This window comes from Oreochromis niloticus, linkage group LG20 (genome assembly GCF_001858045.2).
Source record: "Oreochromis niloticus isolate F11D_XX linkage group LG20, O_niloticus_UMD_NMBU, whole genome shotgun sequence".
In the NCBI taxonomy this organism is placed as follows: domain Eukaryota; kingdom Metazoa; phylum Chordata; class Actinopteri; order Cichliformes; family Cichlidae; genus Oreochromis; species Oreochromis niloticus.
In genome coordinates this window covers 16,189,898-16,321,976 of record NC_031984.2, presented here as the reverse complement: position 1 = coordinate 16,321,976, position 132,079 = coordinate 16,189,898, and the positions used below count along the sequence as shown (strand labels likewise).

Sequence of the window (132,079 nt, the reverse complement as noted above, 5' to 3'; positions counted from 1 at the left end):
ATCATACAACATTTTATTATAGCTCTGCTAAAAGTATCAGAGGAAGGTAACAGTTACAATTATGTAGTTACTTGTATTACAAAGATTCTTCTTTTATCTGAACAGTGCTGTCATCTTTGTGTTCTCACTTAAGACTAGAAGAAAGATCCTGAGTGTGTGTCCTCATTAGGATTAAGATTTATGTTGTGTGTGAGACTGTAGCCCAGTATTCATACTGTTAAATAGTTAGGACTATGCACCTATAGTTATGTGACAAAGTAATACAAAAATAACAAGCAGTGAAACTGATTACTTTCTCCAGTGACTAATTTGTTTAATGCATTCTTTTTTTAAGGTAATGAATTATATGTAATACATTGTTTTTCTTTACTTGCTCTTTTTAAATATCTACTCCTGGTAGTGGGTTTCTGCCATAAAGTATCTTGCACATTTAATAAACTTAAACTCACTTCCTAGGCTTTAGATAGTAAAGTAAATTTAGATCACAAGCAAAAGACTTTACAAGATCTGTTTTGAGTTGCTTGATTACAAGTACACCTCCGACAGAAAAGGGAATATCAGAAGCTAGGAGCATGAAACCCAAGGGTAGGTTTACTATGCTTTGAAATGACACATATTGCAGTGAACAGACCAGTGCTAAGTGATTTGTGAGGTTTGGGTGGCTCACACCTTGTAAGCATTTCTGAATTAAGGAGCGAGGACATAGAGTGCATTAAAACAAATGTGGGCGCAGTGGCTTTTGCTTCCTTAAAAGCCAGTGACTTTGTAAATGGAGCCAACAGTTAGTCATCACAGAAGTCTGCTGTACACTTAAAAAAAATCTTAAAAGCATATTCTAGCGCTTTCAGGTCTAATTGTCATGAAATGCTTGTGAAAACCTGAGGGAAGCACAGAGAATAAAAGAAATTCTTCACTTTATCTAAGAACAGGTTTTCTGAATTAAGCTTAATTTCCCAGTGTAAGGTTGACAAAGGACACCAAGCATGTTTCGAAATCAGGTATATACAAAACCTCTACACAAAAAAATATTTTCTAAAGCAATGTCCTTTGAAGTATTTAGAGAATATTTAAGAAGAATGACGGGTGGGAATTTCACAAAGTATATGACCTTGGATCGAGCGCAGGCCTCAGTGCTGGCAAAGCCTTTGGTAGAAATGGCCCGCCTGCAATCGTGTGACCTACAGGATGTCCCATTTTATTTATTTATTTTTTTAAGAAATATATGATTGTCTTTTAAAAAAAGATAAACATTAGGACTGTTGTAGGACTCCAAGCTTCTTTTATTTCCCTTTACAGTGTTACACCATTACTGTATTTTTTATCATTATTATTATTAATAATTATTACTGCCTCTTTTCAGTCACAGTGAATGTGATGGCTTCAGTATTTTGTTATTTAAAGTATGCATGTCGTAAAAGGTGTCAGTTAAAAGTGAGGAGATTTTTTTTTTAAACAAGTCCCTTTATAAATAAATCTGTGTTAACAGTTATTATAGAAATCCAAAGAACTTGTTGAGATGTAAGCAAAAACCATCAGTTTTCCTTTTGTCCCCACTCTCCTTTTCCATCTCTGAAGTTCTCAAAAATCTTAATGCTTTTCTTATCGCATCACACCTCCATATCCTAAAAACCATCAGACAGCTATTGGGTGGTTGTCATTGTCAGCCTCACAAAGGTTGTAGTATGTCACCTTTTCTACAATGCAGAATCAATTTTCCCGCACAGCTACCCTGTGGTGATGTGATCAATGGTAGCAATTTGTTTAGAGAGCGACAGCAACAGCATGAATGCCCCATTTCACTGTAAACAACTTTTACACTTTCATATCCAATAGTGTGATGTGTGAAGGAGAAAGATGTGATTGCTTTCTGCTTTTCTCATGAAACTGAAGGAGAAGCTTAAAAAATAAATACTTTATTAGTTACAGCTTGCTAGTACCAGGACCCTGTTTGGCTTTCAGAACTGACTTAATTCTTTGTGTTACAGATTTAACAAGGCGCTGGAAACATTCCTCAGCGATTTCAGTCCATATTGACATGACAGCTTCACACAGATGCTGCATATTCGTTGGCTGTACATCCATAATGTGAATCAGCTGTTTGACTTCATCCCAAAGGTGCTCTGCTAGATTTAGATCTGGTGATTGTGTTGAAGAATTTAATGTTAGTGATGTTGCATGTTATTCTGCTGCAAGCAGCCATCAGACAGTGACTACACTGTGGTCTTAAAGGCATGAGCATCATCAGCAACAACACTCACGTAGCCTGTGGGGTTTAAATGATGCTTGAGTAGCATCAAAAATACGTTTCACACTCTTACACCACTACCATCACTCTGAACAGCTGATACCAGACAGGATGAATCTACGCTTTTATGTTGTTTACACCAAATTCTGACTCCATCACCTGAACGTCATGGTAGAAATCCAAACTCCTTAGACCAGGCAATGTTTTTCCATTCTCCCTTTCCAAATTTTGTGAGGCTGTGTAAACTGTAGTATCAGTTTTCTTTCTTGTCTGACTCGAGTTACACTTGGCGTGATCTTCTGCCCATCTGGTTCAGCGTTTGACTTATTATCCATTCAGAGATGCTCTTCTGTATACTTTGGTTATAATGAGTGGCTGTTTGAGTTACTGTTATCAGCTTGAAACAGTCTAGCCATTCTCATCTGACCTTTGGTATCAACAACAGAATGCTCCAGTGAACGCTCACTCACGCTGACCGTTGTCTGTAAACCCTACAGACAGATGTATGGGAAAGTCCTGTTAGAACACCAATTTCTGAATTACTCAGACTATCGGTGCACATTTAAAATCACTTAAATCACCTTTTTTTCACCATTTTGATTCTCAGTTTGAACCTCAGTAACCCATCTTCACCATGTCAACCTGTCTAAATTGACTTAGCTGCCAGTATGTGATTAGATTTTTACATTAACAAGCAGTTCCGACTGCTATGGTTTGATTTTAATTCTTCTTGATCTGAGCTCAGCATTTGGCACAGCTGATCATTCTGTTCCAGAGTACTTACCTCTGTTAAGGTAGCGCATCAGTTTGTGGCCCATCGGGAACTGTTGGTAATTTTTTTATTATTTTTTTTTTCCAATATTACTTTAATTATTTACTTTTCTGGATGACCTGCAAATTATCTGAAAAACATCTGCAAATAATATAATAATAAATTAAGATTTCCAGCAGTTGCCTGGAAAAATTAGCTCAGAAAACACAGTCATATCTCCACTGTTCTGACTGTTTAGATAGATTTAGAAATTATATAAGATGTTTAGGACTTTTTGGCTCAACACAACTTATGCGGCACTAATGAGACAGAGCATAGTCTCAGATCTCCTGCTTTCGTATTTGGGGCTTAACGGCTTTCGAGTTTCCTGATTCTGGATCTGAGGTTTGCATAACGTTGTTTAAATTGCTTTTTAAAAGGCATCTTTTAAAAAAGAAAAAGCATGCTCATTTATCAGTGTTTTATTTCTGTCTTGTCTGATTTATTATTGTGTTTAATAATATTTTAATCTCATATTATTGTTATATGATAAGTTTTTATTTGATTTGATTTTAATTAAACAATGTGATTAAACTGTGGTTAAACAATACATAATTCTTTGTAACTTTATTTTGAAAGGTGGTGAATAATTGTTCTTAATTGTAATTATTATTTGCATTGTTGCGGGAATGGGATTCTGAAGCAAATTAAATTTAAATTGAAACTGCAGTAATTATGACCGTCACCAAGCACAATCTTGTATGGCATTCGGACACGTCTGATTAATGACTACTACGAAAGTATTGTGGTTTACACATCTGCCTAATAAGCAAAAACTCTCTGGTTTGATCGCGTGAGGAGACACAAATCTTTTGGGGTTTTGTGTCAGGAAGGGCATTCGACATAAAAATTCTGCCAAATCAAACACATGGAGCTACCCGCTGTGGCGACACCTTGTGAATAAGGGAGAATCTAAAAGTAGCTTCTTTAAATAAAACTGATTCACAGTTAGATGGATAATGATGTCAAGCAAGTTCTTTTGTGAGTGTGTGTGCTGCAGCCTGGAAATACTTCCAGCTGTTTGAGCTACTCAATAAATCATAAAGAAATCTGCGCGACACCACTTTCTGATTTGTTGAGAAGACACAATCTTTGTCCATTCTAATTATATGTGGCAGCCCTGTATTTGTCTTTAGCATTTAACAGCTTTTTAAAAAAAGACCTTAAAAAATATGGCCCAACAGACCAGCTGTTTTACTATTTACTTCTGCAGTAGCTGTACTGACTAGAAAGTAGCTTACAAAGTGTCATGCTGCTAACATGACTGGAAAGTGATTTGTGCATTTGTATGTCACTTTACTCCTCACCCCTTATTCCACATAATTACTGCTCTTCTACTTTGTGCTTGCACAACTTTTATTTTAATATCTGTAACTTAGCTTTAGGAGTCAGTTTGATCTTTCAACACTTACCAAAGATGAAGGAAAAGAAGAGTTTTGTCCTGCTCAGAACACTTTTGCATCAAACCTAAATGAGCACAAGCCATACACATAGGATTGGCTTGCTCTTGCAAATTACCAGAACAGTCAAAAAGTAGTTCTGAAGTCCACTGGTAATGCTTTTTTATTTTTTATTTCATGCTTCTGCACAAACGACAAGCTTCAGACTGCAGTGTCTGATGTCTACACTAACACTGTCAGCATAACGTGTGATTTTGTTTTCATAAGCACCTACCTGAGATGATGTACAGCAGAGGTGGATTCAGATTTGACAGAAGGATTGTAATAAATGTTTTATTTTATTTCTTTTTGTTTTTCAGTTATTATGTATTGCAGTTTTTGTATCTATAATGTATTGTGTATCTATGAAATTGAATACTACAAAATCATGTTTGTGTATTTCTATTGTGTATTTGTGTGGATGGAAAAGTCCAACTAGAGACAAGGGCTAGATGTTGGCAATAGCTTTGCACTTTCTCATGCGCTGTATTTAAACTATATGTTAAACTACATCAATCCTATCGCATAAAATTTAATAATAAAAACTATCTCTGAGATGTTTTTCTCTCACCACTTCAGTGAGCTGTTTCGACACACTCAGACAGTCATGATAGACAACTGCTGCTTTGAAGGTCTAAGTCAGTATTCATCAAACTGATTTTAAGTTGACAGTGCAGCATGTGGAGAAATGTAATGGGCAGTGCAACAAGTTTATACGTAAAATTTCAGAAGCAAACACAAACAAACACAGACAGAGTTAGTGGCAGTTTGGCCGTAGCACTTTCTGTAATTATACATAAACTCAAAAAACAAGTAAATAAATAAATAAAAATTTTTTTTTTTTATCTAGAACAAATCCAGTGTATTCATACATGTAGTTTCATAGTTTGAAGGCAAAACTGCTGTTCATCCAATCTAAGAAATGTAATATCAGTGGTTTAAGACGTCAGTATACAGATCATGCTCGGACATGTACCTACTGGCCAAGGGTTTAAGTAAGAAAACAAACAAGGAAAAACAATCTTAGTGAAGACTCTCAGCGACTGTGAAAGTTGACAGCCCGAAAGAAAATCCATTTTTAAATCTTTGGATGCATTTGCAAGTATTACCTCTGCTTTGTGTAGGCTAAACTACAGCGTGCTCTTTCGTGACCTTCGGAAGAATTTTTTTTTATCAGACTTATTACTGCATAATCGTTTGGCTCCTGAGAAAGCAAGAATTGACATTTTCTTAAACATACTTTTGAAAAGTTGAACAAAGTTCTGAGTTCAACTTTTACACACAAAAAAATTAAAAGACATTTAGTATGGATAAATCACACTGATATTTCTGCAGTCTCTTTTTTGTCACTTCATCATTAACTTGAAATCAAACGTGGACTGTGTGTCAAATATGTGTTCCCTGCATAATGTAAAAGAGACTGGAATCAGAACATCATATTCTTGAAATCTTCACTTAATAGCATTTCACAGGTAATGTAATCACTATTAAGCATGTTTTGTGTCAGAAATTCAGTATATGTTCACTGATTGAGGTTCCAAGCTACTGTTTCAGATATTATTAATGAGCATGGACACCTTGTGCCCACCCTTTTTAGTTTTTCACATGTGTACTATTTTCCTCTTTGTCCAGTGGACTTGCATCTTGGTTTCAAATAGCAGAAAAGTTGAACTGGTTTTAAAAATTCTGCATTTCTCAAACTGGTCCTTTGCTTCTTATATTGACTCTTACTGGGGATTTATGCCTCAGCAGGAAATCTATATCTATAGCTATGACATTATAACAAACCCCTTTCAAACCCTACACAGTAGCTTATGGTGAAACAGGACATGCATCTCCCTAGAAATGCATGTCAGGTTACACTACACTTCGGGTCAACGCATTTGTGATTGACCTCTTCTTTGCATTTCCAGCTTTTCGCCACAGTTTTGTAATTAATCAGTGAGAGAATAACAGTCGCTAATAACAATCAATATAAGAGTCAATATAGGAGAAAAACAATAAATATAAGAAAAAAATAATAATAGCATAAATGGAGAGAGAATGCTGAAACTATTTCTCAGAATAGAAATAAGAGAATGTTGTGATAAATTCAAAAACTGCAGTGATGAATTAGATTAGGTTCATTTTTTAGCTTAAAATGCATAGCAGGAACTGATGATACTGAACAAAGTAGTTGTGGACAGTATCGACACAACATGCAGTTACATTTCTAGAGAGGTGTATAGTAGGTTAGACTGTAAGTTACAGCATAAGGTATCAGATAGGTTTGTGGTCACAATTTCCCTCTGAAGTATAAATCCCTAGTAAGTGTCAAACTTGTCAGTCCCCATTTACAGAAGCATGCACAGACCCAGAAAGCCAGTGTTAACAAAGAAAGGCGATAACCCCTGTTATGATGCTCTATCTTGGATTGCTGTTATGGGATTTTGTTGAGTAAACTAACATGAAGAAAGCTTTCCTATGTTTACCTTGCTTTGTACTAGATCCCTAAAGGTAAATCAAAATAGTCAGAGAAAAACAGACCATTTCTCACTAAAGGTGAGAAAAATATGGGAAAAGGAAGTCAAACAAACCGGCGCTCATGAGGGTCAAGATCTTTCTGTTAGCCAATCAGTGCTGAAGGGATTCAATACTTGGCTTATTGCTGAATAATAAATCATGTTCTATAGATAAACATAAAATGTATATAGCTGCAAAGATGAAAATAAAAATAAATACAAGACAATATCTCTGCATTACATCTGTGTTCTTGGAATTTCCCCTCATTTTCCCTTAACTTTATTAGTTTAATTGTTAAAGAGGTTCCTTTTTTATGCATCAGTGATTCACAGATCAGTATTAAGTGGATAAATAAACAAAAAAACCCATCCCTCTCAAAATAATCAGGTACAAGAACTGGATGAAAATGGGTGACAAGCAGTCAGTTTCCCAAAAGTCTAGGAAGCCTGTAGAAGATGCTCAAGATGACCAAAAAATTATTACAAAATCTGGCTCCTTGGAACCAAAATATTAAAAAATGAGGGGTGTATTAAGACTTTTGCACAGTGCCGTATATAAAAATGTACAATTTGTTATGTAATGTGCATTATATAAGCAGCAAAGGAGCATTATGTATGTTAGGACACAACAGAGTGAAAGTCCCTGAAGTATGTGTGTGTGTGTGTGACAGTGGCTTTACATTTGCTGTTGAGTATAAGTTTAGACCATATAAGAGAGAACGAGAGAGATGGCTTGATTTTTGCATTTCTTGATGAGTGAGAAACCCCTGACACTTGCTGAAAAAAATGAAGAGATGAGACATAATAAGGTGGATGCAACAACCCAACAGAGAGCAAATAGAATTTGAAGAATTTGCTGGAGAGTGAGAGAACTGAGAGGCAGGGAAGAAGAAGGAGATGCAGATCAATAGAAGCAGTCAGAAAAAGAGCTGAAACGCCTGAGTGATGTGTGGAAATGGAGTCAATGAAGGACAGATGTGCTGACAGAGAGTGAGACGAGGAGTGACAGCGGAAGAAGCCAAGACGGGGAGATAGGGAGAGTGAGTGAGAGATTGAGGGTAGGCAGGAATATAACGGTTGGATGAGAAGAAGGGTGGAAGAGGGACAGACCTCATGGCTACAAGTCAAACTTGTAGCTGAATCACCGAACATGAAAACAGAAAAACGATTTCCTAGATTCCTCCAAATCATCATCAGACCCATTCTGCTGTTGTACCACATACAATAATACTGCGAGACATCTGACACTTCATAAAAGTAAGAACAGTAACATTTTAGAAATAAAGATAAAATATGAGGAACAAAAAGGAAACCTAAGAACTTAAACCTCAATAAACCTCAATAATCTTTCTTATTTCTTTGGTAAATGTTGATGCTTGCAAATCTGAAGTATGTAAATATTGCAAATATTATACTGTGGCTTTTACAGTCACCAGACAGAAAACATTTAATAGACTTTCTTAGACAGTAGCCCTAACACTTTCCATGTTTTCTTACTAGATAAGTGACCTTGTAAACCTAGATACACCTAGATACCTTGATAGAATTCATCCCTCAACTGCAGTTTACCATTGGTGCTTTTAATTTTGGGAAGTGCTCCTTTTATTACAGAAAAAAAAAAATCAATTTCCTTATTAAACACCCTTTGGTAGAAAACACCATTTAGCCTTGTTCTGCATTTTACAAGCTGTTTTATGTACGAATTTTTAAAGCAGACTACTTCAAACACACACACGCACACATGCACTGCACTGACAAAAATTCACACAGTTTCATACAATGTATTTTGTTAGTTTAGAAATAAAGGAGGGGGACATCAATAAATCAGCAACAGCTGTTCAAGTTTTGGCACAGGCAATAAAGGCAAACCTGGCTGCAAGGACACAGTAAAATATATGTCCTGATCAATAAATAATCCATCATTATTACTATACTATTGATTATACTGTTATTGCCCTATAGGTGGCCCAAATAAAGTATGACATTTATCTAGAAAAAACCTATTTCAGTTAACTTACCAAGCAGCTGCATGATCAGCAAAACAAGGAGGGGCCCATGCAATCTTATTTAACTCATATGGCAATGTTCTTTAGTAGTTTAATTTACTTTAGTGCCAGCTGTTCCTGTGTTGTTCTGGTCATCGTAATATTGTGGAATAGAAATTGATTTTGACTGAGTAAAACAGATTTCATTCATCACAGTTGCAGCTGATGCCTTGTGACTTCTAGCTAGTAGGTGGAACAGACCTAAAGTCCTTAGTGGAAACTTTAAGAGACTCAATTTAGTAACTACTATACCTCTCCTACTGACATAATGTTTGTGTCCAGGCAATGGGCATCAATAAAGATAGATCAGAAATAGCATGAAAGGAGGAGCTATGGTGTAGAATACATGCAGCCTAAAGTTTCTCATTTGTGTCCTCTAAGTGAGATTTATATTGGAGGATATATGCTAAGCTATCACCTAATGATAGCTTAGCTGAAATCAGCTGACATGTTGGAGCTTGGCTTTGTTGCCTGCCTGAATGAACGATATAGTTGACCATGTGGAGTTGTCTGGTAAACAAATAAAAGTCAGGTTATGCATAATTTATGATACTGCAATTGTAGAATAGAATAGAATAGAATAGCCCTTTATTGTCATTGTACATGTACAAATTGTGGGTGCTCCACACCAACTGTGCCAGAATAAAATATAAATAGTAGACAGCAGGAATAAATAGCAAACGGGAGAAATATGTACAATCAAGAGGGATATATACAAAAATAAGAGAAATGCACACATTGGAGAACAAAATAGTTGCAAAATGCTTGGAGGTAGTGGAAAGAAAAGGCTTGGTCTGAATTGGATTTATGTGTGAATGGCCAGAGTGATGAAGGTAACTCAGACCATGGCTCAGACTAGTGAGGTGGGTGGGCAGGGGTGGGGTGTCGGGGGATGGTGTTTGTTGACAGTCTGAATGGCCCCGGGAAAAAAGCTGTTTGTGAGTCTATTGGTGTGGGACCTGATTGACCCGAGGCAAGGATCAGAGCGCAGCAGGTCAAACACATGGTGGGTGGAGTACAAGGGGTCACCTGTGATGGCCCTGGTTTTCCAGACACAGGAGGATCTGGCGATGGTCTCCAGAGGTGGCAGAGGGCAGCGAATGATTTTTTTGGGCGGTGTCAATTTCCTTCTGCGCAGCCTTCCTGTTCTCAGTATTGTGTCATCTTGTTTATGTACTTCTCTACAGAAAGGGGTTTTCAACCACTGCTCCTGTGCAGTCCTGTCAAATCCCGACTGCATGTTGCTGGGTAGGGAAGAAATACCAAAGAAAAAATTCAGATAAAAATGCAGTGTGAAAAGAACAGACAGTGGCTTCAGTTCACACTTTTCACTGTTTTAAGCACTGTTTCACTCTTGACTTTACTCAGCACATAAAAAATGCTCTAAAACATGATTAAATTTGGCTGTTTTGACTGAATGCAGATTTTTTTGGGTTCGCACTTTGGCCAAAAATATAAGATCCTAAGATCCTAATATGACAAAAACTCACCGGATAGATTAATCAAATAAACCAAGAAAATAGGTGTTCTGTGTACTGTGTTAATGTTAGAATAATTAAGACATCAGCATGCAACTGCTGTAATGATGCATGAGATTATTTAATCATTTTGCATTAAAATTCATAAAATTATTAACTGTGTCTGTTATCTCAGATAGTGATTCCAGTAAATTGCCTCCTGTGTGAGAGGTTTCTCTCATCCGTGCCCTTTATTCTCCTTCACATTATTCATGTCTTCTGTTGGGGTCACGTTTGCCTGAGCAAACACGAAGAAAGATATGTTCAGTAAGAAGCAAATCAAGATAAGCTGTAGCTTGATCAGTGAGTAGAGAGATTAGGACCACAACTGCTCCACTAAGAAGTTAATTGTATAGCAGCCTGTAGTGGAAAGTAAATCCATATATGGGAGATAAGTTATATTCTGTTTGACAGCTGGAAGCCTTATCACTGCACTGTTGCGTAATTAAGAGGGGATCATTTCTAAAGATCCCTATGAAGGCAGTCAGAAGGGACACAGTGTGTTATGGAAAAATCTTCACTCTATTTATATCATGAGCGACTCTGTCTTTGCATCAAGCCACTTTACCAAACTTGTATTTGAGAGAAGAGCTTGCACATCACCAGGTTACTGGACATACACACTATTTTAAGCTCATAGATTTAAATTTTTCCAAATGAAAAGCTGCACACTAGTCATAGCTAATGTCTTCATCAAAGCATTTTTTGTATCATTGATGTTTTATCAGAAACCAGATATTTTCTAATGGGGCTCTTAATCTTTTGTGTAGATTCAAGCAGAATATATTTATGACGTTTTTATTTATTTTTTTCTGCAAGTGCAAAAAATTAGAAAATAACTAAATACATAATCATGCTTTTGATTCTAGAATCAAGGACCAACTCCTCTGACTAAAAACCTCAAGTGACATATAGTGTCAGATTTTACAAATGCCAAAAGTTTGCACATTTTGTTTCCTTGTCTTTTTCCTCCCCGTTGCACAGTGTGTGCATTCCCTTTGGATTTGCAGTAGTAAATCTGAGAGGTTACTCTGGGATACCACGTAAACTAGGGGCTGCAATCACTGCACATTCTTCAGGGTGCTACTGCACAGCAGCTTATGATCTGCAAACACTCAAATTATGCATGCACAACTAAGCTTGTCGACAGTTTGTGTTAAGGTCTCGTTTTTGGAAAACACAGTGAAAATCAAAGTTCAACACCAGTAAAATTAGATGGCATTCTTGGTTTCAGTTTCTGGTGAAAATAGGCAGCACTGATACTGCTCTTTTATTCAGAACGCTTTACAGTTTGTCACACCGAAACCACTGACAGTAAACCGCCATACAAGGGACTGTCATATTTATCAGAAGACTCTGGAGTTCTGCATTTCGTTCAGGGGCATTTTGACATGTGGACCGGAGGGGCTGCCCTCAGTTTTGGAAAAAGTGCTGCAATGCTCTGTCATCCAAAAACCAAACAGAATTATATTCAACTGTTCAAATACAGCTCAGCAAGTACAGGTCTGAAACATGGATGTGCACAAGGGCAGCATAAATAAATATTTTACTCTGTGTTCCATATGTTAAAAATGTGATTTCCCAAATATGACCAAAACAGGATGTGACTCATAACACGCGGGGTGAAAGTATGTCATTTAGAAATTCACTTGTAGTGTTATGAGTCATTATGGGGGTTGTGAATGCGGGGTGAAATTAAATGGGGAGCAAAAGAGAGGGACAGAAACAGAGACATATGGTGCTGTCACAGCAACAGATGGGATGTAGACATGCGGTAAGTTACGGATGTGAACAAAGATGCAGGGTCAGCAATGGTTTCATTCACACATACAAAAATCACATCTCTTCATCTTGCAAAGCTTCTGTATTTAAAAAGCATAACAATGCTCCCCTTGACTGACAATAAGAACTGCTAAAAAGATTATTCAGCTTACTTTTCATTATGCACATTTTCTAAAATACAAACAAACAGAGTGAATAGATGGGGTTTGGTTCTCTACCTCACTGACTCCATGGCATTATTAGCATTATTCTTCCTGTTTGCATTCCCAGAGCTTCCAAATTATGGAAATAGTAGTTCCAAAAATCACAGCATGATGATCCACCAACCATAAGTAATGCAAATAAGGACTGGCAAGTCCCTTCATATTGTCATTTTTGTAATTGCTCTCCATCATTATTTTTTCATATATTACTGTAACTGTAGCACTCTTATATATTAATTTCTAAAGTACAGCTGCTCTGCAAGGTTTCAGAGATTGATGGGGAGTGTGTTTGTGTGTGTGCCTGAGCGCGTGTGGTGGTGATGGGTTGGAAGGCTGGTCTAGACTTTCCAGAGCATACGTGACCCAAACTGACGCAAAAGCAGCCTCATGATCTGTCAGATCAGATGATGCATGAGCCTGGTTCATGTAAAATGACTGGGGCTGAAAACAGGGCAGTGATGGGAGAGATGAAAGGAGAGGCATTTACCCGTTTTAAGGTCTCTGTGGAACAGTTTGAACAGTGTGTCCTAACTACACCAAGCATGCAAGAATTTCCATTCAAAATGGTCTTCTCTGTAACTAATAAGCTGTTGAATAACTGAACCCTTCTCACTTCAGAATTTGTTGCTCCAGTTAATATAAATCCATTGTGCTGTATAATACATGTAGCATTATATCAAAAATATGATACCATTCCAGTATATAGGATTAATGTTTATGTGTATGTCCCAAAAGGTTGATTCTGTTCATCTGGTCATAGCAGTTTGTCACTCATCCAAGTGACGAACCTCTACGACCAGATGAACAGAATCAACCTTTTGGGATTTACTTACCGGGATGATTGAGCATACATCAATATATCTGATATGATCTGCAATGTGTGGAGGTATTATTAGATGCTTATTAGATATTATTACATTAAAAAAAAACCCCATGTAATATTAATTTAGTTGTTGTCTCCATAGCCCTGCTGTTATATGCAGTAAAGGAAAATAAACATAGAATTGGCTGATACTGCCAAAGGATGCCTGCTATGCAAGAGAGAGCCATTGTAAAATCACAGCAGGAGGCATCACAACCCTCCCAGGGACATCAGGCAATTCCACTTCAGGCGTAGCAGGACCAGCAGCTGCCAGGCATGTATGTCATTTTATAATAAATTTGTTATCCATCTCCAACATTTGTTTGGCTGTGTGAAGGAAGTTACCAGACGGCAGAATGCCCTGTACCAGTTACAGAGAGATTATAATAGAGTGGCAGAAATTCCCCCGAGACTTTCCCATGTGAGCACCTCCACCCCACACTGAATGGGAATGTTACGCTCCAGCAAACTCCACAGTAGTGTGTCCAATACCATTGCCATCCTGTGGCTATAGAGCACTGGATATTCACTCACCTGGAAAGAAATAAAATTTTACTTTTTTTTTCTTTTTCCTGGCTGTCTCCAAGCCCAGATGGCATTCTGGCTCCTACAAAGAACTATTCAAAAATTAAATGCTGTGTTCTAGAAATGCTGCCATGAGTTCCTCGAAGACTCCTCCAATGGTAAACCCTTTGGTGTGAAGACAGACACCAACTTCATGGCAATTGCATGTGAAAATATTACATCTACCAGAAAAAACTGTACTTCATCTGCAGAAAGCTTTTGCAATGTGTGGCATACCATAGGGATACATTCACTGTGCAAAAACTATGAAAGACCTTCAGAAAACCTCTAGAACAATTGTTTACTTTAAAAACTTACAAGAATGCCCTAATTCTTGAAGAAAAGTATGAAGAAATTAGGGATAGCTTAAGATTTTTTCACAATACAAGGCAAGGTTGTGCCAAAAAAGAATACTCTTTTGTTCATGGTTTTAGTATGCACACCCTCTCTTCAGAAAATATTCATGGAACTTATTCATTTTTCAAGTTGTACCTTGACATAGAGATAATGGCTTATGTTCACAGAAACAGTTTTTCAGTGAAAAAAAGTGCATTTTTGTACCAGATATAAGAGGCACTTGGCTTCTGTGCCTTTGATGGGCTTGAAGTCATCAGACTTCATCAGACATTAACCGGAGACCATTTAAAAAATTCTTCCTTAAGGACAGAATAAGATCACAGTTTTAGTGACATGGCAATAAAGTGCCTCAGATATCAGATCTTGTGCTCCAAATAACAGCAGATGTTTTTCATGCTAGTCAAAGAATCCTTTCTTATCCTGAATCAAATGCTGCATGCCTAAAATTAACAATTACCATGCCACTTACTTTTTATTTTTAGATTCTACAAGGAGATACTATAGTGACAATAAAAAACACAGAGTAATTAGTTACTTCTGACTGATATGTTAAGCATCCAAATTTAATATGGTACAATATATTAATAAAAACATAATCAAGGTGAAGTAACATTTGTAGTAAATCAGTTTTATGTCAGTGGAATGTAAATGTTGTTTGTAGGAGGTGGCGTAGAAAGAGCAGATAGCTGTCATTTGAAATAGAAGCTATAACTCAAAAGAATCAAAGAAGCCATGATCAAGACAATCTTCTTGCCATATAATGGTGAATTGTACACTTAAGTCATGTGTGCAAATGCAAGCATATTAGACTGGATGTTAGGTGAAACTGGAATGGCTGATGTGCTTTATGAGGCATGTCTGCCTACAGTAAGGACAATAAAAAAATTTGATTTAAATCATAAAATGTTCTATAGCATACTCAAATAACACAGCTGACAAAGTAGCTGTATTAAATCCTTTGTAGGCAAGTGGGACTTCAGCAGCTCATTATCTGAATCAAGCATCGTGGTGGCTCAGAGATTCTGACTCCCGGTGAGGCGTTTCTGTGGGACTCTGCATGCAGGGCTGCACAAGAACTAGAGTTGGCCCCAGGGCATCTCCTAAGATTTCATAATGATGTAAACATTTCACACAAGTTGTAAGCATTTTTAAAAACAGGATGAATGCTATTCATCATGTTTTCTATCACTTCTAAGTAGTCAAAGAACAAAGGATTTGTAACAGTCCAGAGTGTAATTATTTTCTGAAGAGACAGCACTGTAAGCTGCGAATGTCCTCCAGGTGTCTGTGTGTGTCTCCAGGTACTTTCTCCTACAGTCCAAAGACATGTGGTTAGTCGGGTAAACTGGTGAGTCTAAACTGGCTGTAGGTGTGAATGTGAGCATGAATGGTTGTCTGGCTCTCTGTGTTAGTACCGTGACAGACCAAGTGACCTGGGATATGCTCCAGCCCCACTATGAGCTTAAATTGGTTGAATGGATGTATGGAAGGTGCACGCACGCACGCACGCACGCACGCACGCACGCACGCACGCACAGAAAATCACTATGTCCAAAGTAGACAAGATACTAGGTAATACTAAAATATCCCACAAGGACACATACATTTACAAAGCTTTCTCTATGCACACATCCTCTTCTGTCACATTAATCCTCTGCATATCCTTGTTCACTACATCCATGATTCTTCTCTGTGGTCTTCCTCTTTTCCTCCTGCCTGGCAGCTCCATGTTAAACATCCTTTCTCCAGTATATCTACTATCCCTCGTGTTGTACAAGTTTAGATGGTCTGACTTGTATCACCTGATTCATGTTAATGTACATGAACAGGGTTATACATTTGGAGGCTTGAGGCTAAAGACTTCAGAGGTTGATGTGTCATAAATTATTTTGTGAAATAACCATAGTCCCCACACCCAGCTGATTTACATTTCGCTTAGATCTGTGTTTAAGTTCAAATTCAGGGACTGACACTTTTTTCTCAAAGCTTTGGTTCTTGGTTGCCATGGTGACGAGTGCCCTGTGGAGAGTCTGAAGAAAAAGTACACGCTGCAGGGATGAAACGTACTTCCTCTTGAAATGCATTCGTTGTTTGCTAACTGTATCCACCACAGTGGGTTTTTACACAGTCAAGATGTGATTGAAGTGCAGACTTTCAGCTCTATTTCAAGCAGTTTAACCAAAGTATTTTATAAACTTTACAGACATTATTGTCATTTGAAAACAGTCATTTTCAGAGGCTCAAAAGTAACAGGACGATTGTATTGTATGAGTAGCAGGGTCCTTTTTATTCCACTACAAACTAGGCAGACAAAAGATGTTGAGTTGAACTTGTTTTTGTTAGCACTTCACTGGAAGTCAATGATATGTTGGTGCACGTTAAGGAAGCCGTCATCATTAGTGACAAAATACAAAACAGAATAAAACTACTCGAGAGAAATTAAAATCAACAGGCTGGTACATTCTCAAAAATGAATGAACGCACTGGCCAGGATAACGGCCCAAAGCTTAGTGCAAAAGTGACCCAAGAGTTTCTAAAAGCAAATAAATTAAATATCCTTCAATGGCCAAGCATGCTTTTCAGATACTGAAGACAAAACTTAATGCAGAAAGACCCACAAACATGGAGCAACTGGAAGTGGCTGCAATAAAGCAGAGCATCTCAAAGGAGGAAACACAGCATTTGGTTGTGCCTGTGGGTTCTAGGCTTCAGATGGTCACTGACAACAAAGGGTTTTAATCTAAGTATTAAAAACAATCCTTATATTTAACATTATGTTTGTGTGCCCAATTAATTTTAAGACTCTGAAGACAGTGGACTGAAATTGGGTCCAGTTCCTCAAGAGTCAATGCAATATTTTGTTAAACTCTCTGCACGTCAATCACATCTACATTGTCTTAGTTCAGGCTTGGCCAACTCAGGCCTCGAGGGCCGGTGTCCTGCAGGTTTTAGATCGTACCCTGGGTCAACACACCTGAATCAAATGATTAGTTTATTACCAGGCCTCTGGAGAACTTCAAGACATGTTCAGGAGGTAAAAGCCATTTAAATAAGCTGTGATGGATCAAGGACACATCTAAAACCTGCAGTACACCGGCCCTCGAGACCTGAGTTTGGACACCACTGTCTTAGTTAAAATTTTAAAATGTCCAAAAAGTTATGAACATAAAAAGCTAAAAATCTTTATGGAATGTTATGCAGAAACATAATATTCCTCAAAAATTGGAAATATGTCCCAAATTACTCCATATTTGCTACAGACATTATGTGAGTGTTCTGATCATGTGTGACTTTATAACTGACAGCAAAGAAGTAAAATGATGGTAATACGTCAGACTGAGAGCTTAATTTACTGCTCGTTAGTAAACTGTTGTTGATTTGTGAATGAGTGGATAAAGGGATGATTTTGAACACAGTTCAGAGGCTTTATTAAATCAAGTAATCAGATTTTCACTAAATGCTATCATGAGAAAGTATAACATGTTTGGCTGAAGACTGACAGAAGCTCTTATCCATCGTCAAATGAAGTGTTTGAGAGATGAAACAGAGATATCAGTGGCCCCCTAAACGCTTACTTAGGTCCTGCTCTGATCCTGAAATGACATCCATGTGAGCTGTGGTTGATGTGAAATGTGCACAGACCTGTATCCCCTCAAAAGGAGTCCTAGAAGTACACATACATGCATCTGTTAGTGTTTAAGAGACTATTTTGAGATGCTCTCCAGGCTTAAATGTTTAATCCAGTTAAATTTGTACTTCTCAGATTGTTAAATCCACCATGTGGAATGTCAGCTGAGTGTACAAGGTCAGCAAAACGTTGAAAGTAATTATTCAGTGAAAGAGTAACACACTTTTTCTCCTGCTTCTGCCTCAGCCAAAACAAGTTAAACTTAGTTTCATTTACTGCCCCTACATGTTTTTCAGTAAAGTGAGCTTCCTTTATAAATAAAGCTTTAAGCCTGTAATGATCAGTGCACCCAGAAAAACCCCACACCTACAAGCAAAAGATGGATTACAAATTTAGACAAAACTTTCAGACAAAAGAAACATTAAAACAAAAGCAGCCACGAATGGTCCTGAAACATCCGTCACTTTCAGTTAATGAATAATTAAATATAAAATGAAATTTAATACAATATACTGTCAAGTGTGTTCATTTTTCTAGACATGTAGAAAGTTAAGTCACCACATTTTAAACAGCTAACTAAAGGTCCGTGTGTTTTCCAGGTTGATAGAACAAATCTTGCAAAATGCCACCTGAAAGCAGTTGTGTGTTACATGAATGCATTGAACTGATAGATGCTTTTTTTTGCCTTTGTAAGTCTATGTTGAACCAACCCCTTTTCCTCCTACAGAAGTGACTTTCACTTTCCCACACTGTCAAGCTGATTGTGACATCACTGGTCTGGTCCAATCATCTTTCTGCTGACCTTCTTCAGGCCAATCAGCCTTCACACTGCATACTTTAAATCTTACTTTGGATCTGTCATTCTCCCTTGCCGACACATTTGTGCAACCCACCTCCTCCCATCACCACCTCTCCATCATCACTCAGGCTCCATTCAAACCTCCATCTTCATCTCCACCACCAACGTCATGACTCCAGGGGGTCCTGCACTAATTCCTATCACTGCTGGGATTCCATTCTGCTGTGACGGGCCATCAGAGTCTAACCACAAAATACCTCAAACTGAATTTTGTTCATCAATAAATTAGTTCCTTCTAATGGCCTCTACTTATTGAACTACAATTACTAATAGTAAAAATTTTGTATTATTTAAAAACTACACAAAAAACACTGTACAAATTTAACTATTCAAAAGTAATAAATAATAATAATAAATAATAAATAGAGTGGAATCATTGTACAAAGAACAAAATGGAAACATTATTCATAGAACATTACTATACATAGTATAGTATACAAAGTAAATTACTATCATATTCAAAGATAAACTGAATGCAAAGTGTAATGTGACTCAACAGTAAATTACATCTACTGCAGTTACAGAAACTGTACTAGACAGTCGAAGGACTTTAGCAGGAAGTGGATGAACTGAGATCGCCAAATTTTGAAGCATCCACCTCCCTACATCTGTATGCAGAGGGTGGAGCTCCACCCTCAGGACTAAGCTATTGCCCACCTTCACCAGACCACAGCATAGAAAACAGCATTCACCACCACAGTATTATCAGACTTTTCACAGCATCTACTAAACACTCACTTACTTATATTAAAATTTGGAGGCATTGCCGACATTGAAAAGTTAACATGCCGCAGCTAATGTTCAGCACATGAAGCAAAGCTGAGTCTGACAGGAAATTAGTGAAATGCTGACATGAAATGAATGCTGATTTAAATGAAGTTCACATTGAAACTGTCTGTCTGCCCTTTACACATTAACAAACGTACTGCCATCTGCATGTGACAGCATAAACAATACAAGTTGTGAAGTGCAAGCAAAAACTAGAGACAGAGCTGTTGACAAAACAGAAAAACCAAGCTAAATCAGATTATTTTTTTTACTTACTACTTACTCTTGTACTGATACAGTTAAAATACATAGTTAAAATATAGTTAAAATACATACAAGGATGTGTTTCTGTTTGTATGATTGTATGTTATGTTGGGGTTTTACCACATAAAGCTAATATTAAAGTTTTTATATTTCTAATCACTATTGTCATGCCATGCTGGCATGCCCTAAAATCTGTGGCCTCGTATTTAAAATAAAATTACTGTAGATAGATAGATAGATAGATAGATAGATAGATAGATAGATAGTGGTGTGGTGGTTAACACTGTTGCCTCACACAGTCCTGAGTTTGACTCCACCATCTCCACCACCGTCCAGAGATGTGTAGTTAGTGGGGTCACGTTAATTGGTGATTCTAAATTGCCCATAGGTGTGAATGACAGTGGTAATGGTTGTCTGTCTTTCTGTGTTAGCCCTGCAATAGACTGGCGACCTCTGGCCGTATGACTGTTGGGATAGGCTCCACCCCTGAAAATGTTGAATTGAATAAAGGGAAGAGAATGGATGGATGGATGTACTCTAGATACTTACATTTTTGATCTCTCATATATAACATGGCTAAACATCCTAGAACTAATCAGTTATAGTTTCCATTTGGGAGGCGCACAAACTTTCCCACACAAATTTCACAAGCTACGATTTAAGAGAAGGATTTAAAGATTAGAATGATGGAACAAGACAGATGGTCAACTTTATAGCATTGCCTGTCCAGTCCTGATAATCACATCTGACACTGACATGCTATTATGAAATCATATCATCCCACTGCAAGCAAAATTCTGTTTCTGAACTGCATGAATAATGTTGATCGATGCAAAATTATTCCTTGTTCCACCTTTCAGTGAAAAAACAACAACGACAAAAAAAACATTGCAGATAATCATCAGGAGGTTTTACACACATCAACACAAGTAACTGCAGGCACTGACAATAGTCTGCCCAAAGAGATGAAAAATACCTGTATCTGGTTTCCAAATCTTACCTTATTCTACCTGAACATGACAGCATTTTAATGATCAGTCATTTTCCCCAAGCAAAGATAAGTGTCTACAACACCTATATTAAAGATGTATCATTAATATTAAAGACATACAGTAGATTAGAGGCATTGGCACTGTCACACATCATTTGTAAAATTAGTTTTGGATGTCTACATGAGGAAAATATGCCCTGTCATTCAGTAAATAGGGGGAAATTACATAATGTCCATGTGAATAACAATAGGAGCTTCTCCAAATGTGGACCTTAACATGAGCGTATATTATTAAAAATAGATCAGAAATGGCCTCTTTAAAACCAGTATACTTTTAAACCAGTATAAACAGTATAAACAGTATGGCAAATAAATAGATTTTTTTTTTCATTTGACAGTGGATTGCAAGTAGTTGTGTAGCAGTTGAGCAACATCCTAAACATCTGGTTACTGCTTTCAATTAATTTTAGATTTTTGTCTAATTCATAAACACAGACAGTGCAATCAGTCTGAGACAGTCTGCACTTGGATTCTGATTATATTTCCATAAAATTGCAAAGCTGCTATGTGCCTACTATATGGTTTGGTTGCTACCAGTTGAACAACTTGCCAACCGGTCAGAGAGTAGACATGTTTCCTCAGTGACTGGAGGTTGCCAGGGGTTGCTGACTGGTCACTTGGCTTATGTGACTAATTGCTTATTTAACTTCACTCAATTAATGATTTATTTAAATTCTTTAAAAAAGACCCCGTGGCTGCTTATTATATGGGATATAATCATCGACCTTAAAACCAGAATGTTTATCACAGTGTATTGTTTTTAATAGTCAGTGTTTTGGGCTCGAGTCTTAGAAAATCATTTAGCCTTTGGCACAGTTAATTATACACTTACCTCAGTGGCTGTGTTGTTATTGCAGCTGCAGACTGGTTCACTCATGTGTTACACTCACATTTAAAAAATTTACTGTTTGTGTTTCTGTATATTTTAGGGCGATTTACTGCAAACTACAGTTTACGTACCACATGCTATTTTCTAAAGCACGCAAAATGTTTTGGGAGTGTATAAATTAAATCTCATGCCAATGAATCTGTCAGAGCAAGAATTTCTAAGTCATGTATAAATTATTTTCTTCTTTTATGCTCTTTGCTTAAGCACAGAAAGGTATGATTTTTCTTCTGCAAGTCTGGTGGGAAAACATTAATGCTTAACACAAGCATGCTTCAAAGTAGGCAGCATCTCACTCTGTCTGAGGCACAGGAAATATCCATAAAACTTCTCAGAGGTAACGATTAGCCAAACACACTGATGAGCTCAGAGCCCTTTGAATATCATTTGAATATATTCTCAAGATATTAACATTTGTTGAAACATTCTGGGTAATCTTTGTGTTGAAAAACTTCAGTCCTGTTTAACTTTTCCTTCTAGGTTGGGAATGTAAATAAAATACATAGTGTGGCTTGGACCCAAATTTGACGTCAGGAAAATCTTCAGAATGAAACGAGTGATTCATTGTGGCTTCATATCACTGTCACCAGGGTGTAGGATCTTAAAAATGAGCGAACTGTTGTTGGGAATATTATGACAGATGTGACTATGAGAGACGTACTGGTCCTGGATGATGCTCAGACGACTGAATGGGAAGATTAAAATGACATTATTTCTTTGGTTTTCAGGTGGGTTCTTCTTCTTTATTCACTACCGCTGGAAGGAAATGAAAATAGTGTTTCTATTACAGCTTTTTAATTAACTCTCTGTCCTGTGTTACTGTCTGCCTCTTACTTGATTTGTGGCAGCATGCCTTGCAGGTACAGGAGGGGAGGTGTTGGCAGATGGTAACACCTCTAAAACTGACAACACCTGAGCCCAGTGATCCACTTAAAACAGTTCTTGAAGCTCAGTTTCTGTCCTAGCTGACACTTTTTTTTGCACCATACTGCATCATACTCAACCTTCTATCCCACCCCTTTTCTCACAGCTTGTCTTAAACAAATTGGCTTGTGTACGTCTCCGTTTGTTCCCCTAGCTTTGCTGGCCAACTTTGTGACAGCTTCTGCAGTGACAGACTTCTACTTTTACAAACACAGCATACAGAAAGAGATCGCCATTGTGTTCCTTTGTGATGTGGTTGGTTATTTCAGTTGTGTCTAACTTACTTTAATACTCTTCCAGCCAGAAAATCAAATTAGACTAATATCCTGTGTTCGTGGATGACTTATTCATGTATGGGATTGGATGTTATTATTCATTGATGAAATTATTGTTACTGGCAGTGTAGTGTAGTTTGGGTCACTGCAGCATGCAGACTGTGGGAGTGAAGACAAGGGTAGGGATTCTAAATGAATTTTAGGCAGGAAATGATGACTTGGCTTAGGTCTTAACGAGGACATTTTTCACATCATGGGATGTGGAAACAGGATCAAGAGAAGAAAGAATCCAACAAGTAAATAAAATGCGATCATGAGTGTGAAAGCTCAAAGGAATTGATCCCTGAAACTATTAAAAACACTGCAAATACTCGCACTTGGAGAAGAAGTTTATGATTAAAAGCTGTCCCTGAAACTGAAGCCTTGTTAAGATTAATTGTACTTCATTACATTGAAATAAAGAAGGAGGAAAATGTAATAAATTCACATTTTGCTGCTTTTTACTGCCAGTGTATACAAGGACATTGGGATTCATTTACATGCTCAGCTCTGTTTATGCAGCTAGTTCACTCATTATTTGGCTCACTGAAGTAAATTGTCACATAAAGGGACAACAGTCAGGCACCCTTCCTGGTGCCTTGGGCAAGATTAGGATTTGATGTGCAGTGATTTAGGTAATTAAGTAATTTATTATTCATATTCTTCACAAAACAAACCAGATGGTTTCTGTTAGTCTGGATTCTTATTGATCAACCAGCTGCAATTACCATCGTAACACAGGCTGTGGGAAAGTTGCGAGATGATAGTGTTGTCAATGTGTCAGGACAAGAAAGTGGAGGACAAGCTTGTTGCAGATGGAAAAAGTTTGCTTTATGTGTTTGAATGTGAAATTTGAAAGTGTTTGAAAGTGAATGTGTCCCTATACAACCTGTATTTATTTATTTTTATTTTTAGTAAATCTAATCTCAAAGTTTCTGATAATGAAAACCTACAAAGTAGCAGGATGCATGAGATATAATCTTGTCCCTTCTAGCTGAAAATCATAGTTTAAACCACCACCTCATGTGTCTCCAATTGTAAACTTTGCTTAGTGTGTTTGTGCTTTTTCATTTGGATTTTGCTTTATTCCAAAGTACTACCCTGCAAGGTGAAAAAACACTGCTAAAGGGGTACCCAGTTCACTGAAGTATAACAAGACGGGGTCAGAACGTGACGAGCCGGCAGTGAGAATGTGTTGACTTAGCTTCTGCAGTCACTCCACGATCATACTTACCTCCCCATCCTGCTCCTAGCAGAGTGTAGCTATTTTGGCAGATGGTGTTCAGCAGGGACATCTTGTTAAGGTGAGGTAGCCAGATCACGTCCATCTGTTTGCATGGAGTGCAACTGCTCTCAACTATATCTAAATCTGCAGGGTTAATGCAATAAGCCAGGTGTGCAAGGAAAAGAATGGGGAAAAAATGATGGGCAGAAACAACAGCAGCTGATAGTGTTTTCAATCCCATGAAATGAAAATGGGGGAAAAATATTTTGCTTTTTAACGTTGTTTCAAGGTCAAAGATGTTGCTAAAACATGGATTTAAATATATGATCTCAATTTATATTGTATGAAAGCCTTTCAAGAATGATTCTTTTTCACTTTCATAATATATGCACGCATACATGACAGGAAGTTCATGTAAAAACCTCTCATTTTGGGTGAAAAATAGCTGACAAATAATCACCACTGTCAGTCAGGAGTCATGTTTTGGAAGTGCACACCGCTGTGGTAAATGTCAATTAGGACTAAAAATCCATGCCATCCTCTTAATAAAACCCCAATAAAACATGATGTGCATGTTTGTGTGTGCACACAAGCAGGACATAATGCAGGAAAATAGGGATAGACACAAGTTACAAGTTAGCAGGGTTGCTGAGGCAGAAAGAGGCTGACCTTCACCTCAGGCAATACTTTTCTTTAGAACATTTTTTTTCCTCAAACTGAAGGCTGATGCTCAAAAATACACGGATCAGTAAAGTAATCTAGTTGGCAGTCGCTTTACAGGACCGTCTGAGACGTATGGCTGCAAGCTGATATGACAAAAAAAAAAAGTCTATTATTGACCTTTGGCATAGGGTACTGCAGTGACAAGTGCACTCATGAGCTACTTCATGCTCGAACATGATGTTCGCGATAACTTTTTAATGCTTAGTGCAGAACAATCAAAAGCTGCTATGTTTTAGGTCAGGGAGGCCACTAACCTCCATGTTTTTCCATTGAAGATAAATGAAATCCCCACATAAAGACTCAGAACTGCTGTTGGCCAACTACTCCCAGATTATGGTAAGATCCAGTAAGTTAAAGTGAGGTAAGGCTCTCTAGGAAAAACACCAGAAAGGCAGTAGTGATCAGCCAGGGGCTTGTGGCTATCCTGTCACAACAAGAAGCTGCACTGGACTGCACTGGACCCAGTTTCAGTGTTTATGGTTGGAGGACTAAGTTGTTTCTTTTAGGGCTCTGCATATAGTATTTAAAAGTAGTTAAAAACAAACAAACAATTAAATACCAAATAATATTTATTTATCATTCCATTTTACTTCTGAGCAAATGATATTGCATTGGGTAAATATGCTTTACACTTTTTTAAACAATCTTTAATATTTTTTAAACAAGAAACAAAAGCTGTAAACATTTTCACAGTGCATCTGAAACATCACTGACAACAATGAGAATAATTTAATACTTCTAACGCATTTGTTCAAGCCTATGTAGTTAGACAGAATTGTTTTCATATACATACATACAGACACACATATACATATTTACACAACACATTCAGCCTTGTTTGTGTCTAAGAAGCTGAAGAAAGGGGCATCAAAACTCCTGGCGTGTGTATTCTCATGAACAAAACTGCATTTCAGAAAATAAAAAGGGAAACATGGATTGATTTGAAGACTTGGCTGTTTTAGTCAGAAAATTCTAGTTGCATTGCTCAATTACATTAATCTTTATTTACAATCCATTAATACAGCTATATGGACGCAGTGCAAACAGAATGTAACATAATATTCTGACCAAGCATAGACTTAAAGGTCTTTGCCATGTTGTCAGGCTGTATCTTGACAGAATATAGAGATACAGAAGATACAGATATAGAAACCTTCAGAAAGAAGGTTAAGATTAATATGATTAGCAAAAGTTTTAACACACTCTAATGATGGGAACAGGATTTATTAATGCTAGGACTAACTATAATTGCACCAAGCTTGAACTTTTTCAGACAGCTCAGACATATTGGCACTAAATTTAACCTCCCTCATTGTAAAATGCTCATATAAGCTTGTATAACAACATTAAAGCCTTCAAAGTACTTGAATATTTCAACTCAAGTTCACCAGATGCATGCACATTAACATCATTATAGATAAGTTTTCACTTGGATAATGGGCTTTATATTATGGCCAACTGAAATCGGTGAGCTCGCTTTTGCAAAATATATATCCAGCCTTTTTTCTCTTTTCTATAGACATTAGAAGGGAAAAAAGGAAATAAGCAGCTTGTTTGGACAGTAACCTTGTATTAAAGTATGAAAAGAGGAAAAAAAAGCATTTAAATTCATCAGTCTGCATTTAAAATATCAAGAAAATAAAAATCATCACCATTTCAAGACACTGCAAGGTGTTGCTCCATCTCTACTTTCACGTTTTGACTGATATTTATAATAACATACATCATAATTTGGCACTTGTACAAACACGTATTATCTTCATCCATGCAAACAATCTCTACATGAAATCCCTGACGTCAGATATATACAATGCAATATTATTTGAAGGAGTAAAGTCAGTGTAGATTACCCAGGTAGAATGGCTAGTGGTACAGATTGCACACCTAGGTAGTTGCAATAATTGTTCCTAGAGTAGAACAGAATAGAAAAAATAGACATCAGAATCAGATTTTCACAGTTATGTTTCCTGTTTTGAACGTCCTTTTTTGCCCAAAGACTGTGGGCAAAACAGAGCCTATCAAGCACTGGACTTGAAGCCGAGTCTTTGATATGTTGTTTTTCATTTTCTTTTCTTTTTTATTATGTTAACCTGCATATTGGTAGAAAAATATGACAGTCCAAGACAGTATTTTGGCTTTGACAGTGAGTGTAAAGGTGCCTGTAACCTTTGGTTGCAGCATGACAAGCGGAAACTTCACACACTTCAGTTTTTATACTACTTTTCTCATTTCAAAATGTTATACTTACTATGAAACCACCATCATTTGTCACATATCAGAAAAATAAATACAATCATTTGTTTCTTTCTGGGAAATGTTTACCATACCATCCTGCACACAGTTCAAAGGCTTTGTGTCACTTTTTTTCAACCTGAAGGTTGTGGAGCAAGAAACAGCAATGAGCTGCAACCCTGAACATCCAGGAACTCTTTGATATATAAATGAAAAGCTGAAGATAATGTTGTTGTCTACAACATCCTCATAAAAAATAACAACTGAGAGCCTGGTTTTGTCTTTGCAAAGGGAGCAAGTTTTTGCAACATGTTTTCACATGTACATGAGTCAGCTGAAATAAACTCGAGCTCCAGACGGCCCGAGGCGTTCCTCACCTCATTTCACAGTTAGCTCCAGGTTCAAAAGATTCTCAAACTTGAACTTCACAAGTCTGGATTAAATTTATCGCAACACTTGAAGTATATAACTCTTTTGATATGGTCAGACTCAAGATTTTCCATTGCTTTTATTCTTGTGAAACCTCATAAAATAGTTTTAAGAACAATCAGAATTATATTACAGCATATACTACAGATCTGGGCTTTGTAAACTCTGATCTGAAGGTTGCCTGGGGTTATCCCACGTTAGAAACTGAAGCAGCTGTCACTTGGTGTTCAGCCAGAAAACATCACTGCAGTAGAAAACGCAAAAGGCTGCACTGTTGGTGGTGTGTTGCATGAGGATGAAGATGCACCAACCTAGTATCATATCGCATTAAAGTACCTCCTGACTGATCTTTAGTGTCGGTGCAGGAGAGAGTTTTTATGTGATGCAGAAAGTGTTGACCGTATTGGCTTTGATTAGTCGCATAACCAAAATTGATACAATCATACTTATGGCCTTCCCTTATCTTAATGACTTTGTAGTTAATGAATATTGTAGGAAATGATATATTAAGTAAACTAATAAGTTGTGACTAACTAATAAATAAAACTAAACTAATCATAAAGTCAGTAGTGGATCTGATTGAGTAACATATTCATGCAAAGCTGGTTTAAGTAATAGATGAGTCCCAGCAGATGTCAAAACACTGTGAAGTGATTCCTAACACCGAGACAAAAGTTAGAATTACAACACTATGAGACACGCTTCTGCAACCTACCTCTCTCATATTCTGTATTGCTGTCACATATTTAATGAGTTATCACATTTAATCACTATTCTGCCCTAACTTGTGTCTTTTCTTTGCAGAAGTAATTTCTTTAAATGTGGTGAATGTGGCACTCATTCATATCTGCGACATATATAAGTAAGGATGACTTACTTACTTTAATTTATTTCAGACTCCCTGGATTCACAGTGCTCATACGTGTTTCAGAAAGAATTCTGCTAATATTTTAAAAATTCCTGGATTTTGAAATAGTTAATAAGTTTGGCAGTGTTTTTTGGGACAATTTTATTAAAGCTGCTTTAAAAAAAATCGGACTCCCCCCTCCTTTTCTTTCCTGGCTCTTCCAAGGTTATACACTTTACTGCCTGTGCACAGTGCCAGAGCAAGTGAGGAAATACTGTGCAGCTGCTGTTTACGGCATCGTCCACATTTGAATAATATTGTGTGCGGCTGTGCATATTCATTTTCATATTCAATAGACCTCAACACAAAGTGTTAGATGCACAACACCAAAAAGAGAAGTACATAATTCTGCTGATTCTCCCACATATCAGTGTTCTAGCCTCAGCAAACTGAGCAGTGCTAATGTCAACCTGAACCCAACTTAAGTTCACAACTGAGAAATAAGCCTTGAGCTAACAAGCGTCTAACCCCAGGGCTAAGTGTCTTGTGAAAAGCCCATGTGGAGTATTATAGTTCAGGTGGTATTAGTAATTTAGAATCCATTTCTCCATAAGCTGTCCCGACTGAGGCTACAGGAGTAATTGCAGCAAACAGCAGAATACACCATATGTGCTGACCTGGTTGTTTTGCATGACTTTAAGCTAATTATTTCATGCCAAACTGAAAGTGAAAGCAGAAAATCTGAAATGCTTTTGTAGTTTGTGTGTGTGTGTGTGTGTGTGTGTGTGTGTGTGTGTGTGTGTGTGTGTGTGTGTGTGTGTGTGTGTGTGTAAACTGCACAGAACTGCAGTCTTCGGTCTCAGCCTTTCTGTAAGAAAGGAATCGTGGTATCAAAGTTATGCCAGTTAATCACAAGTCGCACTCCAGCACATCTAATTAATTTTGCCCATGGCAGGTCGTTTTGTACTTTTGAGTTGATGGCCTATGCTGTTGGGGGGGAGGGGTTATAAAATTGCTTGTTGGACAAACATTTCAGTTAACCTCATCTATGCTCACTATGCTTTTTTTTAAATTAAAATAATGTTGATGGGTGCCGAGGCAATGCCTTGTGTCTCTCACATTAAAAACAAGCAAAAGAAATACTAAAGGCAAGCGTTCTATCCACAGGCAGGCTATTTTCTCCCATTTTGTTAAAATGGCTCGATGATCATCTTAAATCTGCCAATTTCAGTCTTTTTTTTTCTCCTTTCTTGTCTCTGGAGCTGCACACTTACTATTCCCATGAAAGCAAATTTGCACACACTCATTAGAAAAATACACTCACCTACAGAATAAAATAACCACACATTTTTTCTATGCTCCCTTTTCATGCACACACAAACAAGCTCCATTAAAGGTTATCTGATTAAAAGATCGTTCAGCTTTATTACAATTTTGGGTCTTAGTCTCACAGGTTTGGTGCTCAGTGAAGCCAGGAATAATAACACACTAACCTGTTTATTGTGGAAATGTGGAACAGGACAACATTTTTTTAGTACTCTAATTAAAGCCTCTTTCCAAGCCTTAGGGCAACCAAAGTTCATGAAAAAGTTTGTTTTCCTAAAATGCTTGTTTTAAACCAAATAACCATCTCACTTTTTCCTTGGCTAGTTGGGCTTCATTGTAGAGATGCTTCTGTGACATGAAAAAAATCCTAACCCAAAATATGAAAAACAAGCTTTTAAGTTCTTAATGCTGCAGGTGTTTTTGTTTTTTTCATTTTATTTATTTATTTTTCCTTCTTCCTTTTGAAAAGAATGAAAATATGATCCAGCTCTGCCCCCAAAGGCAATTTTATAATCCCAGGCTCGGTATTCAAGATAAATAAATCAACAATCAGCCTTTTAATGTGTCTTTTCCAGAGTTAATGTCATAAAAGATACTAATTCATTTGCAGCAGAAATTTTGCACAAAGAAATTTCTTTTTGCTCTTTCAAACTGGTCTTCAGAAACTGCTAAAACCACCCAAACAGAATCACTGACAGAATTATATGTAGTTCTGATCCCAAACAGGTAGTGTCCATAAGTATTTGGACAGTGTTTTCTTTTTTTGGCAATTTTGCCTCTGCACACCATCACGGTGAGTTTTAAATCAGACAAGAAGTTTAACAAAAGTAACTGCAATAACCTAAAGTTTAAGTTCAGAAATTACAGTCATTTTTATTGTATTGTATTTTTTTCAAATTTATATGTCCCTCAATTTTAGAGGCTCAAATGTAACTGGACGATTTACTGTCAAAAGGTTTCATGCCCAGATCAGACCTGTTCTATCGTTACTACATGACAAATTAAGACTGATGAAAGAATTGGAGTTAATTGCTGAACATGCTTTTTGGTAGCTGTTCACTCTAAATGTCGATATTTTCATTGTACATTAGGCTAAAAAGTAATATTAAATCTATCAGAGAGATAGTCTAAGGAGCTTGGAAAGAAAGTGGCTGAACTTCTTTAAGTTTTGTGAAGATGTTGCATGAAGACTTTTCACCTCTTCAGTTCTGAAGTTCAGAACTGAAGAAGCCTCTTGGATGACAGGTGAAAGATCTTCACAAAGAAGTCCAGTTGCTTTCTTTCCAATCTCCTTAGACTACCATGACCTGGATTACTGAGAACCTACACGGACATATCAGAAAAACATTAGGACCGGTGAAATCAACAACCTGGTGACGTCCATGTTCTAGATTTCAGGCAATGATTGACTGCAAAGTATTTTCATCAAAGTATTGAAAACAATAAAATTATGTTAGTTAGTCCAATTACTTTTGAGTCACTGAAAAAGGGCTTACTATAAAAAAGGCTGAAATGCCTAAACAGCTGACACTCTCCACTCCAACACGATCTTCTTGCCTGGACAGAGGTGACTAGGAAAAATGTAAATTGAAGACAACATCTCCTCCCTGCAGATATACCTTCTGGACAAAAAGGTGGCTCACCAAGCCAAATCTTTCCCTAAGTGCTTTGTATTAACACCCAAAGTGTTTACTTTAACTATAGGAGTAGAGGTTTTGATTTGTCCTCGACAATGAGGTGAAAGCACTCTTTTCATTTTAGATACAACAACAAAGACAACAACAACAATAACCCTGTGGTCCTTCAATTTGAGGCATACATAAATACATAATATTTAAATACAGTACTCGTAATAAAGAGATAAAATGTGGTTCAGGGAGTAGGAAGTTTCATCGTCAGTTCCTCCCTCCAAGTCCAGCGTAAAATGACTTGCATGGTGACTCTTCAGTCTTGGTTAGTTGAGTCTGAGTTTACACTCGAACCGATCAGATAGTTGCTGACACTTGTTAATTTGACCTGATAAAATGCTGATGCACACACCAGTGAAATGTTTGGCTTGCTTATCCTCCTGTATTGGCTTTTAACCACTTTTTTTTTTTTTTTTGGCAGTATCACATATTTGAGGCATGAAAGTAGTTTTAAACTTTTTTTTTTTAATCAGTCTTACCATTTTTGTTTTTGATTACATTTTCACTTTCCCCCCAACTTGCATTTACTGTTATTTGGGCTTCATTCGTGCCACTTTTTGCTTCATACTTCATTTTTACAGTGACTTGTTGTCTAGTTCCACTTGTTCCTCTAGAGGAAGTCACTCTGCATCTCATTGGAGAGCTGGCTGACAGCCACTTCACTGTGTACGGATCCTTGAAGTATCCTGGCGGTTTGCTGAGGACTGTAGTCTATAAAATTTTCTCTATTACCGTTGTCTGTTTCTGGGCAAGGACAGTGTCTGCAGGTCCTGTGGTTCTCTGGTAACCCATTGGATAACCTTGTAGAGTTGCATTCTTCTTTGTGATGGGACTGCCTGCAAATTCCCTTCTCTGCAGAGCCACCCTGGCACAAACATCCACAGAGTCTCCTTCTGCAATTCGCCACATCTCGACACAAGGACTTGCGAAAATTGGGCTTGAAAGCCAGGTAGACGATAGGGTTGTAAAGGGTGGAGGACTTGGCAAAGATAGCTGCCACAGCAAAAGCTATAGGTGGTACAGTTGTTGAGTTACCAAACGCTGCCCACATGGACACAATAGCATATGGACTCCATGCTGTCAGGAAACCGATGCAAACTGCCACTGAAAGCTAAAAATAGACATGATAACACAGCAAATAATGTGCGATGCCAACATGAATTCATGAAGGAAATAATATTTAGTATAAGTCATTTGAAAAGAAAATAATGCACGTACCTTAACGATAAGCGTTTGTGCATTGGTGATCTTGTTCTGTGGGGACATGTGCTGCTGTACAGCCTGGTGTGAGCCACGGACAGTCAGCAGGATGAATGTGTAGGAGAGAAAAATTATAGTGCAGGGCAAAATATAGCAGAAGAAGAAGAGACAGATGATGTAGCTCATAGCTGCAGAATTATAGTTCGGTGCATGCCAGTTGATGCAGCATGCTGTACCATAAGGCTCAGGCCCGTACTCTCCCCAGCCCGACAGGGGACCGACAGCAAAGACTCCAGCGTAGCACCAGATGCCTGCAACCAGCAGGCATGCATGGACATATGAAAACTTGTTACCTAAAGAAGAGTGTAAGAAGGCAGAGGGAGAAGAAGAGAAAAGAGAGTTTTAGAATTGATTATTGACAGATAAGGATATCAAGGAGATATAGTAGGCTCCATTTAAGATACACTGTGATTTATTAACATACTACAACTATACTGCACTCATCCAGCAAATAAGGGGCTCAGAAAAAAATGCCAAAACAACCCTGGCAACAGTCTTCTAAAGTTGATTTAAGGGGTAATAATTGAATATGAGAACAGAGGAAACCTTACTCATGACACCACACAGCCCCTTCAGCAGGATGTCAGCCTGTTTTACGGTTCAAGCTGATGGTGGGGGGAGGTCATTTTGCCCCATGGCACTCACTCAACTGTGTCAGCAATTACAGATGGCTTTTATCTGATTTTGGCCATCCCTTTCCCAATCAGAACTCCTGCTATCCACGTGGCACATGAAGGAATTATTATTTCTAAGAAAGTCCACAACTCTCCCTTCCAGTGGGCTTATAGTCTAGCCCACTGGAAGCTATTAGAATCATTCTTACATAAAGTAGCATGAGGCCAAGGATTTCTGAGGAGCAAATATGTTGGAGGCTTGCTCTGAGTCAATAAATTACACTTATTCTTGGTCTAACCTTCTGCTAGCAGATGGGACAAATTGGTCTGAAACTCCTGTCACTGCATGGTTGCAATTATTGTCTGGATCCAAACATCCACGATGTTTTGTTTGTGTGCTTGTTTGACTAGGAGGGCTGTGTAACAGTGTATAAAGGCAAGAAAACAACACATTTGAACAAAGTTTCTTGCAGGAAAAAATATATAACAGTGTAATTATTTGTGCTCATTTGCATTTCAAACACATTTTCTCGTGAAGCTTGTAGTCTCTTGGCTTTTATTCTCTGCATTAAAGACTGCGCGCCACTGAAAAACAGACAAGAGGAGCTATTTCATAACACAGCCTTCAATTATAATGTGCCTATTAGCAGCGATCCTTACACCAACTACAATATGAAAAACATGTCTAATCTATTCAAGCTTTGTGAAGTTAGGACAAATCCTGAAATATCTACAACATACATTGTAAGTGGACACTTTTCATTAGATGTATATAATCTCCACCTGTATCTCATAACTCAACCGGCAGCACTACATTAGTTTTGTGCTCTCTGTGCTATTTTTTCCCATTTGCTTTGATTTTGTTTCTTGAACAGCTTGACCTGCTTTCCTATTATATTATAGTACTAGAACATGCCTGTTGGGCAGGGTTTTACCTAGTGGACTATAAAGATGATCGAGGCAGCATGTGTCAGCCCCCAGTTCTGTGAACCCTGCAGTGTGTATGGGCAAGTGTGCAAAGGATATAAATGAGAATATCGCTTAAATCTAGCACTTAATCAGCACACCCATTCATCGAGTGAGGATAGTAATAAGGGTTCCTAATTAAAACTAAATTACAGGTTCTTTCAACTGGTATCAATTAATTTATACTGCATATTCAGTGTTTTTTAAAATTATGATTTATGAATTATAAAATATAAATTATAGTCAAGTGCTGCTTTGGATTATCATAGTTTCAAATATTAAACAAAAGGATGCTTTAATGAAGCACATACAAGTGAATGATAAGTCTTGAAAATTAACTTTTATCAACCATGAATTCAGTGCTTCTTGGATGCACTGTAAAAAAAAAAAAAATCCTAAAAAAACAGTAATATTCCGGCAGCTGAGGCGCCAAAATAATACCAGAAAATAACAGAAAATAACTTTCTCATAAAAATACGGTTATTTTCAGTAATGACAATACACTTTGTTGCCCTAATTTTACATGGGATTTTGCCTTTTTCAAGTGCTTTTAAACATTAAATTAGGAACATTTTAATGTGATTAAACAATGCAATTACCTATAAACAAGGTCAATGAATGCGGCAATATGAATAATAATACCTAAATGTACAGAAATATACAGTTAGCTTAAATAATAATGGATTGCATTTATGTATCGCTTTTCGAGACCCTCAAAGCGCTTTACAATTCCACTATTCATTCACTCTCACATTCACACACTGGTGGAGGCAAGCTACAGTTGTAGCCACAGCTGCCCTGGCACAGACTGACAGAGGCGAGGCTGCCATATCGCGCCATCGGCCCCTCTGGCCATCACCAGTAGGTGGTAGGTGAAGTGTCTTGCCCAAGGACACAACGACCGAGAGTGTCCGAGCCGGGGCTCGAACCGGCAACCTTCTGATTACAAGGCGAACTGCCAACTCTTGAGTCACGATCGCCCTAAATACCACTAATAATAATAATAATTTGATGTAAAAAAAAGTTTATGAGAATCATTTTATATATTTTTCCATAGCATTACATTTGAATTTAACAGTTCAATCTTTCAAATAACGGACACATATTTATGAAATTATGATACATTTGTGAATGTATTTTAACAATCTAAATATGCTTATGTACAGACAAATACATTTAAAAAACAAGAAAATTATGTTTTATTACATTTACAGTGATTTTATGTTAATTTACATTTGAAATGTAAAATCACAGTCTATGTAAATTTAATGATATTCTAGAAAAACAGTACAAAACTGTAAAATACACAGTAAAATACTTTTATATTACAATTTTTTTTACAGTGTGCGCTAACAATGTATTGAAATGTTACACTGACCCAGAATCAGCTATTTGTGTTGGTTTGGCTTAGTCATGGACAACGGTGTAGAACAACAAATCCTCAGAGCCCACAAAATGTAACTGTACTTTTTAACATTTTGTGGAGAAATGCAGCAGCAGAATTTCCCCCAGTTTATAGTGCCCCATAAAACTCTTGGTTTCCATGGTTTCAAGAGGAAAGGGCACCATATTACCGTCAGATTTGTAGCAGTACGAACGCCAGCATGATGGTGAGAACTACAGAGGTAAAATCCAGGATTAAAAACAAAATGCTAACTGTGAATAATTAATATATATGACACACTGAAATCTTAACTGGTTTGTACTCAACTACACAAACATGAATGTTGCAATAAATGTTTCTCTTCCTTAATTCTGTTCCTGTTTTTAGAATTTAATTTCAAAACTTTAGAATTTCTAAATCTGGTCTTTTTTTCAATAATCAGTCTAGTTTTACTCTTTTACTGCTGCTAATTAGCAAATAGCTGAACCTTTTTAGTTGTGAGTGGAAAAAATCTCATTCTTTTTATGAATTTTATCTAAAGCTCCTAACCTTGAGATTAGAGTATGGATGCAAAGACACAAATAAAAGAAGGTGAGCAGAAGTATGATTAGTGAAGCTTCGCATAGCAATAACACTGAGAGCAGATGATCTAAGAGTCTATTGGTATATATTGAAAAAATTACTCACTATAACCTATGTGAAGAGCTGATGCTTTGAAGAAGAAACTTAGATTATTATTATTGTTGTTGTTGTGCAGCCAACTCTATGATTACCTTAAGTACTTGTATGAATACGAAGCAGACCTTGAGTTAAGCTAATACAGATAAATAATAAAGAAACTGTGAAGAGGTTTAAAAGTGAACATGTAAGGACCATCGTAGTTGAAGTAAAAGAGCTTTCAGACAAGCGTGGGAAACAATGTTGAAAGGTTGAGATCAAGGAATCAACACCTTGATTTTTAACCCAGAATAAAGATGCCTTTGATGATTTCATGATATTTAGGTAACTGAAATGTTACATTCATTACAGTTTCTAAGAATAATCACCAGCTTTTCTATAACAAATCATACTGATCTGAAGTGGTAATAATGCAGATGTGAACAACTAACATTTTAAAACACACGATGAATGACAGGAAACAAAAACCTTTATGTATTAATTAAAATTATTTAGATTCAATCAAGTCATCTATAGAAGCCTTTCTTGCTGCTAAAGCTGCAGTCATTAGTTGTTTTCGGACAATGACACATTTCGTGTTATAATTTTTTTGTACACACCAGAGTGGATGATTAAATAAATTGTGACAAAAGCGTAGACTTTCAGCTTTAATTCAAGGGGCTTAACAAAACCATTAAAATAGTACAGCTATTTCTGGCCTTCATAATCTTCAGTGTAACCACTAATTTAAACCTTGAGGTAACCATCTTGTTATCTAGTCATGAAGACATATATTGACTATAGACATATCTTGATTATAAACCTTGACAATGACACGCAAACTACTGTGGAGACGGAAAAGTTTTTCTTAACCATGGAAATAATTCTGTCATCACGCACTTTAGTTCTCCTCTGTGGTCTTTCATGCCTTTTGGTTGTTGAGCTGGGCAGTGTATTCCTTCTTTTAAAAAAATATACCTAACATTGAAGCCTTTGCTTCAGGAGAATAAATCTGACGGTTTATTTAGATTTTTCAACCTATAGATAACCCCTGTCACTTACATCGACAACTCTTGGGATTGTTTATTGAGAGTTCCAGTGGAAATATCTCACTAGAATTTTCAATATCAAATTTTCAAATTCAAATTTTCGAACTTTATTGAAATTTTCAAATTTTTAATAAAGTTGATTGATCTGAAGTAGAACATTTGGAATAATAAGTTAATGAAATACTTTTGTTAAACCCTCTAAATTAAAGCTGAAAGTTTCAATCACATCTAAAGTGTTAAAATTTAAATGCACTGTGGTCCAAGGAAGATCAACTGATGAAGCGACTCGGGTTTCAGTACTGTACTATTCTGTAAGACCAACACAACTTTGAATTTATTAGTAATCCCTACAAGAATGTAGCTAAGCATGCAGCCAATAAATTGTGAATAACTGTGTATTTTTCAAGTATAAGACCTTGTTGGAAAATACATGTTTAAAGATGGGGAACATCTGAAAACATCTTCTTCAATAAATATGATGCAGCTGCAAGATGTTAAAGCCTTGAAACTTAACATTACTGCAGCATGCCCCCTTATACTTTGTAATGAGCTCTTGAGTTGCTGGTGTACTTTGATTAGTTTCTTTTTCCAGAATCAAGGATTTGGCCTTCAAGGGGGGGGGGGCAACAAACATCATTATTAAATAAGATCAATATGGGCAAAGCCAAACTTCAAAATAATTACTGTCAATAAAAGAATATTCATTATATTTTTTAAGTGCCAAGTTTGTTTTTAAATGTGTACTTTTAAAAAAAATGTGGGCTAGAGCTACCATAGAGTGAGAGGAGGAGTACACCCTGGACAGGTGACCTTTTCATTTATTAAACTTATGTACTGTGTTACAGTACACAGTAGATGGTTGTACAACACAGAATCTCACATCTATATGAGAAAGTTATAGAGTTAGATTATGAGATTAAAAGGGACATTTCTGAGAACTGTCAGTGTCAGGAATAATGTCACATTATTCATAATTTAAACATATACATATCAAACAGAACCTTTGGGGATGTATGATACAGAATAAGAAAAAAAAAACCTTCTGCAACAGCAATTTTTCTTGGTCTTCTTAGAGCTAAGCTGGAATTCAGCTATATCTACACTGGAAGCAATTTGGACCAGAGACCATTTGGCGATTTCAAGTGACTATTGAGTAAATGGAAATAACTACTGGTTACGTGAATGTGGCAGGATCACAGATAAATTTTTCCCAACTTCCAGGCGAACAATTGGTAAATAGATTGGTTTTTGCACTTTTTTCTATCCTTAAGTCCTTTCTATCTAACATTCACATTCTGATGAATCTATAGATCAACAAAAATGCAGACCAAGATGTAGCAGCCAGGGATCAAACCACCAACCATACGATTAGTAGATAACCTGCTCTAACTCCTAAGCTACAGCCAGCCTTTTGATTCTTTGACCAAGTCAAATAAATAAGGTAAGGTATTTAGTGGCTAAGAGGCCAAATGTGGGTATCAGATATGACTTGTTCATCCTAAACTGTAACAAGAATAGAACAATGTATTTCATCATGTCATTCAATGAAGAAAGAAGAAATATCTGTTAAATGTGCAGGAATGAAACAGGAAAAAAAAAGAGAGATGCATCAGCTTGGTCTCATTCCAAGCGCATGAAACATTGATGTTGTGTCAGTTTGGTAGCATCTCACAGATATGCTCCATGTGTCATTTTTTGTCAGCGCCTTATGTGCACAGTCTAGGCTGCAGTGAGACAAACCTCTCACTCACATAATTGTAATAGACTCCTGCATATCATTTTAATGGAAGGGGTAAACATGCATGGAGGTAATTTCCAGTGCCAAAGCCTATTTTCTCTATCTTTGCCTAAGGAAGAACTCTATACAACACAACCTAACCAATGAGTTAAGTCCATCCATTCATTCTTCCACCCAATCCAATTCAGGGCTGGAGCCTATCCCAGCTGTCTTAGGAGAAGAGGCACCCTGGGCCTGGACAGGTTTCCAGTCCGTCACAGACCTAAGACGTAGAGACAACCATTCACATTCACACCTATGATCAATTTAGATTTACCAATTAACCCCAATAATTGGATGTCTTTGGGCTGTGAGAGAAGCCAGAGAGAACCCCGCAAGCACAGGGAGATGCACATGCAAACTCCACACAGAAAGGCCCTGACCTGATGGTGGAATTGAACTCAGGACCTTCTTGATGTGAGGCATCAGTGAGTCAGGTGAGAATAAAAATTGCCACAAATGAAACAAATAAAACGGTTAAAACAAAGCCAAAGCTCCAAACTCAAATATCCAAAAGGAGTATAAACAAGAAACTTGCATATTCCACCACCACTCCTTTCAATGCAGACTTTTTCTAGTAACATCCAATAATGGTGCTGCTTTGGCAGCCACTTAAAAAACAACAACAACAACGACAACAATAAAAGAACAAAACAAAACACCGTCTGGGTTTGTTTGTGATGTTATCTGCATCTAACAAAAGGATATTACTTGATGCACTGCAATGTGTATGTGTTGGGAGTATATGTTGTCTCTCTATGCTTTTCTTTCTCTCTTCTTCTCATACTCCCCAATGGCTACAGCAGATTGCTCTCCCTCCCTGAGTCTGGGTCTGCCAGATATCTCTTCCTGTTAAAATGAGTTCTTCATTCCCACTGCTGCCAAGTGGCTGCTGGGATAGTTGGATTGTTGGGGGTCCTTGGAATAATACTGTAGGGTCTTTAGTTACAATATAAAGCATCATGAAATAATTATTGTGAAGTGATACTGGAAAGAGGCAGGGACACTTGCATCTTATACCAACTGCAGACTGAGAACTCCCATACAGAAACAGTTTGACACAGCAAAGTAGCTCATGTGAGTGAGTGAGCATAAGTTTGGCTGTGAGTCATAATGAGTTGCAGAATGTAAAAATGTTAAATGGAAAACACCTGAAAACTTGCTAAAAGGTTTTTGTAGATCATTCATGGAAAACAACCAATAATGGAATTACATTTCAAGGAGACTCACTGGGATCACACATGCCATTAAAGTGACTCTCACAGAATCGTATTTCACTGGTTTCACAATAACCGTAAACAACCATGTCTTTGATTTTCTTCATTGCCTCAGTTTGGGTCATTCTCGCGGGTCACTAAATTCCTTAGTGTTAAAATAGTGCATTGTTTCACTATTATGATAACAACTTTATTCTGAATCGCAATGTCAAGCATTAAAAACTGGTGTTGTTACCGTAGTTAGGACAGCAGACCTTGAGCCAGCAGACACAGGAGAGCACCGTTAGGTTGGTCAGACTGCACAGGCCAAACAAAACACCACAAAAGGCATACACAGTACAGGCTGTCTTATTAAACAACCACCTGAATGGAGAGAGAAAGAAAACAGAACATGTGTTACCGCGTGATATTAAGTGAGGGTTTGCCTGCAAATTCCCTTTGGTGAATTTCAGTCAATGAGACTGCAATACATTTTCTGGTCTCCTGGGTCATATTCAACTGTAGCATGCGGTGAAGCACTCTGACCCAATAATGGTGCATATGACAGCTATCAGCAGCAAATGGTCAGAAAATAAGACAGCAGGCAGACAATCATAGGAAGAGACAGAAGACAGACAAAGGTAGTATGTAGGATGCATGAACAAAGGAGACATAAATGCTTTCCACATTATCTAAAACATTTTTATCAGTACAACAAAAAGAAAATATTACAAAAATAGGAAACATGTTATTGTCCAAAGCTCAATAACAGTGGAGTTAAAAAGACATTTGCATTGTTTATTTTTTTTTGCACAAATACTGCTTAAAATCATACACCTGGAACCTTCACATAGAGTTAAACTGAGAATGCTGGCTTTGCATCTGCACTACTCCAGGCCTTGTTATGCTACTTGTGTCTTTTTCAGCATTTTTTACAACCTTGAGTAGCATCTGTAGTCATCCTTTCAGGCTGCAGTTGGGCTCAATAACCTTGTAAAGCCTCAGAGGCAAAACTCTGGCCAAAAAGTCAGAAATCGCTTACTGCTTCTTCCCAAGGTCTATGCTATGAGCACACAGCAAGAATTACAAGCAAAAATGATCTCAAAATTAGAATATCAACATTTTCATAAATGTGGAGGATTTTTTTCAAATTTTGATTGTTGAAGACACTGAATACATTGCTCTGAAAGATTTAAGTGACAATATCAAATATACCATTAATGTGTTGCAAATCTAGCATGATAGTATATTTCCACCTCCATTTTATACAAATGGAAAAATCATAAAATCCTTTAAAAATGCATTTATTTATATTTTATCTCTTGTATCCACAAACAATCAAATGTGATACATTTATGTCTGCAAGCATCTGCTTACAAAACCTTAATTTGTCTTTTAATGCATGTCGTAAACTACTGCTCAGTCTATTAAAGCCCTGGTTTTTGTCGGCAGCTACAGCTTTGCCTTTCAAACCACTCCTCTAACCTCACTCTTCATCTATCTTTTTCCTTCTGTCCTTGTCTCTCATGAAGATAAAAAATGTGAAGATGACATAAAAGAGGACTAGATGAAATTAAAAAGACTGATGAAAACCTGAATTGTCACTCACATGTGTGTGTAGGTTGAAGGTATTGCAAGTGGAAACAAGGTTACGGTCATGCTCAGGTCACTGATGGACAGGTTTACCACAAAGAACTCTGCTGGCTTCAAGGAGGACTTCTTTCTATAGGCCACAAACAGCAGGATGCCATTCCCAAGCACCGACAGCACACCTAGGACACAGAGCAATATAATGTAAAGAGCTAAAGAATTTGAGTCCACATTAAAAGGATTGACCTTAGGGGGATAAATCACTCACCAAAAATGGTGTAGAGAGTTCCCATGATGAAGTCATTGTCTTTTGATATTTTAGACATGAGCAGAAATGTTTCGGAGGCATTTCCCATCTAGAACAAAAATGGAAAAACAGACAGGTATAATAAAAAGGAAGAAAAACACAGAGAATATGTGTTTTCACCCTCAGGCATAAAAAAACAAAGCAAAAAACACTACGGCAAAAATATCTCCATTAAAATGTTACATACTGATATCTTTGGAGTATTGAACACAACAACAAAATAGTTCACCCTGATCAACACTGTGTAAATAGGAGGCCATATCAAGCATATTTCATCATTTATATCAGACAGTCATTAAAATTCAGTGACAAAATGAAATGGGTTTGCAACTGTATTTAATGTAACTCTCTTTTACCAACTTTCTGAAAGTGGGAACATATCAGCCACATAAGTAAGAATTCCTTGAAGTTGATGTGTTGGAGGGCAGGAAAAATGGATAAGGATTGTAACTTAAGGTGACTTTACATGGGTCAAGTCATGTTGGGGGCTGCTACTAATTTTCATGCTAAATACCTTCCAAAAGTGGTCCAAGGAAGATCAACTGATGAAGCAACAGTGGGGACATTGGTGCCCAAGGAAAAGAACGCCAAAACTGCATACTGCAAACTATTTCGTTTCACGCTTTAATGTGCTTGTGATGGACATCAGGACTGGACCATAGATCAATGAAAGACAGTGAGCGTGGTCTGATGAGTCATGTAATTCTTTTTCAGTATGTTTACAGGCATGCTGCTGAAGTGCTGGGTTGTCCTTTCAGTTCTCCAGATGTTAGCCTGGTCATGCATCCATCGGATGTGCCAAAAAGTTACCCTTGTAACTTATTTTTCTTGCTATCCTTCAAGAAACCAAAAGTCTTTTGGTTGCATATTGTGATTCTACAGAAGAATAGGCAAGTGGCTTTAATGCTTCCCCCTGCTTCTTTTTGAAACCTTCAGAAAATTCGCGCAGTCTCATCAAAGACTAGAGAAGAGAACAGAAGATGGTGCAGAAATCCGATGCCACCCTTCACTTCATAATCACTCTTATCTTGAAAAGCAGGCAGAGATGTGCATACACAGCATGACCCACTGCCAATACAGTTTTCATTGTGACCAACACAAGTTGCTGAGGTAAGCTTTCTAAAGGAATTTGTGGGCGGAGATAAGATGGAAATATATTCATAGCCTGTCTATTTACTCAATTACTTCACCTGTACTGAAGGGCACAGGCAAGTTAAATCACCTGGGGTTAAGAGTTGAGCTGCTTGTGTATAAATCCCTATAACCATTCACACTAGAATTTATCTTCAAAGAGCCAGGGATTTCTTGTGTGGGTTTTCTAATTCAATTTTATGTGGCCCTTATGTGGCCAAGCATAACTTGTAAGTAGATACAGTCCTGCTCCAGTTTGTGTGTAAGTGTAAACACTTGCTCTTGTATTTGCATAAGTATTGAGATATGCATGTGTTGAGTGTGTGTGTATGTGTCTCCTGTTCTACATGTACCGTCCGTCAGTCTATCCATCCATCCATGCATCATCCATCCATCCATCCATCCTTGCATCCATCCATCCATCCATCCATCCGTCCATCCATTTATTCAATTTCAGTATTTAATTAGATTTTTTCTCATAAACTGCTGTATGTAATATGCGACAAGCTGTAGTTACTACATCAGCTGATGTGTATTTTCAAGCCAGCCAATCAAAAACATCTTGTTTTGTGACATACGATTTTTCGCCTTTTCCCTTTTTATTCGTTTTTTAAGATTAAATAGAAATATGACCTGAAACATCATATTTTAAAGTCCTAAAAGTTAATTGTGAGAACCTGATTAATCAAATTACATGAAACCATTACACTTGTTCATTTACCTAAGAAAAATAATTATACACTTATTGTTTGCAAAGGGCCATAATAAGTGAATCCCAGATTTATAAGTATGTTTGGTTAAATTAGAATTACTTATTTTCAATGGCACAGGTGACAACTGTTTGTAGGAAACAATTTTTACATAAGAAAAAAGGCTCTAATAAAATTTGATCTTTGCTTCATATCATGAAGGAGGAAAAGGAGTAGGCTGGTCAGGTAGTTGATAAATATTCCACTTAGACAGGGTATACCCATGAAGGAAATTCAAGACTATTGCTCTGCTCTTCATGAACGATCAAACGTCACTCCAGAAAGAGTTCACAAGCAACTACAAGCCTGTCTCATATTGGCTAATGTTCATATGTCAGTAATCGTGAGAACACTGAGCAACAATAAAGCACTGCGTCCCCAAAAGAGCACTTGTGCACATCTGTTTTCTGCTAAAAATGACATGGAAGGCTTTTGGAATAAGGTTTTGGGAAATGATGAGACAGTAATAGAACGTATTGTCTTATGTATGGGGAAAGAAAACCACTGCATTCCTATTTGTGGAAAATGGTAATGGTTTTCAGCCTGGAGCTTGAACACAGAGCAAGTTGGAGAAGGTTATAGTGTATGTGCAGCATAGGCTACCCGAAGGTACCACACTAAGGGTCTAATCCTGCCACACACTACAGGCCCATTTTGAAACGGACAGCTGTAACTGAACCTTGACGGACAGTGGGTCGTGCAATTTGAAGGTGGAATAGAAGATAATACTAAAATAAAACTAAAAATGGGAAAAAAAGACACCAATTCTTGGCAAATGGGTGGAGAGAAACCAAAAGAGGGATGGTAACCAGGGAGTCCGGGACCAAGCTAGGAACTAAAAAGTTGATTGATATACAAATTGGTTTTTCAGAGATTCTTAAAAAAAAGAAGGTAATTTGGGGGTTTTAGTGATTTCTTTGAGATGTTCTTTATCCAGTGTGGAATGTCTATCCAGGTTTACAATAGCTTTAATAGCACCAATAAATGGGTGCATAAATTTACATTTATTTTGAATTTTGGTTCTAATCCACTCAGGGTCATACCAGTTCTGCAAACTTTTGCATGTTTTATAATCAGGTGCAGAGAATTTTTGTATGATGGGCAGATAACTGATTCCAGTTTTTAGTGATGAGGAAAATGGTCAGCATGCTAACACAGAGGTATTAAGGAACCCAGAGTGAATGGATGCTGAATCAGAATCAGTTCAATAATCCACAGAATTCTTAAATCTTCTGCTTCTCATTCTCCTTCATCTCAGCCTGACTCAAGTTTGATGACTTTTCACTACCAAGGCAGATCCAAATGGATATCTCATACATGAAAACAAACAAATGCATATTTATACCCTTTTCCTGTTTCGCCTAAAGCAAAACATCCCAAGACACAGCATTTGAAAATGAGTGATGGAATAAATGTGCTCTTGGTAGTGCACTCAGACTTTCACACTACATTTTATGTGCAGTTCTGAGTATTTGCAACAAGTGAAGTGTACATGGGAGCCAAGCCAAAATTCCATTAAGGGGTTTTTTTTGTTTTTGTTTTTTTTTTGCCTTAATGAATAAACACTGAATATTCAGCATTCAGACATTTGTATTCAGACTTCATATCATGGCTGGACTATCAGCAAGTTGATTCTAAATGTTTGCAAATGATGAAAAATACTCTACACATCACATGTTGGAACAAAGTTTATGCTAAAGCAAGGATATTTTGACATGGGGGGGGGGGGGGGGGGGGGGGGGGGTGTCTATGTCTATAGTCTGAAGGGAGGTAAACTGCTGTACTGGTCAGCCTGAGTTGTTTGTGATTGTGATTATGGGTCATGAATAAGGAGGTACCAATGATTTTATTGACTATGAAGTAAAAATAGATGGTTATGGTATAGGAGAAAAAGAATGTGAGTTTGGACAAATACTTTATTTGTAACACTTGGGTGTTACTGTTCACTCTCCATCATATGATTTAAAATTTACATTGGTCTTAATAAAAATGTGACCTAATAAATGTGTTGGCAGCTCTGGTTTCAAAAACATATATTTCAGTTGGCAGTCTGTTCAGAAAATGAACCATTTAAATGAAGAATGTGGCAAAATTGAAAAGATCAAATAATGACATACAGCATAACTGGGCCTCAAAGACTAACAGACCTTCTCTATTAAAATATTAACAATTTGATGTGATCCATTTTTAAAGCATTTTCAAGTTTGTTTTGGTTCTTTGGACGAGTTGTAAATATTTGTTATTGCAGTAAAGTACTGCAGCTATAAAGACAGGCCATCTACAGGTTTGGTTGATAAGAAGCCTGATGGACAGCATCATATCTATTATGTATCTATTATTGTACGATCTACTGTGCAATATAAAGCGCCTTGAGGCGACTATTGCTGTGATTTGGCGCTATATAAATAAAATTGAATTGAATTGAATTGAATTGAATTGAATTGAATTGAATTGAATTGAATCATCAAGTGGAGGAAATACTGTGTCATCACCACAATCTTTTAGCTTACAATGACTTATTACTCTTCAGGAGGAAGGAATAATCCAAATATATATACAATTTTTTAGTGCAAAATATCAGGAAAAAAGCTGGGATTTCCTGTAAACATCTATAATTATTTATGAGTGAAACTAAGAAACTACACCACAAAGACATGTAAGATAAATAGCAGGAATTTCCATTGAGATTACTTGAAATCATATCACCACCTCTCTGTCATTATATTATTGTATTATTAGCTGATCCTGTTTCACCCTGTTGATCATTTCAGGTCTTGGGCTACATTATTTAGGTTAGAACTAAATATTACAAAAAAATCTAGCTGTTGTCAGTAAGAACAAGCAAATGAAGTGGAAGCTGTACTTCATATATTTGTTATAAACCCAAATGTCCAAACTCTTTTGTGTATAATTTAGGCTATTAAGAAGAATGTCCAAAAAAGTGCTTCTTTTTTTTGCAGCCATGACACTTCATTTCATCTAGCATGTATCCATAAAAATCAGACATGCTGGGTACGTGTAACAGGCTATTCAAACATCTATTGCAATAAAAGAAATGCACACAGTTTCCTGGAAGGGGTGGAATTTGAAAGCTAGTTGATGCGAATGCATCAAGTAGTGCAAGACAAATATGAAGGTTCATAAGATCTTACAGAATGTGATAGTTTAGTGTGAAACCATTTCCTTAAATCGGGGTCACATCTAACAGAAAACATAACTCTCTGCTGACTTCTTATCAACACTGTTAAAACTGTCTTGACTTCAGCTTGTCCTTTTTCCATACAAGTGACATGCTTCAAAACTGAAGTACTGTACACACACAGAGACACACACACACACACTCAAAACAGACCTTCACATGACACCGCGTCTGCCTGTCTTTGTGACTATTTACGTCACCACCCACTTCCTCCCTTTTACAATCTGCTCTTCTCGCGGCAATGTCAGGGGTACAAGGGGCAAGACTGGATTAACAGTCTGAGAAGATGATGTCAAGGCAGAGACACTTGAAATGAGAAAATGAAAGGGGAGGGATGTACAGCGAGACAGGAATGCATGCTCGGCCCCATTAGTTTGAAAAGGGGAAAGTGCAATAAAATGTAAGAAAGTCATAACATGATTGTCAGCTTCTAGCCGAGTTGTGGAATTGGAGCTAATCACTGTAGAGAACGTCTTGGACAGCTTAAGCCTTGCTGTCACACAACTGGAACTTACAGTCTTCACGAATTACATGTACAGACACACAGTTCAACAACAAAGAGCGAGGGCAAAATTGTCAAGGAGACGAAGGGAGGTGGAAATGTTATAAAAGGATTGTAGGCTGGGACAAATAGGCAAGGACAAGTGTAGGATGAGAGAAATCCTATAACTGAAATTGTCAGAAGCATCGAGTTGAGGGCAGAATGATGGAGATTAGTCAGAAGAAATATGAGACAAAGAGAAAATTTTGTAGAAACGAAAACATCCACACAGCTCTCACATATCATTGAATCCCCTTGTGGAAAGAAAAGTGATTAAGAGAGCTGGACACAAAAGAGTCCAGCTTTTCTGCTGACGTTATTTGGAAAACAGATGACTGTTTCTCATTCACTGATCCCCTGAGTCTGATATCAAAGACAGCAGCAGGGGGATAACAGTTGCACATATTTGAATTTGCAAGTCTTGAGTCTTTGGAATAGTGGTGTTTAGCTCTCTATGGCATGGCGTCGCTCTCAGGCAACAAACCACATTTATTTGATGAAAAGAGTTTGACCTTTGACCTGGGTGTTTATTCTTCAGGAACCAAATCTGCACAGGATACATTGTCAGCTACTTCTAACACTAGTAACATTTTTGAAATAAGTATACAAAAACATATGTGCTTGTACATGAATATATGAAGAAGACTATTTGGGTGTTTTAAAGACAGAGTTTGATTTCATTTATTTATTCAAATAGCATATTTTTTAACTTTTGTGTTCCAACATTATGCAGTTGGAACACTTTTTTAGGGCAATAATGCTGAATCAGTCATTGATTTATACATCAATCCCAAGAACCCCAAGCTTCTAAAAATGAGGGTAAAATATTTTGTTCTCCGAAAAAAACAAAAACAAAATTTAAATCGTACCTTTGAAGATTAGCAATACCAGCCTTTCTTGAGTTGTTTATAATACTGTAAATTGCTTTATTTGTTCTTATATATATGCTGCATGTAACAGACAATACATTTAACTCTACAAATCTTGCTTCTCAGCAACACTGTGCTTTAATATTGCTCGCTACTGTGATAAGGACAGCTTAAATAAACGACATCACATTTTCCTGAGTGAAATGCTCGATTCACAATGAATAAAATTATCTAGGGAAGAGCTATTGCACACATGATTGAATTAGCATTAGTGTTGCTCATAATTAAAACATGCCAACAAGAGGCAACCTGATAACAGATAAATTGATGTTTTGTTTTGGAAGAAATTACTGCTTTAATCATCTTTGGTAACAATGTAGTTTTCAATTGTTTGCCTTCTTTCTTCTTTATACACAGGGTTTTGATATTACATGCTGAGATTCTGCAACCTTCTATGCCTGTGTTGTTAATTTTAATCTATCAAAGAACTTATTGATTATTGGTTTCATTACTGATCGTTACTGAAGTATTATAACAGAATATGATTTGCATGTAAATTCTATGTTCACTTTTCAACATTTATTTTTTATCATCTTCTATATGTGGTGTGTATATGTTAAAATTGCTGTGACACCCCTTATGCCCCAGTTATGCAGGCCTACCTAGCGACTGGTTAGCTACTGCCTGGTGCTCACTGGTTGCTAGGAAAATGTTTACTCCCTGACCGGTTGGGAAGTGGTTGTGGGAGGTTGCTAGCAGTTGCTAGGTGAACTTGATCTCAAAGAAGAATACAATGTTGCACTGAAAACCTCAATCTGATTGCTTTGGTCACTTGCAGTTTACTGTGGTCATCCTTAGTTAAAGATGCTGACTTTACTGCAAACGCTCACCAACTACTCGCTGAGTGCTAAAGAAATGGCCAAAATTGCAACGTAAAGTGGAAACAGAGAGGGTTTGCCTTCAATCTCAGAATTGCACCTTTTGAAATATGTTGGTTTCATTAGGAAGGTGCAATGCCAAGGTGTTAGCCACATGTGCCACAGGGTTGCAACAGGGTCAGTTGCAACAATTTCTGAGTTCCCATTTCTTGCATGTAATCTTTTCACTACACTCTCTTTATGAATATAGCAAAAACTTTTTTCTTCTTTTTTACACCAAAACCCAGTTTGCACTGCACAACACGTTAGTAAATCTGGCCCTAAATACCCAAACTATAGCAAACATCTCCACACAGCCAGTTAAGGACACCTACTTTTACAGCACCAAAATTGATAATGATTAGAACAAACTCACTTGAGAACTGGACTCACATGAATCATTTACAGTTATGTTCTTTTCAGTGATGTATATTCTCTGCTACATTAAACCGACCCTATTGTTCTTCAATACTGGATGCCAGTATGAGATTAAATAATGATGATCTTGTTCATTTCCTTAGGGACTCATTCATCCAGCTGGCCTATATCCTTTTCAGCTTGAAGCCATAATTTATTATTGTATGCCTCATTTTGTTTTCATGCAGTTATCCTTCAGAAGCGCTATCTCCAGTATGCAGTTGGCATACTGTAGTAGAGGAAGTTACTAGAAAATGAATGATTGCCTCTGAATGAACATTTCACCTTGGAATGAAGAGGATTGCAAAGAACTTTCCTGCTTTGCCCCCTATTTTATTATGATTTTAATACCTTTATCATAGTTTTTATTTATGCAGTCTCATTCAGAATAAAAATGCAATTTTCAGAGAGATCTAAGGTTGAAATTGCAACAATTATTACACGCGTTAAGAAACAATTCAACTGACATTCAATAAAGGCAATTAAATACAAAGATCTGATCCATGTGCAATTACACATGAAGAAAAAAAGCAACACTTGCCAAAAGAACTGTTTACTCAATCCTTTAAAATGATTGAAAACTCATTACCAGTCCTGACAATTTCAAGTCCTTGAAACAGGACAAGCATATTTAAAAGCCTTTTCCCCCTTAAAATTCTTCTGATTCTCAGGACAAACATTTGTAAAATATTGTGAGAGCTGTGCTGATTGTACTTTTTACACATATATGCAAACAGATTGGAAAGAAGCAGCCGAAGAAGAGATTTGTATATAAAATTCAACCAATGGGAAAGTCTGCAGACATACAGAGATGACCACTTAGCAGCAACATACATAGAACAGGGATATACTCAATTTCCACATCCACTAATAAAATGTAAAGCACACTGGTCTCTAAACTCTTTAGGTTACTGACCAGGTGCACTCAAAAAGAGCAGATCACAGTAATACAGTAAAGGTATAAATAACTGATAAATAAATAAATAGTAGAGACATGAAGTGTTTCCTTACTTGGAGAGAGAAAGAAACATAGTCCTTAAAAAACAAGAAATGTCATTTAAGTTTCAGCTTGGACTTACACACTCCTTGTCAAAACACTTGGAGATAACAAGGACATAATGAAACACTGAAAACAATCCTTTGTTGAAAAAGGGGCTTTTTGCCAACAAAAACATACACACTTTGGAATACTTTATTAAGCAGTAATAACACAGTGACATATTTTAGACAAAGCCCTGCTTTCTTTGTACACTTTTTAATTTTTGTCATACACGCCTCTGTGAAGACTATCCAGAATATCAAGAATATATTTAAAAAATAAAATTACAAATAATTGTGTTATTACAAAATGAAAGACAAAAAATACTACAGTACAATGGTGATTGTGCTGTAATATTGTAAGGGATGAGAGTGGATGGACTGAAGTGATCTCAAAGGACACACAGCTACCATTTTTCTCTCATATTCTTATATTTTGCAACTTTATCTTTAAAAAGAGATGAGCTACCAGGGTTATATTTGCAATGCTAAAGCTCGTTCACATTCATGTTTTCATGTGTGCGTTGTTTGCCAAGGTGCATTTTTCATTTGGAGTAGATGTGTTTTCCTAATCACTGCCACAGGTTTAATTCTTTGGTCAAGTGTTTAATGTCAGAGTTTTGCTCAAAGTGAATTGCTGAATGGCCAAAGTAGAAAATGGAAAATGTTTTGCAGTATAGTTTTTTCTGAACACTCCCTGATCACTGAAGCACTACCTCTGAAACCATTAACACTTGGTGTTGGCTCTATCTGCAGTAGAGTATAATTTCCTGTACCTGTTACAGCACACAATGGTGTTTTTGTGTAGCTTATCTGCATAGCCAATTTAATTAAAAAAACTATAAATAATGTCTTATTTCATAGTGCAATCTTCACGTGCATCATCCACAGCACACGCTCTGTTGATTCACCTGCTAATTATATTCACAGTAATCACTCACTGTAGCTGTGTCCCAAAACCTAGGCCGGATCCTTCGGAAGCCACATTTGTAGACCGATTACGTCACAGCCAGGCGACGAAGGCTGTCCCAATTCGAAGGCTGCTCCAAACGCGGCCAACAAATGCGCCCGAATTTGAAGGATCGGTCAGGTGTATTCGTGGCCCACCATATCCCAGAATTCATAGCGCAGCCCAGCCAATTCCAGTTTCCAACAATGGCGGCAGCTACTTAGCTTTAATATTACTCTTATTACGCTTTCTGGGTCACAAAATAAACTTTTAACATATTTTCAGGCGAGAATGTAGGTGTGTAAACTTCAAATATCTGCTTGGTTTATCAAGATATCACATATTTGCAAAAGTGCACCGACGTTTTCGGATACGTCTGTTATCGACCAGATCGATAGCTAGCCGGGGGTTCAAGGGTCACTAGAGCTGGCGAGACCTCCCGCGGTCTTTCGCTTCTCAGGTTAAACAAGATGTATAAGTCACTTAGATAACTTAAAAATGTTAATGTTTGGCTTTTTTAGTGTTTTATTTGTTCCTGAGTAAATCGGTTTGGCTGAGATTAAAGTTATTAGATTAGATTAAATAAAACTTTATTAATCCCATGGATGGGTTCCTCCAGGGTTTTCACACAGCTGAATAAACATCAAACAGAAAACTGATTAAACAGAAGTGTGAGATGGTCAAGAATTTACGCCAGTGTCCTGTTATATTTTAGATAGCAAGGAGCAGAGAGCTGAGTTTATTAAACTCCACCGAGACAGCGGTACGCAAATCTGAAGGCTAGACCGTCCCATTTCACAGCCTCGCACGTCCGGCCTTCTCGGTCTTCGAAGGACCCGGTCCACGTAGACCGCGAAGGCCGGGTCTACATGGAGCCAAAACCTAGCATGCGGCCTAGGTTTTGGGACACAGCTTGTGTCTTTAGGGTTTCGCTAGCTTAGCTTACCTTGTAATCGACTCGCTAGCAACATGGCCTCTTCACCTGTCCCTCCTGCACTTTCCTGCTCATTGCGTCAGATGTTTAGTTACTCCTTGGCAATAATCATACCTGTAATAAGTGTAGCCTGTTTGCACCTCTGGAGGTCAGGATCACTGAATTGGAGACCTGGCAAATGTCTCATTTCTAGAAATCTGGCCAAATTCATTAAACCCCCCAAAACATGACTATTGGGCCTCTCTGCAGTTTCTCTCCTCCTGTTATCCCCACAAAACCCTTCAGAGACTGTGTCTGCTCAAAAAACAAAAAACACAAAAATCACAAAGAAAGAACAATATTATATCCACAGCTGCACCAAAGAGTAAAACAGTGAAATGTGGATTATTAAACATTAGATCTCGCTCTTCAAAATCCCTGTTAGTGCATGAATTAATAATTGATCAACAAATCGATTTACTCTGCCTTACAGAAACCTGATTATAGCATGATGATTATGTTAGTTTAAATGAATCAACGCCCCTGAGTTACACTAGATGTCAGAGTCCTCCAAGCGCATGCCGACAAAAATGACAGCCTCAACATGGCATTTAATTTTTTATTAAACTCAAAAGGCTTCATTCAAAATGTAAAAGAACCCACCCACCACTTTAATCACACTGTAGCTCTTGTTCTGACATATGGCACAGAAACTGAACCTCCTATGAGGGTTCAGTTTCCATGATCATATGAGTATCAGGATTTTCTCTGTTTTCTTTGTATTATTGTACGGTCTTTACCTTACAATATAAAGTGCCTTTAGGCAAGTATTGTTGTTATTTGTTGCTATATAAAAATTGAATTGAAATACAATTGAAAAAAATAAAATTGAATTGCTGTCGGTTAATTTATAAAGGGCATCACACTGGCTCACTACTGCACACTCACATACAGCAGTACAGGTGATACTGCTGATGCTGCCAAGCTCAAGGCAACATGCATGTGATGTAGAGAAAGTCTTATGACCGGACCATTAACCAGAATTTTTTTTTCCTTTTCATTTCTTTCTTGAACATTTTGTATTTCTTCTGCTTCACTTTGTTGTCTGGGTACTCTTAAATATAAATAAGCCCACTCAGTGTAGGCAGAGATAAGTGTTAAGTTACTGGATTTTGATAAAGCTATACAGCTGCATACTGGATCAACTGTTTTTTCTGGTTTCTACATCAGTCCAGCTGTGAAGTAAAAAGAATTTACAAGACCATTAAAAGACAGAAAAGACAGGAAACAGGCACACACACACACTCCTAGTAGCTGTGTGAGGTCAAGCAACTAGAAGCTTGGCACTTACCGAGCGATTACAAGTCTAGTTAAACTTATTATTAATAATTGCAAATCTTGCTACAGTGACCCTAAAGTGTGTATGCTTTAAATCCAAATGCACAAAAAGGAGCATAAATAAAATACCCAGCCCGAGGGATGCATCTTTGAGAACTGAGCAGAGTTTGAATCAGAAGGAAATGATACAGTGGGAGCTAGTTACAACAAATAAGCACGATTATGTAAACAGGACATGAGTGATTATCTCCCAGAGCCCCCCTCCTCCCCGCTACACCCAGATAAGAAAGCCATGGAACATGAAGAATCCAGTCCTACGATTGCCCCCCCCCTTTTTTCTTTCCCAGTGTTTGTGTGTTACCCTTCTATGATTAAAAACTCATCAATCATTCTTTACTCCGTAACCCAGTGACAAAATGCTGATGCATTCCTTGTTGCTTTCCATTTGCAACTTCACATGAACTTGTTTAAGGCGTGGAAGGTGACCCGAGCTCCCTCTGGTCACATCACTGGTAGATTTTGAAAAATCACGGTTGTCAGAGAGCCAGAAATGTGGATATAACACGTCATAACTCACAGTAAGTGTCACTGTGAATGCGAGTTTCATACTTGCAACATTGGCAGTTAGAGCCAGCAGTATTTTCAGTGCTGGCTGCAATTCAAAAATCCAGGCTTGAGCTACATCACTTCTGACAGGGCCACTTTATCAATAACATACAATACTGCGCAAAAGTCACGAGTCAACCCACACTTCATTATATTTTGCTTCCAAGGAGCCAGACTTTCTGTCAATATTTAAAGTGTACATGGGTAATAGCTCTCCAGGCACTCTGGAGGTCTTTTAAAGTTTTTCTTTGAACATTTGCTGCTTTTACGACTCATTTTCACTCTTGTCCTTGAGCCTGACCATTTTGAGTGGAAAGCTTTTTTTGTTTGCTGAACACTGACCTATGAATCATTCAAGCACAACATCCAAAGAAGAGCTTTATCCTTCAAGAAGCCTTGAGATCTATTTCTGAAGATTACTAAAAGAAATTACAAGATAGTTTCGATAAGAATAAAGGTGGTCATACAGAAAGACTTTAAAGCTTAGTAGAATTGAGCAAACTCTGTTTTTGCCTTTTAATTTGTAGTTCCATAGATATTTGCAGATGTTTCCCTAGAAAAACATAAAGAAATGAAAGGTGACTGCACAGTACTGTGTATCAGTTATTGAGGACAGAGGATAAACTACCCAAGACAAGCTTCATTTGGGTTTATTCCCTTCATTTCTCAACTCTGCTCCTGTTGTTGCTTCCTGCAATATGGTTCTTGATGAGCGAGGGAGAACGAAAGGAGAAAGAAGTTAAAATGTTTTTAGATGTGTCCCATCGCTCCTCTTCCCTACCACAACCTCTTGTCTTCATCATTTAACCTGATGTTCCATTATCCCTAAAGCTATTCATTCTTCTAGCACCCCATTTCAGCCTGTTTCTCTTACATAAATATGGTTTCATTCTTTTGTCATCAGCCTGATATCAGTTCAATTGCTGTGAAGACAGAGTAAAAAAAAAATTCCATCTACATCTTCTGTTAATATGCTGTTAAAATGGGGACAAGGGTTGAAATTTAGCAACAGCCATGAACTCTATGTGCAGCACGTCAGTTTCATTCTCCACACCGGAACTGTGTTAAACTGCATTTTTGCTTTTAAATAAATAAATGAAATGAAATGTCCTTAAACTGAAAACAGCACTCATGGGGACAATAGTTTAGTGTCTGTGTGAGTGACTGAGTATCTTGAGGACTGAATTTGTAGGCCACTGAAAATCACTGGTGTGTTTTATTGATATCATCTCTCTCTATTCCTATTCATTAAGTTTTTAAGATGCCTGGTGATGGGGGAGTCTATAAATTTGTCCAAAATATGCAGAATCTGTGCAATTAGAAAAAAAATCTTCTCTGAATACCAACACATGTATTGTTTTGTAGTTTTAACAACAATTTAATTTAGGTAACATTTTAAGCAGATTTATAAAGTATTTTTTTTTGTCTTTTTGGATGATGGTGGTTTAGCTTTATAATTGTCATATTTTTGCTGGATTATTACTGAGAGACCTACTATATTTCTTGATACCAGTTGTTAGAAAATCTAATAAACTGCAACTGTTAGAACAGAGAAGTTTAAATTGAGAAGGAAATGCTTCCTTGGTCTTGTTCTTCACTCGTATACATATCCTAGTATAACATCAACTGTTGATGAATAAAATGTAAAGGTGTGCATTGTTTCCTTTTTGCAAATGAGCTGAAAGGTGCACAAGGGTGGGACTGTCAGAACCCTGGAAATAAGTAATGAGCTGTTCCCTTATTTCATCCCACGTGTAACCTGCTTTTCTGTCACCTTCCTTCACCACTTTATAGGCCCTTTTTTAAAATTCTTATCGGTTTTGCCTGTGCATTTCCACTTACCACCCTGTGATTAGGTTTGAATAATTACTTCAGTATTAGTACATAAATGTACAGCTTAATCCTAAAACACAAACAAAAACACACAACTAAAAAAGAATTAATAGGGAGGCAATTACGAAGACTTAAATTGATGGTGAGCGAAGACTGTGTTGTGCCCTGCTGGGTGCCAGTGCAAGCATGCTCCATCATTGAGTAAAACTCCTCAGTGACAGTTTGACCCTGGGGGACTGATTCACAAGGCTCTTGAACACTTGAACATCAATTTAAAAAACAAACAAACAAAGTCAGATTGCTCCAGGTCCCACTCCTACCCTGATACCCAGCATGCATAGCCACCCTATGCACCCCAACATTGGGAATGTCATCAGTGATGATCCTTGAAATGAAAGTCAGGTCACTTTGACAAAGAACTCATGTTTGCTTTCTACCCAAGTCTGTGATTTTCATGCACAAAGGGTCAGAATGGAAATGCATGGCGGAACATGTCTATATTGCTAAATGCATGGCTGCCATGTGATTAGCTGATTAGACATTTGCATTAAAGAGCAGTTGCTCAGGTGTACTTAACAACGTATGTAAGTAGTGTGTTGAGTGTATTTTTGGCCATGTTTAGTGTAACTGACGTTTGCTGGATGCATCTGTTTCCTGATGTCTTAAAGCATTTCTGGGGTGACAAAGAAAATAGAGCAACAGGAATATCCCACTGTGCTTCAATTAATTCAGTTACCAGTAAATATCAGTAATTACAATTTAAGTAAATATCAGTTGACTGGCACATTTCTCTAATGAGCAACCCAGGCCCAGACTTAATCTTAGGTTATGAAACATTGCCACATGAAAATATAGGTTTGCATGTGGGGGGTCCAGTAACAGCAGAATCCAAAGCTTTGATCCTGCTGCATAGCTGCTGGTTCCTTTTTAAATGAGAATAGCTGCTGGCAAGACTTGTAGACTGAGAGCTGTGCTGGGACACAGCCAGTATGCTGTATAAACAACTGAATTTCATGAAATTAATTACTATATGCAAATGTGTAGTTAGTCTATATTATATGTAAATCGTTTTCATCTTGAAGTTGCAGTAATTTCAGACTTTTTCACTTTGAAGTTACTGTAGGGTGTACTATTTTAGCTATTAGCAGTTGGCTAATCATTTAATTAGATCCTGGACTGGACTGGACTCGCCACAGATCCAATACAGTGGGTCATGTTTTAAGTTAACTGAACTTAAAATTAACAAACCTTTTAAAGTAACAAAACTTCAGTTATTAAAGATGAGCAGACTGCACTTAGTTCCTGCATGATATTTTACAATGTACCTGTTCCTCTTTTTGCACATCCCTTCTTCCCTTTCATTGTGCCTGTTCCCCCTTTGATCCACAACCTGCTTTTGACGTCCCTGACAGAATTCCTTTGTTGGATTTGTTTGCCCCCACTACAAATCCACCAGGATTTGTGGGATCCCTCACCTGGCAATAAAGTCTTTGAACTGTTCCTGCTTCTTAGATCATCATTACTTCAGCCACGTGTCGGGTACATTCAACTAAGACATGATTCTGTTTGATTATTTTTGCTTAAGAAATCTCTGGAAATGCTGACTGTTGATTTAAATTACTTTAAATTAATGTGGGAAATCGAAACATTTTGTCTTTTAATGGCTTGTCCAAGAACAAGTGCAAAGTGAGCTATGACATTTAGGTAAACCATGTTTTTAGTTTTACTAAACTAAATCTTTTATTTACTTTGAGTTTTTTCTTCTTCTTTTTTTAAATTATATTCACACCAATCAGTAGTCTCAAAGTCTGTCTGGCAGTACCAGCTGTTCCATTCACAGCTTTTTCTGCAGGTCTTTTAATCCCTGCAGATAACTGAAAAATAAAACGTGCACTGCATGTTTATACCTGCTCCCCGTGCAAGAATTTGAGTTTTGCAAATAACCTCAATGCCTCTACACAAGACAGCCAACTGTGTTTGTATTTATTACGTCCAAATGCTTCACACATTTCAGTAGACTGCTGCAACTTCCTGTTCCTGTTTTTTGTAGGGGGCACCAGATTACAGAAACAAATCTGTTTTGTATGTTATTGCTTCTTTTTTGAGCTTTTTGTAGCAAAAGTAACATGTTTCATAAAAGGTGTGTTAAAAATTCAACATTTAAAAGTAAAATTTAAAAAAAATGATAATTAGATTACAACTGAGAAAGTAAAGCTTTAGTGCATGGTGATGTAGATGATCTCATTCAGATGATCTAATTCAGAACAAAGACACAGTAATGTAAAAATGGTCCAAAACAACAGAATTCACATTTTTCTTGACTCACTTGAAAGCTCAAGTGATTCCAGCTCATGGTCATCTGGTCAGCTGAGGACTCAGATGACCAAACTTATCACTTGTTGCCTCTGGTAGTGAACAACTGCTACGGTTGACTCTTTTGTTATTTCACCTCAAGATAGCCTGCCTGTCAATGTCATGATTACCAGTGTAGTGAAACCAAGCGCTGCCCTTGAGGTTGGGCAGATAAAAACCTGAAAAATGGTCTTAAATTATGAAAAGAATAAGCAGGGTGTTACAGAGATTTGTCCCCAGTTCATCTAAAAGAAAATGATATGATAGCGCTCATATAATATGCTGTAAGCAGTATAAGTGACTCTAAGACCATGAAATGCTTTCAGATCCTAAAAAGTACATTTACTCCTTAGCTAATACAGTGAAACACAGTCATCATATTATTTAAAAAAGACAAAAACAGTGTTTTCTTTTTTGATGGTGTGAGTAAATTCACACAGCATGTGATGATGCTCATTGTCCAAAGGTGCACAACCTTCCATAGTGCATGACATCATGTGTGTGTTACTCCAAACAATGAAGCTCATGTAAATTAAACCCTTTGCTAGGGTTGCTTGCGCTCCACATACACCCTGACTTCCACCTGTTATATCTCCATCTGTTCACCAGTTTGTCTCTGACAAATCTCAAATGGCACAACAACACTCATCATTAGTGTTTCCTCTTGGTGTTCTTACTTTGTCTGTAATATCAGTGAATCCAACAACTCTTTCTTTATTGTCCCATCTGCTCACCTCAAGTAAAGCTTTGGGCTGCTGTAAACACAAGGCTTAGGTATTTATTTACACAAGGGTTTTTTTCTTTGTGGCAAAGACATATAGATGTATCTTGTTTGTTTGTTTTGTGTGTGTGTTTGTGAGTGAAAAGGAACAGGCTAGACTTGGGCTTCATTTCTCATAGAAACAAGAAAAGAGTTTTTGATTGTTTACCTTCAAAAAACCTCCGAAAACCAGGGTTCAAGCAGCATCATTCAGAAATAGCAAGTTCTGCCATGTGTACGAGAGAGTTTCAGGCTAAAGGAGAACAAACATTCTTCTCCTCCTTCATAAATCATCTTCATGTTGCTGGCTTTTTCCTACAATGTGCTCTCTTTCCAACCTCTGAGTTGAAAGGCAGCAAAGAAATATACTTATGAATAATTTTCTGTTTAAATTTCAGTAGGTTAATCTAAATATGATAATTGCATGGCACAGAAGGAAGGAAAACATTTCAGTTTGATGGGCAGTTCTCCAACAAACCACCAGTGCTGAATGCATCCCAAACAACACGCAGGTGTTTGGTAAAAAGACAACGTCAAACCTGAATCTCATTACATGCTGAAAGAGCAGCATGCAAAGAAAAGGGATAAGGAACAAATCTGTCACAGGTGAAAAGGAGACTGCCAACGAAAGAAAAATGTTTATGTCCCAAAATGCAGCTTCACAAATTAGAAAGCTGATACGTTTGCTTCTTTCCAACTTTCTACAAAATGTTAAACATTCATTTGAGAAAATCGTGATTAATGCGGATTGCTGTGCACTTAATGAATTATCAGTTACTGTTAAAACCCATCTACTGGGTCTTAATTATCATACAACCAGTCTTGTTGCTAGGCAAACATTAATGCTGCATTGTGTTCAGGGAAAGTGCTCTAAATTTTTTAACAACAGGAAAGATCAAAGGAATTTGTTACTACTGGATGGAGGGAGAAACTTTTTCCAATGCCATATTCCTTAAATAACATATTTCAAGTGCTTTGAGTGTTTCAAAATAAAGTATCCCACTTTAGTTGGCATGAGTGTACATATTTCAATTTTGTAGCAAAAACTAAAGACATATTTTTCATGTTCAGTATATATATATATTTAATAATTTTCTAACATGGCAAATACCTTTTTTAATGATGTATTCTTATGTTAATATAAAAAAAAGTCACTTCTCATAATGTACTTGCTGCTACAAATTTCCAGTTTCTCCTCCAACAATAATTACAGGAGACAGATTTGCTGGAGGGGGGACTAATGAAGAGCTACAACAAAACAAATTTAAAAGTTGACACTGTTAGCAAGCATTTTTTTTAAACAAGTAAATCTTCATGATACCTGGGTTTGTTCAGATTGGTAAACAAATTTGTTGTTGTTTGTTAGTTTGTTTTTCAATGCTGTCTTCAATTAAACTACAGCAGCGATCTACTTCCTTCATCTCTTATGGGAGGTTTGTTTAGTTCATTGCATAAATGTGCCACCATATAAACACAGTATTGTTGCAATAAAGCTCTCTAGAACATCATACACACTTTAAATACACTGTGAATATGTTTACAGTTTCTATTACAATGCATACACTCTTGCTGAGAGTTTGCTCAAGTTTAACTGGTTGACAGTAGGCATATATGTTAATTTAAAACTTAATGGAACATCGTGCGGTATGGTGGTATTTTTAAAACTTCAGTGCTTTGCTCATTATTTTCCTGCATGCCTGTATCCACCATCCACCTGAAAGCTATGCTTGTTCGCTGCCACTGTTGGCAGCTTCTGAGAAGCTACACTTCAACCACAGCGTGCACCTGTCGGGTCTGAGTCTCGTGTTCTAAAGGTAAATTACGTGAGGTTAAAGTCGAGTTGCACATACATATATATTCCATGTGAGTTGGTTATATTAAATGCATTTAATTGGCATCATGCATTCTGTATCACATTAATATTTACATTATTTATGAGCCTTTAGGAATTCCTGCTTCTTTGCAAACCTACATTTATGCAATTAAAAGAAAACACTGAATGAGACTAAGACTGACCATACATTCATCTGCTAAAGGAGACAGAGTAAACTCGAGACATCACAACTGTTATGGAGACCACTTTTAGTCCCTCAAATGTGAAAGGTAAACCTGAAGACCAATTGTCATAATATCAAGAGTGTTATCCTTGTTACAAAAAAACCCAAAAAACAAAACAAAACCAAAAAAAAAACTACAAAAACAGAAACAATTTAGGAAAATACAAAAAGTCCAAAGGAAATCAGGAGTAAACTAGAACATCCAGGGAAGGCATGCCAGCAGGCAAAGACCACAGTACAAATCAGCAAAGAACAAGAGGATGACTGGGCTGTATATACACAGACACATAAACAGTTGAAAGAAAACAGATGAGTAATGAGAAGCAGTTGATAACTATCAGGATACAGTGAACACAGAGACAGGAAGTAAAACTTACACACAAAATGAAAGAAAACAAACCTTCCAAAGTAAAACACGAGGAAACTGAGGAATGCTATTGCTAACACAGACATTCATACCAATACAACACAAAAACAACCTACAGGACACATACTGAACACAACCACAAGAAGACTTACACTACACCTAAACATAGAAATGACACACGGAGGGACAGAGAGAGAGAGAACAACTAACACCACAAATATTAACAATAACTAGATTTAAAAGGCTTTAAAATGACTTAGGATGAAAATCAAAACAGTAATCCAAACCCTAAGAACAGAAAGCCTATAATATAGCAAAGACTCTACATTCAAAACAATGCTTAAATGCTTTTGTGGGAATAAAGATAAACAGAGAAAGACTAAGGACAAAACAGAAAGAGAAATAAACACTGCAAACTCTGTGGATATTAAACTAAAAAACTAAGTCTCAAAATTAAGAAGAAGTAAAAAAAAACTCGAGGTTAAGCACATAAGGACTCCAATCAGCAAGTATCAAGAAAAATAACCCAACAAACCGACCAAAAGTACATGTAAAGGATGCCTGCTAGGTTATAATTAGAAAAATCCCAAAGAAACAAATACCCAAGCATAACTAGCTCTTACAAAGGTCAAACTTTAGACATGAATCAAATCTAAAGTGAGAACTCAACTCCACAAAATGTGAAACCCTAGAAGGAATAAAAACTTCGCTAGAAATAAATCAAAAACTAGAAACTAAGAAACTAAAAGCCCAGAATCCAAATATTAAAGAATACTAAACTCAACACTTAGTGACACCATGCCACCAGTGCACTATGTATATAGTTCACAGTTTTGGACAAGACAAAATGAATAAGTTTAACATCTGTGTAACATTTGCGTATTAGAAACACTAAATTAATCTCTAATAATATTTTTTCTCAAATTCTATAAGAAAGTCAATTCAATATTAACAGATGAATTTGTTGATCTCTGGGATGTTTTTTGTCTTACATTCTAGCTCTGTGATAAGGGTCAAGATGTAGTACAATGTAGCTGACAGTAATTAAGCACACACAAAGTCTCTCACCATTTATCACTGTGGTCAACATCTGGTTTACAGTAAAAACAATGCAAATCAGAAGAAAATAACTAACAAAAAAAACCCCAAAAAACAAAAAACTTGCATGACTGTCATTTCTAATTCCTCATCTGTCAGAATCAAATTTCATTTCCCATTTCTATAAAATAGAAGCACACTTCTGTGCTTCCTAAAAGGCCGCACGAAGCAACTGTGAGAAGGGCAAAATACATACATGCACACAAGGTAGAGATTAAAAAGAGCCATGTCTGGAGTGCAAGTAAAATATATAACTTTGTTTAGAACTGGTAATTTTCTTAGAAGTCCTTAGGCTTTAAATAATGAAATAAAGATAAGACAGGAAAGGCAGCATGTCTCTGCTTCTGTTTCTGGCATGTGGCTGATGGCAGCCCAGACTGCGCTTTTATTCTCTAGTTGATATCCTGAGATCTCAGTGCAAATAAAAAAGCTTTCAGAAACATTGCCCCACTCCTCAATATACAAACAACACACACATAACACAGCCTGCAAGATTAGCTTTGAAAGCACATTTTATAGACAAGCATGAGCCAAGGTGAGAGACAGATATAGGTACGGCAACGAGGCAAAGAAACATACTACATGCGTGTATTTACCCACATGCTTTGCCTAAACAGTGTATCCATATCTCATAAAAGAATGATTTGTTAGTAATTCGAAGCATGATTCATTACTAATCAAAAATGTGAAAATGACTCGTCACCACATGCCCTGCTTGTTTGTCATGGCATTAGGGTATTTTTAATTCTAGATATAGTGAATGCAGACATGTTTTTCACTTGGAGTGCTTAAACTGTGCCTTTACTGTCACGGCGGCCATCAGAAACAATAAGTGGACCCAAGAGCAGATTCAGAATGGAGACTTGGTAGCATGAACTGAGTGCTTTGTTTACAAAGTGAACACAAGAAAGGGATCTTGAAAACATGAACTAAAGCTCTGAACAAGATTATGAATGATTAGCATGAACTATGAGATTCTAGACTGAGGTTAACTAAATGCAATATACACCCAGAACTGCCAAAAGCCAGACAGCTCTGATCCCCAAGGATCCACAGATGTGATCAGTCAATAGCCTCAGCACGACATGCAAGCTCCTGTTGGACAGGCACATTGCTCATTACATGAGCAGCGTGGAGAAAGTAATTGGCAAAACACCAACTACTAGTAGACTGATAGAGCACCCACTCAAGAGTGTAAGACCAGACTGACCAATCTGTGCATCTTGTGTACTGACTACAGTAAAGCCTCAAAAGAATGCCTCACACATTGATCCTGCAGAGTCCAAAACGATACATGATCAACAGGACCAGTCTCTTGGTCTACCACACCAGGAAAACCCCCAGACAATCCATCACATGCACATAACAGCAGGGTTCAAGATGCTAGCTGGGAGGGCATCCAAGATCTCTGTCCAGAAGAGCGCAGTCCTAAGGAAAAGCAAAGACACTGCGCAGGACCCTCAAACTCCCAGGCCTCTGGTAGAGGACCCAAAGTTAAACATAAAGACGGCACACACTGGTCACACACTTATCTAGTTGTTTTTTGCAGTTTTTACTTCATCCTTAACTCGAATAAAGTTATCAAAAATAGATCAGAGTTTCAGTTTAGACAGACAGATAGGATGATAGATTTGTTGTGCAGTCTAGAGCTGCACCTGCATGGTGAAAAGATAGCCCAATGCTTGGCTGTAAGGGGCATAAAAAACTGGTTAGCTTTTAAAGAACAAGTCAGAGATGAAGCAGGAATGACCTGAGTTTTAATGAGTGCTTTATCAATACTAACTTCTGATCCAAAATTTAGATAATGTTGATACCAATTATATACTAAAGAATTGATGGAGAGCTAATATTTAATAAATGTAAAAATTTCACAATTTTCCCTTCATTCATTTGTCATTTCAGACATAAGAATCATTTTGGCCACACTATCCTGAAGTGTACAACCATCTCATGTTTTCAGAAGGACTAACGGCATTGACCATTTCTTTTAGCTTATTCGTACTGTGCTTACAAGACAAGTTACAAGGTAAGTTATTAACTGTGCCCATAATTCAGTCATATTGCAACATGTATTTCATAGCAGGAACATTGCAGAATTATTTGTGAAGAACTATAACATCAATAACTACACTCGATCACATCAGCAGTTATTTATTTAATTTAGTTTAACAATTTATTTCATTTTTTACTTCAGTAGTTGTCTCAGAGCATGCTGGAAAAAAGAACTTTAGCATGGACTCCATGGCTTACTCTGAGGCAATGAGTATAATGTGAATACTTTTTAGTACTTTACATATATTTAAACTTTTCTTACTTGTTTTTATTTCTTTATCTTGTATAACTTGTAATGTACATATAGCTCCGAGAAGAAAATACTTCTCCTGGGAATGCAATAATAAAAGGTAAAGCAGAACAGATAGCAGATCACTGATTCAAACTTATTTTAATTTAACTGTGTAACCCACAGCATACAACTTTACAGTGTTAATTTCATTTTGTATCGCCTGCAGCAGCTCTCTTTGTAATTACACCCACTGTAATCGGTGCATAAAAATTTGCATTCATTCCAACATTATGTTCCTCACGCCTTCTATGCTCCATCTTGAACGCTACCATAAAAAATAAATGTTTTGCTGAAGTGAAGTAATGAATTAATTAGGTGTTGTAATAAGTTTTAATTCAGTTTTAATGCACAGTTTCAAATACCACACCCCTGAAAACAATAGTTTGTATACTTAAATGCTTTCATGCATGCAAATAAAAGGAATTATGTTATTCTGGCCAATTTTTGTTGTGCGACCACCGATCAGTATCTGTCCCAAAGTCATGGCACAGCTCAGCACTGTATATGGGTGACTGGGGTGCTGTACATCAGGTGAACTCTAAGCTATGTTTTTTTGTTAAACATATTTCTGAATTCATGTGTTTTTGCACATTTTCATTCAAAAACTGAAACAGCTGGCCTTCAGCAGGTTCTAAAGAAACATGAATTAATAGTTCCCTTTTTATGACTGCTATTTGACTGTTATTATAGCCAGCCAGCAGTTTAGGAAATTGTTTTCTGATAGGTCTCAAAGTATTTCACTGGGTTATCAGTATGGAGTTAAAGAAGACTCTGTTCACTCTTGCAGACAGAAACAGGCCACTGGCTTCCTTCACTAAGAGTTAGAAACAGCAGCTCTAGTGAGCAAATAACAGCGTCAAACTGTGGCTGATCATGTGGATTTTATGGCAGATCTGTGCCGTTTCGATGTGTTCACAAGGGGAAGGTTTTTGACATCTGAACAGAGCGCCTTGAGGAGCACTCTCTGACCTATGGAGAAAGGAAAGAAACACAGAGACAGTCTTTTCTCATAATTTTTTGGATTTCTACACAACTAATTATGGTAAAAAAAAAAATAAAAAAAAAGAATGGAAAAGTGGAATTTGAATAATATGTCCCCTTTGAATAAGTAAATGCCTACCTTATCATCTCAGTGTTTTCCAATTTCCTTGGCTTGAAGGACCTTTGTGGTGATGGCGTGTGAAGATTAAATGTCAAAGTTTAGTTGCTAGAGCCTGGGTTTGTTTCCCACATCAGGTCTCTTTAAAAATAATCAAACTCTGAACAGAAGATGGTTTATATGAAGCTGTTTTAGTAACTGGCCAGTTCTGTTTATTATTATTGTGAAAAAAAGAGGGTCTCAAATGAGACATCAACTGATACACTGACTGGGCTATCATGCACATAAAGTATCATGTGCATGATATTACAGACTCTGTATCTGGCTCTTAAACTAATATTGTATGTTTGCAAAACATGCATTTAACTGTACAAATGAATTAATGAAAAGCTGAAATTTCATAAAACAATCCTTGTCTACTTAATCTTTTGCTTGCTTTCAAAACTTCAAATGTCTTACTTGCATGTACAAAATCACACAAAAAAGTCCATAAGGTTCTTGGCAGTATAAAGAAAAAGCATTCTTCTGTTCTTGCTGCAACTTTTTAAGCTAATCTGTTGAGTGCAAATGCCAGCCCTTGTGACTGGAGTTGAGGAACAACTTTGGCTCAGGACATATAATGGGTCCTCAAGTCTCCTCTTGTCTGGGCAGGAGACTGAAACCTGAGTTGCCCCTGATGTAAGTGATGTGTGAATTTTAGATTAAAAGTTCTCAAATGTAGAGAAAGAAGTGATTGTGTCACTGAGACATGTTGTACAAAATTCCTTTGAGGGCTCAAATAGAGTAGAAAAAAACTGCTACATAAGTACCAGACTATTTACTATTTAGTACACTTAACACAGCATGAGTCATCTGTTAGACATCTGGTAGATCATGACTCTATTGCATCTGACAGCCCAGTATCAGATGTGACATCAATAGCCAACCCCTTTTTGACATTTCAGTACTTGAATGTGTGCTGGGAATACTTTCTAGAGGGCAGCACATGTGTCAGACAGCTGCAGAAAGTTAACATGTGATTAGTTAAATTAAAAAGCTGTCAGTGTCGGCTGTGGAGTGTGGTTTTTCTGTCTTGTTAAGGTCAATCTTTATATTACTGCAACTTTGTACTGTCAGAATAAAAAAAGTCTTGCAGTTGTCAGTGTTTTGTGGTCTTTGTGGGCATGAATTTTTGCATGTGTGTGTGCCTGTGTGCATTGCTCATTGTTTTGGTGCTCTGCATTGCTTTAAGTGTTTTGGGGATTTAGGGTTTCAGCCTTTTCCCATTATTCTTCTGCATGAAAAGAAAACAAATAGTGGCATTTGGTGCAGAGAGAAGCACAAGTCTCAGGTGTTATTTTATTCTGAGTGGTAGAATGAGGTGATTCTAACTATGAGTGATGGACAAGTGTTTATTTCCAACACCTGCTCTCACCTGCTCCTCAGCACACAGAACTGTTTAAGTCAGATCCCCACCTGCAGTTGTTTGAACTGGAGGTGAATAATAGACCACAAATAAACCAAAATATCTGCAATTATTAAACTACGGTGGCAAAAAATTATTAAAACATGCTGATGGTGAATCTACTACATCACTATACTCCAGAAAAATGGTTGGCTTACTAATTTAATAGTTTTTCAGACACTGCAACAGGAAAATTACACATCTGTGAGCTGAAATGCTGATAAATCTAATCAGTCACTGTGGTGCAGTCACTGCACACATTTCTTCACTCTGACTAATTAAAGATGGAACTAAAAATGATTAAAGAAACAAATAACAATCAGATGTAATCTTAATATTGATTAATGTTGTATTTGTTGCATTTATGAGGAACAATGTGACATGCATAAAAGTAATAAACACGTATCTTATCTCGCAGAAACAGGTTTGATCAGCTCCATGAAGATGGATAAACAAATGTTGTGGAAATGAAGGTCTTTCCTGTTAAAGTTTGGACAGTTTTGTTCAGGATTATTTTCTTATGCACCTCTGAACTCTCTTTACTGAAACTGCTGTTTTTACATCTCTTAGTGGAAGTCTTGCAATGTGCCTCTGCAATGGGTGCTGGATCTTCTCTAGTGTCAAAACAGCAAGAAAAATAGTAAGAAAGATAGTTACAGGTAGCTAGCAAAGGATTCAGGTGGAATTTTTAAAAATTGTCAAACTGTCAAATGTTCTCACCCTTCACCTTCCACACTACCTTCATGCTTGAAAATGGTGGGCTGTTTAATTGAAATGTTTTTGCTGAAAACGGTTCTCACCACCAGTGATCATCCTTCACATTAAATTCAGGTCAGTTTGAAGCAGAAGTTGGAAGTGGTGCAGCAGTTCAAGTGGTTAGAACGTCCAGGGAGTATCATAAAAATGAGAACCTGGAAGCTTTCTGGACATGTCTGAGAAAATAACCATAAACTTTTTAAATGCCAACTATCTGCAGAGAACCATTTCAGATTGGAAATCAACATTTTTGATATGCACACATTTCTAAAGGAACCAACTTAAATAAGTTACAAATACTAAGGACTTTTATGGGGAATATTTATTCTGTTCGGGTATTTAAACTGTATTGTATAGTATTGTATGCACACCAGCCACAATATCAAAACCACTGACAGGTCAAGTGAATAATGCTGATGATATTAATACGAAGCTATTTTCTGCTGGATATTCTTGGTTCCTGGCATTCATGTCTATATTATTTTGGCATGCATCTAAACTCTGTTTCTCGCCAAGCAAACCCACTCATGGGAATGGCATTCCCTGACACCAGTGACCTTCCTCTAGCACGATAATGCACCCCACCACACTGCTCAAGAATAGCTTGAAAAAACAACACAGCAAAACTGCCCTGATCCCCATCCGATCGAGTGTATAAGTGATGCACGCTCAGGGTTGTTGCACCAGAACAACCCTGATCGTAGAAGACTTTACACACAGATCTGCTGCAAACATGTGACACCCACTGTGGATGTTATCAGTCCAGAAGTATCAGTATCCATGTGTCAATGTGTCAGGGGCTGTTTAGTCGTGTAACATGACCAATGAGGACAATAACTATATCATTTCACATCATCACATCACCCAATGACAGTATTCGGGTAAAATAAAAGCATTTCATATGTTGTATTTGCAAAACTAAAGAAATAAAACAGGATTCACTTGCCAAGGAAACAGTTTGAAAAGAGCAAAGCTGCGCACTTTTGCACTTTTGAGCATGTCATTGCAATTACCATGTAAACCACATTTCTGCAAGCCACCACAACTTTTAGTAATCCATTTCCCTGATTCGCTACAAAATCCTCTGTTGTTCTAAAAAAAAAAAAAAATTATAAAATGTTTTCTTATATTACATTACAAGTTAGCCAGTCATGAACTTCAGTATAACAGCCTTCAAGGCTCTAAAATCCTGACTGCAATGGAATGAATAGAAAACAAAAAAAGTAAAAGACGACTTACTAAATGGATCCCAGAAGACATTATCATTGTAACCTCAGGCGGAGTCACTGCTCTACAGATCTCCTTAGATGAGGTCAAGATAGATAAGGTTGAACACTTCAGATCAGTGCTTTATTTTAACCTCAGAATAAACAACAAATTAAGTATTTGGCCTGCTGTTTTCCACGAGGATATCACTGAGGAAGAATAAAACCAAAATACACAATAGCATTTTTGTTTGTTTTCTATGAACTGCTGAACTGACCAGTTACACAGAGGGGGGGAAAAAAGGGTCACAAATGCTTTTACGATATACAAGGAGCCTTGTGTAAGACAATAATGAAGAAACTGTTTCAAAAAGTGTGCAAATTTCATAAGACACTGCTTAATTTTGTAATTCAATAAGTAAAACTTTAACCACAATCATATATTTACATACATTAAACACATGTTTATATCATGGTTAAAAGTTACAAGTATCTCCGTATTTCACTGGTTATAAGAACAGGCTGTGAAGGATTACCAAAAAAAGGGCCCAAACATACAAACACATCCAAAACTTGCGTGCCATTTTTATATACCATTTTCCTTGTGTGATGGCCCCTGTTAAAAATGTTTGTGTCATGGTCCTGGGTCGGTGACCCAGCGCTTTAAGTTTATTATTATCCTTTGTCTAGTTTATTCTGATTTTGTATTTGTTCTTAGGGTTTGAGTTGTGTGTTTCTTTCATTCCTACCTGCGTCTCTCCTTTGTGCTCCCTCTGTTGGTCCCTGGTGTTAGTGTTCCCCTGTCTCGTCAGGTTAATCAGGTCCAGCTGTGTCTCCCACCTGTATGTGATTGCCCAGTGTCCCTCTGTGTATTTATAGTGTGTGTTTCCCTCAGTTCCTCGTCGCGTCGTCTGTGTTCTTCCTCTGTGTCACCCTGCGTGCTCTCCCTGCTGTCCTCCCTCCATGTTCAGGTTTGCTGCACTTTGGTTTAGTTTTTCCCAGTTTAGTTCATCCTTGGTTCAGTTTTGCCATCTCCACTTTATGTTTGGTATTCTTAATAAATCACCCTCACATCTGACTAAGTACTGCATTTGAGTCCTCCTTTCCTCACCTCACACGGCCGCTGCCCCGAGCTGTGACAGTTTGTTTGTTTTTTACTCTTAACCTCTCAATCAATGAGATAAAAGAGAAAGAAGGACAATTTCAACAGCATCTCTTAGTTTCTACGTGATAAAGAAATGCTGCTGCTGTAGTAAATGAAAAAAATCTGTCATCATGGCTCTTTGGGCTTAAATTGTAAGAAGTAAAATGGAAGATCACAGAAATCTATAAATTAATTATATCGGTGTATTGTGAATGGCTATGGGGGAAGGCTTTATTGATAGGAAAAGCTGTAAAATTTGTTAAAATACAGTCCAAAATTTGTCCTACTTCATATTGTCTGAAGCCATCCAGCGGACTGAAACCGAGTCTTTATCAGGCCAATTCTGACCCCCGGACACTAGATTTGACACCCCGGCTACTCACCCCTGAGTAAAGAAAAAAGGTTATGGAAGCCAGAGAACACCTTTATAATAAGACACAAGACAAAAATATCTCATACTTGAAGGAATGTATATCTTGTACCTTTATGTACGAACACTGCATATGAAGGGTTCATGCATTCAGGCTGTTGTTTAACGTCCACATGGGAGCTGAACAATAGGCTATACTGTGTCATAAGAGTTCAGCCAAAGGAGTCTTCTTGAACTATAATAGTTAATTCAGTCAGCTGATGACAGAATGAGGACATTAATGGGATCTTTTTTTTAGCAGTATTATACAATCAATGACTTTATTCAATAATGTGGTTCTTTCCGGTACAAAGAAAACTCAAACTGTTTGGCACAGTACTTTCTTCCCTTTTTCCAGAACCTTGGCACTGAATATGTCGTACGCTTTAAGTTATAAAATATGTATGATGACGTATGCGGTTCTGCTTTTCAACTGAAAACACTGACTTTCAATCAAAGTGATCAAAATATATTCTGATGTAGTCAAACTGTGGAGTTTGTACTTATTTTAAACTAAATGTCAGCATCCTAATATACACACTTTGCAATTATGGTGGTGTTTACAGCAGGAATAGAGATTACAATGCATTTTGCATAATGAAGATCACAAACCACAAACAATTAAAGCAGTTGGAGCCATGGAGTCAGGTTTTGTGCATAACTTGCTATGTACCATAGTGTTGGAAAGAATGCAGACCTGCTGATGGCTCTTCCTGAAAAGTCAAAACCTCTTTTAAGTTGTTCTTCCTGAAGGAAACAAAAGCTTCTTTTTCTTTTTCTTTTTTGCGGGTTGCAACAGCAGAATCATCTACCTCCATTTCACCCTATCCTCTTCTGTCACGCCAACCCTCTGCATGTCCTCCTTCATTACATTCATGAATCTTCTCTGCAGTCTTTCACTTTTCCTCCTTCCTGGCAGCTCCATCCTCACATCCCACACTTAAAACAGTCATAACACCTGAACTAAGATTTTATTTGCTTTTATTGTACAGTGCAGTGAAGAGGAGAAAGAGAGTGGGGGAAGACAAGAAAGCAAAGGGCCTCAGGTTGGAGTCAAACCCTGACTGCATTCAGCCTTGCAACCCAAGGTCACCTGCTCAGCCTGTGAGCCCAGCCAACTCCCTGGAAAAAGGATATTTTAAGGTTTTTCAAGAAAACGAAATTTATCTGTGGGTAAGGTTGCAATTGAACTTAACTTTTAATTTATTTACTTTGTTATAAAAGCAATATATATCTTAATTAACATTGCAGGACTCACTTTTTTTCTGTTGTATTAAATATGAAGCTAGATGCTGAAATCAACACACAAATCGTCTGACAGTTATTATAATCACATTTATAGTTTATAAGCATTTTACCATGTTGGCTTGGCACATTAGAATACCAACATTGTCCAACACATAGTGTAGCGTCACAATTAATCCTCTGGCAATGATAAAAGCCTGTGCTACACTTACAGTACCAACAACCCACACAAGATATTCCAGTTAAATTAAAAAAATCAGACTTGATATGTGATAGGAAAAAAAAACATATCAAAGGTCCCAGTAGCATTCTTCTCCTGTCCACAAAATGTCATAACAGTCTTACTAATAGGCCAACATTCCCTGGAGCCATGCCTCAAAAAGCAGAGGTGTCACAGCGTGCCTTCAAACAAACATCAAAATGATTTCAGCCTAAATAGAAGGAACAACAACACATAAAAGACAATCCTGTTACTGTATCCAGCACCAGTGCTTATGAAGAGACAACTTGCCAGTTTGCAGTGTTTTCCAAATCTCATGTGACCGCAAAACGATGCATCCAAGTTTTGACAAAAAACACCCACAGATACTGATGTTTACAGGGGATTAGTTGGGAATTATATGACTGATACTTTATGAGAGCTTAAGGAATCACACATAAGCTTTGGTATTAAACCTTTATGCTAAATATTGATGTTTTCTCTACTTCAACCAATATATAACACAAATCGCCATATAAAAAAGATGTATGTAAAATGTATGACTATAAAAACTATACAATTTTAAAATTTTTATCCAGTAGTAGCCGTGTGTTTGGTGAGTATATACTTAAACAGCGCTTTGTTCCCTTTGAAATGGCACAGCCGCACTATTCTCATGTTGCAGAGTGAAGAAGTCATTTGTTATAGCATTCAGTGACCCAGGGGAAGGCTTACACTGAAGAATCTAATTTTGGTTAATCAAATGGCTACAGTGGAGAAAAGCTACACCTCATTTGCATTGTCTGTTGGCTGATCCACAGTAATGGAGTGAAAGCTGCAGAACATGTGCATGCCAAAAAGCTTCAAGAGAGATAAAGTGCTGGCAAGATGCCAGTGTTTGCTCACACCCAGAGCTTGCTCATAAATGTAATTTACACCCACCTCAATTCAAGGTCAGACATCTATAACAAAATATTTCACCGATGTTTCACTCCTAATTTCAGACCCTTTCTAAACTCACTTCTAATTACTTTACAAGCTGGGTTATATTCAAAATTGTGAGTTCCATGGCAAAGGAAATAGGATTTATGGTGACAGACAGCTTGAGCCTGAATCTTAGTATGAAACTGACCAAAGGAAATAAAGTAATTGATAAAGGGGGGCAGAAAAGAAGAGATCATTAGACTGATTCAATGGCAGATTATTTATTGGACAGATGTTGACAGAATACTGAAATAAATAAATTAAACCAGACTCTTGAGACTGGTCATTGAGTAGATTTTCCCAAAGTAAAGCCATTGACTTCCAAGCATTTGCTGTACCTTGAATTCAGGGCTGTAACCAGGGAATTATTGAGATCCAGAATTTTGTCTCTTGATCCATCATATTTCAAATTTATTACCTGTGGTCCAATAAAAAAATGGATAAGGCTGTACTTCTAAAGAGACAAGGTCCAACAGATGCAATATAATCAAAGCCAGAATTTTAGAAAAGTCTAAGGGACTTTATTTTACACAGTTTCCCACTTTTGCTGGAGCAACTGTTTATATATAAACATGGAAGATGAGTGTTGTTTGTATAAAACAATGAAATAAAGTAAACCTTAAAAAGTTCTTCCTTCACTTGAGATTTAAATAGCTCAAGAGTAAAAGTTATTCAATGGCTCTGACCCTACTTTGCCTCTCATTCCCTCCTGGCATCAAAACCAACCAATTATCATTCCTCATGAGTCATGCGTCAACCTAACCCTCTAAATACAATCAAATTAGAGGCACTGTGGGACAGGACATAATTTAGGAAAATTCCTGTTGAGACTTTTCAAAGTAAAAGCTATCTCGAGCCAGATGGATTATTTACGAGGCAGCTGAGGTAAAATATATATCCACAATGACAATGTTACAGTTCCACTATACCTGAATAGAGCATTCACTCACAGCTTGTCACATACGTTGGTTAATAAAAAAATAAAATAAAAAAATTCATTGGTGATTGGAACACAAATAAGCTATTGTTCCATTCTTAGGACGAGTCAAATCTTAAAACACTGGGTACCCTTTTTACAATGTACAGTCCAATGGATTTCAGCAGAAGTCTATCAGATGTTGCCTTATGCAACTGTTCTCTACTCGTAGTGTCAATGTTACAGTGAGTGTTGGTTAAAAGAAAGTCAGGAAAACCTTTTCAAAGTCTTGCGTTTGTTCAAAGTTGTGACAGGATGCATTAAATTGAAACTATGACGTGTTTGGTCGTCCAGTGAGGAATAATTTCATTAGGAACAATCCTTTCATTCAGTCAGCATTTGTATCCTGCAGCCCAAAGACCAGTCTGCAGTCAGTGCATCAAAGCAAAATTATTAGATTGGCCATAAAGATCAGTGTTAGACAAAAACAATGCTTGTCTAGTTTCTTATTGAAGTTATCTGACATTAATGTATGCACTGTTTTCATGTTCTGTTAAATGAATATACTTATTACATATAGGGAGAGAGTTAAATGTCTACAGGTGGATGGTAGGATGGAGGTGGAGGGGGTGTGACAGAACTGTCAGATGGAGAAATTTGAATCTTGGCAGCCTAAAAAGAACACCAAATTATAAGGCTTGAAGAAACTGCATGTTACCTATGTATGATGCAGTGCTGCTTGGGATGTCTGCCTGAAACAATCTTCAGGCTCACTCCATTTCGAATATCCAAATACAAACTCTTAAAACGTTAAAACTGTTAAAATACAAGTCAATAAACATCATAAATGTAGTGTAGCATTGTTTTTGAAACAATTTAAGAAGCCAAAGGAAAAGAGATCACGTAGCCCTGACCTCTGTGTTACTGTTGTTAAGAGCTTTCATTACAATGTGAGGAAGTGATATTGCTGAAAAACTAAATGTCACAGCTTGCATTGGCAGACCGTGCATAGGGTCGAAGAGGACCCAAATGCAGACACTTGGAATGAAACTATTATTTAACAACGAACCTGGGAAAACTAAATGCTAAACACAATAGACAAAGAACAAAACCTTGAGCATGATAAGAACCTGGACATGGAAAAACCCGGAAATATGACGACATGGAAACCTGACAAGAACTCAACAGACGACATGACACTAAACAAAGAAAGACAGAGGACTTAAATACACAGAAGGGTAATGAGGAAAGTGGAAACACCTGGGGAAACACAGCTGACACGAATGAACATGACACCACAGAGGAAGCAAAACTAAACACACTGAACATGGAAACAAGACCTTCAAAATAAAGCAGGAAACATGGAGAGTCATGAACTGGGACACGTAAGCTTGACACAAGAGACAGAGAGAGGGGGCGAGAGAGGAGGAGGGACACAGAGTAGAGAGACACAAGGGGAACCTACACAGACAAGGAGATAACACATGATAAACAGACTCAAGTAGACATGGACTCAAAACAAGTAGACATGGAGGATAACATAAACTAGACTAAACTTCAACTAAGATGAACTAATAATAACCCCAGAACTTAACATTATCTCATAAGTAATCAAAAAATCCAAAATAACTCAAAATGCTGGGTCACAGACCCAGCCCCCTGACACAAATATTCCCCTTTGAGGTTGTCACAAGGCAGATGCTACTGTCACTCAAAGAGCGCATTTATCCACTCAGATCTGATTATCTGTCTGTCAAGTTCAATTATTCTCCACTTAATTCTCTGACTCTGCTGACTAAGATGGAAAAATTCTTGACTATTCATCAACAGTAAATATATAAATTTGTCTTTTAGATGCTGCAAACAGAGGATTCTCAATTCATGCTAGTCACAGAAAGTAGGAAGTAGAAGGGAGATTATGAGACTTTGTAGCTTGGTCAAACGTCTCAACAGTTTTTATGTAGATAAATAGAGTCTACACATGTTTGACACTGTATCTGAACTTGTTAAGTCAAACCTAAGGAGTAAAACAATACACTGGTGAAATCCTCTTAGAGTCACTGTTATTTTGTATCGGATTGTAGCCTCATATGAATTTTGATATGAATTGGTGTTTTGTATGTATGTGTTGGCGTCCCAAATGGTGCACAGCTCCAAGAGACAATGGACGGATTGGAAACATTGTATACAGTGTATATAAATGGCATCAGTGACACACATATTCCTATCAATGCCCCCAATGATACTGCACCAAATAGAGGGGGTGGCACTCTATTTTCCTCCAAGCCATTGTCACAAAAGCAAGTAAACTCCACAACCTCCTTTACTATCATTTGTGCCATGAATGCGCTGTATTTGTTGATCCCTAAACTCCCTAAAGTGTTTTTGCTGATCACAGGTTCACAGATTTGTAAGTGCTTTGCTTTGGTTGCATGAATTATGTTATGTTTTGTTCAACTCACCCTTCCATAGAAAGGCAAAAGAGAAGGTGGCAGTAAAATATGAGTCTCTAATATGAGATACTGGAGGTTGTATTCTTGTCTAAAATATACTGTTATTCACTGACTTGTATTTTTACAGTATTTTGTTTTTTGTTTTTCCACTATATAGAATAACATCATAAGAATATATCAGTCACAAGATTTGTACAACAATGTTCATTACACAAGACACACAGTGATAGATTAATTTTTACTTTCTCGGATGTCTGCCGCTGTGATGGCTTCTGGATCCTGGGCCATCCTAAGACCTCAGGCACCGGCGGCTTGGTGTATTTTTAGGCAGCCCTTTCTTCATCACACCTTTCTACAGTTCTGACAGTTGGCTAACTTCTGTCTGTGCTACCTTGATCTTGGCCTCCATTGGGGCTACTGCTGCTGGGTACTGTTCATCTTATTGCCAAGCTTCTCAAGGGTCACTGTTGCCATGGTGTAAATCAGCTACTTTGGTTTCAGTGATGGATTGGCCTTAAAGCAGCATTCACATCTTCTAGCATGCTTTCAGAGAGTACTTCATGTAGTCTTGGTAGTATATAGACTCTTTAAATAAGTAAATTGTGAAATTCTGATACTTTGGCAACAGTGACAGATTTCAACAACTAGAAATTACACTCCTGCTGCAGGTGGTTTTAGCACTTCTATGAATTTCTACAATTTATGGGTTCCTGGAGAATTTTGACGTGATGACATTTATAACTTTTTCCTGTGAACACTAATTCATTTTTACTGCCTCAGACCTGTCAAGAATTAATCATGAAACTTAGCTGACGTATGACTTCTGCAGGCCTCTGTAGCACTTTCATGTCTCTTATCTTTACAGTATGGTGTGAAGGCTTTTTAATAATATTTTTTGTTCTGAGTAGCTTTGCTAAATGCCAGATCATTAGGTACAAATAACTAGGTAATCTCTGAAACTGCATAACTTTTGGAGCATTTATGGTCAGCAGGGATATTTTTTATGAGTAGTTTTCTACAAAACCCTTACGTCAGGGTTTTGTAGAAAGGTTTTGTAGTTTGCTGATAAGCTGTTGATGTCATACACCAAAAGGATCCTGCCTTACACAATATACAGTACATCTTTGTGATTTTCAGCTTTTATCTTATAGCATGAAAACAAGTATTTTTAACATATTGGGCACAGGCAGTCATGTTTTTCCTAAACGGTGTAAAGTAACCTTTTAAAACCCTATTCATGTGAGTGGAACAGCCAGTGGAAGCACTGCTTGCTCTGCTGTTTTTCCTGACCTTGAAATGCATTTTTCCCTTGTAGAAAAATACATTTGTGGATGACTGTTTTGTTCCAGTAGGATGTCCAGTGCACAGACTGGAGGTGCAAACAGGTAGGAGGTTCATTCATATCAGCAGGCACAAAGTGAGTTATCTGTATATTGGTGGAACATGTCTGCTGCAGTGCCAGTTTTTCAACAGTCGGGTTATTTGCAAATTCTGGTTCTTTATCTGAAACTGGTGAGCATCATATTACTACATTTCTCTAAAGAATTCAGAGTGTGTCACCCTCAGACCTGACACAAATGAGTTGGTTATAGGTTGATAGAAGGTGTGGGGTGGTACTGGGGATTTGGATCTGTGTCAGACATGAGAAGTGAATGGCCAGAGGGGGAATAGCACAGAGATGCGATGTAATCTTTCAGAGGAAAAGAATGTGAGAGATGAAGAGGCGACATTATAAGATATGTGGACTGTTCTACTAACTGCTTGCCAGAATCCATACTGAATCCTACATGAGTCACCTCGAAGTTTACGGCAATGGAAAGCCTGTGTGCATAACGCATGTGGGAGTTTGCAGTGCAGTGTTTCTCCACCTGAATCTGTGAAGGTATTCTTGGTTTTATATATTTAATCTTGCATAGGTGTTGCTGATGCATTATTCTGAATGAATAGGAGGAGGATTGTGAAAGACAACAAATGGGCACTTCTCGTTTTTGTTGCCATGGATGCATCTTGGGAACAAATTTGTTGGTGTTGCAAATTGATTTTACTTGAGCGATAGGACTTACTTTTCTTTGATGATGGCAAAGTAGTAAATATTTAAATATATCCACATGTATGTGTGTGTGAGCGTATTTCTGTTTGTGTGTATGGATATGGATTTACAGATAGAAGCGAACTGAAAACCAGACAAAAGACATATACTAACAGGATGCTACATGCTCCAGCTGTAAAGACATGATAATCAGTTCTAAATCCAACAGTGTGTTTTCAAATGTGTTGATTTTATTATACTTGCTGGCTAGGTTGTTTATTGTTGTTTATGTCTATTCAGCTTGCCAACTTAAATTTGATTGCCTAACATTAGTATAGGCACATTTTAATAATCACATATAGACAATATATGACACACGCAATATGAAACACAATAATATAGTTATTGTATTGTAACTTCTTAAGTGTGGGAGATTACAGCACCATATTTAAAGAGGAATGGAGACAGAGATCTGGCAAGTATGAACACAACCTATTAAATTACCAATATAACTGAGTGTGTAAATGTGATGCAATTTAGCACACAGGTGTGTGTGTATATGTGTTTGTTTTAATGCATTTGCTAGTGTGCTGGTGTATGTGTGCAAAATCATGTTCATGTTGTCCTTAGAGTCTAAGCTGAGAGTGACAGCCTCATACATAATGCATTAAGAACATGAGGATAAGGATAGTTGACATTTGGTTGCTCGTCATTTAGGATATTTCTTCCCTGGGGGGGGGGGGAACCACGCTCTCAGATAATCACACATGGGTATTAATACACACACACACACACACACACACACCCTCAAACACACACAAGTGCACTGTACATAAGCCAAAGTATACAGTATTTCTCATCCGGGTACTGTAAGTGGCAGATGTTCAAGACAGAGTCAAAGGCTTAATTCAGCTCTGTGTAACCGTATTAAACAATAGCTGATTAAACAGCTTAAAGCACAGTGTGCATGAAGCACACTGCTTAGTCTACAATGCTTAGTCAAATGTGAGAGTTACAGTCAAATATGTATAATTCAAGCATTTTTAATTCTTATTTTTTGATTGCAATTACGACACAGTTACATTTTTTTTCATTTTAACAATATTTGTGCAGAATGTAAAGAGTAGCCGCACTGCATTAGCTACGGTATTTAGCCATAAACCAGCATGTTACATAAGTTCATGTTGTCTACTGAAGCATATACAGTTCATAACACACATAAGTCTGTGACAGAGACATGTAGGAAACAGCTGCTCAGCCAGGGCTTACTGCTGCAAGAACACTTTTATTTTTAAACTGCCTGTTTATTTCAGCAAGAGGAGATCAAATGTAGGGAATGATATGAGCATGTCACAACAAAACTTAAAGAGCTGTTTGAACATTTTAAATGTATGTTTGTCAGTCATTTACCAGTTTACTGTTTTGTATAGCTAACTAAAGCCGTGTGTTGGGTGAACACTTTTAATTAGAGAGTTGTAAGGTTAGAGTTTGTGCCAGGAAAGATTTATGTTCAACCTTACACTCACCTGAGTTAATCTCCTTGTAATGTAAGCAGTTTCGATTTTGACAAGGCAACACAGAACATGAATATCTTGCCACTTGCGATAATGTCAATATTGCACCATTCTAAATACATCAACACTTAAGCTGTGTGCACGCTGAGGGGAATGTTTGTAGCCAGAGACCTAGTGACTATGGGCAAGAGAACCACTAGAGATGGGAAGTGGGTTTGGAGCTGAACTCATCTTACAGGTGAATATCAGCTTCAACTCAAGTAGCAATTTTGCTTTTCAAAGAGAAAACTATGCTCAAGATAGGCTGTACGACAAGCCGAGGAATTTCAGAAGAGAATGGTATACACTGGGGGTGTGACGCAGTGTTTAGAGAAAAAAATGAAAAGACACCCTCCACTAAAGGTGGTCATGGTGTGAGCATTAGGCTGAGAGTTGAACGCCCTAATTGGAACACAGTTGGGTATTTAAGGCATTTACCATTGTCATAATTAGCAGACCTCTGGTACTCTTTGCCCTCAGTGAAAACTACCTGTGACATTCTCAAAATCCCAATTAAAAATGATACCAATTAAAGAAACATGAAAATGACTTCTGTGCTGTTTAAACTCTGAAATGAAAACACAGAAGCTTTTTTTTTAAATGTTGTACACAGACCATTTAATGTAGGCAATTACTATGGCCACAGTCTCAGCCTGGTAGATAGAATTTAATTCCACATCACATGATCTCTTTTTGTAAAGCTAGCAAGCAAGACTGTTTTTTTTTTCAGCCAGCTTTATGAACATTGTGTAACCTGGAAATTTTTGTATAATAATTTCAATATAGAATTTGATATACTGACAGACCAAAAGCCACTAAGCAGCCACTGAAATTCCTCATGGATTTCTTAAATTCAGTGACCATAGCAAAAATTTGGTTAACAATTCACAGTATAGTAAAGGACTGACTGAACATGTGAGTCTTTATACTGCAGGCAGTAGTTGGCTGTTGCTATTACTGTAACTTTATCCATAGCAGATTCTGCAGAGTTTTGCAAAACAGCTTAAATGGTTCAATGCTGGAAATTACACAATTCTAGGGGAAGCAAAAAAAAATTGCCAATATTTTGATGAGAAAGGGAGAGAGCGATTACCATTGATTTTATGCTGAACACTGAACGAGCCTGTGGAACAGCAGGGCACAGTCAAAGGAGCTGGTTACCTTGCTGCTGACTGTTGCCTGCAGCTCTTCATCTACACCTCAGTGTGGAAGCTCCTTCTTGTTCCACTTCACCCTGCATTATCTTAGACTGATTCACTGTTAAAATTGTAGAAAATGCCAGTTTTTTTGTTTTGCATGCAGTTTCAGTGCAAACACACTGCAAAGTTTCCCTCCGTCTACTTCATAATACAAATGCTTTTAAATATAGGTGTTATTAAATGTGTTCAGCATGATTTCCTTTGAAATCCTGAGTGTTTAATTTGTATTATCATGATTAAAAACATTTTGTATGAGGGACATCAGCTTGTAGTACTGTAAATATTGCAACATGTTTATGATAGCGGCACATTCTCAATCACCATTTGGCAACAGTGTAAGTCACTAATTTTATTTAGTCACTAAATTTAATTTTAACATTTTAATTAAATTTCATTCATTTATTTTTTTTTATTTTTATTTAATAAGTATTTAATTGTAATGTGAAAATTTAATTTTAAAGACATCAATTAGGTTAAAACTCTTGAGACTTTGCCATCGATGGTGAAATGTTAGTACAGGTTTTGGATTCAACATGTTCTCATCCAGATAATTTCAGGCAAGGCCTTGCATAAACAACATACTGCAGCCTTTCACCAACTGAAAATATCTGGTGGGATTTGCATGATGAAACAAATGGATACAGCTGGTCTGTTGAGCAGCTAAACTTCTCTATCAGAAGATAATGGGACAACATTCCTCTCCCAAAAGTCCAGCAGCTGATCGCCTCAGTACCCAGACATTTACGTACTGTTGTTAAAAGAAAAGGGGGAGCTAAAGAGAGGTAAACATGGCTCTGTTTTTTGAGACATGTTGCTGTCATCAAATCGAAATGTCCCTACTTTTTTTTTTTTTTCTTTCTTCAAATGGTGCATTTTCCCAGTTTAAACATTTGACATTTTGGTCACCCTTTCTATTACTACTCGGTCATGAAGTGGTAAAAGTAGGGTAACAAGGCAAAAATGAAATCTAAATTATTACTGCTCAATTACCAAAGTAATAACCACTGAATATCCAAGTAGTATCGTGGCAGCAACAGTGGTCACATTTGAGTAACATTACACTAAAATTAATATAATCGGTTAATAAGGGCCCAAAAACTGGGGGTAATAATGTGGCTGCACTGCTCGGTAATAAAGAGGTAATAGTAGGCTAACAAGAATGTCATAATGTGTAATTTCTAAGTTATTACCACTAATTACCTGTGGTAGTTTCTGTGTGATAAGCAGGAACCACAGCTGCAAAATTGCCTGTTTCTATTTAATAACATATTAATAACCTTTGAAAGCAAACTTAAACTGGCAATTTAAAGAGATGCACACTCACTATTGACTTAATTTAATCTAAATCCATAATAAATCAAAGTAATCTGTGTACTTTTGTTGTTTTTTGGGGGGGGGGGTTCAGCCATAGAAGCACATTATCTAACGTGTAAATCTCTAACATCCAGTGAGTCAAGCAGTCTCCGCATGTGTGTTACTGTGCTTTTTCTGAGAACCGATTATCCAGGCATACTGCTGGGGACTCAAGTAAGTGCACCCTGAAGTTAGAGGTTGGCGGTCTCATTTTAGGTGCACTTTTCGCTGTTGCTAGGCAATGGGTGTAGCCTGTCACTCTAGTTGCTAGATATCATCACAATCCTTACACAGCGTATATTCAGCTTTCAGAGTGTTTGCATCTAATGAGAAGCAAGAAGTGCAATGTGTCTGCCTTCAGCAAACATTAGGTGTAAGCATGCAAAATATTAGCAATTCAATAACTGATATTCATTGTAGGTCGGAGAATTGACAGGATTTTCGGTGTGTTTGTTTTTACTTGAGCCCCCGCAGCTGCAACAGAGCAAATAGTGAGAAGCAAACATGATTTACCCTTGCAGCAGGGGTAAAAAGTCAAGACATGGTTAATGAATGTCACAGAGCAGCGAATGCCCTACTGTACAACCCTTCACCACATTAACTCCAAACTGGATTCATTTAATTAAATGCTGTAAAACCGCATTCCTACACTCTGAAGTTGCAGATTAGGATGCTAAATTGCAAAGAAATGCTGTTTTGGACACACTGAGGAAGTAAACAAATCCTTAACTTTTGTTAGCTCTTTGTGTTTGTCCTTAAAATGCAATTTCATATGGTCCACATACAAAGCATAGACTAGAGATAGTGCTGTGTACAAGGAAAAGCTAAGGATTTCAAATTAAGTAGTCTATAAATAGACTAAAGAGAAAAAAAAAATTTTTTTTGATGTAAATCGAGGTTCTCAGCCGTTCTGTGTGTTTGTAATGTATTAAACTCTCAATGTGGTAAGAAACAAATGAGAATGAAAGCAAAGAGTGTATTGTGCTCTTCGGCGTCACATTATCCCTTGGGCATGTCCTGTGATTTCTGCTGATTTGTGCTGGGAAGAAGGGGAAATCTTTGACAAAATTGTTATGGTCTTTAGAAGCTCTGAGATCAGACTCCAGCTAAAAAAGCTCTTTGTAGAAAACTATGTGCTTTACACTTGTTCTGATTCTCATAATGCCCTAAGCAGCATTTTCCAACTTTCTGTTTAAGACCTTCTCTGAAATGAAGCTGGGATTTGTGATCTGTTGTTTATATGGTTTTGTATTGGTTTTTATTAGGTTTTTTTTTTGTTTTTTTTTGGAAAAAAGTGAGCAGTGTTATTGAAGGCCAGATATATCAAAGATTTATTTTATTGATCCTGTTATTTGGTTTTAAGCCTGTAAAATTTCATATAAAGGATAAAGATTGTAAAAAGACTGTTTGAAATTTTTTAATAAGCGATAAATAATTTTGACCTTTATTACTTTATGAGTGTAAGATAATAATTATTATTGTTGCATTGGACTAAACAGAGTAATAAAAAAAGTAGTTGCTGTTCTATCACCCAAGACTTGGACTGATTGTAATAAAACAAAAACATTGCATGACAGTCTGTCCGTATACACTGTAACTGGCTAAATGAAATTATAATTCAATTATACCTACGTACTTAATTATGGTAGAAGCATATTATTAAGATGTACTAATACATCAACTACCAACAGTAGATTATCATTTAATTTCCTATCACGGATATCAAGTTAGCAAAAGTAAATGAAACATGATTTAGTTGGCCCACATCCACACGCTTGATTTCACAAGTTAATGGATCAATGAGCCTTTCTGCCAGTTTGTGTGTGAACATAATAACCACATGTGTGACTTTGCACTGGAAACATGATGAATCTTCATTCATAATGCACTCCTACACACTGTCAGTGACCTCTTCCACTTACATCTCACCATAAAAACAAGGGTAATAAGGCTTTTTTTGAGTGTGTGCGTGTTCATGTGTGTGTGTATGCTCTCTTTATTCATAATCAATGACGTAACCTTGACTATGGTTCTAGCATGCTAGCACTTTTCCCAACTAAATAGATTACATTAATTTGTTCTGGCAACTCTTCAACCCACTTTAAAGGAAAGATGTAAAATAACAGCAGCAAATAGAGGAAAAAGTAGTAGTCCGGAAACATCAGGACACCAACATGATGTAATCACCTTGAAGAAAGAGCAGATGTGGTGAATGGTCAATATAAAATATCACCTTCCTAATACAAAGGTACTTGGGAGTTCTCCTTCATCTGCTCCATAAACCTGATTTATTGTGGACTCAGCCTTAAACACCCACTGGCACGTCACTGCAAAGCGCCTTCCCTCCCACATTGATGTGGAAACTGATGCTTGAAATGACACCTCCATAAAGTCACAGAGTGCGACTAGCTGGGTTATATCATGGGTTATAAATAAATAAAGTCAGAGTCAGATGACACATACATACACGCATTCATCCACACACACCAAACATGTACCACAAATAGGTGCATACTTTCATAATAAGTTGGGCATCAACCAGCGATTATTATGAGGATCTTAAATGTCAGAAATAAAAGACAAAAAAAATTCACCATTCACTAAAGTCAAAGGGATGTCTTCATAACTTCATGTTAGACCTGCAACTAATAACTCAATTTTTATGATTAAAGAATCATTTGGTCTTTAAAATGTCTGAAACAAAAAAAGGTCACAAAGATCGTTGAGGATTCATAAAGAATTTCTGATAAGGCTGAAATGCTTGCCAGTCTGAACATCCTTTAATTTTCTCTGATTCTCTTAACATTACTTATCAGATTCCCTCTAATGTTTGCTCTAATGATAATATTCTCAGAAGTTATTCCTTTAATTTTCTTCCAGAGACAGTCTCACAGGTGCATAAAGCCCTCAAACATTTAAAAGCCAGGAACTCGGCAGGTCCTTTTAACCTCAAACTTTTACTTTTTAAAGCTAGCAGTGGATTTTATTACTCTGCTTTTGCCATATCTTTTTAATCTCTCTGTGGTAACTTCTACAATTTATCCAGACAAAAATCTCTACACAGCAAGCAACATTGAGCTTTTTATTGACATCTATAAGAGTTTTGACTCTGTGGATCAGTTTTAAACTGAAGACTTGAAGACCCATGTAGGAAGGCTTTGAATAATTTCCTGTTGGGCAGATTTCAACGCAATCGCCCAGAGTACCACTTCTAGCTTCCTGGGCTCATCTGAAGATGTGCCCCAGGAACCGGTCCTTGTCATGGGCTGATCCTTCTATTCATATTGATTAAAATATTTGAAATTCAAATGTCAGCTTTTCACATAAAAGTCTACTTTGCAACTGCCTCTAGTCAGGTTGTTTAAGTCCCACTACAAATCAATACTCCACAGAATTCCCTGTTTGATTTAAAACCCTTTGTTATTCTCAAATGCTAAACCTTCCACTGAAATTCACTGAAACTTTCATTTATCAGTACTTCTTCTGTATCTCAGATATTTATGTTCATTTTTAAAATGACTACTGTGGCTACGTAGTGTTTTGTTTGTCTCTGCTGATATCTTATCAGTGGAGGCGTTTGTGGTCCTAGAATCCTTAACATTAATCCTTTCCCATGTCTGATCCTCATCATTATACAGGACATATACAACTACCAGCTACTGACAGGTGAGATTAATTAATACTGTTACAAAGGTGTCAGTTATGTGGAGGGGGTGGAAGCTGGGTTATATATCCTATTAGAAACAGTCATTCCTTGGAGTGCAAAATGTGGGTAAGTGATAGGACCTAAGAGATTTTTGAAAAGAGACAAACTGTGATGGGTAGAAAGGGTCAGCCCATCTCCTGAGGCTCAGATTTTGCGAGATGGCCATGTTCTGCAGAGGTTAGTGGCTGTCAAATGTTGTAGAAGAAAGGAAAACCAGTGCATAGGTGACAGGGATGTGGGCATAGTGATGTGCATGGGAAGTAAAGGCTGGCTCTGATCTCTAATGTTGTCACACTGCAAGAGCTGTTGAGGAATGGTTAGAGGACACACCAAAGACTTCTAGGCATTGACTTGTTTTCAGTTCGATCTATCTTCTGTGCTGTAAAAACAACCTTACAATGTGACTGCTGCTAAAGTCTTACTGCCTAATGCTACAAGACACCTTTAGAGTCTTTGTTTGTTTTACAAGTCAAATATTATGCAGCTGATTTGTATATAGCCTCCATAAGTAATTAAATGTCTCTTTGCTTTGCCTGTCAGGCATTTCTAGTCTTGTCAGCGATGCTGTGATCATCAAATTAACTGATGCACAAGCGGTTAGATTTCTCCCTGTGATACTTTTGTTTTTATAAAATCTTTAGCACTAAATACCTTTGATAAAGATTTTATGGAGCTGTGATTAAATTAGAGAACCAAAAAGCTTGAAGGCAATCATATTTGATTTACCTATTTGGGCAAGCTTTTGCGTTATACAACAGTTCAAGAAAGCATCATTGTAACTGAGCAGAATTGATTAGATAAAATCAAATCGAGTATTCAGTTTGGTTAGCTCATAAGATAGAGCCTATTTCTAACATAAAGGATTTGTTCTTAGCCCATTAACACTTTAACACAGCCCATTAACACGAGAAAGAAAAGTCTCTATTCACATTTGACCTTTCCGTGTCAAACTCTGATGGCAAACTCATCATAAATCACCAAAGCAAATAGAGTTAGACACACTGGAGTCTCGACATGAGGCGCGCAGAGACAGAGAGAGATTCTGATAGATACAGCTGGCATTACTGAGGGAGCAACGTATCTTTGGGGAAGCTCCTCAGGAGAGACACTGATGATCCCTATTTATGTTTTATGAGAGTCTTCACTACAAGTACATTCACTGACGCATGTATGGCAGGGATACATTTTGCTCCATGTTACTCAAGGTTAATCAAAGTTTAATTGAACCTTCATCTTATAAAATACGCTCGGTGTACAGAGTAAATGACTCAAATGTGTTTTAGCCATAGATATTGTGATTCACATGACAGATTTACAGTGACTTTAATTCAATAGATGGTGAAACAAGAAAACCAAATAACTCAACAGCATAATCTTTTAAACCTACATGTACACACTCACCCATCACCTTTTATTGCATTAACTCCTTAAGGAAAAGAGTTACTCTTGGATGTAAGAACATATAGTAGGATTGTGTTTACGTTAGAATCTCACTGGTAATGTAAGAACTTTGGGTTTTCAGCACTTGATATAAGCAAGTCTATAAAAATGTGTGTACACGTTAAGCAGGTCAGACCAGTCACAATAAACAGTGAAACTTGAGCTTGGAACAAGCTTGGGACAAGCTGAAGATGTACTTAGCTACATGTAGTTTATTTATTTTTAAAAAAAATGATTCTAAATTTCCAAAGCTTGTACAGCAATACTTTATTATCAGAAATTCAATATTTGAGCAAAGAAAAAGAAAAGTTGTACGAGTCTGATTAAAACGCCAAACACATCCAGTCAGTAAAATAAATGATCTCCTTACCTTAATGAGAGGGTATGCCAGGGTTGGCTGGGGATCATGGGTGTTGAGTCAGGTCCAGTGCGAAGCTGGTTAAATCTTCTCACACGTGTGGTAGTGCTATGAAAACCAGTAGAGTTGAACATGCATAGCCACTGGTAAACTCTGGTGTATACTACGCGCTCAGGCGCTCCCTCACTGAGTGAGCCGATCTGCACACAAGTCGGCAGCAGCAGCAGCCCGGCAGCTGTGTTCGGGGAGATCCAAGAGTCGTCAGATAGAAACAGACATGCTGCTGCCTTGTGCTGCCGGTCTCTGCTCTATCCAGCACTCTCCTCTGTCTCTCAGTCTGCAGCTCCCACTCTCTCACCAGTCTCTGTTGCTCTGCTCTGTCTCTCTCTCCCCCCTTAAATCTCGCTCTTGTACACACATGCATTTTCCACACTGCATCTGCTGCCTCGCTTTCTCTCACAAACACACACGCACACATCTCTCTCAATTTTATGTTCCAGCATTTTTCTTCACACACCACGTTCTCCTTGTAGTTACCCCAAATACTCTTTAATGGTTTTAATGTCTCTATATTTTCTGATTCGTTCTAGTTACTTTTCCCTCTTTACAATCTTTCCTCCCAGTATTTTTTTCTGTTATCACATTTTCACTTTCAACTCTAACCCTTGATGTACATTTAATTTTAGAGATTTAACATACTATACAGGAGAAAGACAGAGGCACTGAAGAGAGAAAGATGAAAACAGAAAGCCAACCGTGAGAATGCAAAGGCGCAATGACACACACACAAAATGAATATCTTGATGTGAGGAGTTCTCCAGGGTGGACTGGGGCACAGGTTTGACTTTGAAGTGCAACTGAAAGCAAAATGTCATGCTTAATGTTCGCTCCCTTAGCACAGTTTATTGCTACCAGCAAAGTCACACTAGTGTGGGTACATTTGCTCCCCAAGTTGCTTGAATAGAATTTCACAAGGCTGGAGAAAAAGGGGTCCCAAAAGCTGCAACAACATAGAATTTGCAGGCCACACTAATTATAAACTCTTTACATTTTCATACATAAGATAAAAATACGTCTCAGCTGGAGTTAAAACGCATGAAAATTTCTGAAGATTGTGTGACGGGGGTGTGAAGTGGGAAACTTTCCAGTGCCCCTTATTCAGCATTCATTGGTCTGAGCGCATGCCTCTCAGCAATAGCAACATCACCATGTTAACAAAATCTATCCACATACACGCAGATATATATATACATCTCCCAAACTACTCTCTGTGCTACTTTTAGCTACAGCAGGTGTCTTCAGATCCACATTTTGCCACTATTACACATACACAGAAAGACAGACTGAAAACAATGCCAGCCATGCTGTCGCAGCTGGTTGAGATGTCACATCCGTCTTCATGACTTGAATGTGTGACATGACATACTGATGGGCAATGGCATTACAGAATTGTTCCAGTCTTTTGCCCTTGACCCCACTTTTTTAATATGCATCGCTTGCAGTGTATTGAAAATGTAGCTATGGTTATGAAAAAGATAATATTTCTCAAATTAAAATTTCATATTTCGTCTTTTTCTTTCAGCTATTCGCCACAGCAGATCATCTCTTTTCATCTTACCCTATTCCTAGCATCATCATGCTGTCACACCAACCCTGTGCATGTCCTAACAGTGGTGATAATTTAAAATAATACACTGTTGTGTGTCTCAAAAGGAGGCAGACTGTAATAGTTTTCCAGGCTTTCTGATGGTCTGTCAAAGTTCTTCAGTCCAGTCCTGTACCTCACCATTTTCAGATTCAAATTACTGTAAATGTAAAAAAGGAAGTGACTAAACAGAGCCAAAAAGAGAGGGATAGATGCTCTATTGGGCTTGAACTGCTTTTTAGCCAGTGGTGTTGGCAATTTTGACAAAATTGATGGAAATATGAGTGCAGTACAGTCAGTACGGTCAGATCTCAGTCCACCATCCAGTACCATCTAGAAAACATCTGACTGGCAACAACTTAATTCTTGACCATGACAGTGGTCCCAAACATACTGCAGTTAAAGCATACATGAATATAAAAAAACACAATTGAGCACAATCTGCCTCCCCAGAGTCCCGGGGACCATTATTTAAGCGGAAAATTGAACAAAAGGTCGCCCAGACAAAAGGTCGGATTTTAGACTTTTGCATACTATTTTGCAGAATAAGACAACTGTTGAAAGCAGAGTTATTTCCATTGTAGACAGACATAGAGACAACACACAGTGTTGGACAGGTGCATACTTGACATGTAAACTGTAATGCCACATTAAAGGACAAATGAGACAGGCTCTAGGTAACAAATGCTGAGTGCACACAGCCCATCACTGATAGCCCATCTAACACAAGAATAAGGATGTGCAATTCTTCTCTAGTACTGGGCAGAAGAGGGGCTAACAGTGGCTACCTGTCACCCACAGAAAAAACGTTCTGCATTTGAATCTTCTGCAGACGGGCCCTTTGGTACGGAGTTTGCATGTTCTGTCTGTGCCACGGGTACTCTGGCTTCCTCCAGAGTACATACAATAAAGTGCTGTATGAGCAAATGTTTCTTGTAGTCTAAAGTCCTTTGAGTGTAATGATTTATTTACGAATGAATTGTAAAAATTTGCATGCAGCGAAGGATTCCTGATCAGTGAATTTTGGTTTATTCTGGGGGAGCCAACGTCTTCTTCATCATTATCAGCACATTTTTAAATTTTAGTACAAATACTTAAAAGTGTAGTAAAAGTAGTCAAAGTGATAAAGTACAGACTCTGAAATGTACTCACAGTAAAAAGTCTTTGGAGAACATTTCTACTAACTATTTTTGTGCAAAGAGAACAAACAAAATTAACTATAAAATATTAGTATTTGTCTCCACATCTAAACAGAAAAATGAGTACACTCAGGGGTTAAAATGGGATTTGGCAGGTGGGGGAACACTAAGATTTACTGCTTTGTGGATTCAGTAAGATGTAAGTATATGTTTCACAAGCTATCTTGGCTGATTTCCCTCCCCTATACTGACTTTATACTGTTCATACTGTCTTTATAATAGACAATATAAACTTGGTATGAAGGTGGAATTCAGTGAATTAATCTCAGCATCATTTTAACCTTAATATTAAATTCATATTAAATTTATCTCAGCAACACTTAACCTGACTCTGGCCATGAGCACCACAGCCACTGTTCACCAGGGCAACACAGTGTTTGGCTGTAAATTCAAGACAATACGGCAGCTAATCTGTTTGTCCTAAAATTGTCCTTAAATTTCCAATTTATCAAATGTTGCAGAGAAGTCCTCAACTTTAAATGTAACCTCTCTTCTTCCTGTCCTGCCTTTCTTACATCTTTCACCTTCTGTGAGTGAAGCCAACACAGTTGTGTTGCCAGGTCCTTACTCGAATTAGAAAGTAATGTCATCACAAAGTCATGAACCCACAGTCAAAATATTTCCTTTCCACTTTCATTCCTGTCATTAGCTCAAGTGTTTGCATATAAAGAAAAATCACGGCCACCATACCCTGTTTATCCTCAGAATCTAGCAAACTAAGGATCTGATTGCTTTCCTGAGGAAGAAGGTTATTACAAATATACCATTTCATATAGAACTCATAATGAGTTATGAGTGAAGTATGTGATCTATGTTCCTTCACATGTTCATGCCTTCGACCTTCGACAGGTGTTTGCTGGAGCAGAGAGCCAGGCAGGTGAGTGATCTGGGGAATCCTGAGGACCGAGAGCAAGTGAGCAGGTGAGTGGTACAGGAGCCGTGGATGTTGCAAGAATGGCCAGCGGGACAGTGATCCAAGGAGTTATTGAAATGTAGGAAAATATGTCCTTAGGCGTGGAGACTGTAGCACAGGGAGACAGAATATTAACATTTGGAAAACAAACTTGAACTCATACATGGAGGCTGATTTACCACTGGGAGTAGCAGACGATCTGGCAAAGAGTGGAAGTCAGCGCTGGCCTTAAATGCAGGACCGCTGATTGCTGCCAATGGCTTGCAGGTGAGACTGGGCTGGCCCTGGAGGCAGACTCCGCCCAAGACCAGCGAAGCCAAGGTGGAGGAGCCGAGTGGAAAAATAAATGGTAAATGGCCTGTATTTATACAGCGCTTTACTAGTCCCTAAGGACCCCAAAACGCTTTACATATCCAGACATCCACCCATTCACACACTGGTGATGGCAAGCTACATAGTAGCCACAGCCACCCTGGGGCGCACTGACAGAGGCGAGGCTGCCGAACACAGGCGCCACCGGGCCCTCTGACCACCACCAGTAGGCAACGGGTGAAGTGACTTGCCCAAGGACACAACGACCGAGACTGTCCAAGCCGGGGCTCGAACCGGCAACCTTCCGATTACAAGGCAAACTCCCAACTCTTGAGCCACGATCGCCCATAAATAACAGAAACACAACACTTCCCCAGATAATGGCGAAGTAAGCTTTTTTTTTCTGTACGGAGTATTTAGTCAGACTTTTTCCACATTTCAGATCCAACCTTGATCCATAAATATCTGAGAGCACTGAATGGTTTACCTGCTTGAGTTATTGGAGTCAGCCTCACTGGTTTGACAACAGCAGCTGAAGTAATGTTTGTTGCTTCCAGCTGTTTCAGTTAATTAAATATGGCATGTGACACAGCCTGCAAAAGCATTATCCATAACTATTAATTATTTCTAGTCAGAACTATCAATTACTCCCGAGATAGATTCTATCAGGACCTAACAGCAAATCACAATTTACTCTGTGCAACTGAGACAGTTGAACTGTCACACAAAGACATTTTATACACAGCAGTTGCCCTCAGGTTGAATCCTGAGCTCCATCATTGCTGTCAGGAATTTTTACAGCCAGGGGCCACTTAGACCGCTTTTGCTTTCAGAACTGCCTTAATTCTTCTTGGCATAGATTCAACAAGGGGCTGGAAACAGTCATCACAGATTTTAGTATATATTTTGACACAATATCATCACAAAGTTCCTGTAGGTTTGTCAGCTGCACGTCTACGATGTGAATCTCCCATTGCACTATATCCCAAATGTGCTCTATTGGAATGAGATCTGGTGACTGTAGAGACTATTTGAGGACAGTGAAGTTATTGTGATGTTTAATAAATCAGTTTGAGTTTTGCACATTATCCTGCAGGAAGCAGCGATCAAAAGATTAATATACTGTGTTCATACAGGAGGGACATGGTCAGCAACAATATTCTGGGAGGCTGTGACGTTTAAACAATGCTCAGTTGGTACTAAGGATACTACATTGTCGTCTGATCTCTGGCATCAGCAAGACTCAATCAACTCTTCAGCAAACTGTGTCTTATTTGATATTTTTCTTCTTTTTTTCTGGACCATTCTCTGTAAACCAAAGAATGTAAAAGACTCAGACCAGCTCACCTGGCACAAACAACCAAAAGTCAAAGTCCCCTAAATAACCTCTCTTCTCATTGTGATGTTCAGTTGAGTTTCAGCAGGTCAAATTACCATGTCTACATGACTAAATGCAGGGAATCTTTTAAAACCAAGATACAACCAATCTTTTGAGGTAGCAGCACCAATGTTTCCTTCATATTTCCCTCAAATGTTATTTAAATGTCTGTTAAAAACACATTTCTGTAAGTATGTTTGTTCATGTTCTATATTTTGGTTAGTATAAATTGGACTTTTCATAAACATTTACAGTGCGTCTGTATTTATGTCTGTGTCTTTTTGTCAGTGGTGTGAAAAAAGTGATCCCATTTTTTTTGTATGTTTGTCACAATTATATGTTTCAGATCATCAAACAAATGTAAATATTATACAAAGATAACACTTGTAAACACAAAATGCAGTTTCTAAGTGAAGGTGTTTATTATTAAAGGGATAAAAATCCAAACCTAGAAGTCCCTATGTGAAAAAGTGATTGCCCATTAATCCTAATAAATGGTTGGGCCACCCAAAGCAGCAACAAATGCAATCAACCATTTGCAATAACTGGCAATAAGTCTTTTACTGCACTGTGAAGGAATTTTGGTCCAGTCATCTTTGCAGAATTGTTGTAATTCAGCCACATTGGAGGGTTTTTCAAAGATGAACCACCTTTTTAAGGTCATCTTAATTAGATTCAGGTCAGGGCTTTGACTAGGCCACTCCAAAGTCTTCATTGTGCTTTTTTAAGCCATTCAGAGATGGACTTGTTTTGGATTATTATCCTGCTGCAGAACTCAAGTGCGCTTCAGCTTGAGGTCACAAACAGATGGCCGGACATTCTCCTTTAGGATGTTTTGGTAGACAGCAGAATTCATTGTTACATTTACTGTCCTGAAACAATAAAACAGACCCAGACCATCACATTACCACCACCACATTTTACTGTTGGTATGATGTTCTTTTTCTGAAATGCTCTTACTTTTATGCCAGATGTAACGGGACACACACCTTCCAAAAAGTTCAACTTTTGTCTTGTCAGTCCACAGAGTATTTCCCCAAAAATCTTGGGGTTTACCAAGATGTTTCTGGCAAAACTGAGATGAGCCTTTATGTTTCTGTTGCTCAGGAGTGGTTTTTGGCTTGGAACTCTGCCATGCAGGCCATCTTTGCCCAGTCACTTTCTTATGATGGAGCCATGGACACAGACCTTAACTGAGGCAAGTGAGGGCTGCAGTTTTTTGGATGTTGTTCTTGGGTCTTTTGTGACGTCTTGGACAGGTTGTCGGGGTAATTTTGGTCACTGCTGGGAAGGTTCACCTCTGTTCCATGTTTTCGCCATTTGTGGATAATGATTCTCACTGTGGGGAGAGATCTCATTTACTTTGTTTCTCATTTGTCCCTGAATGTCCTTGGATCATGGCATGATGTCTGGCTTTTGAGAATGTTTTGTTATACTCCACTTTGTCAGGCAGGTCCTATTTAAGTGATTCCTTGATTGGTGACTGACAGGTGTGGCAGTAATCGGGCCTGGGAGTGGCTAAAGAAATTGAACTCAGCTTTCCAAAGTTGTGATACATGTTGTGCATGATGTTATAGCGGGTGGGGGAGTGGGGGGCACAATCACTTATTCACACAGGGCCACCTGTGGGCCACCTTCATTTAGAAACTGCATGTTGTGTTTACTTTCGTTATCTTTATCTAACAAAAAATAGGGAATCAGAAAGGGGGAAAACACTTTTTCACACCGCTGTATGTACTGAACAGACACATTAAAATTGTTTTTTGTTTTTGTTTGTTGTTTTCACCTACCCTAATATCTTGGTCATGGGTGCCTCACTTGGCTTATTGTCTGTCTTTGTCTTTGTCCTTGTCTTTGTTTTCTTTGTTTTTTTCCTTTCTGTTTTAACGATATGAGTGCTTGGGCCATCTGTGGTTTTTGACAAAAACCAGAAGAAAACAGAAATGGCTCCTAGGAATACATTGTTTTGTTGAGAAAAAAGAGAAGATTGTGGTCACATGTCAGTACACACTGGACTGTAACAAATCAATAATCCCTGTGTCTCTCTCCAGCATGACTACAATAGGACACACACTGATGCACTTCCCATGAGTTTGTCAGGGGATTGCTATTGAATAATCCATCTGAATTCTTATGATTCTTAGACCAATAGATGTGAAATCGCCATGACTGAATGCATATTTTCAGATTTTGAGGGACCACAGCCTTTTAAAATTTTGCGTAGATAGTACAGAATCTTAGTTTGGAGAGTATTTACTACATAAACTATTTTCTGTTGTACTTATAATGTGCTGTGATAATATCGCTTTTATCTGTTTCCTTATAGCAGCCATAACAGCTTATCACAATATCTGTTTTTATTAACTTCTCATAAAACATACTGGTTCAAGGATAAATTACAGGGTTTTTACTAAAATTATAAGAGTTTTATACAGCACCTCAGCCAACTGAGCAGAAAAAAAAATACTGAGACACATTTTTCCATTTCTGGTTGCCTGGTTGTGTCTTATCTTTCTCTGTGTCACTGCAGGGTCAGGTAGGGCCCCCTCCGACCTCCACTACCCAGTTTCACAGAGAGAAAGAGAAACAAACATACAGTGACAGTGATCCATCAGTGGAGATAACACACCTCTCAAGGCTTACGGGTATTTTAGTTGTGTTTTAGTGTTTTTCTGTAGGTTATTTATGTTTTTTAAGTTCCAATTCTAAAGTCGGAAAATGAATTTTATTTTCATTGCTCTTTAAAAAGCTGTAAGTGCATAATTGAACTAACTTTCACACAATATAATGTCATGTAACAGTATTCATTGTGACATATACATATTCAACAGCATAATAACATAATAATTGAAAAGGGAAGATATGCTGCACAGACATTTGAGCATTACTCTTATCCAGTGTAAGCTCTTTATCTGTGATTCCAAAGTGCTTGTGCTCTGTTTCAGAAAGAAAATTCAAAAAATATCTTTGTCTTAAAATGGTAAAAAAAAAAAAAAAAAAAAGATTTCAGAAGACTCCAGACTGAGAGTTGGTCTGTGTTTAGCTATTCATCAGTTAAACAATCTTTCATAAATGGGGATGATTTATTACTGTGATACTGCTCCCTATGCTTCACTGAGCTGATTTCAAAAGAAAAATCTGAGTGTGCGATCAGCTACAAACGAACCACAGATTACCAGCCAAAGGATTTAATTAATATTTAGCCCTTGTCAACAGCTATGTGCATGATTCTGCCCTAAAACGAACCAATCAACAGGCATTATGGTGTGAAGACAAAGCGAGTAAGACAGAGGAAGAACAGAGAAATCCAAAACACAACTGGGAAAATGTTTTGTAATGTTTTGCTTGGAATGATGAATGTTTTTGGGAGTATCGACTGTGTGCCATAAAAAAGACACAATATACCATCATGAAAACATAATCCCACCAACAGTGCATTATGGTGGATAACACATTATGGTTTGGGGCTGTCTTGCACCAACAAAAGGAAAAGAATTCCCAGTTTTATTAAGTTAAGTAAGTACTGCAGGTCGGGATGTCCTTAATTTGAAGCTGAGTGAGAATTGCATTGCGACAGGAACCACCAATAACTGCAAACACTGAAGTAAATCTATTATAAAATGTCTTCAAACAAATAAAACCCTCCTTTTGCAGCCAGCCATAGGCCAGAGACGAACCCAGCACACATGCTGTAAAATAACCTTGAAACAAACACTTACAGTAGACAATGTTCTCCTCAGTATTGTAAAGCTACACACTCCACACACACCACACAGCTATGTCTATTTATTTAAATATTGTAAGGCTGTTGAGCAGACGAGGCCTGTCCATTTATTAATGGCCGCCCCTTCCTGAGCCTGGTTCTGCCTGAGGTTTCTTCCTGTTAAAAAGGAGTTTTTCCTTCCCACTGTCGCCAAAGTGCTTGCTCATAGGGGCTCATATGATTGTTGGGTTTTTCTCTGTATGTATTATTGTAGGGTCTACCTTACAATATAAAGCACCTTGAGGCGGCTGTTGTTGTGAATTGGTGCTATATAAATAAAATTGAAATTGAATTTAAAGCAGTGCAAATGTTTAGAGGATTTGCTAAATAAATCAACAAAAAAGCACATTAATAATGTGTAATAAAAAGCAGCAACTGTCATTACTGAGCTATATATTCATATGTTTATATTTTTTCTCTTTTTGTTTATCCATTTCTTTCCAAAATTTCCTTTTTTCCTTTTTTTAAAAAATATTCGCACTGAAAATGTGCAGAAGAAAAGGTGGGCGGACTAATGAGCCATAACTGCAAAAAATATGTTTTTTTCAATTCAAGCAATTGAATTTGACCTATGCATAGTGTCATCACCCATGAGGAACACTTTGTTGGCTTGGCATGGATGAACAGTAAACTAAGTGTTGGTTCTCACGATCATTGTCACTGTGTAGGCAGAGTGCTACACACAAGCATAGCTAGAGCTGCTGAGATGTGTCAGCCTTTCATCCTGTAACATGTAAAAAAAATGTCAAATCGTTACATCCTCCAGAATAACAATACTAGCCATAAATGGATACCATTAGCGTAACTAATCTGCCTTGGGCAAGTTTCCAACATGCACACAGGTTCTAGGAAGGTATCACTCAATGCAGAAAAGCAGAATGTTATGTAGATTTGGAAAATGCCAAGCAGGCGATATACAGCTATTTATTGTGATATATAGATGAGCAATAACGTGGCTTTGAACCGGCCACATACTGTAATGTAGTCATGATGATGATGAATTTGAATGTCAGTTCAGCCAACTGAAACAAAGTGATAAATCACTAATTGAGTTTTACAACTTGACAAAGCGATAAGAGTGACCTTGCACTGGAGTAAACAAGCAAGCGTGTCCCGAGTGTGATCAAAGACGCACACATGCTAATGACCAGTGTGTGGATGTGGATGTGCTCCTACATCACGGAAACATAAACATAGCTAACGTTCTTTAAGTAGTTATAGCAGCATAAATATCCTTAAGAGTTTGATGTGTTTTGATAATGTATGGTTAATGCGTTTGCTTGACACACATATGCTTGTTTACTCGGTTGAATTTCTATATTTTTTTCTCTTTAAGTATACTGAGGACAATAAAACAAACAAACAAAAAAATCCCCACAAGCTTGTCTCAGTTTTGTTTTTTTCAACCGCACCACATCTCAGTCAGTCAACCCTTCCAGAGCTTCTCTACGTGTTTGATGATTATTTCTGACACTTTTTCAATCCTCTGGCTCGTTTTCAGTCCATGTCTCCATGTCTGTACTCTATGTAGGTCACACATGCTACTTTAGCCACTTATTTGTCTCATGTCTGATAGTTGGTTCCAGTTAATGAAGCAGAAAGCTTTGCATCTATAGTTTCTTTCTTTTTACCCTTTTTAGAAAATGTTAAGGACAGTTTGTAAAAAAAAAAACTAAGGAAGCTTGTAAGTGGGGGCAGAATGGTTCTGTGGTTAGCACTGTTTCCTTACAGCCAGAATGCATTGGGTTCAAGCCTGGGGCCTTTCTGTGTGGTGTTTTCATGTATTCTTTGTGTCTGCATGTGTTCTGTCCAGGTACTCCAACTTCCTCCCACATTTTAAAGACATGCACAGGGTTAGGTTAATTGGTGAATGTGAGTGTGAATGGTTGTCTGGTGCTATGTGTTTGTGATAGATTGGCCACATGTACTTGGGTCTACCCTGCCTATTGCCCTATGACAGTTGGGAAAGGCTCTAGCTCCCCCACAGCGCTGAATTCGGTAAACAGAAGAAAACAGATTGATGGATATTTGTAAGCATTCACAGCTTATCTAAGGTCTTGCCATAGGATGTCAGTCATGTTCAGATCTGGACTTTGACTGGACCATTGCATCAACTTGATTTTTTTCTTTGCGGGCATTTTATCTATCTGTCAGACACACATTTAAAGTGGCCTCACATTTGTCAAATTCTTTTCTAGAATACTTTGCCTTAGTAACTGTAGGGTGCCCAGATGATTTAGGTGCAAAACAAGCCCAAATCATCACCCTTCCATTACTGCTAGTATAAGTTGCTTGTGCTGATATGCTGTGTTTGGATTTTCCCAATGTGCATTACAGTAAAATCTCCACTTTGAGCTTGTCTGTCCAAAGGACGTTGTTCCAGAAGTCTTGTAGGTGGTTCGGATGTGACACTCCAAACCTAACCTACGCCCCTGTTCATGTTAGAAAGAAGAGGCTTTTTCCTGGCAACCTTTCTAAACAAGCCAGTCTTGTTCAGTTGTTTTCTGATTGCACTCCCATGATCGTTAACATTTAACATCCTAACTGAAGCCAGTAGAGTCTGAGATGTAGTCTGTTTTCTGTTTTCTTTGAGCATTGCGTGGTCTGACCTTGCAGTGAATTTGCAGGAATGTCCCCTCCTGGGAATATTGGCAACTTATTGCTTTGAATGTTTTTCCAATTGTAAATAATCTTTCTCACTGTGGAATAATGGCCTTCAAATCATTTGGAAATGGCCTGATAACCCTCCACAGACTGGTGTGGAACAACAATCGTTTCTCTGAGGTTATTGTTAATGTCTGGCATTGTTTTAAAACACACCGTAATGATCCAAACCCCGTAACCTCCCCAGATCACTGCTGTTAGAGTGGTGTTCATGCTTATTGATGACCAGCTTGTCAAGTATACAGTATTTGAATTACCAGTGCCTGTTTGCTACTTACCCTCTTAATTTCTGTGGAAGTTATAGCCGTAAGGATGTAAACTTTAGTGTGCGACTGCATCTCGTACTACTTATTAGCTTTTTGCCAGTCTACACGGAGTCCCAGTTCCCTACTGAATCTTTGCAATCATAGTCCTAAACATCTGGATTTCTCAGTGTTCTAATATGAAGCAAGTCTCATATTGCATTTTTCTTTCATCTTGCAGTCCCCTGACTCCAAATACAATAGTGTTTCTCCAGGCACTCCTTTCTCAGTCTCTGCACGTAACTGGATTGTTTGGTTGCTGCCTGTATTTCGGTAACAGACTTACTGTCTTATAGTTTTGTAAAAATTGCTATTGAAAATTTGCACTGCAAGCCTTGAAAGCTTGATTTATAAAGTAAAAATAACTCATCAACATTATCCACTGTCATTACGTGCAGGTATCATAAATGAAACAAAGCACTTGGTGTGCTGCACACTATATATTATTGATATATTGTTGACCTGTGCAGTCCTTATTGTGAATAGGACTGTGTGTGCTCTTGTCTCTACTCTCGTGTAAGATTCGACTCTGCTTAAGCAAGTCTGGCTCTGTGTTAAGAGTAATGTTGGGTGAAAGCTAATTCAAAGTTTCCCACTGAGCGCTAAAATCTTCTGTCTGCTTATCTCCACACCTACACCAGCCAGCCCCCACCTGTGCCAATCTGCACCTGCCATCGCATTCTTTCCTTTGTTTCACTCACCGATTAACGCACACACACACACACACACACACACGCACGCTTATAGATATTGTTTTTTTATTGCTATAAATTCTGTTGTGTTTTGATAAAATGTTCTCTTACCTGAAGCCATCTTACTGCCATTTCACACTTTTTTTTTCTATGTAATGTCATGGGTTAAATCTAATATAATCACAACTGAATTTAGGCACCCATCATTTTATCTGATTTTTTACTTAGTATAGTGTTTTTAGGATTTCAAGACTCGGAGTTAATGATTTATGAGAATGATTAAGCTAATAAAGTGACTGGATTTGCCTCTCTTTATAAATTAAAGCTCTACAATCTGGGTTTAATCTTTCATAAGTTTCAGTTATTAGATTTGGCAGTTCCTGCAAAGCCACTACTAGTATATTATTTAAAAATGAGAGCCACCACCTTCATTTTAAGTACCTACAAAGCAGTACCTTTGTGTTTTGGACAATTGTGGAGTCCTCTGCTTATTTATTCATTTATTACCTGGCTGAAATTATTATTATGACCAAAAGAGTGTTATGAGTTTATAATTATACTATAGAGTAGCATTGTGCAAAGGTCTTGTTACCTTAGTTTCCTTTACTTCTTTGTATTTTGCTTAAAGGAGACTGACTTTCTTGTTCATACATTTTCAGTCTACTCTTTGTAGCCAATCATTTTTAGAGAAGTATTTTTTTGTTTTTTAAAGCTACATAAAAGGTACCTAAGTCAATGGATGCATCATTGTTTTGTCTTTTTATTTTTTGACATTTTGTTACTATTCAATTCAATTCAGTTTTATTTATATAGTACCAAATCACAACAAAAATTGCCTCAGGACACTTTATATTGTAAGGAGTAAAGACCCTACAATAATACAAAGAAAACAGAGAAAACCTAACTAGTAATTAAATGCAGAGAGGTGTATAAACACACAGTGAGTGGAAAAGGTGACTGAAGAAGAAATCCCCCAGCAGCCTAGATGTATTGCAGAATAACTAAGGGAGGACTCAGGGTCACCTGATCCAGCCCTAACTATACGCTTTAGCAAAAAGGAAAGTTTTAAGCCTAATCTTAAAAGTAGAGACGGCGTCTGTCTCCCAAATCCAAATTGGAGGCTGGTTCCACAGAAGAGGGGCCTAACTAATAATTAAATGCAGAGAGGTGTTGTGACAAAGTGGGTGAGAACACCATTTGTCCATAGTCTTAGTTAACATTCTTATTTTGATTTAGCCATATCTCATATGTGTTCTGTAATAGGCAAACATCTACTATCCTGGGTTTGTTCATGTTTTTCACTTTTACAGATTATATAACATAACATCTTGGTTTAAATCAATTCTGACAAAGTTTGTTAAGTTAACATGTTATTTATTTTAACTGTTAATTTGTGTAGTCTGAACTCAACTTACCTACCTGTGTTCCAGGAACAAAAGGAGGAAATATAGTTTAACTTCCTGTATCTGAGGTCACAGGAAGAGACCAGGTGAACAAGGGAGAATCTTTATAATTTAATCAAGCTGATTTTAGAGTGTTTGTAGAGAAATGGATTTGTTGTAATATGTATTGACTATACCTTAGAGTTTTATTGCTACGAAGGAGTAGCAGTATAGGTTTGAGTATTGAAATGTTTGTCTCACCTACCTAATGTAATAGTCCAGGGGTGAATGGACTATTTAAGCAGATGAATGCAGGTGTTCAGGGAAAGGACCAGGTCAGTGTAGCTGTGTGCATTTTGACCGTAGTTTCTGTTGATTTAAGTTCAGTTATGTTTATTTGTACTGAGTTAACTATGGAGTTGAGTTTCTTATTTATTATTGTAAATATTGTTTGGTCACAAAATGGTGAATAAATCACTCGTTACACTGGACAGCATCTGTCTCCTGCACTTCTTTGGCCGCTTAAGTCAAGTTCTACCACAGGTGTATAAACACATAGTGAGTGAAAAAGGTGACTGAAGAAGAAAAACATTTTTGTGCATTATGAGAATCCCCCAGCAGCCTAGACCTATTACAACATAACTAAGGAAGATTCCAGGTCACCTGATCCAGCCCTAACTACACGCTTCATCAAAAAGGAAAGTTACTAGCACCCTATAACAAAAACACAGAATTTGCTCCCATTTCCCACTTTCAAAAGTGCCAACAATAACACAGTTTGACAGTCATAAAGTATTATTTTTGCACCAACAAGGTGATTCCAAAAGAGTAATTAGCTGAAAACCTGGAATTGCAGTGTGCCCTTAAACAAATTGAGGTAAGTGAAGGATACAAGAAGAAGTGGCACCAGTAATAAACTACACTAGATGAACAGTATCTGAAAGTCATGTCCCTGAAAATTCCAACATCCTGACGCAGGACCTGAGAGACACAGCTGACCTTCAGTTGATCCATCTGCTGTTTGCTGAAGCCCCATCAGAAATGCTAAATCTTAGTTACAGTTCAAAAATTAGAAAACAATTATAAACTTAACCTCTTCAAGAAATTATTTATTTGCCATTACTGCTGTTTCTTGCAGAACAAGGTCAAAGTGACGCCTCCTGGTGGTTCTAGTGTTAAAGAAATTGGAAAAAAGCTGCTCGCAGGCTGTACTGAGGAATAAACTTGGGTCTAATAATAATAGTCTAATAACACCTCATTAGACTCATTTTTGCCTCATATATTATATTTCCATTTATGTTTGCATGTTGCTTCACCTATTCCCTATTTTCCTAGCAAAATATGAAGAAAGGGTGATCAAGATTTTTGCACAGTTGTGTATATCCACGATAACATAGTTTCAAGGATTCTGTGAAGCTTTATAATTTTCTGCATTTCTAAAGTCTACATAGCCTCACTATCTTTTCTTATCTTTTCTATTAGTCTTCTAGTCTGTAGTTGCTTTATGATAAGGATTAGCCCTACCTCGAGCCATTTTATCATTTCCTATAATTGTATGTCAGTCCTTTTCACCATAGTGCTGCTGTTTTCATTCTTCCCCTGATACAACTGTATAGTACAACACTGTTTAAATCACTGATAATACCCTAAGCATTAAGGTGGAAAGTCATCTTCATTTTTTCCACTACACTGAGAAATGGTTATTGTAATATTACATTTTATGACAAATATTAAGCAAAATAAGACTTTATTTAAACTATTTGGGGAATTAAATTAATGTCCACTAAATTGAAGCAACTGGACTGTTGCAATACAGAAAAAGCTGGGTAAAACCTAAAGGCACAGTTTTGTCATGGTTTAGACTACACTTCTCCCTCATTTAATGTATTTCTTGTTTGTTTGTTTGTTTTTTCTTCTTCCCTGTGTTATTGTGAGTCACCATTTTACACCTCGGGTGCACTTTTCATCCTGCTGCCAATTCATTTGTGCACCTCTGATTCACCTACCAATTCTGCCTTTTAAACACTAAAGCTCTGTTCTCCACCAGACCATTCAGGCTGCCAGTGCAATAGCTTTTCATGCTTGTTCTTGCTACATAATCCTGTGTTTATCAGTGCCTCAGGTTCTCTCCCTTCTCTCCCTGCCAGGCTTTAGCCAGTAGTTCATCTCCCTTCAGGTTCTCTCCCTTCTCTCCCTGCCAGGCTTTAGCCAGTAGTTCATCTCCCTCAGTCTGCTACCCTCCACCCTCATCAGTCAACCTGCTGCACTCACTCTGCCAGCAGTATGTCTGCTTGGCACTCACCTGCTTCAGCACCTTCCTGACTGGTCACATTCCACCGTCAAACAGAATTCCTGCATTGCTGAAAAGCCTTTGAACTGTTACCAGCCTTGTCTGAGCTCTGCATTTAGCTCCTAACAAAGTTTTAGATAAAACAACTGAAAACACAGGAGGAAACTTACTATAATTGTTAATCCAACTGGCTGGTCATATAATGAGTTGTTGAAATATCATTTAAATCAGCAAAATTTATCAAAAGGCTACTGTTTTTACTGTTTTTGTTTGGGGTTTTTTTTTTTTGCTTTGTTTTACACAGTGTATTAAGTAATCTGCATTGTTGCAAATGTAACCCATGGTTATTTTATTGACAATTGTATTGTATTTTTATTCTAATTTTAAGTGTTACTGTTTTGTTAAGTGCTGAGTTTTCCCATGTACCGTGAATGCACCATAGCGCTGTGCGTGGTGACTTTCTTTCACTGCATCCGCCTGCACGGAGCTAGATGCACAAAGCTGTGTGGAGATTCAGTCCTGTAACGTGTTGCGCTACGGAATTGTTTTCTTTGAAGAATATCCTGGTGAGTCTCACAGTTGTATATTAAGTTGTGATTCACAGTCCAGTTTTTGAGTATAAAACCAGTCGGGATACTATGTTTGTCGAAGATGTGATGTTTGTCGTAGCACCTGCTAACGATTCCTTAGCTTCCTTAGCTATGTTAACCTGTGGAAGGTATGCTAGCATACCCACATGTGCTCCCTGGGCTAACGCGCTTACATGTGAAGTTTTAGCTAACACACCACGTGAAACACTTTTCATGCGTTATGATTTGCAGTGAAATGTATTTTTGTCGTTGATAAATTGTTATTGGCCAATAAGAACTGTATAGATGTGTGATGTGTGGAAAAAAAGGATAACACTAGAGAAATAAGTTTTATTTTACAAGTGAAGTGATTGCTCTGCACGTTGTGTGCAGGCTGGTTTTTTTGTGGTAGAAATCTGCTGCAAGGACCGAGTGGTGCCATCTAAGGACTGGATGCCACTGGAGGTGCCTAGAAAGGACATTCTCAATCTGAAGGCCACCTGTTTCCTTGGAGGGTGGTAGGATACAACGATTTGCAATTTTTTTTTAAGGATTAACGTTTTTTACTGAGATCTCAGGACGCTTTATGTTGTTACTTTTTCCTTTTTTGGGTCAGATCTGATTCCACTTAGCACAAAAAACTGATGCATCTAAAAGCAAAACTGTGACTAAAGACAATTAACACTTACTGAGAACACTGAACACTAAGTGCACTAAACTGGAATGGACAGCCTATCTAATACATTTATGGACACTTGAAGTGATACATTGTACATTGTTGATATTTACATGTTTGAATTGATTTAAATGTTTTGTTCATGTCTATGTTGGACCATTTAAATGTTGAATGCACTCAAATCACTTTTTTCCTTTAAGTTGTTGTCAGTGTCTCATTCTGAGTGGAGGGTTTTTCCTTCTTTAAGTTGAGTTACCACTGCCAGTCTCCTTACGATCCTAACTGAACCCAACAAGAGTAGATTCTGAAATATTGTTTTTCCTTGACTTTGTATGACAGATTAGTGTGGATTTGATTGATTTTTGACTACTCAGTTAAAAAGGGTGACAACTAGTGGCGAGCCAGCCAGGAGATTGGCGTAGTGGTTTTACCTCCAACTCATATGACACACTGAGTGATACGTTTATTTTTGAAAATGGCACTTGACCTTTGTGAACGCTTTAGAGTTGATAGCCAGAAAACCCTGCTTATTACAGGTGTTGAAAGACACCGTAGTGAACATGATATAACTAATGTTTTCGAAGTCAATGGTAAGATCTCTAACATCATCAGGGTCCCTGATGAGCCACATCAGCCCGAAGGCAGAATACTTATAGTGTACGAGTCTGAACAGGCCATCTTAAAGATAGACCCTTCCACCTTAGGGGAAGTTGTCAGCCCTGTAGACCCTACAGTGAAATGGGTTTCCAAAACCGTCAGAGATATCACCCAAGAAGAAATGGGCAAAGAAGTGGCCCGTAGATACCTGAAGGAACTTGAGTTTATGGGGGGCAGTGGGAGAGCAGGCTTCCTTAGCATTTTCCAAGGTGAGTTGCAGGCCAGCCCCACACCCCATACTCAGACACCATCACCCATTGACCATAACATTAATGTGACAGCTGACAACATTCCCAATACTGATTCAAGTGAACCCGTAGAACCCACAAGTGCTTTCAGCCCACGTTCTGACGCTTTTGCTGGTCCAGTACATGTAGACGAGAGCATCTACAACCCTTCGCATATTCAGAAAGTAGTAGTTGAACATGTTATTCGTAATGAGCCAAGTCACGCACCCCTTGCTCATGCTAAGATACGTACCTTCTCAGGCCGACTTCCACGGCCCAACGGTGAAGTCGACTATGAGACATGGCGTACCCAAGTCGATCTTCTACTCAGTGACCCTTTTCTGACTGATGCCCTCAAAGTGAGGAAGATACTTGAGAGCTTACTTAGCCCTGCATCTGAAGTTGTAAAGCCTCTAGGGGTCACTGCATCACCAAGTGCTTATGTCACTCAGCTTGATTCAGCCTTTGGAGTTGTTGAGGACGGTGAAGAGCTTTTCACTGCCTTCCTTGGCTCGAATCAAAACAGCGGAGAAAACCCATCTGCCTTCTTGAACCGTCTTCACAGCCTTCTCACACGAGTCATTTCTAGAGGGGGAGCCCCTCCTGCAAATGTAAATGAACTGCTTCTTAAGCAATTCATTAGAGGTTGCTGGGACCAAAGCTTGATAATAAGTCTCCAGCTTGAAGCAAAAAAGAGCTTTCCACCCTCGTTTCCAGAGCTTCTCCTCATGTTGAGAACCGAGGAAGAGCGTCGTTCAGCCAAATTGGACCGCATGAAGAAACATTTGGGTGCAACAAAAGCTGCTGCACATGCACATTCAGTTTTTAGTATGCCCACCTTTGACCAAGCGCCACTTGCGACTCCTACTCCAACCGACAGTGAAGCTGTGAAACTCGAACAGAAAGTTAATGAGCTCACAAAGCAAGTTGAGCAGTTAACTTTAACTCAAAGGCAAAGGATCACCACCCCAAGTACTGAACCTCTTGTAAGCACTAAATCCAAATCTGTGAACCCAAAACCGAATGAAACTGCCAAGCTTGAAAGTCAAATAGCCGAGTTGACCAAACAAGTCCAAATGCTTGTCCAAAGCCAAAGACATTCAACCAAACCTGAGAAATATGAGCCCAAAAATTCTCTAGCTGTCAACACCAGAAACTCACAGGCTTTTGGTAAAGTCCCTGGCACACCTAGGGCATGGTTTTGCTTTAAGTGTGGGGAAGACAATCATATCGCAGTAAGCTGCACAAATGACGTTAATCCCACACTTGTCCGAGAAAAGCATGCAGAGTTGAGAAAGAAACAGGCTGATTTTGCTGCACGACAGGCCACAGCCCCATTTGCTTTAAACTAGTGGCAGCTCCTGTCGTGGGACACCCAGGAGCTGAAACCCTTGATTCCCCCAGTCCCGAGACATTAGCTCGTGGTCCTGAAGTGCAAATCACAGAACCCATTCAACCCATAGACAGCCTAGATCCTAACTCCCTCTTGCCTCAAGGTCTCATAGGCCCACGCTGTGCAGCGTCAGTACTCGTTGACGGGGTGCCCTGTGAATCCATAATGGACTCAGGCTCACAGGTTACGACCATTTCTGAGTCTTTTCACAAGATGCACCTTTCCCACCTTCCCATCCAGCCAATACATGCTCTTCTTGAAATTGAAGGAGCAGGAGGGCAAAACGTGCCATACTTGGGTTATGTTCAGACTTGCATTACATTTCCTGAAAGCATTGCAGGCAAAGAACAACAATTAGCTGTTTTGGCCCTCGTTGTTCCTGAGTGTCACTTTAACAGTAGAATTCCGCTGTTGATAGGGACAAATGTGCTTTTACGGGTTTATGGACAGTTAGTACATCAGGATGGTCCCAAGTTCATTCGTAAGCTGCACTCTAAGCAGTTTGCAACGATCCTTCAACATGTTGCCCAAGTACAAAGAAATGATACTCATTCCTGCCATGTCACGTTGCATAGCAAAGGGGCAGTGACAATCCCTGCAAGACACAAACAATGCCTAATGGGAAATGTGAGATTAAGAAAGAACAACCGGAACACAAGTTTTGTCCTTGAGCCGCACGAGAAATACAAGTTACCAGGTGGATTGCTTCTTGAATCGGCTTTAGTAGACATTCCTTTTAATTCCAGCAGTAAAGTACCTGTCATTGTACACAATGTTAGTGAACATGCTGTTACGTTGCAGTCAAATAGCATTGTCGCTCAAGCTTGTGCAGCCCAACATGTTTCCCCACTAGCATCGAGTCAAACTCGGAATCCTCCAAGTCGAAATGAACCAGACAGCGACAACCTCACATTCAACCTTGATGATTCCCCCATCCCAGAGCAATGGAAAGAGCGAATTCTGGGAAAACTGAGGTCCATCCCTGAAGTTTTTGCTCTCGATGACATGTCCCATGGCCACACCACAGCTGTGACGCACCAAATCAAATTGAACAATGAAACACCTTTCAAAGAGCGGCCAAGGCCCATACACCCCAGTGACAGAGAAGCTGTCAAACAACATCTGAGAGAACTACTGGATGCAGGCATCATTCGAGAGTCACAAAGTCCTTTCGCCTCACCAATTGTATTGGTAAGGAAAAAGAATGGCTCGATAAGGCTATGCATAGATTACCGTAAACTAAATCTAAGAACTATTCGAGATGCATATGCCCTGCCAAATATTGAGGAGACATTCACAGCTCTGAGTGGAGCTAAATGGTTTTCGGTCATGGACCTTAAGTCCGGTTACTATCAGGTGGAGGTAGCCGAGGAGGACAAGCCTAAGACAGCCTTTGTGTGTCCTCTTGGCTTCTATGAATTTAATAGGATGCCACAGGGTGTTACAAATGCCCCAAGCACCTTCCAACGCCTGATGGAGAAGTGTGTGGGTGATCTCCACCTCACTGAAGTGCTTGTCTTTTTAGACGACCTCATTGTGTTCTCAGACACATTAGAAGAGCACGAATCCAGGCTAATGAAAGTTCTTACTCGCTTGAGAGACTACGGTCTTAAATTATCCCCAGAAAAATGCCACTTCTTCAAAACATCTGTGAAGTATTTAGGGCATGTTGTGGATGCTCACGGAGTCCACACCGATCCCGAAAAGATCTCTGCTCTGAAAAGTTGGCCGCGCCCATCTAATTTCAAAGAGCTCAAATGTTTTTTAGGCTTCGCTGGATACTATAGGCGTTTCGTCGAAGGGTACTCCAAGATAGCCAAACCGTTGAATCGTCTCACTGCCGGTTACCGGCCACCGAAGAAGAGAGGCAAGATTTACAAGAGAGAACCGCCCAGACTTTCTTACAGTCCCACTCAGCCTCTCGGGGAACAATGGACTCATGAGTGTGAAACCTCCTTCCGAACAATAATCGAAAAACTGACTTCTGCACCAATTCTTGCTTTTGCCAACCCACAACTCCCCTATGTATTGCACACGGATGCTTGTCGGGATGGGTTGGGAGCTGCGCTCTATCAGGAGCAAGAGGGGAGGCTGAGAGCAATTGCTTACGCTAGCAGGGGGCTTTCTAAGAGTGAACAGAACTATCCCACACACAAACTTGAATTCTTAGCCCTCAAGTGGGCTGTGTGTGAAAAGTTCAATGACTACCTTTACGGTTCTAGCTTCACTGTCCTCACCGACAATAACCCGCTAACTTATGTTTTGACAACTGCGAAATTAGATGCGGCAGGACACAGGTGGCTGGCTGCCTTGTCTACTTACAATTTCAATATTAAGTACAGGGCAGGTCAAGCAAACAAAGATGCTGATGGGTTGTCTCGGCGGCCCCAAGAGCCTCCTCGTGAAGATGAGGCATTTGTCAAAGAAAAAGCTCGTATTGATGACATGAAAGAACGTCTCATTAACATGCCAAACAATCTTGACCATGAAACGTTTTCTGCTTTGTGTCAGCGTCATTCAGTTTCATGCCATTCAGAAACCCTCTCAGTTGTCGAGAGTCTTGCTATTGACCCCAGCTCAGTCACTGAGGCTTATGGAGAAGACATCTTACCCTCAATGACAGATGCTGATTGGTGCGCTGCACAAAAGGATGATCCTTCTCTCGCTCGTGTTATAGCCCTGTTGGGAAGAGGCTTGAAACCCAGCCCCAAAGAAACAAATCTTGAATCGTCAGATGTTAAACTCCTTCTGAAACAATGGAACAAACTCGAGCTCAGTAATGGCGTGCTTTACAGGAAATTCAATGACAGAGATTCCCTTGTGTACCAGTTAGTACTGCCCCAAAAGTACCGTGACAGAACCCTGAAAGGTGTACATGACGAGGTTGGTCACCTCGGGTTTGAGCGTGCCTTACATCTCGCTCAGGCAAGGTTTTACTGGCCACGGATGGCTCACTCCATTGAAGAGAAGTGCAAGAAATGCTCACGTTGTCTCATGAGAAAGGCCCTTCCCCAAAAGGCTGCTCCACTACAGAATATTCAGGCAACTTACCCCCTTGAGCTATATATCTCAGCTTATATATACACTAACTTATTGAAAGTTACATGTTTACTTTTTAATGCACGGGTACAATAAACAATCTGCACTTTTCTAAATATTCTAAATATTCTTAACTATTTAAACATCTTTCAGTATCCTGCTATGTTTGCACACTATGTGTACGCTAATTTAAACAACTGTACTGTACTCTGCTCTGGTAACTATTGTCCATGATGTAAAGATGTAAATATGTAAAAATTGTGCTTCGGTTCTGTGTGTCCTGTTCTGTTTGTATATGCGTGTTTTTTTGCTGCTGATACAACCAAATTTCCCCTTGTGGGACAATTAAAGGATTATTCTATTCTATTCTATTCTATTCTATTCTATTCTATTCTAGTGTGCATTGATTACTTGTCTATTGAGCCAGATAGTCGGGACACCAGAAATGTGTTAGTGTTGACAGACCATTTCACAAAGTTTGCAGTCGCGGTCCTGACAAAAGATCAAAAGGCTAAGACCATAGCCAAGGCTCTTTGGGATCACCTTATCATCCCCTATGGTATCCCTAGCCGTCTGCTTAGTGACCAAGGTAGAGATTTTGAGTCTAAGCTTGTTAAAGAGCTCTGCACATTGATTGGGACAAGTAAAATTCGCACGACGCCCTATCATCCACGGGGAAACCCGGTGGAAAGGTACAATAGGACTCTCTTAGACATGTTAGGCACGCTGGAGGACAAAGACAAGTACCATTGGAGAGACTTTGTTAGGCCATTAACACATGCCTACAACTGTACACGAAATGACACAACAGGGTACTGTCCATACGAACTCATGTTCGGCAGACAGCCGAGGTTGCCTGTTGATCTTGTCCTTGGTACTCACCCGGGCAAAACCAGTCCAAAGTCTTACTCTGACTATGTTAAAAGTCTTCGCCAAAACCTCCAAGAGAGTTACACCCTTGCCAGCGAACACTCACAAAAGATGGGTGAGAAAAATAAAATGAGGTTTGATAAAAAGATCAAAGCTGCAGAACTGTTTCCAGGTGACAGAGTTTTAGTAAGGAACGTGAACGTTAGAGGGAAGCACAAACTCGCTAACCGTTGGGAACAAAATATTCACATTGTTGTCAAACGTGTCAAAGACAGCCCAGTGTATGTTGTCAGACCGGAAAATGGAGACGGTCCCCAGCGTACATTACACAGGGATTTGCTTCTCCCTTGCGGGTTCTTACCTGTTGAAGGTCAGATTGGATCGGACTCCCAAAATGGAAATCGAAGGAAAATGAGAACCAGGAGTAAACCAAACCGCACAAAAGGCAATGACAATGATAATGGAGGAGAGTACAGTGATGAGATGAGTGATGAAGAGGAATTATGTATTGGCACATGGAATCCACAGATCATCACAAAAGGCCCTTACTTTCAACCTGAGTCAACTCATCCTAAAGCCCAACAGCAGATGGACAGTCATCCCCCTGTATCATCCCCTGACACTGTTGTACCGGAAACGTCCTTACCTGATATTGGAAAACCTACCTTGACGCAACCTGAAGTCTCTAACACAAGTCGTGTGGACTATGTTCCTTCCGATGCTAGGTCTTCAGACCATGTTGTGATTGACATTCCCGAACCCGACTTGACACCTACCATGACTGATGCAGATCTCACTCCACCAGAGCCTGCAGTCATTAATGATGATACTGCTAGTACCGATGCTGGTGCTACAGAACCAGTAAGGTTGAGGCGCTCTGACAGAGAAAGACGCCCACCTCAGAAGTTCACTTATGATGAGTTAGGGGAGCCGCTGACCTTGGCTATTAGCTCCTTTTTCCAAACCTTAGGTGTTGCATTCTCTAAAACTGTCATGTCACCTCCACCAGGTCCCAGTTGGTCAACGATGCATGAAGGGACTCATGCCGTTTAGAGGGGGAGAGTGTAACCCATGGTTATTTTATTGACAATTGTATTGTATTTTTATTCTAATTTTAAGTGTTACTGTTTTGTTAAGTGCTGAGTTTTCCCATGTACCGTGAATGCACCATAGCGCTGTGCGTGGTGACTTTCTTTCACTGCATCCGCCTGCACGGAGCTAGATGCACAAAGCTGTGTGGAGATTCAGTCCTGTAACGTGTTGCGCTACGGAATTGTTTTCTTTGAAGAATATCCTGGTGAGTCTCACAGTTGTATATTAAGTTGTGATTCACAGTCCAGTTTTTGAGTATAAAACCAGTCGGGATACTATGTTTGTCGAAGATGTGATGTTTGTCGTAGCACCTGCTAACGATTCCTTAGCTTCCTTAGCTATGTTAACCTGTGGAAGGTATGCTAGCATACCCACATGTGCTCCCTGGGCTAACGCGCTTACATGTGAAGTTTTAGCTAACACACCACGTGAAACACTTTTCATGCGTTATGATTTGCAGTGAAATGTATTTTTGTCGTTGATAAATTGTTATTGGCCAATAAGAACTGTATAGATGTGTGATGTGTGGAAAAAAAGGATAACACTAGAGAAATAAGTTTTATTTTACAAGTGAAGTGATTGCTCTGCACGTTGTGTGCAGGCTGGTTTTTTTGTAGTAGAAATCTGCTGCAAGGACCGAGTGGTGCCATCTAAGGACTGGATGCCACTGGAGGTGCCTAGAAAGGACATTCTCAATCTGAAGGCCACCTGTTTCCTTGGAGGGTGGTAGGATACAACGATTTGCAATTTTTTTTTAAGGATTAACGTTTTTTACTGAGATCTCAGGACGCTTTATGTTGTTACTTTTTCCTTTTTTGGGTCAGATCTGATTCCACTTAGCACAAAAAACTGATGCATCTAAAAGCAAAACTGTGACTAAAGACAATTAACACTTACTGAGAACACTGAACACTAAGTGCACTAAACTGGAATGGACAGCCTATCTAATACATTTATGGACACTTGAAGTGATACATTGTACATTGTTGATATTTACATGTTTGAATTGATTTAAATGTTTTGTTCATGTCTATGTTGGACCATTTAAATGTTGAATGCACTCAAATCACTTTTTTCCTTTAAGTTGTTGTCAGTGTCTCATTCTGAGTGGAGGGTTTTTCCTTCTTTAAGTTGAGTTACCACTGCCAGTCTCCTTACGATCCTAACTGAACCCAACAAGAGTAGATTCTGAAATATTGTTTTTCCTTGACTTTGTATGACAGATTAGTGTGGATTTGATTGATTTTTGACTACTCAGTTAAAAAGGGTGACACAAAGCTATTTGATTTTGTGGTAAAGTGCTGAAAATTAATACTTACAATATGTTTTAGTTGCCTTTTCTTAAATATTACTAACAAGCTCTGGTTACAAGAACGTTTAGCTCAGCTGGCGTTACACATCTTGTAACACCAAGCGACCTGGGTTTTTTTTCAGCATCTACTGAACGTTTAGTGCAGTAGTACTGGCTATTTATAGTCCAAATGATGTCTTTTCAACATCAAACTACATGTGGTTTTTATACTGCTTCTATATGCTCTGTGGTCCCATGTTTCCAGAGGGTGGAGGACATGTTTTCTATAGGCTACCAATTAATTTTTCTGTAGCTTTGTTTACTCCTTTGTATGTGTTTCCAGTTATCACCTGCGGCTGAAGGAATCAAATGAAGTTATTGGAAAATGATCTGGAACAATGTGCCACCTTTTGAAATGGGACTAGATCATAGGTTATGAGTGAAGGAATGCAGAGTGATCAGCTGACATCTTCAAGATGGCGCGGGCTCTTGACGCAAAAACAAGTGAGCATCTGCACAGTGGATTTTGAGCAGAAATGTCCGCGGCTTCTCAAAGGTAGTTTGCAAAATGCATGTATTGACAAAGGCTGTCAAGCAGATAGTTCATACATACACATCTGCATAAACGTCTCATACTTTCCATCACAACTTCTCTCAGTCCAGCTACAGCCACATTTACTTTCTCTTACAGTCATGAGTTCTTCACAATAAAACCGGACACCTGCAAAAATGTACTATATATAAATGCATGCAAATGCTCTTTTAAATTATTAAAAACATTGTACTCCTTCTCTAAATACTTTAACTATTATTATTTTACGTTTTAACATGGATTTCAATGTTTTTAATATTACTACACATTTTAATAAATGGCAATTTTAACCTGGTTACTTAATTGGTTGATTAATTGAAATAAATAAACTCGTTAAATAAAAACATGAAAATGTAAAATAGCAAAAAAACTAAAAAAACAACAACAAAAAAAACACATGTACCAAATAAATCAATAGACTAACACATAATAATAAACTGTGTTTGTTTATGGGTAATCTGTATTCATATGTATGATGTTGATAATAACAATGTTGATATTTGTAAATAAAAAAATATAGCATTTACTAATGATTTAAACTTCCTGTACCTGTCATAGACGTTCACAGGACGTTCCAAAAAAATTACTCAATTCAAATGTTGAATGTCACAATGCCGTTGGTGGTTGGATGTCCAAACTGTGGACCAGATGTCCAGAATTTGGACGTCCAACGGACTGGATATAGACATGATCTGCACATCTATCTCGTGTCCAGTGTTTAGTGGGATTAATGTGGTCAAATCACAGAATTTTTTGCAGGAGCAGACAAAGCCAGTAGTACCTTTCAGACAGCAGCTATACACCCAGCCTGACAAGGCTTGATACCAAGACATTTATTGTGGGTACTGGATGAAAAGTAATAATTTCAGATTCTTGAATTGGTACTCCCATGTGATTACACAGTCTGACAGCTTGCTATTACTCTGGATCCATAACAGTGATGGGGACATGGGAGCTGAGGGTTAAAGTCATCAGTTATGGTTTGTTGCCTTTCTTTCTTCTAGCTTGCTTTTTGCCTCTAAACTTTTTTTATATTACCTTTTTTTAAAAGTCCCTGCAGGTGTGAAATATGAACTTTCCACCGAGCTCTCTTCCCATCTGTCTTTGTCTGCACCTCTACATTTCTCACTCTGATCCCTTAATATTTAATATTAAAGGAGAATAAACAAGGACAGAGATAAATATTGTTTTGCCCTGCAGCAAATGAGGGATGAATAACACAGGTGAAGTTCAAGCATGAGTGAAGCCAGGAAGAAGAGGAAAAGAGCCTTAATCATCCTCTATAAGCATCACTTAAGGTTTTCCTTCATTGCTTGCTTTAATATCTTGGTATCCCTGCCACAGAGCGTCTCAAAGTAAAACTCATGAATCGAAGATCAAACTAGAGAAATGCAAAGCATACTGCTGAATTTAAATGAAAATTGTTTTGTTAATGTAATCTCAGTCATTTCTACACCAGCTTATTTTTAATTCAATTCAATTCAGTTTTATTTTATCTATACAGCACCAAATCACAACAAAAGTCACCTCAGGGCACTTTATATTGTGAGGTAAACCCTACAATAATACAACAGCGAAAACCCCAGCAATGATATTACTGTGGTGGCCCACCAGACGGCTCCACTCACACCCAGGTCGGGAGGAGGGGTTTTTGCTGGGTTTTGGCGCAATGTATTCAGTTGATGTTTGGTGGTGAACAAAGTCGGAGGAAAAAGCTAGACCTCCTGTGTCGTCTATACCTTCACCCCACATTACCCCCTATAAGTAAGTGCTTTGTCCTGTAGTAATCTTCTCGTATCTTTGTGAATAGATTTCCCTGGACCTGTCCTCATGTAACCTGTGCGACAGAGTGTGTGAGAATTGGATCGAGCTTTGTGTTTCTTGTGGATCGGAGGAGACTGAAGAGGAGCATGTGGAGTGGACCATGGACTGAGTGTGGACCTATGAGCGTGTGTTGAGTGCAAGCATCTTTCCTTGTTTGTGTGGGTTCCCGGAACCCATCTTTTCCCCCACTTTGTAAATAGCTCACCAGGTGTTTCTGTAAATAAAGACTCTTTATTGTTCCCGACGCAGAGCCTGCGCGTGATCCCGTTCAGTAACATTGTGACACTATGAGGTCATTAAGATAAGATGGGACCTGACTATTCAAGACCTTGTATGTGAGGAGCAGGATTTTGAATTCAATTCTGGATTTAACAGGAAGCCAATGAAGGGAAGCCAGTATAGGAGGAATATGCTCTGTCTTTCTAGTCCCTGTCAGTACTCTTGCTGCAGTATTTTCAGGGAGTTTTTAGGACACCCTGAAAATAACAACTCACTTTTGGCTTTCAAGAATAAAAGGAATCAGGTATTAAACTAGTTAGGCAAGTAAGCACTTTATTACTCTTTTCATGGGTGTGCACGCATTCGTCTACTCAGACAGGTGTCATATTTGAACAATCGTTGCCTGATATTAAAATGGTTGAGCACAAGGCAAACATTCTCCACCTGCCAAAACATTGACACAAGACTTGTACGGTGTATTATATACGTGATACACCCAACGTGACGAGATCCATGTTCCTGGAAATTTTTACCAGTCATGATAGCACTGGTTTTACTTTGTTAGCTATTCTTTACTCATGGTGACATATTTAACAGGAACCCCTGCAAAGGTGATTTTGAGTGCATTGTCAAAAGGTTTTTGGGACTTCATTAATGAAATACAAAAGCTTATGTGTTCATTTAAAGCCTCAGTGCTCCTCCTATTTTTAGGTACCCACATGGAGTCCACTTCTGACCATTTGAATTTGTGCATTTGTAATGTGAGCTGAATCAGCAAATGTCTAATTTGGCTCCAGTATAGTCCACATTCTTTTTGAATTTTTAATGTCTTTCTTATGCTTCATGTTTGCTATCTTTGCTAGTACATAAATAAAAAGATTCCCAGCTCCACCAGCTCATATGGGCTAACCCATAAATATATAAGAGAGAGATAATGAATCTGTTCCAGTTAAGTGACACTAATTGGTGGAAGTGAAGTCGCCAGATGGAGCTGAAATCAGCTGTGAGTCAAAGCAGCCATGTACCCAACTTTAACTCTCAATAAACCTATTGTAACATGCATATTTTTATTCTATTAATTGACAGCAAAATAAAGCCAGAATTGTTTTTTTAATCGAAAATTGTGGCTTGTGGTATCTTGTTGTAAGATATTGTAAATAAAAGAATCTGTGAAAATGTTTCACATTTTGTGGATATTAAACTGAAACTTGAAACATAACTTGCAACTGACCAGGTAAGTTGTACAACAAAAGTTACCACTAGGATTTGGCCAGTTAAGAGAGACACTTTCATAAAACTGAAAACTCTCACTTTAGGCTATTGCTATATAGCTCAATAAGTCATGAATCTCGCTTCATAGTACACCTGCCTCATCTGGAGCAGGTTAGGTCCTTGGGAATTGCACCCAAATTATCTACTGGTTTCACTGACCAAGTGTCACCTTTACCAACTACAAAAGTTCTCCCTAACAGATATCTAGTTTTGTTGTCAACATAAAAAAAAAAAAAGGATTTATTTTAAAACAAATGCAAGAATAATTCACTAAAAACCCCTAAAACAAACAATTACTGCAGGCAGTAAAAAAAAAAAAATCAACAAATAGATAAAGGAATAAAGCAAAATAGTCAATATATGTGAAAACTCTGGAAAGGTTGATCTATTTGAGCTGTCAAAACATAAAAGTCAGCCGAATGATACATTAAAGTGGCCTTCTGCCACTAAAAACTAATATAACATCAAAACAGCACATACATTTGTTCCTGAGCTTAATTGGCTCTTTTAGTTTGTGGTCTTCCTCGCTAAAAGGATTTATAATCCATTAACAGTTAATTAACCTTGCTCAACTAAATAAATAACAAAATAATAAAACAGCCTTTAAGGCGAACATTTATTAAAACCGGAGAGTACCATTGAAAACACAGAATATCAAACAAAAAAATTTAAAATAAAATTAAGGCTGGAAAAGCAGTACGTCTTTAACTCCATCCCCAGGTGCATTTTCAATTTAATATCAACTTAAAAAAAATTGATTCATGTGGACATAGAGTTTTCAGAACAGAATCAACTGTTTTGGGGACATTAAATCATGAAGACATTAAAAGGGTTTACCTTGATTGCTCATAAAACAAATGACCCCACCGGTTGGCCTCAGAATTCCAACTAGAACCAATTGTGTTGTAACTTGTCATTTGTGTAGTGCAACCAAAGATGATTATTAGTGTTAATGAATTTAGGGCACCTAACTAAAGTGACCATAAAGTTGCAGTAGAAACAAGGAGAGCAGGAAGGATGAGGTTGTTACATGGGCATTTATGTCTGTCCAATATGTCCAATTACAATTACAGGTTAGTATAACTGCCTTCAGTTTCTGGTGGTTACATTAATTATACTCTATATACTCTATAACTATGCATTAACTGTCTATACTTTTCTTTCTGCTTTGGTGAATGCTGCTCGTGAATTTTATTGTATATCCTGTTTTCAATTTTAAAACTCATAATGTGCCTCACTCACACTGATATATAGAAGTATAGAGAGGAGCATGGGAATTATGATAGTAGGGAATTGGTAACACACTCTACCTCTTAAGCTACTATTATAATACATCTATATATTCTTTGCACTGGACACTCCCAAACAAATTTTCCACGTGTGGGACTAATAAACGTTATCTTATCTTATCTTATCTTATCTTATCTATGTTGTTTGATATTACAGTTAGTTTACTTTTACTTTTAACAAGCTTATAGGAGATATCCAATGTATGATTACAACAGACTGGAAACAAATCAATAAAATTACCTGTATAAAATTTCTCCTGCCTCATATTCAACGTCATCTTATCAGGCATGTCCAGACAGCTTCCACCACAGCTGTTACTTTCATATTGTTTGCTGGAAAACCTGTTTCAGCTGCTTACATTTAGCACATTTCCCTTTCACCAGAAACTGAACTTCATAAAATGAACTACAGTTTTTGTTTTAAAAAAAACAAAACAAAAAAAAAACATTGAAGTACAAGGACAATTTAACAGCAAATAAATAACAAATTTACAGTATGTATTAAACAGTTGAAGACATCACAGAATTAAAAGTCAATACGTCATAAATTAAAATCAAACAGAAGAGGCCAGAGAAGATGTGATTTAAGGCTGGAAGACAGGGTGACCTCAATATTGCAAATGCAGTGTAAAAGAGAGTTCCAAAGAAGAGGGACCAGTTAGCTTACAGCTCTAAAGCCCATGGTGGTCAGGTGAGCAGATGGTACAATGAGACTAACAGAGGAGGAGGATCTTGGAGTACAGGAAGGAGTGGCAATTTGCAGAAGATGACAGAGATATTGAGGAGCAAGATTATGGAGAGACTTAAAAGTAAGAAGCAGAATATTAAAATTAACCTGATATTGTATAGGAAGGCAGTGAAGAACTTCACAGTAGTTCTGTGGAGGTGGTTATGGTGTTGACATGATGCTCTTAAAATGCAATTTTTGCCTTTTTGGTTTTTTGGGGGGTGACTGATGATCATCTTTGTGCTCCACCTTTATCACTCACTGGATTTGATTACCGATTTCATTCACCTTTCCAAAAATGGAAATCAAGTTGAAGATGCACCATTTTGACATACTTGAGATCAAGTGCACATTGCGGAGGCACAAGTGCAAGGGGAAATAACGGGACTGCCAACGAAAAATCTAATAATAGCAGCTGTGCTGACTTATCCAGAGGTGCATGAGATAATGACCTTGAATGTGAGATCAGCCAAATTTAAATCAGGCAAAGCTTTTGATATTCATGGACCTGTCCTCACAATTCTTTGATCAAAACCCGTTGAAAGACAAGACCCCATTTCTTTGTGACACTGCCGCTAATTGGATGGGGACTTGTCTGAATTGTTTGCGTAATGTTTTTTTGTGACATTACTCTTTTCATGTATATATATCATCAAACTGCCTCAATGCTCCCACTTTTTGCAGGTTTCACCTCTATCTGAAGACAGTCTTCTAGCACATCCCTTTTACTGTTTCTTACAAGAAACTCACATAATTTATGTGAAATTCTTATTTTATTATGAATAATTGTCGTACACGGATCGGTAAGTTTCTTTTTAGATCTTTGCCTGGTGTTACCCAAGTTGCCAAATTGTCTGTAAAACAAAGTGAAGGTAATCTCAACCCATCTGTTACAGGAATTAGCGGCCCAATATAAGGACCACGTGCACAGCTGAGCAATTTGCAAGGAAAGTTAGATAGACGCATACTAAATTTGAACTTCACTTGACAGTTATGCATAAGCAAAGTTAGTGTTTCATTCAAATTGCAGTAGATTCTCTGAGTGTGATGGATAGTAATAGCCCCATCTGTTCAGCCAGCTGTGAAAGAACACAAATGCTGGCAGTTATGACTAACAGTGATGAAAAGCTAATGTGTGATCTGCGTCACAAATGCATCCACAAATCTCAAAAGCAAAAAAAACTTCTCAGAACCAGTTCTTAACATTTTACCACTCTGGAGAGTTATGCTTGCAGACTTTTAACCCTTTTTCACTACAGATGCAATATGAGCTTCCATTTATGATTGGCCTGTGCAGTGCACTCTGTTGTTTTGCAGCAAAAATGATGGTTAAGTCTGTTTTTTGTTTGTTTTTTTGTAAAGTTGAAGACTTAGTGTGCAAACAAAAGTGATGTCACTGATATTAAAAAGAAGCTAGATGGCGATTTTAATCTGTGAATCAATATAGCTAAGTAGCAAAGTTTTTGGCAACATATCACTTTTGGTTTTTGGTATTTACAGTTTCTGTTCTCTTTGATGGGATCACTGATGGATTGTTCCATGGGGACTAATCCATATGTCCTTGGTTATAGTATACTATTTCATAGGTTCTCAGGTAGTGCAATTTTGTGTGTGGGAAACAGAAATGTATGAATTTGATGGCATGAGCAATGCATTGAGCCTGCTGCTATCAAGGTGAGATGATGAAAGTGAAACTTTCTTAATTAAATTTAATTATCCATCCATTCGCTTCCGCTTATCCTTTTTCAGGGTCGCAGGGGGCGCTGGAGCCTATCCCAGCTGTCATAGGGCGAGAGGCGGGGTACACCCTGGACAGGTCGCCAGTCTGTCGCAGGGCCAACACACAGGGACAGACAACCATTCACACTCACATTCACACCTAGTGACAATTTCGATTATCCAATTAACCTATCCCCACAAGCTGCATGTCTTTGGACGGTGGGAGGAAGCCGGAGTACCTGGAGGGAACCCACGCAAACACGGGGAGAACATGCAAACTCCACACAGAAAGACCCTGGCCTGATGGTGGAATTGAACTCAGGACCTTCTTGCTGTGCGGCAACAGTGCTAACCACCGTGCCACCGTGCACTCATGAAAACTCATGAAAACCTCTTTAGTCTTTAGAAGCTGCAGGTTCAGAGGAGAGAATAAATAACTAGACCGATAAAAGTACCATTTTAGTGTTTTTAAAGGACAGAAGGGAAGAGTCTTGTCCTGTTGGAGTCTGGTCCTGTTAAATTAATTAAAATTCAAAGGATTAGTCTGACCTCAGAAGAATCACTGCCTGTGCTGTAGACTATGCTGCTTTCTTAAACTTGTTTAAAGAATTTTTCATAATTGTTTATTTTCATTTTCATTATCAGAGAAATTTTGTTGTGAGTTTTCAAGTCTATTAAAATGCTCTCCATCCTTTTTCTGCTACTCATCTGGGTCTGGATCACCAGGACAGGAGTCTGAGAAGACGTCTTTCCCTCTTCCTGACCAGCTGCTCTAAAACACAAAGGTATTTTCAAGCAAGTCAAGAGATGTGGGTTTGACTCGAGAGAGTTTCAACAGCATCCAACTGCCAAGGCTTCTGCCTTTCATCTTTTGTCTCCATGCCTTTTCCTTTGTCATTGTGTTTTGACCGCCACCCGATCCACATTGCATGGGACCCTTACTTCCCTTCTTCAAGGTGGGCTGGCCCATGTGGCTCATTTGAGCTGAGGCCCAACAACTTTATGCTTTTTGACAGCTCACTCCTGAAGTGGGGCTATGTTACCTCTGGGTGTGGTAACTGTTTTATAATACCATAAATGCCTTGTGAATCACATTTAGTTTGACCCCTTCACCCAGGTGTTGAAAAACACTAATCTTAACCTTTGTGATCGTAACAGAACATGGGGCAGGTGTAGAGTGGATCATCTACCAATCTGAAGGTCAGTGGAGTTACTTCTGAGTCCTGCAGCTTGCTGCAGCTTGTGGAGAAGGATCCTTAGTCAAAACTCTGAGTTAACAACAGTGCATTCATCAGAGTTTGTCCTTAGGTATAGATAAAAGCATTGTATGTGTATTGAATGTGTGTGATTGGGTGAATGAGACTTGAAAGCGCATTGAGTGGTCAAAATTGAACACCAGTCCATTTATCGTTTATAAACCCCTCAACCACGGTAAGATGGCAATTCATAGAATTCTGTGAATTTTGTTCTATGTACAGACAGAGCTCTTCTATCTTTCAAGGCAATAACTTCAATTAAATAGTGTTTTCAGCACAATGCAAAAACTTCAAGGACCACATACTTCTCTCACTTTGAGCATGCAACTTTTTAAAAGTCTTTTTTTATGGTTCTCAAAGTATAGCAGACAAAAGAAATCACTTGACTTTTGCTTCTTCCATAAATTAATCACATGACTACCACTTTCACTAACTGCACTGACTGAACCGGTGACAAAGGGCAGTTGATACATCACACCTTCATCACCGAGCAACAATTACACCTTCTTTCACTTCTTTGACAGCTGGTGTAATTCTAAGGTTACTGCCACACATCACTAACCGCAGTATAATTAAAGCATGAAGGCCAAGAAAAACACTACAGTGGTTACTAACGTGAATTGTACAAGATCAGCTCAGACATTTAAGTTAAAGTAAGCCTGTATAGTGCATGAGCATATCCATGCAGCTCACAAAGACACTGAAATCACCAACGCAATCGCATTGCATTCGGCCAGAGATAGGCTGTCTACTAAACACAGTGTGTAACCAAGGCTTCAGGAAAATTGTGAACATGCTGGATGAAAGATGCAGTTGTTTTTCCAAAGTGAAAAACCTGCACTACACATCATAGGGGGATATACAGAGGGCTCTCACAGCTGTTGAGTGCGTTGCTACAAATTTCGGTCACATCTGTCATGCAGGTATACTGAATGAAGTTAAAGATTAGATTTTTTGCAGACAAATACAGTGTTTATTCACATGAATTTCAGTGCATTTCCTGGAAGCAAAGATGTTTTCATTAACAGGAATGTCACGAAATGTAAAAAGTGAAACAGAACTGTGGATTTAATTTTCTGATAAGTTTATTTTTCTTCTGAAAGATGCACGAAAGGTGAATATGGAGGAACAATTTTGTTTTGATGTAAAGATGTGAAAGCAGTGTTTTTCTTACATGAAAGTGCAATTAAAACATTCTGTCTCAAAAATTAATGAATAATAAGTCTCAATACTGATAAAAAAATAATTGTGATAATTAATGTGCAGTCCTATATAAATTGTTCCAGAGATTTGAATTAGAGGATTGCACTTTTTAAATTACATCTGCAGGAAAGACTGACATACCTGCAGTGCAGCATTGATTCCAGTCTGATGAATAGTAACTTACACATTACAAGCCTTTAAAGCTGGCAACCACACTGATAAGATCCTGACGATGACCCCAATAAAGTCTGACTCTGCACTGGTCTTACAGTGAAAGTATCCATTATATGTGTGCTTACCATTAAGCGACTGTGAAGTCCTCACTAATGTGCTATTTCCTGTTGCTATTCCTTACTATAGCAGCACAGCTTGAGCATGAGATGACGTTTAAACCATTAGAAAGAAAATCCATCAGACACACACTCCACTAAATGACTACCTTTGATGGTGCAGGGTTGTTATGATTCTGAGTGCAAATGAAAACCTGAAATTGCAGCTGCCAGCTATTTTCACAGTCAAACCAGGACATGGTAGCTTTGTAAATAGTAAAGTAAATAACACACAACTTATAATGAAAGTCATGCATCTTGCAAGCTTCTTCCAACTATGGTTTCTGACTCAAATAATATACAAATGCAAGCAAAAATATTAACTGCAATTTGTCTGGAAATCCAAATATGATTAGTGGATGACAGTTATTTGTTTGACAGTTTAGCCTTCAGCAAGAGTATTTTATACATATGCAGCAAGAATCTAATAGCCATCCCCTATAAACGCCCATCAGCTCTAGACTTCAGCTAGGATTGTTTTCTCATATACAGTGCACTGTTTGATACACAGCCACACCACAGGGAGCATCTCCACTGGTCTATGCATGACTGAGCACCATCCTAACCACTGTCAATGTAAAGAACTATCAGCAGGCATTTAGTCCTAATTATGTCCCATCATTGTAATTATCTTATGTGTCAGTCACAGAGACACGGCAAAAGACTGCATGGCAGATTCCTATATTTAATGCCATCATTAATGTGATCATTGTGTTACATATGAACTTAAATCATGTGATCTGGGTCAGCAACTTCTTGGTTGCCATGCACTCATGTAGTTGCAGTAAGTGTCGTCTTAATATACAAGGACATATAGTGTTAATATAGTCAGCTGCATTAAAACTGTTTCAGAGTGCTGAGATTGATAGTGTCATTATCAAACAGTCAGTGTAACAGATGTGGTGATCCATCCTCTTCATCTTATTAAAGATGTGGCAATGCAGCTTTCATTATTTAAGCTCCCTGACTGGCAATAGCTGCTTGTCGAGTGATATAGGTGACAAGAAGATTAATTTCAAAGGAATCTTCTTGTGTACATCAGTTCCTTATGAGTAGATGGAACATATTTCATACTGTACAACAAACCATTGTCATTCTCGAAGCAACACATTATGAATGTGAGATGCTGGTATCTCAGATGTGCTTTAGGCATTCTTTGGCATCTGCATTAAGATGCTTCAGATGGGTCATCCAATCCCAACTGGTACATATGGACACTTGTAAAGGGCACTTTGGCATCACATTTAAATACAGTGAGTAACCACCATCTTTAATGCAAAGTTTAAGCTTTTTCAACTTGATTTTCACCATAACAAGATAAAAAAAAAAAAATAGCCACAGAAGGTATAAAAACAAGTCTAGTAATAACACTGTAGGGTTTAAATGTTCTTTTCCCAAGTATTTCAGTTAGTGAGCTATAAATGGTAAATGTGTTAAGTGTTGTTAAGGGATGCATTTTAACACAATCCACTTTCTAACCCTATTACACCTCTTAAATAATTAGGTGCAGATCTTTTAACTAAGAATTAGATCTAAGTGTTAGAATTTGATCTAAGTGACCTAAATTTGTTTCCAGTTACTTTGGTCTTGTTCTTTGGATCTTTGGAACAAGCTGCCAGCTGACCTGAGGTCAAATACAAAGTATTTGTGTGTGTGTGTGTGTGTGTGTGTGTGTGTGTGTGTGTGTGTGTGTGTGTGTGTGTGAGTGTGTGTGTGTGACAGGTGACAGGGTATCACTAGTTAGGTCATCATGTTTAGACTCACTCACTCCAAAATTATTTAGGCCAAATATTTAAAACGGTGTCATTGCATACACATTTTCAATTGACTTCAATCGCACAAATGCAGAAATAATTATTTGCAATATCTTATTTATTATGAGAATGTCACGACTGATCATTTGAGCAGTGTCCACAGAAACCTCTGAATCGCAGCTCAAAGCTCATATAAACCATTTCTACAACCACCAAACAAAGCAAAGACACCAAACAGTTAAAAGAGCAGTTACGTCACCACGAATCTGTGATCAGTTAATATCCATATTTTGATTGATGATTTTCTGGAGTTAAATGTGAACTGAAGCATATTTTCAAAGGTGTTATATGCTATAAAATACTTTTAAATAAAATAATCGCTAATAAATTAGGTGTGGGAAATAAAAAAATCGAATTTTCTATGTTTGAGTCACAGTAACTTTTAGTTACAACACAAACTGCAAAAACATACAAAAACTGCAATTTCTTAAAATTAATGAAAAAATAAATAAAAATGCAAAGTGCCTCATGTCACAAACATGTTTTATGAGGAATACCTCAAATATGAAAATATTACAACTCTTCGTTTTAAAGATTGTGAAGAATGACAACCGAGTTTATATCAAAATACATTGTTTCTATTTGGGGTCATTTTTGACCCCACTCGTGGAAGAGTGTAGGTATTGGTGGGTTGTGCATCCAAGGGTTAATCGGCTGGACTAACCAATAGTCCACAACTAGGAAACACTGAAATTTAAAGTTAAGTTTGGAAACAGTTTTAAAAAAAATTACCCCATTCCAAAATGTCTTGTGACAATCTCGTTGGCTTAGGGAGTGATGATGTCATAGGGAGATCTTAAGAATCTTAAGTCCTGTGATGATTTTCCTTAAATAGGGGTGAGGCACAGCAAGTTTTAGTTCGTTTTAGCAGCATCTGTGTTTGCAGCCTACAAGCGTTCACCACAGAAACATTTGGAAAGCTTTTCAAAGTCATCGTATAGAAACTCCAACATGTTTCCAAGAAAAAACCAACCAATTCAAAAAGATTACGCCGCCTCTCCTTCCTGGCGTGGCCGGCCAATTTCCCCAAATGGCGTCTTATCCTCCCAAAGGGCATTAGAGGAGAGTAGGAAGGAAAACTACCTTCTCCAGAAAAAAATGCAACAGATTGAAGAAGAGAAACTTCAACTGGAGGACAAGTGTAGAAGAATGGAAGCCCAAAATAAAGAGCTGGAAGAAAGACAACAGCGCCAGCCGGACATAAAAATTATTAATGAGGGCTGGGGAATCAAGTTTGCTCAGACCCGAGAGCAGATTGTGCACCTCATTAAAGAAAACAAGCAAAAGAGTGCAGAACTAAAAGAAATGACCAACCAGCTCCAAGACAAGAAAACGATGACTGACAAGATACAATGGGATCTCCAGTACATGGACCAAAGGTATCAGCTGCTCCAAAGACAGCTCCATGAAGCTGTGGAAGAAAAGAAAGAAATCCTCCAACAGAAGGAAGAGCAGGACAAAAAACAAAGAGACATGCAGCACGAACTGAAGAGCATGCAGGAAAAATACCAAATGCTGAAAGAAAGCCTGGATGAAACACTGCGCCAAAATAAAGACCTTCTTCAACAGAAAGAGCAACAGCAGGAAAGACTGAAAGAAGGAAAATGTATTGTCCAGGACTTTGAGTCTAAAAATCTAAAACTGCAAGAGTTTTGTAAGCAGCTGGAGGACAAAGCAACTAAAGTGGAAGAAGAAAAGGACAAACTGGAGAAACGCTGCTCACAGATGCAGAAAAGGATCGATCAGATAGCGAGAAACAACTCCGAGCTCGTTAAGGGGATTTTGGTGGAATTCAATAACTTGAAGCGTGAAAACACTGAAATGCAGGCACAAAAACAACAACAAGACAAAATACATGAAGACCTGCAGCTCACGCTCCAAGAAATCCAGAAAAGAAACGAGCAGTTAGAAGACGAGCACAAAGAAGTACAACAGAGAAATGCAGACATGCACAAGGACAAGCTGATACAGGAGGCAACATCCAAACAACTCAAAGACAAGCTTGAAGAACAACAAGCAACATTAGAAGAGGTGGAACAAAGATGTAAGAAACTTGAAAAGCAAAACACAGAAACAATCGATGAGTTGAGAAATCTCATCCTGGAGAAAAAAGCACTTGTGGAAAAGTCCATGAAAAAGAAGACAAAATGGTTCCGCTTGTTCCGGAGGAGAGACGCTACTGCTTCTTCACCTGATGTAGCCTCGTCTTGCTCCACCTCTGTTCACCCCCCCAACCAGTCCCGGCAGTTGACTGTCCCCTCCTGAGCCTGGTTCTGCCGGAGGTTTCTGCCCGTTTAAAAGCAGTTTTTCCTCCCCACTGTCGCCAAGTGCTTGCTCAGAGGGGATTGTTGGGGTTTTCTTTTTTTTCTTTATTTACTTGTTTAACTTTTTTCATTATTACTTCATTTTACCTTGTTTCTTTATTTACTTGTTTAAGGTTTTTTCATTATTACTTCATTTTACCTTGTTTCTTTATTTACTTGTTTGTTTAACTTTTTTTCAACTTATCTAAATAATAAACCAATTGAATTTATCCTTTGAGTATTTTTCATCTCATCTTTGCTGAATTTTTCCAAAACATTTTCAAACATTCAGATCTGTCTTTTATTTTCTTCTTGAAACCTCTTAAATGGTGAACTAAAAACCCCGGAATATGGTTTGAAACATTGTTTCAGCTGAAACCGGCATAACATGCTTGAGGGTGTGTGTGTGTGTGTGTGTGTGTGTGCACATGTGTTGACTTGTATTACATTTCTTTATAAATTTTACTCTGTTTTTATTACTTTAAGGAAAAGTGTACCCACTTCAGTTTACCAAATTAGTTTTTGTCTTTAACCTCTTCAGCCCCAAGGGGGTTTCTGAGCTTCCTGCTCGAAAATGCAATGCCTAAATTAAATTGATTATTTCCCTGCAATTACAAACTCCGTCCTTACAATCTTGGTATCAAAATGAAGCTAACACTTGGGACATTTAATCAGAGGTGTAAATATTAAAGCAGATATTACTGTGTCAAAGTTACTGAGACTGGAACACAGAAAAAGGAAGTGGATTTTATTCTCGCCTAATTTTTTTCTTCTTTTGCGGCTAATTCGGTGAATTTTGGTCCGATCGTGGTCAAACTTTGTGTGTTTATGCAGTGATAGCCCTGGAAGCTAGCAAGCCTATTTATAACCGGTTACATGAAGTCTGAAGACTGTCTGGTTCTCGTTTGCGTGTTTAGCAGACTTCTGCGCATTTACGTAACTGCTCGTTTAATCGCGGCTTGTTTTCGGTGTGTTTGGTGGTTGTAGAAATGGTTTATATGACATTTTAGCTGAGATTCTGAGGTTTCTGTGGATACCACACATGTCTGGAGTTATATTTCTCAACCGGCGTTATAACCGATTAAACGTGATCTCCTCCCTTTTGCCCCCGGTACCGGGGGCGTGGGGCTTAAGAGGTTTTAATGTTTACATGTAATGAAAAATATATATAAATAAAATGGGCTTTGCCATCTTGTTCACCTGCACCTAACAGTAACTTCTGGTGCGTGAACCTTTTAGTTTATAGCTGAAGAAAAAATTTTAAAAAAAGGAAGAGAAAAATAAGCATGTGAAAGCAAAGCACAACAAAGTATAAAGTGCACAGTTCCCAAAAAGGGTATGACCCATAGTCTATTGGTTAAAAAAAGAAAGCTATCTCCTGGCATCTAATGGCTGCTGTTACATCAAGCCATCAACACCAGGGACACATTGTGTTTATGTGGCAGTATGGGAGAGTGTATATCATGTAATCTCACTATATTACACTATTATTTGAAAGTATTATTTAAAAACAAAGAAAAACTGTTTTATTGTAAAAGTTCTACTAGGGCATAAATTAAAGTATTTAAAATCGTCTGTATTCTGATTTCTTTGCATTATAGGTATTGTTACAGTGTCAAAAAAAAGAAATAAAGACACTATTACAACGCAATACAAAACTTAAAAATTGATAACAATTCCAGGAATCTTCAGAATTCACCTTTTTTTTTTAACAGAAATTTCCATTCACAGAAATGATGATGACATCATTGAAAATATGAGTCAGCTGTGACAGCGTAGGAGACTATAACAGCTGGCTGTTCTCTAAGTTTGTTGCTGTTAGTGGAAAGGAAGCATTAGACAAGACAGGAAAGGAAAAACTGGTGGAAGGAATTATGATAATAGAAGAAATGACAAAGAAAGAGGGACAATCAACAAC

General features: G+C 38.0%; 3 protein-coding genes across 5 annotated transcripts; 2 read left to right on the top strand and 1 right to left on the bottom strand.

The window, feature by feature from the left end:
• Nucleotides 1-29,223: 29,223 nt before the first annotated feature.
• On the bottom strand, nt 29,224-89,609 carry opn7b (opsin 7, group member b). 3 transcript variants are annotated; one of them, XM_003438881.5, is made up of 6 exons: nt 89,273-89,609; nt 42,252-42,339; nt 42,003-42,165; nt 40,650-40,777; nt 32,709-33,043; nt 29,224-32,601 (listed from the first exon to the last, which is right to left on the bottom strand). In XM_003438881.5, exons 2-6 carry the CDS (start codon nt 42,337-42,339, stop codon nt 32,101-32,103), a joined length of 1,215 nt encoding a protein of 404 aa, XP_003438929.1. In that variant the 5' UTR covers nt 89,273-89,609; the 3' UTR covers nt 29,224-32,100. The 3 variants fall into 3 exon arrangements, with proteins under 3 accessions (XP_003438929.1, XP_025757552.1, XP_005448870.1); XM_025901767.1 differs by lacking the exon at nt 89,273-89,609 and adding an exon at nt 71,022-71,534; XM_005448813.4 differs by lacking the exon at nt 89,273-89,609 and adding an exon at nt 70,307-70,562.
• Nucleotides 89,610-112,760: 23,151 nt separating this feature from the next.
• LOC109196282 (uncharacterized) lies at nt 112,761-119,126 on the top strand. The gene is made up of 3 exons (XM_025901768.1): nt 112,761-114,528; nt 114,925-116,170; nt 118,017-119,126. Exon 1 carries the CDS (start codon nt 113,076-113,078, stop codon nt 114,282-114,284), a length of 1,209 nt encoding a protein of 402 aa, XP_025757553.1. The 5' UTR covers nt 112,761-113,075; the 3' UTR covers nt 114,285-114,528; nt 114,925-116,170; nt 118,017-119,126.
• A 9,607-nt stretch (nt 119,127-128,733) lies between these two features.
• Nucleotides 128,734-130,144, top strand: LOC109196167 (trichohyalin-like). The gene has a single exon (XM_019349504.2). The coding sequence runs from the start codon at nt 128,810-128,812 to the stop codon at nt 130,121-130,123; it is 1,314 nt and encodes a 437-aa protein (XP_019205049.1). The 5' UTR covers nt 128,734-128,809; the 3' UTR covers nt 130,124-130,144.
• The last annotated feature ends 1,935 nt before the right edge of the window (nt 130,145-132,079 follow it).

What these genes read in the sequence shown, in the direction of transcription:
- opn7b (XM_005448813.4), bottom strand. Translation starts at nt 70,333, where the DNA reads ATGATAATGTCTTCTGGGATCCATTTA. An exon ending in GGTCTGCTGTCCTAACTACG is followed by an intron (nt 33,044 to 40,649) that starts GTAACAACACCA and finishes ACTCTTCTTTAG; the next exon opens with GTAACAAGTTTTCATATGTC. An exon ending in CACAAACGCTTATCGTTAAG is followed by an intron (nt 32,602 to 32,708) that starts GTACGTGCATTA and finishes GTCTATTTTTAG; the next exon opens with CTTTCAGTGGCAGTTTGCAT.
- LOC109196282 (XM_025901768.1), top strand. Translation starts at nt 113,076, where the DNA reads ATGTTAGGCACGCTGGAGGACAAAGACAAGTACCATTGGAGAGACTTT.
- LOC109196167 (XM_019349504.2), top strand. Translation starts at nt 128,810, where the DNA reads ATGTTTCCAAGAAAAAACCAACCAATTCAAAAAGATTACGCCGCCTCT.